Raw genomic sequence first — 116,940 nt, forward strand, 5'->3', positions numbered from 1 at the left:
AAACATTTGCAAATATATCTTTAAGCTCATTTTAAAATACAGGCCTTGATCAGATGCCTCACTGTGTCTGAGAGTGGGAACCCAGATAGCATGCAAGTTTTCCCACTCCCTCCCATGTTTCAAAAGGAAATGGAAAGGCACCTATTTTGGTAATCTGCACACCTATTTAAAAACACAGTGCTGGCAAATTGCTCTCTCTTACTTCAGTGAGGCTTCGGTAGAGAAGGCAAATGGAGAAACATGGGTCAGGATAATGCATCCGTATGAACTGATACCTAACTGTATACAAGCTACAGCAATGGCCTTTTGGAATCTTTCTTCCCTGCCTGCCCACCAATGTTCATGGCGATTTCTTGCTAGCATATCCAAATGGCATGCTTTTATAGGCAGGAACAGATTTGAGGGAACAATTGTGGTGCAGTGAAGTACATAATAGGCATTGTAAACCATTCTCTCTCATTCCCCCGCCCACCTCCTACTGCCTAATTATGTGTATTTCTTGGAGTGGCGCTAGCAAGCTTGGATGAATTAGAAGGACCAAACACACACACACACACACACACACACACACACACACACACACACACACCTTTTTAGGGAAATGCCTTTGTGATTTCCACTGCAGGGCAGGAAGCAAAAAGAAAAGATCATTCAAGTTTTGCAGCAAGAAAAGCCAATGTGGTGGACTCCAGATTTTGTTAGACCAAGACTCTCTGTCCTTGGAGATTTTTAAGCAGAGATTTGGATGGCCATCTGTCATGGATGCTTTAGCTGAGATTCTTGCATTGCAGGGGGTTGGACTAGATGTCCCTTGGGGTCCCTTCCAACTCTAAGATTCTATGATTCTGTGACTCCTATCAGCTTTGCTTACCCTAGCCAATGTCAGGGATGATGGAAATTGTAGCTCTGTGGGTTAAACCACAGAGCCTAGGGCTTGCCGATCAGAAGGTCGGCGGTTCGAATCCCCGTGACGGGGTGAGCTCCCGTTGCTTGGTCCCTGCTCCTGCCAACCTAGCAGTTCGAAAGCACGTCAAAGTGCAAGTAGATAAATAGGTACCGCTCCGGCGGGAAGGTAAACGGCATTTCCGTGCGCTGCTCTGGTTTGCCAAAAGCGGCTTAGTCATGCTGGCCACATGACCTGGAAGCTGCACGCCGGCTCCCTCAGCCAATAAAGCAAGATGAGCACCGCAACCCCAGAGTCATCCGTGACTGGACCTAATGGCCCTTTATCTTTACCTTAATGCCTGATGAGCACCGTGTTGACTGTCCCTCTTTTACAGAAGACAGAGTCATAAACCATGGCAAAAATAGGCAAGTCTGGGATGGTACAAAGCACTGTGAGCTTGTACACTTTTCTTTTTCATGGTTATCAAAGGAGAGGTGTTGGGGGGGGGGCTTTTAATCTCCCAAACCAGCACTAGAACTCAGCTCTGTTTGGGGCCCTCGCTAGCTAATCTGGATGTTAACATAACTCATTATTTCTAGTGTCGTGATATTTAACAGATTAATCAATTGGACTTTTTTTTTAAGTTACTTTAAAAAGTACACCTAAAGAAATCAGACAGATTTTTATTTAAAAAATTGTTCCCTCTATTTCTAAAGTTCAGATGTGAGTGTCATTACATATTTAGCCATGGTATCAGCATGCTCTGAAAAACCCTGAGGGTTGCAGAAATATAGCCAATCAAATAAAATAACAAGAAAACAAATCCGAAAGGGTGTTGGGAAGTTGAGGGGCAACTCGGCTTGCTTGGAAGGGTCTGTGTTCGGGTTAAGACAGATAAAGTGGGACACCTCCAGCTTTCTGAACAGCCTCTTTCCCCTACTCTAACGTTGCTCCCGATTTCGTTGTACAAAGATATTAAAAGCTCATTTCACAATGAAAACAGCAGAATACAGTGTCCCAGCCTTATATGCTAGCTTTCTGCCTGCAGGGCTATCGCGGAGAAGAGAGCAAGGAGTTGTTGTTTGCTACTCCGGAAAGGAAGACTAGGTCTAACAGTCTTAAGTTATAGAAGGGTAAATTTCAGAAACGTAGCAATATAAATAATTGGGACAATGAAATTAACTAAGTAGAGGGATGTCAGATTCTCCCTTGCTGGAGGCCTCCTCCCTCCTCATCCTCTTTCCTCAAGTCTCTTCCAGCACCAGCATGGGCAAGAGCATGGGTAGGCAAACTAAGGCCCGGGGGCCGGATCCGGCCCAATCGCCTTCTCATTCTGGCCCTCTGGGTTATTTGTGGAGCCTGCCTGGTGTTTTTACATAAGTAGAATGTGTGCTTTTATTTAAAATGCATCTCTGGGTTATTTATGGGGCACAGGAATTTGTTCACCCCCCCAAAAAAAATATAGTCTGGCCCCCTACAAGGTCTGAGGGATAGTGGACTGGCCCCCTGCTGAAAAAGTTTGCTGACCCATGGGCAAGAGGCTGGTGTTGTGGTTCAAGCTGCCCATGAGAACTGACCATCTATCCCTGGCCCCTCTTCCGTCAGCTTGAGTTGAGGGGAAGGGTGGGACCAGGATGGTGAGGGAGGCGGGAAGCCAAATGCAAGGAACGCCCCCTCCACAAAGTGGGAGAGGATTTGGTGTCATGAGAGTGCGTGTGCCCCCCCCAATCCCCACCCTGTCCCGTATTTTGCCCAACCAAAGGTGACAACCCTATTTTCCTATCAGTGCAAGAGGCTCAAATCCACTGTAGGGCTTTATGTATAGGGAGTGCTTTTAGATTTGTGAGATTGTGGGACTCTCGTGCCTACAACCTGAAGTTGTACAGTCTAGGAACAATTTACCACCTCTGCACAGGGGGGTGGGGAGGGAGAGAACAAGGTGATTAAACTTTTACCATCTCCCACCTACAGCCTAGAAATTGATAGGGAGCTATTAAGGGACTACCTAAAATCACAGAGGAAATCAGCAGTCTAGGCTCCAGGCTTTTAACACAGTTTGAAGATCCATAAGAGTCCAAGCAAAGTCTCTCTCTCTCTCTCTCTCACTCTCTCTCTCTCTCTCACACACACACACACACACAAAACTTACTTTGTTCAGATGGCTGGCTGCAATGTATCTCTCCCCCCCTCCAGCTGACATCTGTACAAATCTTTCTGATTTTGGTGCTGGCGGCCTTGTAATTACTCTCATCAAAAGATGTTTACTTCTGTCTGCCTCGTTTATGTAATGAGAAGAAATAAAAACTGTCATTTTTAAAAGCCTCTTTGAAATGCACACAAGAATTGGAAGTGTGTGTGCGCGCGAACAAATGTACAGAGAAACAAAGCAAAAACAGTTTACAAAAAGGCATTTTACAGCTCTGTGGAAGCACAAAATTTGGGTGGGATGCAGAGTTCGGCATCAGCTTTCAGTGTATTAAGTGCGAAAAAGGGTTTTGAAAGGGGGGGGTGAAACCTGAAGTAAAATATCAGAAGCTGGAGAATTTAACAGGCACAAAGAAAAACTTGCACAAATGTTCTTTTTTTGGGGGAGGGGGTATTTTACTGCCCTAAACCAAAATCTGATTTAAAGTGAAACCTCCCCAAACAAATCCATGCATGTGATGTCTTTTAAGTCTGCCTTCTCATATCAGGGTTTTTTTTGGGGGGGGAGGGAGAATGTGTGACACCCCCTTCTAAAAACATTTTCATTTGACTGGAACAAAAAATAATCACCCCCAAATGGCAAAAATCAAGAGATTTCTCTTCTGATATTTTAAGTCCAGAGCTCTTATTCATTTTTAGAAAGAAAACTCTATTCAGGTCCTTCCATCTGCTTCCCTAGACAAGCTTCAGCTGGGATTTTTTTGTTTGTTTGTTTGTTTACCTTAAGATGCTACCTGGTTGGGACAAAAAAACAACCTAAAATGGAAGAACCAATAAATTTATTGGGATAGTGGGTGTCCTGGGTGCTTTTTGTTTGTAGGAAGAAAGCTGTAAACAGTAGCTGGCTGAAACTGGGGTACATTGTGCAGTTGATGATGCTCTAGAATAGATGGACTATGCCTGGGGGTCAGCAACGTAAGGCCCATGGGCCACAAGCGGCCCCCGGGGTCGTTTGACCAGCCCACGAGCCACCCCTGAACCAAGCTGAATGCTTTGCGAGTCCCAGCACACTGCACTAAACCAGTGCAGCGCCGGGACTCGCTTCCGCAGCGCCAGAAATCAAGTCTGCGCATGTGCAGATGCCGGAAATCGCACCTGCACAGACACAGACACCAGAAATTGTGCATGCGCAATCTGGCCCACAGAGGGATCTCCGCTGGAGTGAACCAGCCCAGACGAGGTAAACCTTGCCGACCCCTAGACAATGCTATCAGTTTAAAAGGTAAAGGTAAATGGACCCCTGACCATTAGGTCCAGTCGTGACCGACTCTTGGGTTGTGGCATTCATCTCGCTTTATTGGCCGAGGGAGCCGGCGTACAGCTTCTGGGGCATGTGGCCAGCATGACTAAGCTGCTTCTGGAGAACCAGAGCAGCACACGGAAACGCCGATTACCTTCCCGCCGGAGCGGTACCTATTTATCTACTTGCACTTTGACGTGCTTTTGAACTGCTAGGTTGGCAGGAGCAGGGACCGAGCGATGGGAGCTCACCCCATTGCAGGGATTCGAACCGCCGTCCTTCTGATTGGCAAGTCCTAGGCTCTGTGGTTTAACCCACAGCACCACCCGCGTCTACTTCTGTGTAAATTGTGCTATGAAAAGTTCACTTGCAATAGGATTTTGTCCAAGATGGTTTATGAATATTTCCATTGTGCTGGAGACAAGCATTATTTGGTGCCTATAACTCTTTGTCCATTCCTCATGTTCAGCAGGAGCTAAATTATGCAGTAGGCATGAATTAGTATAATTTATACTGCTTGCACAATGCAGCCTTGAGTTAGTTAGCCTGATAGTTTTCACACACAAACCAACTTGTTGAAGTGCAGAGGAGGACCTTAACCTTTCCATAGAATTGTAGAGTTGGAAGGGACCCTAAGGATCATCTAGTCCAACCCCCTGCAATGCAGGAATCTTTCACCCAACCTGGGGCTTGAACCCACGACTCTGAGATTATGAGTCTCATGCTCAACCAGCTGAGCTATTCAGCTGTTCTTGAAAACTGGAGCATTTTCATGTGCAGCATACAATTTAGGATTACTGCAATTTTATTTAGATAGTGGCATCAGTGTGCTTAGCACTTTTCAAAGTGTTAACGGAAAAATCCAAGGGCTCCCTTGGACAAAAACAAAGACACCAACCAGGATAACTTGGAGCAAAACAGCAGCCTGTAGGCTTGACCTTTACTGATCTGTTGCAACAGGGTGCTCCCCTCACCCGCAGGAGAGAGGAGGGACCCAGAAAAATGGTGTGCAAGGCCTTATAAAGACTTTTGAAATTGCCACCCTGTAGATCAAGACCACCCCCAGAAACATCATACACACATCACAGAAGGGGTGTAACCTAAGACCACCCCTCAGATACATCATACCTACATCACAAAAACGGTGGTCTAAACAGAAATTTGAATGTTGTTTTTCTCCTGTCCTTGTTTATCTCCTGTCTGGCAGGTCACTTGATTGGATTGCCTGGGGAGCCTGGCCAATCTTTTGTAATGATAAATACTTAGTTCCTGGGCCAGGTCACAGGCTCACACCCTATTCAAACACAGACAGGATTTGTGAAGGAAAAGACAATGGGGAGGCTTTTCCACTTTGACCTTGCAGAGAAAACATTTGCTCAGTTTAGGAATCAAAATGGCTTCAGGTCGGTCTTCCTGTGCTGATCTATGTACGTGCAGTTATGAACATTACCATATATCTAAGACCTCAAAATTCCTATCACAAAAGTACAAGAGCACAGGTCCCTGCCCAGAGGAGCCTCCAATCTAAAATTTGGCACAGGGGGGACAAGAGATGAAGGGGCAAACAGGGAAAGAATGTGCAGCTGTTTGGGCTGCATGTGCTTCATTTGAGTTATAGGCAGGGATGAATGAATCTGACAGCTCTGGTTCTCCCAGTTTCTCATTTTCCCAAACTTAAATTAAGTTGTTCACAATTCTGAAGCACTGTGCAATTAATAATAATAATAAATCCTCATGAAAATTCATCAACTTTTTTAGTGCTAATTACTCATAATGCAAAGACATTTTTGTATGCGTGTAGTTTTGACAAATAGACAACGCTTTTGGCAAGCAAAATATATGCTAGTGAAAGGAAAGATACTGCCCATCTTTCTTAGCACTGACCCGAGAAACACCCTCGGAATTATCTGATAGCCATCCCAACAGCTGACAGAAATGTAGATTTGCACCCTGCTCCAGGGAGACCTGCTTAACTTCCTTGTTGATATTTGCTTAAAACATTGATGGGGTGGTGGAGAGGAGAAATACTTTATACTGAATAAACTGCAGGCATCTGGAAACAAACAAACTAGCAAAAAAAGAGAGAAACCATTGGAGAGGTTTTAGGAGTGTTTTATATATCCGAAAGCATGGCTGATGATTTGCAGCTGTAAAAATCCCAGCTGCTTGGGGCTGGAGGGGAGGAGAGCTAAACAGAAGCTCTTGGGCTGGAAGAGAGGGAGACAGACTGTTTATTGCTTTGTTTTAATGATGCAGTACAAGAGGCCAACGACAAAGCCAGGCCCCATTAGGTACAGGTCAGGAGTAGGACCAGGAACAGACGTGGTATTTCACAGGTCTCCAAAAAGGGACTCTCTGGGGATTTCAAGATCATTTGGAAATGGAAGAGGTGAGAAACTTCAAAACTGGCCTTGTGCCCATTTGCTAGCTTATTTTAACACTTGATTTCTCCATGGCCCAGAAATGCTACAATGGTAATTGTGTAGTAGTTCAGGTGTGGGGGCAGTGGGTGTAGGGATGTGTATAGATGCTGGGAGAGGATATATTAGATATTACCCTTCCTTCCCCACGTTTGTAAGTTCAGCAGAGTGCAGCTCTGCTTAAAAAGGCAAGCTAGTTTTAGCCTTTTAGTGTAAGTAATCCAAAGCATTAAGGCAGAGTGGCTTCTCCTGGCATTTCCCCCCCTTTCCTCCACTCAGTCTTGTAAAAGGTAAAAATAACATTTACTCACTCAGAATACTTGTTGAAAAGTAACAGACGCAGCAACTTTGTTCAGGCAGGCTTAAAACGGCAATCCAGTTACAAAGGCATACTCAAGTCTGGCTTAAAACGTAGCCGCAGTTTGGAGCTCAGACATGCAGGTGTTCTCACATTGCTGGAATGAGGTCAAATGCCAAAGAGGAAGTGCTCAGCCAGGTTTTGAGATTATATGTCTGGATACAGGACACAGTGGGAATGGCTCTCAAGAGTTCTCTCAAGCAAATTTAACAAGAAAACTCTTTGAGCTTCAGCTCCTATCATGTGCTTATCTAGCAAACATGCATTGTTGGTTTGACTGCATTTAAAATATCTCACAGTGGGTGGGTCAAAGGCCCATTACTATTTCTGCAGCAGGGTCCTTGTCTCCAGTATCTTAAGAGCTGCCCAGTCAGCACAAAAGAGAAGCTTTTGAGCCACTGGGAAGTCTTCTCACCTTTTGTGTGGATTGGAGCCAGTCAGAGTGAAAGGAAGTTAGTCAGCCACTGAGGATTGGCACTTAGGATCACTCTGCTGAAAGCGTACAAAAAGAACACTGAGATGGAGTTGTACTGTGTGCTCCAGAACCAAGCATTTAGGAACACTGAAAACACAAGGACCTTCAGTTTCAAGAGAATGGTGTGCAAGTTTTGTTATGTACCATGGAACTTCACGGACAGCACAACCGTGCTGTTGGAGGTTGCCGGTTCCAGAGCAAAAATGGGTCTGGACCAGTGAGTCTGAAGGACCAGAGAAGCTTGCCAACAGGAAAACGCTTGGTAGGTCCACCACCCTCAGGAGTTTGGGGCGGTGGTGATCCAGGAGACTGCATTCCCTGTGGCAGTTCCTGCGATGTGGAATTCCCTTTTCACAGGTGTGCCTGACACCTTGATTATATCGGATCGTCTCCTGGTCCTACTCAAAATAGGCCCACTGAAATCAGGCACGCCTAATCTAGGTCCACCAGTTTCAACGGCTCAACTTTGAGCAGATGTTAGATACAACCCATACTTTTCATTGTATTCTGAAGACGCACCTCTGTACCCTGGCCATCTGTAATGGAAACACACGGAGCAATGGATCCAAACTACAAGAAAGAAGATTCCACCTAAACATTAGGAAGAACTTCCTGACAGTAAGAGCTGTTCGACAGTGGAATTTGCTGCCAAGGAGTGTGGTGGAGTCTCCTTCTTTGGAGGTCTTTAAGCAGAGGCTTGACAACCATATGTCAGGAGTGCTCTGATGGTGTTTCCTGCTTGGCAGGGGGTTGGACTCGATGGCCCTTGTGGTCTTTTCCAACTCTATGATTCTATGATTCTATGTTTTCAAGATCTACCATATCCCTGAAAAGGCAATTTGTTTACACTGCTTCTAATATTGAATTTTAAGTCTCTGTAAATCACCCTGGGACCTTACGGTGAAGGGCAGGGTAAGAAACCAAATAAATTAATAATAACTGAGTAACTCAATAAGGATTTACCAGTCTCCTCTGTTTTCCATCCACTGCTGAAGCCTCAAGTCTGCCAACATAAAAATGAAGAGTTGTGGATGCCTCCCCTCCCTCTATTCTTTATTCATTTGGACAGTTTGTATAACTATTTATTAGCATTTTAAAAATTTAGGACACTCAAAGCTGGATCTGTTTCTTCAATGAGGCATCCACTTACCTAAACAAATAAACAAATAACTGAAAAATGAAAACGCAATAAAAAGAGAAAAGAAAAGAAAAATCAACTCAGAGCAGCTTGCTCTATCCCCTATCAAGCACCAGCCTGCATTTACTGCTGAGTAACTATCATTAATATTTAAGGAAAGTCATTTGTCATTCTGGGAAACTGCAGACAGGCCCTCAACATTTTAAAAAATGCTGTCAATTTCTTTATAAAGTTGGAAGCACGTGGTTTCACCGGCAGCAAGACTGGCCCAGAAAACTCACTAGCCGCCATGAATGACAGCTATCTTGAAATTATCTGCTTCTAAGGCAATGTAACAAGTTACTGGACCTTCCCAGTGTCCCCTTATACTAAGGACAAAATCCAATAAAGCAATTCATTTTTCAGAACCTCAAGCATGAGAAGATACAGATATCTGTATCCTGCATAACACAAAATAATGCTGGGAACATGGGAAAACAGAGAAATATAGCTCCTCACCTGTGCTCTTTAACTGCATTGCAAATTACCAGTTTTGAAACTGATATAGCTGGGTCGGAGAATGTTACAAAGAATAGCTTTTGCTTAGCTTTGAGAATACAAGTTGCCCTTTAAAAGGTACTGAGCATAAACTGTTTAGAATCCCAAGTATTATTCCAGCTGTCCAAATGCAATTTTCCCCTGCGGGTCTCACTTCTCAGTTCACTGCCTTTTGAGTCTGTCATCTTTCACTTCTTCTATCTCCCAGCTTTACCCATCCAGCTTCCTAACACGTGCATGATTTTCAGAACCAAGCTATCTTCCCCATTCCCTCCTACCCCTCTGCTCTTTAGTCCTTGTCCAAACTTCTCAAGTGTTTGCTTCTTCTTATGGAAGCTGCACCACCCAAAGTGTATCTGCAGTGCACAGACTCTTCGCTAGCCAATGCCCCATGGTCTGAGCACCAGCCAAGTTGAGTCTTAATGGAGAAAAAATACAAATCTATTTGGAGTATTCGACACTAGATAATCCATGGACTCCCCACCACATGTCCTCTTTCCTGAGCATCCAGGGAGGGGCTCTGAATGAAGGGCCATAGGAAGCAAGGTCACCCTGTGACAAGATAACCTCCAAATTAATGAGTTAAGCTTTTCTTCAAAGCAATCCTGTCTTAGTTTAGGAAGCTCGGTTTCAGGAAGACCCAGATGGCAGCATCTGCATCAGTTTATCTTAAGTAAAATGTCATTACAAGTGTGTAGTCAGGAGAAAAATGCAGTGCACAATTTCCTAAGACAACAGAATCCAGAAAAACGCATCGCTAGAAAAGCATAACTGAGCTCCAATTAGCAATTACAATGCAAGTAAATAGCAGAGTTTTGTATGGATGTTGTGTGGCGGCTGGGAAATGCAGGAAGGTTTCAATTCCTTCAACAGTCCCAGAGATTTGGGTGTAGAGGCAAGCAATCCACAAAACAGAAATATATAAATCCATTTTGGAGTGAAGAGGATAAACTGGGCACAAGAACTTTAAACTACCCTTTGTCAGGGGGGACAGGCACAATGCCTGGCACAGATGCTGGCCATGAAACATGTGGCACTTTATTCAGTCAGATTTGAACACAAGTCATGGAAGGGGAAGATGGGGAAAAAACAATTAAATATGCAGCAATAGCCAGAAGTGAAAATTTCAGAGCCAATAAAGACCCTATCCAGCTTTCTCCTCTGACATTTCAACTAGGGTCTTCATGCTCCTTTCTCAAAGCAAGAGATAATTGTTATTATTTTTCTGTGACTGTTTACTACTACTACTACTACTACTACTACTACTACTACTATTAGCAGTAGCAGTAGTAAACTATGTTTTTAATGTTGCACACTGCACCGGGATCTTTAGAAAAAGGATGATATATAAACTGAACAAATTTTAGAGTTCACTTATACAGTTCAGCATGAACAGTTTTGTGCTGATACTCTCCTAGTTCGAAGGATTACACTGAATCTCATGGAACTGGCAGAAGAGCACTCTGTTTGCAGGGGGGGGGAGTGTTCTGTGCCTGAGAAGCAAAAGACAAGTCAGAAATGTTGCATTCTTTTGTGACTGTTGCGTGCTCTCTATAAGCTGAGAATAGATCTGATAGCCTCAGATGTCAGAAAGGGAGGTTCTTTATCATGGAATTGCCAAATCAGTGCAGACAGACAGGATCACTGGTCCACCAGGCTATTAGTCTACTCCAGGAGTGTGAACTTGAATCTGCTGGATTCAACAAAATACCATAGTCAAATGTTTGGGTTCCTTTAAGCTTATTTACTGGCATTTGAATGCTTTAATTTTCTATTTCCCAGATTCCAAAAAAACAAACAAACCCAACAAAACCTCTTTTTTAAAATGAGCAATATTTTGTTCCAGAAACATACCACCTTATCAGCTAATTAATAAGAGCTATTTTACAAACATACAATACATCTGGATAATTAGAACAATAAATTCTTTTTTTCTTAAACATTCAAACATGATCAGTTAAAAATACAAGGTATTAAGAGGATTTCTTTTTTTCTTTTTTTTGCATTTTGCTTTTCAAATTCCAGATTGTTCCTGTGTTCCTTAAAAGTAAAACCGGTTTAAAGGAGTATATGATTGTATAGTGAACAAATAAAATACATTTTTAGTAGGAAGGAAGTTTCAAAACAACTCTTTTTTTGTTTTTTTAATTCTTAGAGAGCAGTGTAGTGTTCTGGCTGCAGTATCCCTTTTGGAGACCATTGGCTTATCAGCTGGCATCTGGGGACGGAGGGAGGAGGAGGACTGAAGGATCTCTTTGAAATGGGGACAGCAAGGGGTCAAATCCATCCATCAGATGCAAGATACACCAATATTCCAGATGAGAACAACACAAGGAGCAAACACCAACAACTTCCTCTACCTCAAAAGGAGCTTTCTATCAAGTTGGAACATTTATGCTTAGACAACCATGGAAGAGTCCAAGAAGCCAGGGCCACAGCTGTTCTTAAGCTTTGGTTGTCAAGAATCAAGGGTCCCTATTCCCCAGGAATTACCTCCGCCCACTCCCACTCCAGGAATTGGTCACACAAGTACTGTATGCCCGATGTCCGCAAGTGCCACCTAGCAACCCCATTCCTTGCATGTTTAAATGGTAGGTTAACAGCAGGTGGCAGCGTCAAACCAGGCGACTGGGCCCAGGACCGCTGTGCTAAAAACTCTGCACAGAAGACTCAGTACTGTTTCCTCCTCCCTTACTACAGCGTTTACACAGTGAGGTTTGATCTACACACCAAGCAGAATGAGGGGAGGATGAGGAAGCAGAGCCCTGGGATGTGAGTAGCCCTCCTGCTCCTTCCCAGGATTATTTATCTATCCCACCGCTCACAAATCTTTCTCAACTCTGGCAGAAAGTGTTTAAAAAAATGAGTATGTGATATATCTTCTTGCTGAAGTCCAAGGCAAGAATACCATCTTGCTTGTCACAATGAGCGAAAAGACACAGTTTCAGTTTATATCTTTACAAATTATTAACTGCAAATTATTAAAAGCCAAATTATTAACGGCACTGTAATCAGAGTGGGTAAGAGCAGTAGACTCGTAATCTGGAGAACCAGGTTCATGTCTCCGCTCCTCCACATGCAGCTGCTGGGTGACCTTGGGGATAGTCACACTTCTTTGAAGTCTCTCAGCCCTGCTCACCTCACAGAGTGTTTGTTGTGGGGGAGGAAGGGAAAGGAGAATGTTAGCCGCTTTGAGACTCCTTTGGGTAGTGATAAAGCAGGATATCAAATCCAAACTCTTCTTCTTCATCATCATCATCATCATCATCATCTGTATTGCTGAAGACAAGGTGCCAAACTGGACTGGGGACCATATTTTACAATATTCCACCCACCTACAGTGCAAAGGAAGAATGGTCTGCAAGTTTTAAAAAATAAACTCAACAAGGTACAGGCATAGGTAGTGCCTCGGAGAAAACATTAAAAATATCAGCACACGGGGGTGGGGGAGAGAAACTGTCTACCAGGCCCTCAGATGTGGCAGTTAAGAGTTGATTTATCACAAGAATTGGAGTTAATGTTACTAAAAGCAGATAAAAGCAAAAGCACTGCAAACAGAGACGACTGCTTTGGCCCTTCTGTTTTTACTGGAAAATTTGAGTGCTATATAAAGAAATCCCAACTTTCATCTAAAGCTTTGCGCTGCTTGTGCTCTCAGACAGCCCAGAAGGAAGAAAATAAACCCAAAGAAACAAACAAACAGTCCAGTCTACCACTCTTGGCATTCTACCAACTCATTCTGCTTCATGTGTAGACCAGGTCCAAATGATGCAAAAGCAGGCTGTGCAGGAAGTTGACATCTGGATCGAGGCCTTTGCCTTTTGAATCCCCCACCCCCTGCAATAATCTTCTTCTATAAATCCAGGTTAAACACAAAAAAGTACAGTGGAGCCAACATAATGTTATCTTGTCCATGAAATATTCCATTACTTCTTTTTTCAGCCTGTGGTTTTGTTTTGTTTTTCATTTTGCAAGGGAGGAGGAAAGGAGAGAGAAAAGGCTGCTCCATACTACTGTCCAGTCTAAAGAAGGGAATGTACACAGCCAAACATGAAGGACAGGAAAGGATTCTTTGGTTGGAATTTTTCATGGCTATTCTAGTATATTTAAAAAAAGGGGGGGGACCACACACACCCAAAACCAATGGGAATCCCCGCAAAGTGCATTTTAGTGTTGACCCTCTTCACAAAAATGGATCTGTGCCTGGGGTCTGTTGTACAGTAGACACGCTAGGGAGTTAAGACATCCCCAGTGATTTTAGGATACTGTGTTGGGAGCAATGGACAATCCCCATTTCTCACCACCTTCTCTTTCTTATAAGCTGAATAATGCCCTTAACAGGAGATTGCATAACATGGCATAAGAACAAGCCTGAAAAACACACAAAACCAAACACCACCAAAAGGACAGGAGCACAGTACTGTTTCACTTCCCAGGGTGGGGGGAATGAGATGGTCACATCCTCTAAGGATGGCTAAAAACTCTTCAGGCTTTGCCACAAAACCTGCATTCGCCTTGCATGCCCTCCTTTCTCAGGTTGATCCTCAGGAGATTTTGGCAACCTGACCCAGAGGCATATTGTAAAGATGCTGAAGCAATATCTTGCCAGACACCTCTGCAGGTCAAATCTATAGTGGAAGTGCTACAGCAGACAATGATCTTGGGACTCCTGCCACAGAATGCAGCGAAGAGACCGGCAACAACAATCTGCAGTGGAAATCTGAACTCTCCACTGCTCAAAAGCTACTCATGCTAGGGCGAGGTCCATGTTGTGAGCGTGATTTCTTGATCGTCCTAGACATGGGCTGTGGAAAGGGAATGTAAAAGTGTTGCTAGCATGATGTTACATAGCTAAGAGGTATAAAAGAGGGGCTATTTAAAATCTGAAAAGGTCCATGTTTATCTTCCATACTCAGGCACACCTAGTTTTCCTAATGCCAAGAGGTGGCAAAATAGAAGTTTTACATGGAAAACAACGTGAAATTATAGAATCAAGCAGTTATGAAATGGGAACAAGCAGATCCACGAGGCACTCAGAACGGCACTGATAAAAGGAAGCTCGTGCAGATATGGAAGGAGACCCTTTGGTTTTGGGGCACTTTCTGCCACTGAAGAGGGATGGCAATCCGTACAACTTGCTTCTGGAAAATCTTATCTCCCCATCTTGACAGACATCAGTTCATGGTTTCAAAATGTTGGCAGTTGGAGGGAAGGGGAGGTTTTTAAAATTTGTCCTTGTACAGCCTGCCCATTTTTAGTACTACTATTCCTCCTGCTAAGGGAAGAAGAGGTTTGTGTTTCGCATGACTGGGAAACAACAAGGGTTTTGATTCTCTGCCATTATAGCTACAGGGAAAATGTGTCTCTGTGTTAATGGAGCAGGCAGTATGACCTTCACGCTGGAAGGAGGGGGAGAAAACAAAAGAAAAAAGATTCTCCACACTTCGCAGCACATTCAACATGAGGAACACAAGTTACGGGGATTTCTAGAGTTCGGCACATTTAGATCTGAGTTGTCCAAAAAAAAAAAAAAAAAAGGCCAGGATTTGGGAACCTGGTGCAGGGGAAAAACAAAAACAAAGACCAGCCACTTGCAATGAAAGGAGGAAGCTGCATCCTGAACGGTCTGTCTCATGGAGGTAGCACCCAGCCTTGTACCACTTCCGGTAACCAGTCTAGAATGTCCAGTGTTTTTACGTATGTGCTGTGAGCCTTCAATTTCCATTCTTAGACAGGGTTCAGTTTCAAAACACAAGGATGTCAGAATTCCTATTAGGAAAAATACTGCAGAGCTGCTCCCATGGAGGCTTCTGAGCTAACCAGTGTGATTTCAGAGCACTTTGGCACAAACAGTGCAAAAAACAAAACAAAACCCCACCACCCCAAACCAATCCCATTCTCCCTGCACATGCAATGGCCAACAAAGCACACCTCTGGGTGTCGAACATACCTGGGATTTTACTCAGAAGTACCTGTGGCTAACTCCAGTGGTAGAAGATGCTCAAACCAGGAGTGACTTAGCAGGCACATTCTTTGCCCCACCTCACTGCTTTCAGAGGGAATTCAAAGCCAAGGTAAAAATCCCAAGCCTTTCATCTCCTTGTCAAAGCACCACGTGCCATTGCAAGGAGAGCCCAAAGGCTGCCAACCTTTCCAAGTGCCTGGTTGTGTACAGCATGGCATACCGTCACTGCACAGGGGGCAGGGGACCATTGCAGGCGAAGCTCTTTTGAGCAGTGGACTGGTTGCTGGCAGAATCCAATCCAGTGAAAAGTCAAGACACGCTCTCACACACAAGCAGCCCTGAATGTGGGTCCAGGAGCATAGGGATGTTGGGGCCTAATAAAATACAAATTAAAGTGTGCTTTCAGTACATGGAATGAAGTCAAATAAATACATTGATTTTTTTTTGTATATGTCTAAATACATTTTTATATATCCTACACCCAAAGCTTTATACATTTGGTTTCTTCTTTTTGTTCCTCTCTTTCCTCTTGTTTGGAATCAAAAAGAATTACTGGTAGCAAAGGAGGAGAAAAAAAATCACCACCTCTCCCTGACAAGCTAGTGCAGAGGCCTAAAAGGAAACCATCCTCCACCCCAACCCCCCCCCCCCCAGTTCCCACTCTGCTGCACTTGGATGGTCCACGGAAAGAGCCCTCATGCTGCAAGAGTCCAGGCAGAAGCCGACAGGTGCCAATGCGAGGCTGATGCTTCCATCCAACCTCCGAGAAGCTTGACTAACTTTTATCTAAAGAGAAAGAAAGAAAGAAAGAAGTAAGTAGAACACAGTATTATAAAGTAGCAGCCGAGAACTATGGATCTTATGCACAGGTGTTTCTATCGCAGGTGCACAATCCCTGCTCTGGTGCTTTACGGAGATGCATCTCTGCACTAAACAGTTATATGTGAGCCAAAGACAAAACACAAACAATTATTTCCATTTGTCTGCTCCCTGAGGCTGCAAAAAGAACATGAGGTGTTGAGATGGAAGATACATCCACTGTATTAACTAACGCTAATAGAGGAGAGGGGTAAAAGTGCCTATAGAATTGTACGCTTCTTAAGAGATCTCATATCTACAAATAGGAGGCTACAAAAATGTCATAAGAATGAACATATTACACTGGGTGGGGCAGGTCAGCTTGTAAATTACGACCATTGGAACATGGAAAAATAACTCTGAAATAAGCTATCAGCAGATCTTCTGTTGGGCCCTTAGAACTATCACATTATTAGTGGACTGAGTGCTGAGCAGCAAACCATACAATTCACTAAGAGAAAGGTGCACAATGTCAGCAAACCCAGGTATTGAATTAGAATGTTTTATAGCCAGCAACTTTTCCTGAAAATTCATGAGCTGCAGTGAAAGCTCCAAAAACTTTTGCAAGAAAAAATAACAGCTGTTTCCCCTTGTATTTCTGTTTAGAAGGTGCCCAGGGAATGGGGAAGGCATACCTGAGTGCTCATCTGTGGGGGCTGTTCCAGCCAGCCTTTGTTGAAGAAGAGTAGCATAGTTCTCCTCCACTTCCTGGAAGATACAACCCAACACACATTTGATCTGTGGCTCACTTGCAGACAGGCAATCAGATCAGACTCACTGAAACGGTGTCTGCCCAAGTTCTGAAACAGATTCAGTCCTCCATCACTGAGAACTCCAGTGATGAGAGAACCTCTCCTATTCTTTCAAGCTATTACTTGTTTTCTCTCCAGATATGGAAAAGGTCTTGCAGGTTTGGCAGCAGCTGAAAACAGCAGCCCATCAAGGACAGAAGGGCAATGCCTCAGAAGCGAGCAATGCCATTTTTACACCACAGGAACACCACTCATCCCAATTTAGCATCTCTTTGGCATTGGCCTGTCTGCCTTCTGTCTATCTTCCTGAAGCAACTCTCACACAATCATTACTGTGCTAGCAAAACTCTGCACTTTCTAGCATCTTGAAGGTGAAAAGTCACTGAGCACATTTCCCAGATGCAGAAGAGACACAGGAAGACTCTCAAGTCAAATCCCATGTTGCATTTTCACATGTCCACCTCACGCTCCATGAAAATTCCTGTCTTATTCAGAAGGACCACATTCCTAGTAATCTGTGAGCAGAGTATCTCAGAGCCACGGTGCAAAGCTGACAAGGAAGGAAGTCTGACTTATAAATACATGTGTATATCCTATGCCTATGCCCATGGCATCACTCACAGGAGCAATCATGTGTCTGGAAAAATGAAACATATTAATTGCTCCAACTTATCGATCTGTGGTGCAGCAGGAAGCAAAGCCTAAGTCTGATGAAGCAAAGGCTGAATTCCCTCATCACTGGACTCTATCTTGCAATGTTTTGTCTTTATTCAGGTTGGTGCCAGGATAAAAAACAGATTGTAGAGAATAAGCCCTTAAACCCTTATTTTATTTATTTCATAATATGTGCACACCGCTTGATTATTTTAAAAAATTAACGCGATTTACAAAGAAAAATTTGCTTCATATTGGACTTGCACATGATGCACAATACTCTTTGGTTTCTTGGGACTGTTAAAAAGTTGCAAGAGCCATCCAGTTGGTTGTAAGGAACTGGCCTGCCTCTGACAGCATTGCCCTAGTCTTGGTTCGGTCATGTAACAACCAGCCCTTCTTCCCAAGGTGCTGCATTGTCTTCACATCTTTTCCCCTACTTTGATTCCTGTACTTTCATTTCACTGTGGCCAAATCCCTAGCTTGCTAACTTTAGATCTAAAGTGTCCCTGTCTCTCTTTGAGCCTCTAAGATACAGAGAAGTTCTCACCTGAAACTGTGGCTTTTGACACACTCGTTTCAGTAAATGGAAACTGATCTTAGCCTCTAGATTTTCTGCTCCACCCCCCGCCTCCTTGCTGCCTGAGCTTTTGAATGATACCTAACAATACTGGATCCTAAAATCACTCCTTCCCTTCATTCACATTCCCCACATGAAGCCTTCTCTTTCTCCAGGATTACCTTAAGGTTTTCATTTCTTTCCCTTTGAAAAACTCAACTGAACTGAACTCTCCTGGTCGTGGAACTTTGGGTACAAAACTCACCACCAATCTCAATTTGAAAAGCTACAGTGAAAATCAGTGAAGAAAATAAAACACATACAAATCCTCAGCGTGCCTTGTTCTCCAGGAAGCGTTTTTGTTCCCAATTCCCCACGTTCTACGCATGTTTTTAGAAAAAAGAAATGCAGCCAAATTTACACAAGAACACACTGTACCTTTAAGTGTTCAAGGTTGGCTTCTATCTTCTGGATGTAATGCATTATCAGGGCACAAGACTCCACAGAGAAGGGAGGCCTTAGTACACCTGAGCAGGATTCCTTAGCAGCTTCCCAGTGGGAGGCCATTAATTCCTCTGCAAATGCCAAGCTTCCTCCGTCTGTCCGGGTGTCTTGCAGAGATGGTGGTGGTTGGTGGGCAGAGTCCATTGTGCTGTTGCCTGCAGTGCACTGTAGAACCAGCGAAGTTACCTCCTCATCTGTGGAGCTCTCCTGTACTGTGCCATATCCATCAAGGATCAAATAATTTCCTGTGAAGACAACATCTTAACACTAACGCTTCCAGATAAAGAGCAGCTCATCTAAGATGGCAGCAACAATACTGTATGTGCCTGCCCCTAACACCTGTGCATGCCATGCAAGTATGAAATTGGTGTAACCTTAGCAAAAAATGTCAAGATGCATTCAGTACATGACTGGACTCAAACCTCTCTGGAGGTTCTTCTCCCTAATCTCAGGTGCATTGGGTTAAACTGTGGTGAAACAGGAATTCATGGTAAGAAAGCTACCCCATCTCTCCTGTGGCTCCTGACACGAGCCTGGATTTGGGAATATGAACCCTCTGCAGAATTCTTCTGCCAAAGTCAGTATTTGCAGCCAAGAACACATCATTTTAAGTTTTGTGAAGGTAGGTAGAGGTGCTCACACACTTGCCACCTTACAAATTTCTTCCATTCCTTGAATGGTTGATGATGTGGGCCCCCTGCCACCCCTCCAAAAAAGAACTGATGTACTGGGAGGTATCTTCCCACAGGGTTTTTAGGTTAAGGTTATGTGCATTCTCACAACCAGTGAGATACAGTGGATGCAAACATCTTCCTTCACAATGATATGTGCCATCAGAACTGACGTTTTAAGAGCTCTGCCCAAATTATAGCAATATTTCATTTCAGCCTTACACATCTGTGGGATTTACTCACCTGAGATCCGCAACTGCACCTCTTCTTCCTCCTTCCTTTCCGCCACTTCACCCTCTGATTGGTTCTCATCGCTGTGGGCTTCACGAGCATCAAAAAAGTGCTCTCCACCATCCTCAGAACCTATCACTTCAGGCTCAGTGGTTGGGGTATCTGGGTTTGTGCTCAAGGGGTCCATTAACTGACTGCTGTTTGACACAGTGTCCCCTGGTTGCATGAATTCACTTGAAGTCCGATGACTGCAACAAGGTCCAAAATTATTTGTTCCCATGCCAGAGGGTGTCCTACTGGCCCCGGAAAGGGATGTCTTGTCATTGTCCGAGTACTGTAGTCCTCTCTGGACACAACTCTCCACTTGGGTCCTCTGACAAATTGTCCTATGCCTGGCAATACGCTGCCAGCCTTCGGAAGACTCCTTCTCAGACATGCCCAGCTGCTCCATTAGCAATTTCTTCAATAAGCCCACTGAAAGGGAACATAAAATCATCACAGATCTTGCAGGTCATCTCCTGCGACTGAAATTAACCTGTGCACATAAATGATATGTTAAAGACTGGTGCTCTTGAGAAGGCACGAACTCAGCAGCCAGCTCCTTTTCTCTTTTTAGAGAAGGTGAAAGATATAAGACATGTCAGGAGACAATAATCTAAAGACTGGCATGTTATCTGAATGCAGCCATGTGCCTCTCTATGTCAAGGAGATAAAGAATTACACAACTTTTAGAAGAGATCTGAAGGCAGCCCAGTATCAGGTTTTTAACACTTGATGTTTCTATTATGTTTTTAGACATGCTGTAAGACAAACTGTATTTAATAATATAATATAATATATAATATTTGTTATTATATTATATTATATTATATTATACCACCAATTCACCAACCTAATGATGGTACCAAAGAACCATTTCATTTTAAAAGGTATTTTACCAAAACACACAACCAGCCAGCACCTACCGTATTTTTCGCTCTATAACACGCACCTGACCATAACACGCACATCGTTTTTAGAGGAGGAAAACAAGGGAAAAAACATTCTGAATGAAACAGTGGATGTATCATTTTTGTGCTTCATGCTGTGGCCACAGACATGTGATCTGATGGTGAATTTGGGGTGACCCAATGCAAAAATCCTGAGAATTCCTGTGGATCCATGCTTTGTAACCACGTTTTTGCACCATTGCAGCCCCAGGCAACAGTGGGTGCGTGATTTTTTTGGTGCAGGCTGTAGCCATGGACATGCTATGTGATTTGATGGTGAATTTGGGGTGACCCAATGCAAAAATCCTGAGAATTCCTGTGGATCCATGCTTTGTAACCACGTTTTTGCACCATTGCAGCCCCAGGCAACAGTGGGTGCGTGATTTTTCTGGTGCAGGCTGTAGCCATGGACATGCTATGTGATCTGATGGTGAATTTGGGGTGACCGAATGCAAAGATCCTGAGGATCCCTGTGGATCCATGCTTTGTAACCACATTTTTGCACCATTGCAGCCCCAGGCAACAGTGGGTGCGTGATTTTTTTGGTGCAGGCTGTAGCCATGGACATGCTATGTGATCTGATGGTGAATTTGGGGTGACCCAATGCAAAGATCCTGAGGATCCATGTGGATCTATGCTTTGTAACCACATTTTAAATGGGGAGCGAAGGAAAAACAAAGAAGGGACATGAGGTGGTGTGCAGAGAAGCAGCTGGCTAAGAATGCAGGAGAGGGATTTAACGGGAGGGAGAAAAGAAAGGCAAACGTTTCCCCCCACCCCAGCCATTTCTCTCTCTCTCTCTCTCTCTCTCTCTCTCTCTCTCTCTCTCTCTCTCCCTCCCTCCCTCCCACCCTCTCTCTCTCTCCCTCTCCCCCAGCAGCACCGGAGCACAGAGAGGAAATAGAAGGAACACAGTCTGCTTTCCTATCTGCTTGCCTGGAGGGGAGGGGCTTTCCCTGCTCTTTGTTCCGTTTCAGCAAACACAGCAAGGAAACAGAGGAGGGTGGGCAGTAAGACCCTGAGGCAGAATGCAGGAAAGCAGTCAGATTTCCCTTCTCCGTGAAGCGCGATTTGATTTTTGCCTGATTTTTCGGCTCCAGGGACCACACATTCGCTCAATAACACGCACAGACATTTCCCCTTCCTTTTTAGGAGAAAAAATCTGCGTGTTATAGAGGGAAAAATACGGTAGCTCTTTTCTGTCATATTTGGCTCTCTCTCTCTCTCTCTTCCAAAAAGGGTAGGTGATCCTCATTTAGCTCAAGAGGCAATGGACAGCAGTTGAGTACCATCAAATCCACTATTCACTTACTCGTGGGCCCCACACATCCTCAGCTACTTACAATTTCTTAGTGCATCCAATGCCCATCGCTCTTCCGAACTTTGGAACAAGTGCTCTGGACTTGTGTGGCTGTAGTGCTCAGATGACTCTTTGATCAGCAACTCTGCTGCTGGTTTTTCTCCAAACTGCCTGTCTGCCTCCAGGAGCTCCTCCTCTTCCAGCTTCTCAGACATTGCTGCTGAAGGAGACTGAACCTTCGCCATCAGAGGAGACTCCAGTCCCATATCTTTATCTAACAAACAAACCACCAAAATCAATGCAAACTCAAAACTGCTTAAAATACATTATTTAAATTTCTATCTCTCTTAGCCTATAGCTTTAGGAAGGCTATAACAAAATACAAACATTGCTATTAAACATGCTAAATGCATGCATGCTTCTAGTCCTGGAGATGGGGACAGAAGACAGTAAAGTATAAATAGATACAGTACATTGGGCTATTAAGAGACACAAACCTGGAAGGAATAAATGGACCATGGCTCAAAAGTGACTTTTGTGCCATGTGCACATCTAACACTTGACACACAATTCACAATAAAGAAAACCTTGGATTTGCCACAAACCATTAAAGGTATAAAGGTAACTCACGTCACAGCGGTGGGACCCAGTACCAAGCATGTAACTTTTACCTGGACTCTGCATGCTGCTATCAGGAGTAGCTTGTTCTTCCTTTAATTTCTGCTGATCTTCCTCCTCATGATCTTCCCTGCAAACCAAAGAGAGAAAACAAATCAACCACATAAAAAGTGGTATCACCATCCACAACTTCTTTTTTTCTTTCTTTCTTCTAGAGCCTGTCCGGTTATAATGTATGGAGTTTGAAAAGCAATACTAAAACCAGAGTGTGTGTGCCTGTGTGTATGTACACAAGCAAACACGCAACTTACTCGCATGGCCCAGACGGCGGAAATGGAATTACGCTTCTACCTCGTCCAACTTTCACTGTTCCTGCCATCCGTGCTATGAGGTCCTGCCACCTGTAGATAAGTAAAAAAAGAACTAGTGTAAAACATGATGCCCAAGACAAAGAAGTGTGCCGAGTTTTAGCAAAACTGCTAACTGATTCTTCCTGCAGTTCTTCCTCACATCTTTCTAATACACAGGGGCAAGAGGTTTCAGTGCTGCTCTCAACTCTTTCAACCTATCATTTCAGTTTGCCCCCGTCGGCTTAAATTTACCTTTGCCAGTTCCTTGCATACATTTCTTTCCTTCTCTTAGGGTTGCTGTGTGAGCAGAAGCAATAAATGACTGTTCAGTATGGAGAGAGGGAAAAACAGCTTAAAAACAAGAAGCATTGTCTCTGCAATGGCCAAGTAGCTAAGATTGCACAGGGTCTCCATCACAATCATACAAACCCACGAAAGGAAATTCTTTATTGCTGGAGCACATGCTGCTTTGCTGTACATGTACTCAGTCGTCAAAAAGAAAAAAGTGGCTACTGGATGAGGGCTGAAGGGACCCAGAGCAGAGAGGGAAGCTGATATGAGAAATCCCAGCAGTAGAGCACTGAAAAGGGGGAAATTGGTGACAAAGCACAGCATGTAGCTATTCTGGTTTTCCTAAATGTTTCAGGTACGTGCAATGACAAAAAATGCATAAAAACTAACTGATCCTGCCACACGTATCAGTGGACACCCAGAAACCAAACACCAAAGCCCTAAGAAATGTACAAATGCAGCAATGGGAGAAAGAGAAAGAAAGAAAGAAAGAAAGAAAGAAAGAAAGAAAGAAAGGAAGGAAGGAAGGAAGGAAGGAAGGAAGGAAGGAAGGAAGGAAGGAAGGAAAGAAAGAAGTTAAGAGAAGTCAAGGAAAGGCAACCCCTGGCAAAGGAGAAATAAGTTGTTCTGTCTCACCTTCAGCATCCCATTTACATTTTTTTTAAAAAAAATAATCTGCTAAGAAACTAACAACCACTGCTTCCATGCTGGCTAAAGAAAAGCTCCACAATGTGCAGTCTGCTTGGAAAATGCAAACTACTTCCAGCAATGTAACATTTTACTGAGAAAAACTAGTCAGATTATTTGGCAACTGATGAATAAAGAGTTTATGCTGAACACCAGAAAACAGTGCAACCTATTAAATATGCAGAGAATCACTGCAGAAACTATCCCCAAACATACACCTCTAACTCCTGCACTTAGAACTTAATAGCCCATTTGAGATTCCAAGTAGGTGAACAAAAACACACAGACAAAACTTGTCAGGCTGCTGAGATCTTTAGGTACACAGAAGAAGTCATTTTAATTGCACATTGCCTGTAGGAAAGACAGACTTGCAGATTTCTCTTTCTGCAGCAAACTTTTCAAATTTATAATTAATGCTCCTCACGCCTTTTCAGAACATTTGCAGTGTGCACAGGAAAATGCTGCAGAAGATGCCTTTTAAACTCTAAATCCTCTGTTACAGTCACCAAATATGTCTAGTGTGCAAGAGCGACCGCTAAATATACCATTCAGGATTAACTGTTGAGTGGGAAGAAACATTATCAATTAGGGAAAGAAATTCAAGGCACATCCCAAGACACGCAACACAAAAGGCCCATTTGGGCCTCTTGCATGAATAATTTTAATCTCTGGCATAACCTGTATGACCTCTATCAGGAGAGATGGGGGAGTGCAACCCTGCTGGTCTCCTTGGCAGCTCGACAGTTTTTGACGCCACTGCTCATTGTATTTGTCTGGAATGACTCAGGGAGGCAGGAGTTGGAGGTACTTAATTATAGTGGTTCTACCACTCCTTCATGCAGGGTCACTGAGAGAAAGTGGTACTAGGAGATTGTTGCTTGGCTTCATGGCTTTTGGGCTATGGGAATCCACATGGGTCCATTCTGTGTCCTATGCTATTTAGCATCTATATGAAACCACTGAAAGTTGTCATCTGGGAATTTGGAGCACAATGCGATTGGTATGCAGATGACACACAGCTCTATCTCTCCATCTCATCTGAATCAGGAAAGGCTGTGCAGGTGTTGGACCAAGGTCTGAAGGTAGTGAATGGCTGGATGGAAGCTTATAAACTGAGGCTGAATTCTGGTAAGATGGATGTGATGTGGGTGGGTGGTTCCTGTGCCCGGGAATTAGGTGTACAACCTGTCCTGAGAGAAGAAGCACTCCCCCTGAAGGAAGAGCTTCATAGCCTGGCAGTAGCCCTGGATTCCAACTTGTCATTTGTCACTCAAAGTGCCTTCTGTAGCTAGGAAAGCTTAGACGTATTTGCCAGCTGCAGCTTTCCCTAGATCTGGATAACTTGCCCTCCGTTGTCCATTCTCTGGTGCCTTCCCACTTGGACTACAGTAAACAGTTGTGTGTGGGGCTGCCCTTGAAGACAATCTAATGGGAGCAGCAAGTTTAGAATGCAGCTACTAGGCTGGAAAGTGGGTAGCCTGATGGATGATGTGTCACCAGTTCTGAAAGTACTGCACTGGCTGCAAGTGAATTACTGGGCCAAATTCAATATGTTATTCCTAGCATATAAATCCCTAAATGGCTGGGGACCAAAGTACCAATGTTAGAAACTGAGATATGAAAGCTAGGAGCTAAATGGCACCTTAAACTTAGATTATGGCCACTGCAACAGAGTGTCTAGGAACACTTTTTTATAACAAGAATAGAAAGCTGAAAATGAATGAGCTGCTGCTAAAATCTTATGTTCATTTTTCACATGGTCAGTCCTCATCTGAAGACTGCAAAATAAATAAATAAATAAAGCCATACTTCTCCTGCCCGCCCCCCTAATATTCTTATGATGGTCCCTTCTCCAGTCTTCAGAGAGTGGCTGGAAGTTGGGAGACTGAAAAAGGTCCTCCTTTTCTTCCAGCAGTGGCAGTTTTAACTTGAAATCTTAGGTGCAGTACTGCACCCAGAGCACAGAAACTACTCACATTAATGAAATTCCCTGTTGCAAAACGTGCCTAGAACAATGGGAGTTTTGAACACTGCAAAATACCTAAAATATTGGGGAAAGTACTAACCATCATCTTGGACCAAATGATCAGCATGCAAGGCTTTGTTGGTGGGTTACTCAGTTGGCAGTGACCCTTGAGAGGAACTTTTTAGCAGCAGTTCCCCACTTGTAGAATGCCCTCCCTAGTGAGATGTGTCTGTTCCCTTCATTACTGACTTTCAGGAGAAAATTTAAAATATTCCTCTTTGCCCAAACATTTGGCAGCTGAAACACACTGTCCTTGGCACCCATGAGATCACTGGTTAAGAATGTTTTTACAAATGTTTTTAAATTGTGTTTAGTAGTAGGGTTTTTTGTAATGTTTTGCCATTGCTGCTTCTGCTGCCCTGGGCTTGCCCGGGAGGAAGGGCAAGATAAAAATCAAAGAAATAATAATAAAACAAGTAACATGGGAAAGAAAATTCTGAAAGCAAAGCTGTGGCCTGTTGACATAACTGTTCTGCAATGTTAGTTCCCCCTCCACCTTTGGGATTTGCTTCAAAGGTGTTAATTAGTGGCTGAAAGAGCAGTCCTCTGTGAAAACAGGATTTGAGTCAGGAGAAAGGAGCCTTGTAAATAACAGCCGAGCTATCATCTCTCATGCTACATAGAGGTGAGTTCAGAGACAGAAAGTATGAGAAAGTATTCAATTAGAGAAGCTGGCAGCAACCTCCCACTCACCCACCCCAACCACATTATAGGCTGCATTGTATGGTACTGTTAGGCGGATGGAACATAATTGACATAGCATTCAGCACATGGTGGTGATTTCAGCTACTTAAATTTGCTTCAGGAAATATATTTGATAATAACAGAGTGAGGCTTTTTAAATGCATATAAATATGATCTTGTAAAATTGTACTGTAATATAATGGATTCTTCTGAGAAGATTACAGTAAAATAAGGAGAGAGTATATAATTCAATGAAAGCAAACAACGACCAGGGAATTACCAAAGACGAGGAGCAAAATTTATGAGATGCCCTCAATTTCCCCATGTCTTAAGATAGTATGTATGTGTGTATTTAAATCAGTATGGCATAGTCACTTCTGGAATCCCTGACCTTCTAAACAAACTCTTAATTAAAACATCATGCAGAAAGAGGAAATGACAATTTTCTGCTATACAAGACTTGAGGACTATTAAAACAAACAGCAAGAGGTTTGGATCACTGCCAACTCCCTGAAGCTGACAAATTTTTAAAAGTCTCCCTTCTCTTTCTTAGCTGTAGCAGTTTTAAAGAAAAGGTGGGGACATGCCAAGACTTCAAAATTTCTATAAGCAGCCTAGACCACTTTTGCCCAGAAAAAAGCTGTTCCTTTTAACCTTGCATAATTTACTGCAGGGCACAAAATGCAGCAGAAACAGCAAATTGGGCAGTTTCATCAAGACTTCTAGCTTGAAGATTGTACCCTGCACCCTGCTTTTGAGTCAATTGAGACAGAAGTCCTAGAAGACCACAAAGCAAGAAGATGACATTTATACTAGCTCATTTATATTAGGAAAAAAGAAACAGGTTGTCCAACATTATATCTCACTGAAAGCAAGCATCATATCTCTCTATTTGAATCATTACTAAATGTAACCAGATACAAGGTATTCAACCATCTAAGTTTGGAGGTGTTGCTGACTTAAGCTTACAACCAAGGCCAGCTCTACAGATGAGTAAGCTATGTAGGCTCCAATGCTGTAGACCAGTTGAATCCCTCTAAGTATATGCCCCATTCTTCCTAGCTGGAGAGGAGTTTAGAGCATTAACTCAGAGGCTGTAAAGAGGGGGGAATCAGGAATTCTAAAAACAACTATACTACTTTGAGTGGGAAGCTGCTTCATAGATCTGGAACACAAGAATTATCTCCCTCCTTAGAAAATGATAAGCACACTGCATTGGCGATGACTGCCAAGCTCACTTACACAGTCTTTTCAGAAACCGTCTGTGCCACCAATTCATATATCTGGGCTCCATTCTCTGACATGGAGATGACAAAGAAGGCTTTGTTATCTGGGGGAAAATACAGAACAAGTTAAATCTGATGGCATCTTGTCTTGTTTTGTTTTACCTAGAAATCAGGAGGCATGTACTGTAGCTAGGGCTGGGGAGAACTCACACAAAGAACTGTATGGGGAAATGTGTGTGCGTCCTATGGGGCGAATGCAGGCTTTCGCTGAAGCCTGGAGAGCGAGAGGCGTCGGTGCGCACCAACCCCTCTCGCTCTTCAGGCTTCAGGAAGCTATCCACAAGCCTTGCGCGCCGGGTGGGAGGTCCCGCCGGGCTCGCAAGGCTTGTGGGCGGGAGCCTGCAGCCCGAAGCACAGGGCGCGCTGTGGAGCACGCCCCGTGCTTCGGGCAGATGTCCGCAAGCCTTGTGCGCCCAAGGCTTGGAGCGGCAGCCTGCAGCCCAAAGCACGGGGCGCGCTGTGGAGCACGCCCTGTGCTTTGGGCAGATGTCCGCAAGCCTTGCGCGCCCTGCGGGAGGTCCCGCCGGGCACGCAAGGCTTGCGGGCGGCAGCCTGTTCGGGCGGCAGCCAGCACCGCAGCTGGTGGGGGGGAAATATATTTTTTTTTAATTTCCCCCCAAAACAACTAGGTGCGTCCTATGGGCCAGTGCACCTTATAGGATGAAAAATACGGTATTACTGGAGTGTCTGCTCTGTTGAAATCTGCAGGGTGGTTATACACTGAGTGCACACTGGTGTTTAATCCAGCTATGTTATTTCCAACAAAAACAATAAGACCATAGTGTTGTCTGGCCATACTGTCCAAAACAATACATTTGAACAGAGACTTTTCCTCCTGGTATGAACAAAGCAGACACACTCTAAACCAACTGATGAACAATAATAAGCACATATAAGTTGTAGTCATGCGCCCTAAATTAATGCAATTAACAAGCAAATCTAGGACCCAGGGGTGTCAAATTTCTAGAAAGTATGGTAAACTGGACAGAAAGTTGGGCTTGCACCTGGAAGAATGAGCTTCAAGTCTGATATTTACCATGGATTCATTATGTGGCCTTGGAAAATAATAAACAGGGAATACCAGTGACCTACTCACATCATTACTGTGAGGACAGAAAACTAAAGGTATGCCTTGGGAAGTAAATGTCGGCGCTACCTAAATGATACAACACAGTAGATGTAGCTAACAGCAAAGCTGTTCCAAGCTTAGGCAGGCATACTTCGGCAAAGTTTCAAAAGCAGAATGAGATAACATTAGGCTCATCCCAACAGACACAATCTTGCTTCAAGGCACTGATTGTGGGGAACATGGAGAGGGGGGAAACGTTCTCATACAATTTCCCTGCGCCGTTCAGGCTTGATCCAGTTACAAGGATGCATAAGCAGACTGTAATCAGATCTGCAGCTCTAGTTCAGTGTAGACTCATTTTTTCCACCTGAGCAATGGCTCTGTTAGACAAAACTATCTTCCTGAAACCATCTTTCTTCTGCCACCACCTGGCCCTCGGAGCTGCACTAACCTGTGGCCACCTGGCGAACCAGCACCGTATTCAGTTTGATGACAGGGCTGAATATATGCTTGCACTCTGCAGCAGAAGCCAGGATCTTGCTGTGACATCTCAGCACCAGTCTATCATCTTGCTTCTGTAAAAGCACCAGAATATCCTCCAACAGCAGCGTGTAGAGATCTGCAGTGGGTTATAAGGGCAGTCAGGAATGGGTTACTGATCACTCTCTGTGGCACATAGATGGCAAACTCACGCAAAGACAATAATCAGCAGTGTGCTCTCTCAGCAAGGCATGCAAATAATTCACCTTGGAACTACAGAGGGGATTGAATCATCTTGCATATCACTGCTGTGTCCTTGCATAATCTTAATGATCCTCCAACCCATTCCAAAATGCCCAGAAATAGCTTAATCAGCTTCAAGAAACCTACATACATTATTGTTAGTAGCTAACTTGTGCAGGTGCACCTCCTAATTTCCCCCTTCTACTTAAAAATCTCACAAAAAGCCTGTCAACATGATATACATGATTACCAATTGTCTTGTCCCGATTCACCTTCCACGTCAGAGGCCCTTCATGGATCATCTTCTTCTTGGTTAAATCCAAATTCTGTCAACATAATACAGAGCAAAAAAGCACCATTCACAGGAGGTTCACCAATACTGACTGGAGGACTCCATAGTGGAAATCTTTCAGACTATGACAGTTGAACATTAATAGTGTGAAAACGAAAAGCAGTACCTAATTAAAAGGCTGGAGGGGCCAATTTCAGCTTAAGTATAGCCCCAAGCAACTCAAAACCCGGGGCACCTCAAAGACTATTCAGATAAATTGTAACAAGAGCCTTCATGAGCTAGAGTTCACTTTGCCAGATGCAGGACTTCTTGAATATTTTGATATCAGATAGTTAACATTTAGAATTCCTATGCCTACCTATCAAATTCTAGTATAACTACTGGAGTGGAAAGGTTTCCTTAGTCTGTACAAAGGCTCCATTCACCAAAAATGAGAAACCATGACTTTCAGTTACAGAAGCAGTTGCAACCACTGGGCTTCCACATTTCCTCCTTCCACTACATTACATGAAGGGAGCTTTTGCTTCTAGCTTATGGAAAACCATAATTTGTTCTTTTGGCCACATGCAGCAAACTATGGTTTGTCATAAACTAGAAGTATTGTATAAGTTTCTAATCTTCTCCCTTTATGCCCAAAGAGGGGAGAGGGTAGGACATGAACCCAAGGCTCTGCTCTAGTCATTTCCATAACAAACAAAGGATAGTCAGTAGAACCATCTATTTCGGGGCCCTATCATCTTTCCTCATATCACAAATCTGCAAATTAAACTGCTGATTCACCAAACTTCCATAGCCCACCTTTGGTCCTATGAATATGACAGACTATAAATCAAAAGCATGAAAATGAACCAACAGGGGTTACAAATATATGGGTACTTGCAAGGTCATGTAAGTTCTCAATGCCTGTCACGCACCTGAAAGTTTCCAATACTGAGACGTTATGCATGTAAAATAGAATTTTTATGAGCCCTTCCTTTCTGACCTTTCAAGCACTGCCATCACAAACTTAACATTTCATGATCACCTTGAATTCTTTATATCACAGTTTACAGTTTGTAGTACTTTTCTGGTAGAATTTTAAACTTTGTGGTATTACAAAGCTACTGAATGATAGACTCTGAATTTCATGACATGCATGAACCTTAGTAATTCTGAGATTCTTAGAAATGCACAATTAAAGAAACATATTCCAGGAGAGTACTTCTAGGAATTTTTATAACATGCCTGCACATGTATATCCCATAGTGCAAGTCAGCTGACTGGCTTAAAAGTTATTTAATTCATTAAAGTGTTTTTATGGGTTAGAAAAAGGCACTTGATCAGATGAAACTTCATGCCTTTATTTTTGTCAATACAATGCATAGCAAAACCTAACAGATCTCTGTGTTTTAACTGGTGGGCCTTGTAGCATTGACAATATTAAATCAATAAATCAGGTAATAAATATCAAAAACCAACTATTGTCAGCTAACACGAAAACTCTATGCTCATTTGGAAAGAAAGGTGGGTTAGAAATTTAATAATAAATAAATAACATAATGAAATAAAATATGGAAGTCTAATAGAGCTTACAAAATGAGGAGCAGCAAGAAGCTGAAAGTCTAAAGACTTTAAAGGAGAAAAACAATAGTAAGTAGTAACTCCAGGGAATATGCAGCTTCATGCAAGGTGCGAGCACCACCACCAGTACATTCCATAGGTTACAAATATTCTATGTGGTGACACTGGAGGTGGAGCTGGTGGCAAAAGGATCTAAGAATATATTAAAAGCTGATGGAACTGACAGGGCTCGTCTCACAATGTTTCCACTCACCCTGAATTCATCCAGCATAGGGCCCTCCAACTGCTTCAAGTAGGACAAATCAAGACGGCGCTGGTAGTCTTCCAAATGCTATACATGAAAGAGAAAATTAAGCCAATTACATTGGCGTGACTAAATGGCTGCATCCAGGCAACAGCACTTGATCTCAATTTGGGATCCCTTTAGGAAGACAGTTGCACATGTTATCTCCATCCTCTTGCTATGGATGTTACACACCATGGCAGCACCTCTCACTCTTATCTTCTCCAGACCCAGACCCATGGACCTCCTCCTTCCTCTCACCTGCTTATTTTCTGCTTCTTTGACAGCTTGGTTCACATAATTGAGGATCTGCCGACAGTGATCTGCTGCTTTCTTCACTTTCTCTTTCTCCCCAGGTTGTTCTAGAAATGAAACAGTGATCAAGACAGTTGTCTCCAGAGAATAGCCCACAAGCGTACTTGTAGAAGTTGTCACATTCTACTTGACTCAATTAGCAATACAAAAAAGAGAGCATTATGCCGAGTGTGTATATAATATTCTCTGATTACTATGCCTCCTTCTCATGTTACAACTTAAAAGATCTAGAAGTGTGACAAAAAGTCACTGCTGTGTTTCCTAACATATCATTAGCACACGTCATGTACATTGTTGGCGTCAAATGAGAGCTGTATACTGTATAGCTCACTCTCAAGAATCTCAACCCTGCTATTAGGACAAGCTGTGAACAACACACATCATCTGTTGTTGGCATGAGAAAAGGAGTGCGTCTCTGGGGGTGAAGTCAAATGTTAAGTTCTGAAGCCTCTCTCATGAATGAGTATAGCTGCAAGGTAGCAGAGGTTTAGGATCAATTTTCCTTTTCCTAAGATGGGCTACCTTTACAGGTTGATGAGCCCCCATAAAAGTATTACATAGTATTACACAGATGCACTTTTAACCAAAATTTAGCAAGGTTCTGTTGCATGCATGCTACAGCAATTAAGAATATAGAAAGGCAGCAACAGCAATGACAAAACAAAGCACTCAGAGTTCTTCCATCCAGAGTAAACTCAAGGGGATGCTTTACAATTATTTCAGCAGAATTTAATAATTTTTGCATTACATTTTTGTTGACCAAGGGAAAGTAGTTTACCTCACCAATTCAGAGAAAGACATTTGGCACTTGAAAGAGGAAACGTGGCAATACGTTAGGGGCAGGGACTGACGGTACTGAATAGAGTGAGTCATGGATGTCAGATTCCTTTTGAAACCCAAATTGTTCTTTTGCAACTGCTGAAGTCCCAACCACTCACTAATTGAAAGAGCTATATGGTACCTGTGTACTTTGCAATGTTATCCAGCAGAAGGGGATATTTGGTCAGCCTCTGCATCTCAGTGGGAATTATATCTTTCAGCTGCAGTCGGCGACAGAGTGGATTGCTCTCAGCATCCTAAATTTAAACAGCATAATAACAGCATTTGTCATTTTTATTAAGCCCATAATTACCTGAATGTGTACTGTCTATTCATCATATAAATGTCTTGCTGGCTCACATTTTTGGCAATTAAATACAAGTCAAGGAACGCTAAGATTTATCAGACAGACAACACAGCCCTGTTGTACTGGGCAATTATATAGAGGAAAGGCTCATCACAAAAACTGGCGGTGGCGTCCTTCCCTCATTACTTCATATGGACCTGATATCATCAGCAATCAATCTCAGTCACCTACTTAAAGAGGAGCCGTCCTAGTCTTTAGTGCCATGGAGAAAATGCACTACACATTTTTCAGAATTCCCACTGCTTCCAAATTGCCAGACATTCCAACCAATGTGAAAAGGCTTTTCCTCAGTAATGGATGGCATAAACCCCACCACATCTCCCCTCATTGCTCAACAAGGAGTGCTGCGCTTACTCTAGTTTAAGATAACTAACATTTCACACTTCTAAGAGCTTCTTGTGAAGTCCTACTTTGGGAACTGAGAACTTAAGTGCCTGCAGACTAGATGTGTTGGACAGTCTTCAAGTCCATCTAAAGGGGTCCTGCCATCTCATGCACTTGACGTGGAGCAGTGCAAGCTGGGTAATAATAATTTATTATTTATACCCCGCCCATCTGGCTGGGTCCCCCCAGCCACTCTGGGCGGCTTCCAACAAAACACTAAAATACAATAACCTATTAAACATTTAAAGCTTCCCTAAACACATCCTCTGACTTGCTGAGCTCACCAAAGGAATGTCTTGGATATCTTCTAGTTCACTGTACTATATAGACCAACTCCCATTTGGTCTGAAATCAGAGATTGACATATTCCGCACAGCATTTAGGATTAAGATTCTTCTACCAAAGATGGTAGTAAAAAAACAACAACAATCCACATTGGTTTTTCCTAATCTACAATGTGTACCGGTCCTCTAGCAGGTATAAGCTAGATTTATACCAATCAAAATTACCTGAACAAAAGTCTGGAAGCGAGAGTCCTTTTTCTGCCGTGACTTGATCACCTCCAGAGCAAAGGGCTGGTTGCTACAGAAAGTGCCAGTGGCTTGTTTCATTTTCTCCTCCCCTGCTCCACTGAACTGAGACAAGAAACCAAGGGAACCAAATGTAGCAAAGCACAAAGCAAGAAAGGTCATATAATGACACAAAGACAAGCATGCCCTGTTATTCTGTTAACAAAGGAGATGTTGTCAAAAATGTATCCAAAATACGGCTGAGTAGTACAGTGGTACCTCGGGTTAAGTACTTAATTCGTTCCGGAGGTCCGTTCTTAACCTGAAACTGTTCTTAACCTGAAGCACCACTTTAGCTAATGGGGCCTCCTGCTGCCGCCACACCGCTGGAGCATGATTTCTGTTCTCATCCTGAAGCAAAGTTCTTAACCCGAGGTACTATTTCTGGGTTAGCGGAGTCTGTAACCTGAAGCGTCTGTAACCTGAAGTGTATGTAACCTGAGGCACCACTGTACCTCAGAAGAACAGCCTCCTATAGCCCCTATTCCCAGTTCTCACCATTGGTCCATCTTTTCAAATAAAAAATTGGAAGAAGGAATTCACGTTATGGTTTAAGTTTTGGATTCCTGTGAAGAATGGCCCATGTAAAACTTAATAAATGGTGAGATAGAAAGTAAATGAATGCCAAGTAGATATGGGTGCTACTTATTTTTGGGTGGTATCATGGTGGGGTTAGGGTAACTATAGCTTGCCGAATGCCATTACTAGTACATGCCTACCTAGGATTTCTATGATAAAAGTCTTGTCTCAGGAATGTAGTCTGACAATAGTTTTAATAAGCCATATAAGATCTTGATTCTTCTTGGAATAAAAGGGGGGTTAATCCGCAAAACTGATGAAGGAATTTATAACTTGAACATTTCTACAGTGGTTCATTTCCAATATCACATCGAAGTTTTATGCTATCTGAACTTCACAGACAACTTTTAGAGAGATAAACAAGTCCTCCCCTGTTTTGTAGGTCACCTTTAAGCTAAATGACTCATTCATTTATTGTTAATTGAATAAAAGAAGTGCTCAGATAGATGGATACACTGTAAGAGAAATGAAACACGTACACCATACTGAACTCCCTTCATCTTGCACAACTCTTGACTCCCCCAGATCAATGCTATTCTTTCAGAAATGAAGAATTCCTGATAATGGGTTCTCAGACTAGACAAATTGCCAATGTTGACCTGTGGCTCTATTTGCTACTTCAATCTTTGGTTTCTCAAAACATTTCAGTTTTCAGAAGGAAAGGGGGCGGGAAGCAAACAGAATTCAGTTTACCCAAGTTAACAAGTCCTCTCCAATTTGATCAATAACTGACGTTTCGTTCCTTTTCCTCACTGCTTTCATCTGCTCATTCAAGCCAGCTAAATAACCAAGAAAAAGAAGAAAGAGGAAATTACCAACCAATTTCAAACCATTCATGCAATTGCTCCAATCCAATGACGCCTGATGTGCTTGAGAGCAATAAAGATCTTCCATGTTTAGGCAAACATTGGCCAATCAGTTCAGAGTTAAGCCTCACTGTGCTGCCCCTTCCATGTGAGGTGAGTCAAAAGTCCTTGCTTGTGTCAGAAAGCCAAATGCACACCAGAAACTTATGGAGCTTCGTAACAAGAAAGAAAGGCTTCAGATATTATAGAAAATTGGAAACCCAAGAACAGTATTTTGTAAATATTGCATATCCAATTACTCTTCTGTAAGGTCTCCCTGTTGGGTAAGTTGCACACAGTCGTCTGTTACCTCAGGGTTGCTCTTACTTCAACACAGCCACATTAGTAGCCTGTGCATATTGCCACTACTGTTTTAAAGCAGGGTTGAAAGCAGTTAGATGCCCTCACTCACCATGGAGCTGGAGGATATCTTCCACATTTGAAAATATTTTCCGCAAGTCAGAGTGAGGCAAGATCCCTTCACGGGACACACGCTGATAGAAGACCTGATCAAGAACCTTCAGTGTTCTGACATGAGCACGCTCAGTGTAAAATAACTCTAGAAATAAAGAGACAAGAGAGGTGAAATGGCCTTTGCATGGAAAAACCAAAAAGGATGTGAAGAAATTAAACAGCTTAAAATCTGGAGCTGGAGAATCAGATTTAGACCATTTCGGGAAACAGATCATCTTGCATAGTCAGCAGCTTAAATCTATGGGGAAACTCTGCTTGTTTTTGAGGGCTCCCAAGAGGTAAAACCGAATATGCAAAAAATAAGATGTGTTAATGATTGCATTTGGTCCCAAGTAGTGTATTAGCTCCTTCTGGACAAAAAGACTATAGATTTGCATGCACTCAGATTAAGAAACATTCCAGAAAGCTCTGGATTGATGCTCAGATCATGCCTTTCAAAAATATTAGACTGCCTTTTGTAGAAGTCTGAAAAGTCTTCAGGCTGCCCTTTGAGCTGTCCCACCACCTTTCAATCTATCTCGGCTAGATCCTGACCTTAGAAGCTGAACCAGGATAGCCTCCACCCGTCCTTCAACATCTGTGTACCTGGATTTCTAAAGCTGAAGTTTGTGAAAAAGATCAATTCCTACTCAGAGCAATCTGATGAAGACAGAGGTGGTACTGGCATGTGGAGGGTTGGACAATCTAAAGTAAATCTGAGCAATGCAAAATAAAAACTTACCATTAATCACTTCCTGCCGTTTAATCTCAGAGGGTTTCAAGCCAAGCAGCACCTCACGGCTCACAAGCTGCTGCCAGTTGGGTGGGTCTGTCTCCATGTCAAAATCAAAGAGCTCATCTTCACTCTGATTATCCACAGCACCCACACTGTCCATCCTGTGAGAAGGGAAGTTCCAGTGAAATATTTTAATTTTAGAAACTGACTTTGTGGGATGGGAAGAATAAGAAATGTAAGCTAATAATAAAACACCCCAGAGACTTGATCAAAAAGCCTGCCTTGTGGTTAGAGAAATGGAATGTGTAGACGCCCTCTGCAGATAAAAGCTGTAGCCAGAAACTAAGTGATTTAACTAAAGTAACATTGTAGATCAATGCAAAGGGGTGGAAATCTCTCCTGAAAACATTCCGGCACTGCATTAAAATCTGCAAGTTCAAGCTGCATTTTTTATTGACACCTTATCCTTATACCAAGCAGTCCTGCATTGTGCCTAGGTATCCAAACAGAACTTTATATTAATTTATTTGAATCTGAAAAAAAATAATAATAAATATATAAAATAAAATAAAATTATATCCCACCCATCTGGCTGGGTTTCCCCAGCCACTCTGGGCAGCTCCCAAAAGAATATTAAAAACACCTCTAAACACCTGAAGCCCTCCCTAACCTGAAGGCAGCACAAGCAGATATTTATTCTAGCGAACTCTGCCCAATTCAGGTGTCACTGACAAAATCTGCTTTCACATTTGTACTCACTTGCGGAAAGATTTTGGTGTTCCTGATTCTGCTAACCTAGAAGGGAAATAATTATTTATCAAACACTGATTGATGGAGCAAGGCAGCCAGTCACAAATCTTATAGCATGGTCTAAAACAAAAGTTCTAGGTTGTGCATAAAGGTTCCATACCATCTAGGAGTGTGTTATGCTACATGTAGAGTGAGATAACAGGTTAGAAATTTAGAACACCATTGCCTTTCTAGGTTTCTACATAGATTGGTGCCCCATTTTCCTCTCACCCACACCCAGAATAAAGGCTGGGCAATGATGACTTATCCTCAAAGCTAAGACTTGCCTGTCAAACTCTCCTTCCTCTTCCTGCAAATGGTCAAGTGGTGGAGACGGGAAATCAAAGACGGTATTAGGTGTACGAGGCGTACCATCCAGAGAGTCACTAGACGATGGAGTTTCTCCAACTTGCTTCGACCCTAAAAAAATCAAATAAGGGTTTTCTCTCTCAAACTTTGATCAATCACATCCATTTCAAAAATTACTTCGTGTCTCCACCTCATTTCTCTGCACCGCCATCACCAAGCAAGAAGTAACTGAGTCTTCAGCAGTTAGGGACCTACAGCAACCCCAAAAGGACTGCAGCCTACATGTTGGTGAAATTCTGGTGGCAGTTTAACATTCGTTTTCTTGAATCTGGGAGGAGAGCATAAAGCACATAGTTTTTAATTTTATTTTCTTTTCACCTGTTTCACTGTCCTTGCTCCCTTCCTGGGAAAGAAAAGTTCCAGCAGCTTGTGGAGACATGAGGTTAGCAGGTGGGTAGGCTGCATCTGTGCCATCGCTGGACCCACTCTGGCGCATCTTGACTGAGTCTTGTGGCTCTGGACTGACGGAGGAAGGTGTGGATAAGTGCTTTGGATGGCGCTGCTTTTGCATTTCCATGGCTCTGCCTACTGGATAGACAAGAGGCAATCAGCTGCAGAGAGATTGTGTTTTCACTCGAATAATCCACCCCACACTAGCAATGCTCAGCTTTGGAAAAATCCAGTCAGGATGCTAGAAAAATAATATATTTCTTCATCTTACATACTTGCATAGCTGTCATGGCGGCTTGGCCTCCTTGGGGGTCCCAGAATATTGGGGAAGACTCTCCTCTTCTTTTCATCTCCTTCCTTCTCTTTCTTTATACTCTGCTGTTGTTGAAAGGAAGTCAAAGAGAGCATTCATTGAGGCAGCCTTCCCACATGAACCCAGTTAAAAAGAAATTTTCATTAGATGTTCTGAACCATGGGCACAGGTGAATTGTCATGCAACATCCTTGTTAGTTCAGAATTATTTTCCACTGTGCAACTGATTTCCAGTGAGGCAAAATGCCTTTGCAGGCTAAAGAGGATTTCTGTGTTCTCAATTAGATCCTATATTGCCAATCAAGCGCAAGTAGCTTCTAATGAAGTATGCTCTAGGAGATAGCGGAAGTATTTAGTAACAGTTAAGACCAAGGTTCTATTTAGGTCAACTACTGTTTTTCATTAGTCTGTCTGCCCGCCAAACTTAGTTGGATAGAAATTCTAACCAAAGATGTGCCACTATTACCTTTATTTTTGGCAGGAACCCAATCCGTCGCTTCTGATCTAGCCCCCGGGGCTCTTTGACTCTCACACCAAGATGTTTCATGTAGGTGAGAACCACATATTGTATGCTTGAACTGTAGGTAAGGTCAAACAGAAATATAAAATATATTTAAGCCACATAAAAAGTAGTATCAGGTTGCTAGAATTAAGCAATGGGGAAATGAGAAAGTAGCAAATTGTTTTCTCTTTACTTAACGACTTGCCTGGCATTGGAGAATCAGTTTGTACTGCTTCTGCACAACACATTGATACCCTTATTAATGGCCAGCATATCTATTCTGCTTGTAAAGAAATAACAAGCCTGATGACTACTACCGTATTGCCCCAAATATAAGCCACACTTTTTTTCCAATTTAAGGCCCTGAAAAGTTAAGGTGTGGCTTATATTCGTGACTTTTTACCATATGCTGCTGAAAGCTGCTTGGCGGTGGGGGTGGAGGGAGCAGCACGCCTGCCTCCCAGCAGGTTGGTGGCGAGTGCTCCCTAACTACTTGGCGGTTGAAGAAGAAGAAGAAGAAGAAGAAGAAGAAGAAGAAGAAGAAGAGGAGGAGGAGGAGGAGGAGGAGTAGTAGTAGTAGTAGTAGTAGTAGTAGTAGTTTGGATTTGATATCCCGCCTTTCACTCACTTTAAGGAGTCTCAAAGCGGCTAACATTCTCCTTTCCCTTCCTCCCCCACAACAAACACTCTGTGAGGTGAGTGGGGCTGAGAGACTTCAAAGAAGTGTGACTAGCCCAAGGTCACCCAGCAGCTGCATGTGGAGGAGCAGAGACGCGAACCCAGTTCCCCAGATTATGAGACTACCGCTCTTAACCACTACACCACACTGGTTGAGGGGAGTGTCGTGCCCACCTCCCAGCTGGTTGGCGGTGGGGGGGGGGGGGAAAGCATGCACAGGCCAACCAGCTAGGCAGCGTGCACACCACCAAATAGCTGGGAGACGGGCACACTGCTCTCCCCCATCGCCAAGCACCATGGGAGTGTGCGCACCGCCAACCAGCTAGGAGGCAGGCACACCGTTCCACCCACACACACTGCCAAGCAGCTAGGGAGTGCATGCAGCCTCCCAGTTGGTTGGCGGTGCACACGCTCCCTAGCTGGTTGGCCTGTGCATGCTCCCCCCCACCGCCAAGCAGCTAGGGAGTGCGTGCACCGCCAACCAGCTGAGAGGCAGGCACCCAGCTCTTCAAGCTGGTGCCAGCTTGAGGAGCGGGGCGCCAAGTGTCAGCACCGGCTTGGTGGCCGCACCCACAAATAAGCCTTGACTTTTAAGGGTTCAGTTCATATGCAGGTGTGGATTATATTCGGGCCAATACAGAATTAAAAGCTGGAAATTTAAAGAACACGGGAAGCTGCCATACACTGAGTAAGACCATTGGTCCAGCTAAATCAGTATTGCCCACACTGACTGGCGGCAACTCACTGGAGTTGCAGAGAGAGGACATTCCAAGCCCTACATGAAAATGCCGGGAACTGAACCTAGGACCTTTTGCATGCAAAGCATGTACTCTACTGCTGAGCTATGGAGAAGTTTGAATAATCATGTAGAAAGTGAACTAGAAGTTATTGAAAGCAAAATATACCTGATTTGCAAATTTACTGAATGCTGCCAGAAAGTAAAAAGAAACAAAGTGGTGGGGAGCTTTTCACGCTACAGAAAGATAGGAGTCATAGCACTTACAGTACTGAGTTTACTGTGTACTGCTTAGAACTTAGAAGTTAAATATGCCCACACAGCCAGCAGAGGGCTCTCTCCACCTGGTCACAACACAGACAACACTGAGCAGGATTGGGACAAAGGCACTACTAAAAACAACAGCTACGAAACTATTTGCTTACCTCTTCTCTTCTTCGATGGGTTGAGACGTCATCCTGCAAAGGAAAGTGGCAGAAGAAGCCAATTAGCAGTTGCATCATCATCCTGTTCTCTTTAATTCTGCCTGACAAATTCTGAATTACCTATCAGACCAAACTTTTACAGAATGGAATTCTTTTTGAGGTTCTGTGGGTCCTTTGAAAAATTGAGTCCTGGTTAGGACTAGATATGAGCCTTATTACAACAAAATGCAGCTGTGACAGACATCATCATCAAATTCCCTTTTCTGCTTATGGGAGCCAGAGATACCACATCCAACACACACACACTTACAGCACTTCTTCAATTTTGGTAATGATCTGCTCTGCACATGCTCTCTCCTTCTCCAGTGTGCTCCGGTCACGAAAACGTTCTGCATCCAGCTTGGCTAGCTCTCCTTCTGCCATGGTCAGCCCCATGCTGCGTTTCTGTCTGAATACAAAGGGGAACAGCAGCCTGAATGAAATTACTGGGAAGCAGAACTGAAGAAATGTACACCCATCACTCAGGGCAGCTAACATGTGCCCTCGGGGCATCGTAGCCAGTCATGCCACTATCAAGCTTATACCCTTGAGCAATCTGCTTCCAACAGACTGTACTTCACACTGCAGAAGGTGAAGCTAACAAGTACTTCAAAGTTGTAAGCTTGCAGTGCAGCAACCTTAACATGAAGCACTGATTTTTACACACAGTGACCAGCAAGTACTGGTGTAAACAATCTATGCTGAGAACAGGAACTGCTGGGTCACTGTGAAGTCAGTTGCTATGCCTGTGCCAGCCAGTTGGCTTCCCTGTCAGGCATGCACAGAATATTAATACCAGGCTAGAAGACCTGCTCATGAAACAGCAACAATAACTGCCTATCTTTCTTTAATGTCACAGAAATGAGTTTCTTGGACTCTGGAAGTTTCCCACACGGAGAATTTATCTCGACAAAAAGAAGTTCTGAATTTTGAAGAGGACTATTTTTTAAATAATAATAATAATTTTACAGTGATCCATTTCACTGAAAAGCAGAGATTTTCTCTTCCCAGGAAGGACTGACTCTATGGAGGTCAGCTGCTTGGCAGGGCAGCTGAGAAGAGCTAAACAGGAAAGGCTGAGGCCGCAACCCTTCCTACTGCTACTTCTGCTGCTGTGAAAGGGCAGAAGCCAAACCCTCTCCAAAAGGCTTCAATGCTTTGGCCTATGCTCTAGTCATCCCATACTGGGACCATGCCAGAAGGTCAGAAAGAAGATGCAAAATTACTCTTTGAAGCCAGCAGATAGCCACACAGAATCAATATATACCTAAAATCTTCAAGGTGCCTCTGGACTTCAGGAAAAACTTTATCTTGCATAGTTTGAATATAGTGGCGGTGCAATTCTTCAGGAATCAAGTCTAGCCTTCTCTTTTCTGCAGGTAAAAGGAAGAAATGTCAATCTGTTTCACTCAGAATGAAAGACTTCTCTGTGATTTTTTTTTTCTTGGGTTCTGCCCCATGGATTATCTTCCTGCCCAGTTACCAAAGGATTTAGCAGCCCACAGCAGGTCTGCATTACATAAACACCAATGCAATTTCTTTCTGTCTCCCAAATTCAGCTCTGTGATATCACAGGGAGTCTTGTGAGGACACAAAACCCCTTCAGTATAGGTGCTTATCAGAAAGCATTCTCAATACAAGATTTAAAATAATCTTACCTAGATCTGCAGAAATTTCTTCTGGGACTGGGACTTTCAGATTCTGCAACAATAAAAAGGTACAAGTAAAATCAATCAATCAGTCTAGGCACCTTCACATCCTCAGAGATGTCCTCCGACTGCACATCATCTCAGGGTGTGATTTAGATTTAGATTTAGATTTAGATTTAGATTTAGATTTAGATAAATTTATTGTCATTGTCCGTATATACACAGTATACACAACAACGAAAATCAAACAACCCCCCAAAGACCGGGTTCACATACACATTTACACGTATCTCCAACACTCTCATCCTATTCAGACATAATCTATAAAACATAACATAATCCAGAATATAACATAACCTATTTAAAGGCATAACATAACCTAAAACCTATCTCATTCCTTCCTACTCCCTGCTTGCTATTTCTTGCAACTGGCCCTGAGATCATTATTTAGTGCAATCAGAGCTCTTGGATAGAAACTATTCAGAAGGCGTGTGGTTCGTGTTTTCATTGTCCTATATCTTCTGCCCGAAGGCAACAGTTCAAAGAAGTTGTGAGCAGGATGGGTGGGATCTCTCAGGATATTGTGTGACTTCTTCAAAGTGCGAGACGTGAAGATCTCATCCAGGGTTGGTAGTTGGAGCCCAATAACATTCTGGGCAATTTTAATTATTCTCTGTAAAGCTTTTTTATCCGTTTCGGAGCTGCTCCCATACCACGATAATACACTATAGGTTAAGACACTCTCGATGGTACTGTGATAATAGGACAGAAGTAGGTGCTGAGATAGATTCAGTCCCCTGAGCATTCTCAGGAAATACAACCTCCCCTGCACCTTCCTCACAACCATATTAATATTTGCAGTCCATGAGAGGTCCTCAGAGATATAAATGCCCAGGTATTTAAAACTACCAACTGCATGCACGCACACACGCGCACACGCGCGCACACACACACACACACACACACACAGCATGAGGCATACAACCTTTTACTGTGTTGGGTCCCTTGATCAAGACTGTTATGAACTGGTTCACGCGTCACATTAGTTTTAAATTCACATTAAACTATGGTTTAATGTGAATAAGCTGTTATTGTGATGTGCCTTCCCTTCTACTGCTGCTGGGCTGCAGACCAAACAAACCAAGGTCTGCATTTTCCAAATAAACAACAAGCCAGATTCCGACACATTTCATCTGTGGCATGGCAGCTGCAGGAGAAGAGGGGGAGCACCGTGGAAACTTGTTTACAGTAAACCATAGTGTGTTTTAAACTTTGGTTTAATGTGAAATGTAAGCTGAGCAAAGATCCACATCTAAAAATTAATTAGTTGGTCTAAGAACTACATCTAAAAATTAATCTGCCTTGGAAATGTAAGGGACTCTGCCTATTCTGCCTCAATGTGAACATTTGGTTACAGAGCAATTATGATGATTTAAAGTTAAAACTTGCTCCCTGAGACCATCAAATCAAAGATCAGTAAAGCAAAATTAGTTGCAATTAGTAATACATATAGGAAGAATGGTATGCATGCTTTGGAACTTACTGCAGCTCGATCCAAGAAGAACTGGTTAAACTCACTAAAGACACGCCGAGTCTCTTTGGAGTTTGTTTGTTTGTACAGGTCCGCAAAAAGATAGCAAAGCTATGAGGAAAGAAAAGGATTTTTTAAAAGGATAGTCTAAAGGAGTTACAATTTCCTTCGAGAAACACAAGACTAACAGCAGCAGCCGAGTTGCTTTGAGCATTAACTTCATTTCTGAACTAAATTTAAAATCTGAAAATAAATAAGGGTTTTTCTTCCTGAACCCAGAAGGCTATAACTGCATGGAAATAGGTTAAATAGAAATTCAAAATCCATTAGATTCACAACATGAAACAACATCTAGAATGGCATCTTACCAATGAAGCAGGGTCAAACTGGGACACGACATGATGCAGGAAGACAGACAGGTGAGCAGGGCGAGATTTCAACAGCTCTATATTCTGGAAACAGCTGCACTGCCCATTGATCTGTACATACAGATGAGACAATATCAGAACCAGCATCTCCAAGATATCTGCCTCCTCCCTCCCTCATTTTGTTGATTCAGAAAAACTTGGCATAAGCTTGCTTCCTTTTCCTTCCACACCACCCTGCATTTTAACACAGTTTCTAAACACACATATTTAATCTCCTTATAAATCTCCAGTCAGTCAAAATACTTTGGAAGAGATGTGCTTATTTATTTATTTTAATGTAAATGCTAATTTTCATTCATATGATTACAAATATTAATGTGGTTCACATTATACATAAAACAGTTGAAATCAATAAATATCAACAGTGGAAACATCCAAATATATAATTTCAGGAACTAAAGCAGCCAGGACAAAAAAAAAGGGGGGGGGGATATCCTCCTCCATCTAAGGCACTCTCCAACAGGGCAAAGGATTATTTTGCTTTACTGCCAGTTTCATTCTAAAGGTGTAGACCATTATAACTGGTAGGTTCTGCAAAGCAATTATTACATTTTTATTATTATTATTATCAAGGTCCTGATGACCGGGAAAATCAAAAGCCACTATCCTACAGAAGGGAAGCAGGGTTAGAAATGACGACCCCAAGTCCCACCCCTCTTCTGTACCAGGACTAGAAAATTCAGTAAAGCCACTAAGTTAAGCATATTTACAAATTAGGATAGAAAAAATGGCTCCCACCCTATATCTTTTAAAACAAAAAAATCCCAATCAATTACTGCTGGCTGAGGTCAGCCTTTCAATGAATCCTCTAACAAGTTTAATAGAATTTTCCCAAGAGGGGCTCCTACCACCACCAAAACAAAATCATGCATGAACAAACCTGTCACTTAGCCATAGGGAAGCAATCACACCACAACCAGACTTTTACAATAGCAAGAGAACTGTTAAAAATTCACCTGCTCCTGTTCACCATCAAAGTCGTCATCTTCTGCTCCTATGATTGGAGGTGCAATACGACTGGAGGGACTTCCAATACTGGATTGAGAGTCCTAGCATTGACAAAGGAAGAAACAAATAATAATCCAAGGAACTGCTCTTTTGACGAATGTGGATAAAACAAGGGCGTTCTGTTTAGTATTTTTATTCAGCCGATTAGTTTAGGATAAAAACAAGAACCGGTGATGTTTGTTTGTTATAATAACACTACTTAATTTATCCACATCATGTATGCTGCAAGGGTCTTTCTAAAATTACACCGCACTGAAATTCAGCAGTCAGAATTATGTAGCACAGTTATGGAAAATGACGTTCTGTATAATTTATCCTCAAAAAAAGGTATTTGAGCCATTACCCATATTTATACATGTAGCAAGCACTGTATATGTGGTACATGGAGAATTATAGACCATTGTAAAGAACTACAGTGGAATATACGGGAAATATGTGTGAGAGATCAAGACATCATCAGGATCCTGCTTCTGTTCCACCTGGACTGACTCCTCTCAAACTAATAGGGTATCTTACATCAACTGCCCAACAGATCAGAACAGAACATGCTAATTCTTGCTTCAGCAGAGCTGGTTGTTTGCAGGATTTGTTTTCATTTTAAGTGAGCTGTTCTTGATGCAATGATATGCCTTACATCCTTGCCCAATCACAAAAGTCTTTGGAGAAGTCACTGTTAGTGGCCTATGACTTCAATGCATGGTGCTACCAGCCAACATCTATCTACCAGCTCAGTAACTCCATCCTGGCTCAGATCAGATCCCCTCACTGCTGAACTTCTGGTGTTTGATGAAGAACTTTTGTTATTGTTTATTGCTTAGATACTATGTTGTTAAGCACAATATAAATGGTTGCGATATAAATGAATGAATGAGTAGTATGTTTATAAAATGTTGTCAACCACTTTGCGGATTGCAGTAAAAAAAAGTGGGGTATAAACATAGAGGGAAAGCACAAATTATCTTCCTTAATGGCAAGGCAGAACTAACCCAAGCACTGCTAGAGTTTGCCCCTCAAGTTCAAGGGCACTCAAAGAAAAGGACAAAACACTTCAAACCCACATGCTGCAATCCTTGCTCATTAAGTTATATAATCCTTCTAACTAAGTACACAGAAGACATCCACATGGGCCCATAGCTGCTGTTCAATGCACAAACCAATAGCTGAGTCAGACCATTAATCTATCTAACCCAGCACTATCAATGAACTGGCAGCTGCTCTCATGAGGAAGCCGTGCTTTCTCATATCCTTTTAACTGAAAATGCTGAGGACTGAACCTAGGAATGTCTGCCTGTGCTCTGGCACAGACCTATTAGCCCCTCCCTTCAGGCTTGCATTGAGTGGCAATTCTCAATTGATTACAACAAGGGAGTTGCTCTGATAAATACAAAATCCTGGCTGGCACATTAGGAAGCATTCAACAAAAGACAATAAAATAAATGAATGAAATCTCTTGTTTCTTAACACAAATTTCTCAACAGCCTTGATTTCTATAAAGATGAATTTCTACAAAAAATGAATTCAAGCTTAAAGTGTCATCTGAAAAGACTGGAACCAATTCACATCTAAAGAATAAGGAAAATATAAGAATAACAGGGACTCTTGACAGTAAGGCTATACCAGAAATTGCTATCTAAATCTTCATGGATGCTGTGGTTGTTGTTGCCATTCCTCTGTCTTGAGAGGCAATGCAGTGCACCTCCAGGGGTGAAGTCAAACCGCTGCATTAGCAACACCAGAGGGATCTCCTTGGTGTCAAGCTTCAGTAGTGTGTATGGAGGTCCTCGGCTGCCCAGATGACAAGACCTCTCTCCTGTCATCACTAATGTGGTCCAAAGGAAAGCAGAGCAATACATCTGGCACCAGTCCTATTGCAGGAGCTGCCAGAAGGAGGCAACCAAGGTGCCATCCAACCAGCTTAGGGACTCTGCTCTGGATTTGTGTAGGGTTTACTCCTCAGCCTTTTCTTCTCTTGAATATATCCCGCAAGGCAGCAGAGGTTTAGGATAAGACTTTTCCTTCTCCTAGATAGGCTACTTTCCCAAGTTGATGAGCCCCACCTGCCCCTCACTTCCTTCTACAGCACATGCAAAAACCTTCTTGACTGTTGGACCCACTATTGGTCTCATCCACTCAATCCACCACTACCTGTCTTTGCATGTAACAGAAGTTCCTAACTCACTGAGAGTTTGAGACCCATCAGCTACCCTCGCCTGATTTAGCTGGCCAGTCATAGCAGTTTCCCAGGGTGTGGCCACTGTCACATGCTGACAGTTTCTAGGAGCCACTAGTGAAAGCTGAGTGCAGGGTGGGAACCAAAGGTGGACAAACAACCCCAGAAGGAGCCATACATATCCCATACTAGAGATACTACCCCTCCCCTAACACCTCATACACCCAAAATCTTTATCATACACTCACAGTATCTTGTGTCTCACTCTTCTCTGGGCTCTCGTCCAGATAGATTCGTTCCTTCAGGCCACCCCGGGGACTCTGGGAAGAACAAAGAGAGAAAGTTTTCTCAGTGCTTGCAGTATCAAAAAATGAGAACAAACAAGGAAGGACGATCCCATGACTCCTCCACTCACTTGTAAAGTATACACTAGAGCTAAAACAACATTAATGGGCACCACCAGCATCATATAGTGTATATGAGTAACCAAGTTCTAGATTCTTCTGCAATAAAGCAGAACTTGTTAACGCAGCATACAGAGGATGTTGAAGAATGGTATAGTATCCTCCCCGAGATACTGTTATCTCAAAATCATTTGGCCTTAAAATCTCATTGCGACATGAAAGAGAAACAAACTTAATTTTAGACATAGAGCCTTCATGATTTCTGGCTTGCTCCTCTTTTTAAACACTGTTTTCAAAAAAACCCAGCTTTCAATAAAACACAATCTTGCACAAGTCTACCAAGATGTAAGATCCACCTAGTTTTGCTGGATTTATTCCCAGCAAGTATAGGATTGTGGCCGAAAATGCACCTCAGTATTAAAAAGATAATCAAAGTGGCCAAATGATCCACTATTTAACTGCAATTGTTTATACAATGCTAATACTTCATCTTAACCATGAGAAGCCTACAATAAATTTTATGCAAATCTCTCTAAGAATTTTGCCTCCTTTGGAGGAAAGATATGCTGTGGTTTTGTTTTTTTTATGCCTAGGATCCCCATCCCACTTTTTATTAAATCCTCATTTTTCTCTCAAAATTATATTTACTAAAATGGTGTGCATGCACATGCACACACACTTACTTGAAAGTTTAGGTAAATAACTGTTCAACTACTTTCTTGGAGTAAGGAGAAGAGCCTCCATTTCTGGTAAATTCCAAACTGCAGTCATTTTTAAAGCTGGATTATGGGCCTAAATTGAGTCTTCATTCCTTCAACATGAAAATGCCCAGTGATACCAAAGGCTACCAAAACGTCACTTAATAGCAATCATGTTTCAAAAGTAAATGGAAAGGGAACATCAGCCTCCTTCCCAAAACAGCCGGTACAGAATTATAAACTTTAGACTCCCCCCCACCATTGCTTCCTGCTTATGAACTTTGTAGAAGTCATATAAATAGTATTTCCTATTTGTAACATGTACAACTTCTTTTAATAAAGAAAATCATAGCAGAATAATGTATGTACAGCCTAATATGAAAAGTGCATTTGTGTGTATATCAAGTATTGTTCTTTTTGTATGCATGCATAATAATTCATGAGGGACACGGGTGGCGCTGTGGGTTAAAACACAGATCCTAGGACTTGCCGATCAGAAGGTCAGCGGTTTGAATCCCCGGGACAGGGTGAGCTCCTGTTGCTCAGTCCCTGCTCCTGCCAATCTAGCAGTTCAAAAGCACGTCAAAGTGCAAGTAGATAAATAGGTACCGCTCTGGCGGGAAGGCAAATGGCGCTTCCGTGCCCTGCTCTGGTTCGCCAGAAGCGGCTTAGCCATGCTGGCCACATGACCTGGAATCTGTACGCCGGCTCCCTCGGCCAATAAAGCAAGATGAGCGCCACAACCCCAGAGTCAGTCACAACTGGACCTAATGGTCAGGGGTCCCTTTACCTTTACCTATAATAATACATTTACAAAAATAATTTTAAAACCTCTGCATGTGTTAAAGTCTGGTGTATGTACTTTGATTGCTGCCTCAGAGACAATCCTCTACATTTACAGTATGGAGATCTTGAGGGAATAGCTCATTCAAAATGGGTTGCTGTGTGCCTTCACAGCATGCAGCAATCAATCGTAATAAGTGTATTTTGCTTGGCAGTGGGGTGTCAGGGAAAAAATCACTCTGTTCTGCTCAGGTGAGGAAAAAAATGAAAGAGAGGTGTGGTGGTAAGAGACCACCCACTGAAATTCCACAAACATGGCAAGCAATCCACTGCCCCCCGCAATGAACTAATGAACTTCCACAGCAGCAATGACTGCAGATGATTAGGGCTATTTTTGCTTATCAGATTCTCTGCAGAAAAAGGAAATCTGGATTGAAGCTTAAAGGGGGTTGTACTGTGATGATGGCATTGTAAGAATGCTGGGGGTGGGCCTGGGTGTACAAACAGCAGCAACTCCACAAAAAACTCCTGTCTGAAAGCATTCCAAGTATACAGCTTCAAAGTACTTGCTTCTGCCAGGTTAGGAATCTAGGGTTCACATCTGTGTGGCACCATTTATAAACATATGCCAGTAATTAAAACTATCAAGTTTACAATAGTGTCACAGATTTTTAAAAGTCACTATTTAAAAAATTAGGTGATGGAGGGGAGGGGAGTGAGGTGACGTAAGACAGTCACTACCCAAAAGAGAAAATATCATTTAGTTCTCTTGCTTTAAACCTGGAGATATATTAACCTAGGCTAGTATGCAACTGTTTAGGTTGCCCTGAGCCCTACCCAAATATTTCAATTCACAAAAAAACAGTTGGAAAGGGACTAAGATGTCTGTGGTAGGAATCAAGCTCCTGCCCCTTCCCTTTAATGGCAAATTGCCCCTAAATTTTGAGTCATTCTAACCACAAAATGGCTTCTAACATGTTCTGAAAGGTACTGTTATTCCCCTTGGTTCTCTAGGAGAGGCCAGCACTGCTGTTCTCTGCACAGCAACTGGGTGCGTGCCAGGAAACCCCGGGCTTGAAAAATATGGCACTCCTTCTTCAGGCTGCCAATGAAGACTCACACAGCAGGCTTCCACACAACATTGGATTCTGTCCTCACACCTTTCTTTCTAAGTATGCAGACTAACAGCTTAAGCATCTGAAAGGTAGGAGAGGCAACAGGAAGAATACAGAAGCAGGAATTATTTGTGGGATCAAAACTGGGCTTGAAAAGGTGGGTTCAAATTCCTGCTAGGCCAGGAGGCTCACAGGGTCATCTTGGTCAAGTCACTCACTCAGTCAAACCCACCTCATAAGACTTTTTTTGCACATAAAGCCACCTGGCACTCTTTGGAGGAAGGCAGGAGAAAAAGGATAGAAACAGCAATTTTTAAGGGGGATGTCAAGTGACATGGACACTAAAACTATCACAACTCTTTCAAACTGGGTCTCACTTGCTTCTATCAGAAGAGGATTGGTTGCCTTCCAAATACAAGATACTGGCCATGACAAACCTCACTAATCAAGTCACATGTTGCTTCAAGCAAAGTGCTCACCTCAGCTGTGTCACTATTTAACTGGGAGCCATCACCAAAACTGCAGTCTCCTTTGTTCAGCCCATCCCCACTCTCAGTCTCTACCTCGCTGATCTGCAATGACTCTGCCACAGACTTGGAAGATAAAACTCCATCCTGTAAATAGACAGACAGGGGTAAGAAACACCAAGCACCCTATATAGTGATGTTTTAACAAAAATTTTAAAAGAGTGAGCTATATCAGAAGAGGGACATGTAAAATTTTGCAGGTCCCTGATGAGAACTATGTAAAACAAATCTTGGCCTCTAATTTAAGGGATCCCCAAAACTTTACAAAACGGCCAGGCATCTGCATACAGCTATATTTAACCCTACTAAACCATTTGAACAAGGTATGCGTGTAATTACTCATAAAAAGGCTTTAAATCCTCTGTATAATGATCTCCTCATCAATCATCAGTTTCTATGAGCTCAATCAGAAATGAGACCAAGCTTTAACTTGTGTGTACTTTAATTTACTGCACTCAGAGAACACTGCAAGCTTGTGCAAACCGGCACAGACAGAGCTGGGAACAGTTTCCTCCTCCCACACAACATTCCCTTCTAGGATAGTCTGATCAAGACTGCAAGCATTCCCATTACCTGAATAGAGCCTGTTGCCTTGGACAACTGTTCCTGCAGCTGAGGGATGTGCTTCTTCGCTTCCTGGATCTCCTTGAGCAGTTTTGGAGTGGGAGTGCGGCCGTAATCTTCTTGCAAGGACTAAAACAATTTAAAGATTTGGAGAATCATTCCATCATTATGATCCCCTGGTTTTATTTACAGGCCAAGTTTCAAATACTAATTAAGCCACGTTTTCAGCAACCCACCTTATTCTTGTGACTGTAATTTGTTTTACACTGTTTTTTTAATATTGAATGTTAAATTGTAAGAAATAAAAATAAATAAATACTATTCCTACTAATGAAGTCAGTTCAGTGAGAGAATGTCGGAGACAAAAAGGGCTGAAGGTCACTGGGAGGCCACAGACAAGGACTCCTCAGCCTTGTAAAGATAAATTAGTTTGAATTGGTGAAGTGCTCTGTAGTCTACAAAAATGTGCCAGATATAAAATTACTAAAAATTGTATATATACACACACATAGTTCTGCAATTACACTGAAGACTAAAAACAACTCTATACAGGTTTCTATAGCCATTTGTCCCCTTTCCCTCCATATTAGCAACCAATGATTCAAGTTAATGCAATGGCTGGGATAAGGAGGCAATGTGCCTCCCAAATCTGAAAATTAACTCGAAACATTGCCTAAGAATAGTAAACTGCACTAATATTCATTTCCAGAGGTTCTATGACTTTTTGTTTCTCTAAGGCAGGTGTTGGCAAGGTTTACCTCACCTGGGCCGGTTCACTCCAGTGGCGATCCCTCCGTGAGCCGGATCGTGTGCGCGCATGCCCCCGCAATTTCGGGCCTCTGTGTTGACGTGATTTCCGGCACCACGGTAGCGAGTACCCATGCCGTGCTGTGCCGGTTTAGCACAGCGCGCGGGGACTCGCCAAGCAGGCAGCTCGGTTTGGGGGCAGCTCATGGGCCCGTTAAACGACCCCCCCCCCCGCTTGTGGCCCATGGACCTTAGGTTGCTGACCCCTGCTCTAAGGCAACATGAAGATGCCTGCCTGAGAAACATTCAATGCAGACTTAATCTTAGAGCTTTCTAGTATACAGTCATTCATGCATTGTGCTTGGGATTCAGGTGTTAAACCAGGTTAAATCGCCAATTTAGGAAGCAGCATTCTTTTTCTCTCCAAAAGATTTCTCTTTGGTACCTGTAGCCTCTCCTGCTCCTTCTGAAGCATCTTCCTCAAAATCTCCACCTTCTGGCTATGAACAATATTATTTTCCTCCTGATAAGAAGAGAAGGCAAAACATAATTACAAGGCAAGTTCAACTGTTCTCAAATAGATCTTCTACAAAGTATTCTAAATTGCTCACAGTATGTTAAAACACATTATAAGTTATCCATACTTATTTTTGTATTTAAGACAACACAATCACTGGGCTAATTTTATTTCTTAGCAGGGACATGTTTGTTGCATTTTCATTATCATGTGATCCTCTCTCCTTGCCTTCAGCAGAGAATCAAATTTATGGATGACAGATGGGCTGGATAAAATACTATTTCAAGCAGCAGCATAACAGATCAACAGCAGTGCCACCCACTGCTATCCCAATTCTGCCTCTTTCTCATGCCTCCATATAAATACAACAATTTGAGTTCTGTGGCAATATGGCTAGGCAGAGAAATATATATTGTAGCAGACTAATCAGATGTATCACAGGACTTAAGACTTTATTACCATTAGAGTGGTTGGGGCAGGACAAAGGACATTTTCATACCACATAGTGTAACCCACTTCTCCCCAAACCTGCTAGATCTTACCCCCATCAACACCGGGCTGGTAATTCTCTCTGTGTTTCCAGATGTTCCAGGTGAGTGTGGAGATGTCATGATGGGAGACATATGTCCAAATGCTACTGGATCCATCTCAGAATCAGCCAGTGGAATCTGGGGCGACCCAGGTGGGCGCCCTTGCACAGTGAGTGCTACATAGGAGCCCGCTGCAGAGAAAGGACAAAATCCCATTTATTTTTGGTCTTGTGACCGGAGAGGAAAAAGTCTATCCATTCAGAAAACCAACTTCTCACGCTAAGATACCTGCCAAGGCTACTAACTGAGAGAACACATGCAAGCAAGCAAAACCCACTTTAGCCATTAAGTATCAACCCAGGATTCCTAAAGTGTGATGCTTGTCAGGGTATTGTGTACATTAGAAAAGGTGCAACAGAGGAAGCAGATTCCTTCTGTTTACTCAAGCAACCACCACATGTATACTTATGGCACTGGAGCACCACACAATGTGTGCAGTACCACAGGAGCAGAGGAAGCACAGAGTTGTCCTGGGCCAAATAATCCCTGATTAAAGAAGTTGGTCATATGATCATTCCACCTGCTTCAGCTATAGTGCAGAGAATCAAGACAACTAAGCATGACAAGCACAGGTTTAATATCAACTGAATAATGTTGACAAGATGAAGAATTAAATGTGAAGGACTGTCAGATAAGCAACTTTTTCCCTAGCTTTTAACATAACAAGCAGCGGAAGTCACCTGCTAGTCAAATAGGTTTAACTGTCTCATAGACTGTGAGAGTTTTTAAAAAATATTTTTTATTATATATTAAAAATTTTATACCGCCCTATACCCGCAGGTCTCAAGGTTCATACCCACAGGTTCATAGCTTTCCAAATTATGCCAGATTCCATTTAATACTATGATCCTGAAATGCACCCCAATGCCTTCATACAGTAATAGAGCAGTATCATGGCTAGAATCCCATTACAAACTGTCCCCTGGCTCAACTCGGACAATTCAACCTCCATGATTCAGCCCAGGGAGAACAATAGCAGTTTGTCCTTAGTTTACTCACACTTTATCAGCTTCACCACCTCCAAATGGTTTGAGTGAGTTACCAGAGTCCCATTCACCTAGGAAGAGGTAATAGCTGTGTGAATTTGTGTTTTCAATTGTACATGACACAGGTCTTCCATGCTACAAAGCTAAACAGATTTTACTTCCTTCATGCCTTTTAACAGGAACTATGCTCCAACAGCATGATAGACAAGAATGCCCTGAAATATCGAACTAAAACAGTAGAAGATTTTCATCACAGGCATCAGACATACAATTTAACAACAGATAAAACCTTTGGAGTCATACTCTTAGATTGTTTTAGAGCCAAATATTCACTTAGCCAGTGTGGTGTAGTGGTTAAGAGCGGTAGACTCATAATCTGGGGAACTGGGTTCGCGTCTCCGCTCCTCCACATGCAGCTGCTGGGTGACCTTGGGCTAGTTACACTTCTTTGAAGTCTCTCAGCCCCACTCACCTCACAGAGTGTTTGTTGTGGGGGAGGAAGGGAAAGGAGATTGCTGGCCGCTTTGAGACTCCTTTGGGTAGTGATAAAGCGGGATATCAAATCCAAATCCAAACTTGCTTGTGATTTTGATGGAGGACTGTATGAGAAACTGAAGTGAATTCTGGCTCTGCCCTCCTCTACACACACATACAAACACCAACTCTATGCTTAAAGACCTTTTTGTAGACATGAAATTGAAGCCTTGTGCAATGTACATCAGCTTATAAAGCAAGGTTATGAAACTAGAGTGCTGTACAAAAAAAAAGCATCTGGCAAAAAAATACCTCTTGCTCATTGCCAATTCTAAATATAGAAAAACACACAGTGTCTCAAATGTTCCTGGGAGGTAGATTTTGGCAAAACACTGTGATGACGACCACGGAAGCATTCTTGTCACTCTCCAGCAGCAATTTACTCTTCTAATGACACTAAATGTTCTCACCTTAATAATTCGGTCACCAGTTTGAACCCCAGCCCGCATGGCTGCTCCATCTAAAAGGAAAAATCAGCCATTTAGAACTCAACACATTTTTGTTCCCAGTGTTCTTCTACTTTAGTGTCCAAGCCAAATACACCTTTCCCTTTCTGTAAAGACTATGTATGCCAGTGGTGTCGAAACTTTTTTCAAAGAGGGCCAGATTTGATGAAGTGAAGGGCCATGAGGGCCAACCAAAGTTGTTGAGCTTTTTTAAGGATTGGAGTTGTTGAGCTTCTTTTATGATTGGAGTTGTTGAGGTTTTTTTAGGATTTTACCCCAGGAAATAAACTGCCGCAGGGGCTGGATTTAAACAACTGGAGGGCTGGATTAGGCCCCCAAAATGGACTTTGGACATGCCTGATGTATGCTGTTCCAATGGCACATGTTGTCCCCTACTGCAGACCATGCCAGACCACCACCAGCATGAGCCACAAAACCTGCTTTGCTGGATTTCATAAGGAGGAAAAGGACAGTCCACTTGTCTACCTCCCTCCCTCCCTGCTTCTGTTTTGGGCCAAAATATACAATGTGGGAGGTTACCATGCAGCTGCATCCAAGTCTTTATTCTGCCTTACAGAAGGAAGACCTTTGCAACCTACCATTCCAAGAGCCCATATATTCTAGGAAACTGATGTGATTGGTTGCAAGTAGAGCCATAACTAATTAATTTCCTTCATAGCAAAGACAATGAAGCACTTCTTTCAATTCAGTCTCTAGAGTTGCACTAGTCTCCCATTATGCAATAAAGCAAGGCTTTATCCTCATGTAGGCCTCTATCGACTACAGACTAACTACTGGACTGTATTTTTGTCTCTAGCATACTTATGATCACTTCATAAGAGATTTATATACTTGGCAGAATACCCAAATACAAATTCTATGTACTGAATGTCAAATGTGGAACATCCTCTTTTTCTATGCTTGTCCTTTTAAAATATATATATATATATATACAGGATTCACAATCGAAATACACAGAATGCTATTTTCTACATGGGTATTGTTCCTCAAACACAAAAATTCATATGAAAACTTAGTGCCCTTTTGCATGTTACAATTTTAGTGGATACGCAATACAATATTTGACCTATTTGCACATCTGTAATGTGAAACAAAACAATCATGTTCATTTTACCTGTACACTACAAAAATAAACTGCTAATAACAAGGGTCAATGGAAGCTCTCTTTGCCATGTTTCTGAATGCATTGTAATGTGAAACATGCATATTCATGTTTCACACTACAAGGTAAAAGCCAGGCATAGGCAAACTCCGGCCCTCCAGATGTTTGAGACTACAATTCCCATCATCCCTAGCTAACAGGACCAGTGGTCAGGGATGATGGGAATTGTAGTCCCAGACATCTGGAGGGCCGGAGTTTGCCTATGCCTGGTACAAGCAGACACACATGTATTCACTACAACTGTAATACATGGAATTGCCCTGAATAAGCATCATCACCTTCTTTGACGGACTGCACAAAGACAGGATTGTCTCCACTGACGGTCAACCCAAATCCATTTTCATCCCGCTGGATAATAACACAACGCTGGACAAGACCTGCATAAGAAAAAAATGAAAGAGAAACAATATAGGCATCAAGCCAGAACCTCGTTTTGGTAAGCGATAATTGCAACCTACAGAATGTGTGCAAAAGGGAAGCTGCAGGGTGGACATGGAAGGAGGAAAAAAAACAACAATGGGAGAGCAGGTCATAAGCAAGGTAATTACTACAGCAGGTTGGCCATGCTTACAACATTGATTGCATGACACAGAGGTATAGTAAAGAAAGGTAAAGTACACTGGCACATCAGCCACATCTTCAACTAACAATAACCTTTAGAGAACAGGGCTAATAATAATAATAATAATAATAAATTTTATTTATATCCCGCCCTCCCCAGCCGAAGCCGGGCTCAGGGCGGCTAACAACAATCAAATAATCAAACAATCAAATAATCCAACATTCTAAAAATATTTCATTATAAAAAATAATTAAAATCAAGTTGATGGCAACCATTAAGCAAAATTCTGTGCAGGTTGCCAGAGGAGGGAGTCAGGCTGCGCCCTGACCAAAGGCCTGGTGGAACAACTCTGTCTTGCAGGCCCTGCGGAAAGATGTCAGGTCCCGCAGGGCCCTAGTCTCTTGTGACAGAGCGTTCCACCAGATTGGAGCCGCAGCCGAGAAGGCCCTGGCTCTAGTTGAGGCCAGCCTAACCTCTCTGAGGCCTGGGACCTTCAGGATGTTTTTATTTGCAGACCGTAGGTTTCTCTGTGGGGCATACCAGGAGAGGCAGTCCCGTAGGTACGAGGGTCCTAGGCCGTATAGGGCTTTAAAGGTTAAAACCAGCACCTTAAACCTGATCCTGTACTCCACCGGGAGCCAGTGCAGCTGGTATAGTACCGGATGAATGTGGTCTCGCAGCGAAGACCCCATAAGGAGTCTCGCTGCGACATTCTGCACCCGCTGGAGTTTCTGGGTCAGTCTCAAGGGCAGCCCCACGTAGAGCGAGTTACAATAATCCAGTCTGGAGGTGACCGTCGCATGGATCACAGTGGCTAGGTCAGGGCGAGAGAGATAAGGGGCCAACTGCTTAGCTTGGCGGAGATGAAAAAATGCCGCCATTGTTATAGCTGTAATCTGCGCCTCCATAGAGAGGGAGGTATCGAAGATTACACCCAAACTCTTAACAGACGGTGCTGGCACTAATTGCACCCCCGCAAGAGATGGGAGTTGCCCCCTCAATCCCATATCGTCCCGTCCCAGCCAGAGGACCTCTGTCTTCGAAGGATTTAACTTCAACCGGCTCCCACGTAACCATCCAGCCACAGCTTCCAGACATCTGGTCAGTGTGTCTGGGGCCGAGTCAGGATGGCCATCCATCAACAGATAGAGTTGGGTGTCATCGGCATACTGATGGCAACCCAGCCCAAAACTCCGAACAAGCTGGGTGAGGGGGCGCATAAAGATGTTAAAAAGCATTGGGGAGAGAATCGCACCCTGAGGCACTCCACACACCAAGGAGTGGCGCGATGACAATTCCCCCCCCCCAAGCGCCACCCTCTGTCCCCGACCAGAGAGAAACGAGCGCAGCCATTGGAGGACTGTGCCCTGGATCCCCACGTCGGCAAGGCGATGGTCTAGGAGTTCGTGATCGACCATGTCGAAGGCTGCTGACAGGTCTAGAAGAATCAGCAGCCCCGACCCGCCTCGATCCAGCTGCCTGCGGAGATCATCTGTTAGGGCGACCAGAGCCGTCTCGGTCCCATGACCAGCGCGGAAGCCGGACTGGAATGGATCGAGAGCCGATGTTTCATCCAGAAACCTACCAAGCTGTTCAGCAACCGCTCTCTCAATCACCTTACCCAGGAATGGAAGATTTGAAACCGGGTGATAATTGGATAGATCTAAGGGATCTAATGATGTTTTCTTTAAGAGCGGACGCACCACTGCCTCCTTCAGTTCCCCTGGGAATATCCCGGTGCCAAGGGACAAATTGATGATATCCCCCAGGGGGGCCCGCACCTCGTCTGGACACGCTCTAATCAGCCATGATGGGCACGGGTCAAGAGGACAGGTGGTGGGCTTTCCAGCTTGGAGGAGTCTGCCCACATCAGCTGGAGATATCCGGTCAAAGTGGTCCAATACTGGACCCGAGGACAGTCGAGGGGCCTCCAGTTCATTTATTGTATCCAAATTGGCAGGAAGGTCATGGCGGAGCAACAGGACCTTCTCCACAAAGAAGCTCGCAAATGACTCACAGCTATGTGTCAGATTGTTATTTAAATTTGGCTGTCCTTCAAGGGACGTTAAAGACCTAATTATACTAAATAATTGCGCCGGGCGAGAGCTAGCGGATGCAATGGAGGCCGAGAAGTAAGACTTCTTAGCGGCCTTCACTGCCATCTCATAGGTTTTCATAAAAACCCTATAAGATGTTCTTGAGGCTCCGTCACGGGCACCCCGCCATACTCGCTCTAGCCGTCTGAGATCCCGCTTCATTTTCCGAAGCTCCTCGGTAAACCAGGGAGCCCAGTTTCTGCAGGGTCGCAGAGGGCGCTTAGGTGTGATCTCATCGATGGCTGCCAGGAGCTGGGTATTCCAGCCCTTAACAAGCTCAGTCAATGAGTCGCCAGGGGGAGCAAGGTCCCACAAGGCTTGACGGAATCTATCAGGGTCCATCAGCCTCTGCGGGCAAGCCCAAATCGGCTCGCCATCTAAGCAGGGTGGGGGTGGAAAGTCAATCCTGGCTTTCAGAGCGTAGTGATCAGACCATGGCACCTTCATCAAAGGAGACATGATCACATCTATACCGGCGCCAAAGATCAAATCCAGCGTGTGGCCTGCTTGATGTGTGGGGCCTGAAACAAACTGGGAGAGCCCTAGTGTCGCCATGGAAGACACCAGGTCCAGAGCCTGTGAGGAGCAGCATGGATGTTGAAGTCCCCCAATACCAATAGGTTAGGGAACTCCAAGGCCCAGCCAGCCACCGCCTCCAGCAGGCCTGCCAGGGTGGCTGCTGGTGCGCTAGGTGGCCAGTACACCAGCCAGACAGCCAAGCTCACCTCAGAACCCCACACTAGGCCAACACATTCAATGCCGGGGATCAATGGCGATGGTAGAGCCCTGAAAGAACAATCTTCCCGGATTAATAATGCCACCCCTCCCCCCCAGCCCACAGTCCGTGACTGGTGGAGGACGGAGAAACCCGGGGGCGCCATCTCTCGTAAGGTAACAGTTTCCCCTTCGCGCACCCAGGTCTCCGTCACACAAGCCAGAGCGACCCCCTGCGAGGTAAAGAAATCTCGCAGGGTGGCGGTTTTGTTGCCTATAGACCTGGCATTGCACAACACCAATGAAGGAGGTGAGTAATCCTTGCTCACCCTACCCTCGTCCCTCGGGATGGGGCGCAGATTGGAAGGGGTACGAGCATATCTGTATCTCGATCCCCTTCGCCTATAACATCTGCCCCCACCGCCACACCTCCCTCGCCCCTCCACGGTAGCAATCCCAAGCCTCATACTTGCCTCCATTCACAAAACAGAAAAACAAAACAACCAAAAACAATTATACCCAAACAAAACCAATCCCCACCCCACTCAATATCCAACCCCAAACCAAAACAAAACGGAACAAAACAAAACAAAAATACATAGATAAAAACCACCATTCACGGTGGTACAACAGAGTAAACAGTAAAAACACCTTTAAAACACCTTAAAATATATAATACTTAATGATTCTTTTTATGAAAATAAATAAATTTTACTTTTCATTTTACAACAACCACAAAACATAAATTTGAATTATTCCACATCATAATTTGACTCCCCTCCCCTCTTTCTGCAGTTTCTTACATTTATACTGTTTTTTTCCTGCATTTCCAAGTTAACAGGCTACTTAACGACTCTGCACACTTGTTCTCTTTCCAATGTTTTCTATATAGCACCTACAGTTGCCATAAAAACTGCTTCCCTTGCTAAAGCTGTGCACAGGCTCACCATCCTCAGGTTTGTACATTTCAAGGAGAGCATCCCAATATCAGGGAAATGGCCACCAAAAAGCTACCAAATTTGATACACAGTGGGAATGGTAGTCCAAAACATATGGAGGGTACGACTCTCAACAACCTTGACCGTTGGCCATGCTGGTTTAGGCTGATGGGATCTGCAATTTCACAACATCTGGAGAAAAGCAGAATGGATAACCCCACTCCAGATATTCAGATGGGCTGAACAAACCACACACTAAAAGCGTACCTTTTTTAAACACAAATAGCCTGGTAAAGTATTAAAAGCTATAATGTAAAATTAACCTTTTAAATAAAGCCACAGAACTCACTGACTTGCCTATCTGTAATTAGTCTCCATTTCTAGGCTGATTGCAGAGGGTGGGGAGAGGTTCCCCTCTTCTCTAGCCAATAGGAAACACAGGCTACTGGCCTCAAAGCAAACCAGTTTTAAAAACCGCCTTCTGCCCAACAGTTTGACAAACGAAGGCCAGAATGAATGTCTGTCAAGTGGTGGCACTGAATATAGTATTTTATTTCACAATTCACCTGATCTCCATAGGTGACTAGCAATTCCATGCAAGTAAATGAATGGGCTAGCAACACATTCTCTAGGCACACAGATTTTTATCTTTCTGGTTATACATCTGAAGTTCAGTATAAAACTTTAATCATACTGGATGCAATCCAGATTTATCAGAATCAGCTGAGAGTTTGCCATTGCTTTCCAATCAAAAGTAGATTGCACAAGCAAGTAGCAAGCAACATTAAAGCTTTGTCTTGTAGAAAATCCTTTATTCATCTTCCCAACTTCTCTTAAATATTGTTTTTACAACCTGCAGTTTCAAAAATGTATATGAGATATTTATGAGGATAGATGAATAAAAGAGTAAGCTAAGATATGCAGGAAATGGTGAAAATAAATGGAAAGAACCACAAAAAGAGGGGGAAGGGAGTCAAAGTTTGAAATGTTGGAATGTTTGTTGAATAATTGTAATGTATATAAATGAAAATGATAAATATTTTTTTTAAGTACTGTTTTTACAGATTGCTTTTTCCTTGGATATTTGTTGCTTGTCTTTTAAATGCTGCAGTACATGTAGGAAGCAGCTGTATAACCAAGTCAGGCCATTAGTCCAGCTATTTCCTTGCAGCAGGGGTTGGGGGAATGAAAATCCTGAGGTAAAATTCTGTTTCAGGTAATTGGCCAACTGGCTTGACATAAGAATCATGTAACAATAAATCAAAATTCAAGCGTTCAGTAAAAGAATACCAGCATTTCTATCAGTACAACGAGCTATTTGGACAATGACACATGGGATAGGTGAGAAGAAGTAAAACCAAAACCATAGCCCTGTATAGAAGCAACAACTCAACAGTATTACAGCACTCTGAACTAATTATTTCAGTAGAAATATGTCAAGCATTCTGAGCTTATTATTACAGTAGCAATAGCTCACACACTACTTGTAGAACTCAATCAATTCCATTTTTCCAGTGCTCAACTTATTTATTTATTTATACATACATACATACATACATACATACATACATACATACAATAGGTATAGGACTTGCTTCAAACATCTATTAAGCTATTGTCATTATTCTATGAAGCAAGCAGTATAGGGACCTCACTGTACAGGTTAGCGAAGTGGCATCCATGAGGTTTGGTCCCATTTTGATAATGCAAAAAAAGCCTCCCACAAAAATTTTGAGGATTATAAAAAAAAAGGTTCAAACTTATGCACTGTTTTACCTAGGAGGCAATTGCCTGGAGGCATGCTGATGTGGCTTGAGTTATGGTCCAACCACACTGCCAAGGTAATATATGAAGCTTCCCAGGGCAGAACTGGAAGAGAGGTGGTATCCTGCATTTGTGGCACAAGACACCACTTTCTTCTCCTCATCTCCAATTCTTTAATATGATTAAGTATCTCTAAGTCTCATTTCAAAATACAATGCCAAAGGGAAGGAAAGAGCAGGATTTACAGGACATGCCACTTCATTCAAAAATTGCATGAAAGATTTTTGGTTTTTACTTTCCTAGTAAAACTCTTCCCAATTACAAGTCTTAACATTCCATTGCAGAGGTCAGACAGATCCATACCCTGTGCGCATTCACTTAAACTTCTCTTCCAATGATGACACAGTAATTTTTTTAAAAAACAACATAGTGCTCCTTTACTTAAGGTATCTGGTACAAAATTCACCTATTCTGCCACTCCATCCCCCACTTTAGCCACAGCTACCATCAGTTCGTGGGCCTTGAGCAGTCAGCCCTGCTGTTATTATGCTCAAGTTATTGTTATGGATGTAACACAGCTGGCAGCATCCATGATCATTTTTGCTCCTTGTTCTTGCTACAACTGCAAGGACGTAGAAGGCGTAAAATGAGGGAAAGGAGCAGTACAATATATATAGACTCCTTTAGCATCCATTTAGGCCACAGAAAAAATTGGCATTATAAAATATAGACATGTAAGCTCCCCATCCCCCCAAAAAATATAGAAAAAGATTTTAGGACTAAGAATCTCAGATTTAGTTTTATGTAACACAAATGTTTTGCAAAAATTCATAAAGTTGAATAAAGAAAATTGTTGAGGGGAGGGTCAACAAAGTCTAATTGAGTCATCCTCAACCCCCAAATTATCTGCCATGAACATGAGGTGGCTAAGCTTTCCTGGAACAAAAACGACAATTTATGCAAAGAACCTGATATCAATACTCATGCCTTGAACCTCTTAAATGTCTGAAATTACAGGTATTGAGAAACAGCCCACAGCAATAGTCACCACAACACAGAGGTTCAATGTGAAGGTACCAAACTCTGCTATGGAGCTATTTCTCCAAAACAGGGGGGGGGGGGGGAATGTTTAGTCTTTATCAGCTGAATATATGAGAAACTGGTGATACTTAAAAAGTAGAATGCAAAACACATCTTGTATTATCCAGGAGTTTAAAACCACAGTCCTTGTTTATGTTTTATGTTACATCTCAATTCATACACAATCAAGTATTGTGAACTTATCTCTCATTCAAAACAGGCATCTCAACAGCTCTCACCTTAAAGGGGTAACTGCAACACCTCTAATCAATTTTACCTGTTCAAGACATTTCCACAGTAATATCGAAAGACAAGCAAAAGAGGCTGCAGTCATATAAAGCATAGCATTCTCCACTTGCAGGCTCTTAAATAGCTTGACCCCATCCAAAACAAATATTGCAAACTTTTCCACACAAATTACACCACCAGTAGGAAGAGGGGGGAGGGGAGGAAGAGAGCCAGCACATGAAAAAAAAGGAAAGGAATGGGAACCACACAGATAAATCCTAACCAAAGACAGAGTTTCTGCAGGAAGTATGAGAGGAAGCAGAAAGGCTTGGGTTAGGAAATCATGTTTCACTACACATTCATGAAAAGCCAAGGCACACAGTAAAGGCAGGGGAAACAAAATTTAAGATGGATCCCAAAAGGCACACAACACATTTCCTGTAATCAAGACAGATTAATTGGTTACTTCACAGAAAAACTGATGGCAGTGGAAAGTTTCCACTACTGAAGTTTTGAATGATACTTAGACCAATATTCAATACAACTAGCACTGGGATTTCTTCTGACCGCTAAGGTAGCAATATTGTTATTCCTCCTTTTTGTACATAGCAGAAGGATATGCAAATAGCTGCAGGGGAGTACATCAATATAGTCAGCTCTTCTACAGTACTTCAAAGAGAAGTACAAGCTATTTGTTAGGGCCATGTTGGATAAGGCCAACGCAAATTGCAGTCCAAATCTCTGGAGGGCACCAGGTTGGCCAAGGTTGCTTTAGAGCAGTAGTTTCCAAATGGGGGTCTGTGAACCCAGGGGGTCTGCACAATCTACCCAAGGGGTCTGTGGCATCATTCACATAACAAAAACTACCATAGAGACATCAGAATTTTCAATAGTAGGGGGTCCTTGGTTTGGATTTTGAAAAACAGGGGGTCCACAGTACATAGCAAACTGGGAACCACTGCTTTAGAGGGTTCAGCAGCTACCACTATGGCTGCTACTTAAACTCGTTTTTAAGGAACCACACAAGAATGAATTAGCTGTGGAGAGTTTGCATATGCATTGTTTGGAACGAATAGCAAAAACCATGCCTCACTGTCCATTCCATCCCACAGAGCAGTTCAGCATAGCAAAACTGATGAGGAGGATTCTGCAGCAGGGAACAATTAGTTCAGCAAACCAGTACATAAATCGTAACAAGATTGGACCCTTTAATTTGTTATTTTTCTAGAGAAAGCATGGGATTTCTTCCAAAGTGCATTAAAGCTAGAAACTGAAACAACTTATCTAGAAAGAAATGGTTTTGAAAAGAATTCAAGTGCTAAAAAAACAGCAACAGTGACAGAGAGTAACAAGTGATTATACAGAGTTCAAGTTGAGATCATTATAAGAAGGTTTTGTGCCAACATACATGTAAGGAGGTGGTGGAATCTAGGCAAGGAAAGCGGTAGGAACACTGATATTAAAGAATCTTAACAGTTTTGGATTTACCCATTTTTAAAAGGTCTGATCTTTCACAAGACAAGCAGCAGAACAGAAATTAAGGGGTAGAAATTATATCTGATGTGGAGCATGCCTATTATAAGGTTAACTGAAGTTTTAATATTTTCAGTTACAAAACTACCCATGCTGTTCTAATGGTTCTATGCAATTAGCTGCCAATCTTAGGTATGGTAAGGATATCCATTTCTCTAAGGAAAACTCAGCAAGAGATGCCCAAACAGTTGAAAAGTGAAATGACTGTAATTTCCTTCAAACAAAATGCAAATACATCCATATCAGTACCATAGCCTGTATGGTCTGTAACTCAACCTATTCACAAACCTTTAAGCTGCTATTAGGTAAAGGTAAAGGGACCCCTGACAGTTAAGTCCTGTCACGAATGACTTTGGGGTTGCAGTGCTCATCTCGCTTTACAGGCCGAGGGAGCCAGTGTTTTTCCGCTCCGCAGACAGTTTTTCCGGGTCATGTGGCCAGCATGACTAAGCCGCTTCTGGTGCAACGGAACACCAACACCAGAGCAGCGCACAGAGATGCAGTTTACCTTCCCGCTGGAGCGGTACCTATTAATCTACTTGCACTTTTTGGGGTGCTTTCAAACTGCTAGGTTGGCAGGAGCTGGGGCCGAGCAACAGGAGCTCACCCCGTTGCAGGGATTCAAACCATCGACCTTTCGATCGGCAAGCCCAAGCCTCAGTGGTTTAGACCACAGCGCCACCCGCGTCCCTAAGCTGCTATTAGCTGACACTGATTCCTAAATATTCCAACCCCTAAAAAGGATTCCTATTAGGAAATGGAAGACAAAATAAAAAGACATCTGGCTTTTACTACGCGAGTTAGTGTCCATCTGCCAAAAGCTTGCACACAGCAGCCACATTAAAAAGCTCAGTCCTTTTCCCTGCTGCAGAATAAGCCATGCATAGCAGGTAAAGGGCAGAGGCCTTGGGCACACAGAACAACAGCACAGAGCACACTGAACAAAGGCACAAGGCTGCAGTGGCTGCTTCAGCTTACCATACGTCTCGGATCTACTCTCCTCCGAGCTACACTTTGTCTTCCTGGAGGAGCTATCTGCACGAAAGCAGGAGAAAAAGATATAGGAAATATGGAGACCAACATGAAAAAAAAATTCATAAAAGTCAGAATGATTTGTATAATTGGGTTAATGCATGCAAAACACAAACAAGATATGAGCAACACAGAGGTGATAACATTTTGAAATCAGAATGTGAATACCAGAGGTTTGAACAATACAGGTAACATCACACTGTAAGGTTCTTGTAAGGAAGAAAATGTTAACACAATCCAGCTCTCTCTTTTCTATATCAACTACTGAATTGTATTTAATATGATCAACATCCAGGCCCTACTCTATAAAAACACCATATAATAAACGGGCTGCTCCCACCACTCTGGGGAATGAAATCAAGTTTTGAATCTGTCTGTGAAATATTTTTGTTCCAGCCCTGCTACCCAAGTTCCCTATTTAAGCTAGAATCACATAATGTTTCATGGCAGTCGGAACAGATCATCACTACAACTTAGGATACAAAGGTGAAAGAATCCTGAACACCTACGATCAGAATGTTGTGGATGCAAATTTACATGTTATACTTTCACAAAAAATAACTGGTACCAGCCCTCACTCTTAGAAATGGGATGAGCTTGTAACATAAAAATGGGCAGTACATCCTTCCTGTGACAAATAAGTAGTTTTAAGCAGGGCAAATGAAGTAATGGATAGATATTTCTGTTTTCACTCACCCTCGTAAACAAACAGTGAAATAGGTTATAACTGTTTCAATTTTACAAAAGGGGAAATAAGTTATTATATAAATAAATAAATAAATAAATAAATATATAATGATTATATTTACAATTATAGCAACCCAGCATAGACCACAGCTTAACTAGACAATGAATCCTGCTCTCCAAAATTCAAGCCCAACATGCTTGAACCCAGCCAGCATGAAGATGTAGTATAAATACCTGATTGACCTATCTTTGCATATCACATTCTGCAACCTTCAGAGTCACCTCTTACCTGCTGCATGATTTGGGGAAATAACAGGCTAAACAGTATGGTGCACAGACAAGAAGCAACACAACACATGGGGCCAAGAGGCTCACCCGCAAGCCAGTCATACAGTTAGGAGCACACAGCAGTCACTGGGTTAGTAGGTTGGGGTGGGTGGAACCTCCACATGCAGACTAATTTCCAAGACAGCAATAGACTCTGAATGCAACATAGATGGTCTACAAGTATAGCGAAAAAGAAAGAAAGTGAATAGCCATGTCCAGTTAAAGGTTTATAAAAATACAAAATGAGAAAGTACAACTTCACTCAGGAGACTGAAAAGAAGTTCTTCAGGTCACAAAGCCATGTGATGTTTAAAATTCGCTCCACAGACAAAGAATAGCCTTAAGTGTAACCAATAATTTATCTAGACCAGTAATGTGCTACAGTCAGTTTTAGATTATTAAAAAATAGCTATAAAACCTACCAAAGGGAGGTCCCCAAATACTGGTGGTTTAATAATGTCCTAAAAATAGGTGAAGTGGGGAAAGAGATGCAAAGTTGTGCAGGATTTTGTACAACAAAACCCTCAGTAATACCCATTTTGGCGATGACTGCTAGTCATATGGTCTGCTCCTTTGCATTGCAGAAATATGCACGCAGATCAGCATAATCCCCATGCAGCTTGCAGTTGTGCCAAATCAGCAAGACTGGCACCTGTATAGTTACGGGCTGCAGCTGCTTTAAATAATTGTTTCCTAAAGCCTAAGGGATAAATGACATAGGATGTGCAACTGGATCTTCTAGTGTTTCCAAAACGCAACCACAATTTTGAGTACAGAAGGAGTGCTGGAGGAGACCACTGGTCCAATTAAAAAAATGCGGCCACAGAAGACTGATTCAAAAACAGAAATGTTTGGAGATCCAACACATAGTTCAAATAGCTTGGTTCCAAGGTTTCAAAACACCTCTTCCACCAGAATATGTGTGCTCCACCAATAGCCCTTTCTCTCCAAATAGGCTTAAAATAAAAGAAATCAAATCAAACAGAACAGGTAACAACAGAAGTCCATCATATTTGCTTTGGCCAAAGATTCTGCCACCCACCACTCACCCCACCTATCACTACTGGAGTCATTAAGATCACAACAGTTAATAACATTGGGGAATTCAACTTGTGAAAAGGGGATATCAAAAATTACGCAATCACTGTGAAAAAGAAAGGCAGCAATAGCTTCTTAATGTTACACTATGGAAAAAGTTAGGTCACTTTTTCACTCTAAAAGCTCTTTGTTGTGAAGCAATGAGTTGTGTGGGAGGCTATTAGGAATCTACCTGTAGGGTCGAAGTCCTGGGCACTGACGCAGCGTTCAACCTTCTGCTTCTTGTCTGCTGGAGACTCTCTGCTCAGAATGCTGCCATGTCTGAAGCAAAACAAAAAGAAGCAAAGATGGAAGATCAACCAAGACAATAGATACTATAAAATCATAAACACCAAAAGACCCTGCAGAATTTAAGAAATCTGTACAGCTCCTCACATGTATCTAGTAAAGGAGTAAAATTTTGCTGCTACTTCTATTCTGCTGTCTAAATCTGCAGAGAATATCATTTTAAAAAATTAAAGGTTTTATATAAAGCTGAGCTGAAGCTATCCTAACTTTGCAGGGCTGTGAAGTTGCAATACCCAACTGAGGGTATGAAGTTGACCATTTACCTTCAAGTTTGTCTTCTGTAAATGGTCACAGCTATGGTAATCTCAGCCATTTTGTTCTACAGCACCTGAAGACAGGGAAGACGTGCCTAATTCCTGCCTTCCAGTGTAAGAAGTTACAGGAGACACAAACCTGAAGATAAACTGGGGCGGGGTGGTGGAGGGTGTCAATTTTGTGCCGAAGTTTTCTGCATGGAAAAACTCTGATTGATTCCTAGCCCTACACTAACAAGTGCTGGGCTTTCCACATTATTTTTACAACCAACTCTCCATTTATGCTGGGGGTACGTTCCGTGCTTCCACACAGATCGGTGAAATGTGCATAAATGGGGAACACCCTGGAGAATCCTAGTAGCTTGTGAGGAGACCCCCCCCCCGAGCCCAAAGAGGATGTCCTCTTTGGGCTCCAGGGAAGGTCTCCTGGCAAGCTGGAGGGGCAGTGGGGATCTGTTGAGGCTATTCAACATTTCCACCTAACAGCTCAACAAAGCGCTGCTGCCCCTCCAGCTCATGCAGAGACACACACCCCTGCACAAACCAGAGGGGCAGCAGGGCTTTCTCAGCTAATGTGCAGGGAAACAGTAGTGTCCACTGCGCTACCCCACATATCAGCTGTTACGTGGGAAGGCTTAGCAACCTCAATAAATCCCTGCTGTGCTTCCAGCTCACAAGGAGACCAAACAGAACATCCTCTTCAGGTTCTGGTGAGGGTCTTCTTGCAAGTCACTAGGACTCTCTAGGATGCTCCCCATTTCCAGGTCCCCAACATCATGTGTGTGCACAGTCACGTGCAAGTAGATTGCACAAAAATGGGGAGTTGCCTGTATGTAGGGAGGCAATGTGTGCCTAAGAAAAGCCAACTTCATGCAGTTGCAGATCCATCTCGGATAGGTAAATAACCCTTGGAACTCTTAAGCACACACAAGCACCGAGCTGGATCCAAGAGCTCACTTGTCTGCGCAAGTATGGTAGTCTGCCAATATTATCTTGATTATGAAGAGAATATTGTAGGTAGTATGTAAGTAGTCAAATTCTCAAACACTCACCTTGTAGGTTTTTTGAGGGGAAACCTGAAATATAAAAAATAAAATAAAAATTAGCGTAGAATAGTTAGACATTTAAGAATCACACGAGTAAGAATTCTAGCATAGCTCTATCATTCCTTTGTTGCTTCTCTCCACACACAAACCTCAAAGTAACCTCACAGAGCTTGGCGTAATTACTTTTAGCAACTACATATTTTGACTACTACTATTAAAAACACCAGTTAGAAAGGTGTGTAAGTACTTGTTGCACACCAAGTAAATCTGTAGGGCAACTCACTTCATTCTATATACATCTACCTTCATAAAGGTGGCTCAAGCTATACAACATTACTGCACAGCGAAGCAGCTGTTTTAAACCGTTGACATTTCTCTATAATATCCCCACCCCCATGCTGCAGCAAAGCATCTGCCGTTAACCAGGGCAGATTTGTTCAGAAGCCTGAGGACGTAAACACTCCAAAATGCAGTTCTGGGAGAATAAACTCCAAGCTTATCTCCCATAGCCTCAGTCTTTCTTACATGAGAATGCCAGTCACCAAACAATGTTGCATATGTCAAGGGGAGAACTGTTCCAAAGGGATTCTGTGATAGATTCCCGGAAGCTCCTGGGCTGCAGGCCAGCCTTCCCAGTCTCTCGTAGAGAAATGGAAGAAAGAAGGGATATGGAGGCAGGGCAGCCAGCAAGTCATGATCACAGGGAAACCTCACACAATCCTTCACATATCCGGCTCATTCACTGAAAAGTAGAATCTAATAATGTCTCATTTATTCCTTCCAGTATAAAATTCTTTTATTTAGTGCTCACTTAATGAAAATAGTCAAGCTAGACTCTGACCACCTTCCTTAAAAAGGATAATTCAGTAATCTCTGAGATATTCCACAAAGCATAGAACAACACATTTTAAACCAAACATGATTTTAATATGTCCATTAAACAAAATAGAAAGATTTAGTTATGCAAAGAGTTTCTTCTTCTCAGTCCACTTATATAACATTCACAGCACATGCAAGTCTGCTGAAGACAATCATTTTTACTAATATATCAACCCCATATGGATGATTCAGGCAGAACTGTGTATAGTACTGGTGCAAACTACAGCGATGAGATTCAATTTAGGTTTGAGTTTTTCTAGATTTACATTCACATCCAGTGATTACACCTCTGCTGTTTCTCCAGATACTACATATAAAGTCAGTTTCATACTTCTTGCTCTCACTAAAGCATTGCTTTGGGTTTAGGTGAGAGAAACACAATTCTTAAAGAACTACAGTTCCAATGATGACAACAGGATTTGTATGACACAGACTGGAGAAAACCTGTCAGCCTAGGACAGAGCTTTCCAAATTATGTCGCGACACATTAGTGTGTCGGCTGCAGTGTGTAGGTGTGTCAAGTGAACGCTCCCTGCTCTCCTCCTGGGGCTGGAAATGGGTTAGTTCAACCTCTAGTTTACTAGTAAAACTGATTTAATGTGTCACAAAACGATGCATGTTAAAAAATTGTGTCACCAACATGAAAAGTTTGAAAAGCTTTGGCCTAGGAGAATGACCAGTTGATATACACTGCCAGAGTTGCTCCCAAATTTCATGTACATAAACCAACAAAAACATTTTTAGTAGAAGAATAGGACAGCAGACACAGCCAAAAAGTGACTCATGAGAAAATGATGCACGGTATTATTTGCTTTAGATTTCTGGCTGTTCTACAAACACTTCTAGTCTCCACCTTCAATGCAATAACATTAAAGCTTCATGATTTAAGGAACTCAGAAGTTGAGGCAAGTTATAACATCCAATTTCAGATTTCACAGTGTTATCAAATTCAGTAGTAGGCATGTCTAAATATAAATACAGTAAATGTGTTAAGAATTTTTTTTAATGTACTATTCATTTTTAATTTAAATACCAAGAGACATGTGGCCAATGTGACTTAGTTTTTAAAATAAACAACTAGATACTATGGCAACAGGCAGACAACCAACCAGTTCATAATATTTTTTCCAACTATATGCTACAGTGAAAATTTCTGCACAGGAGAGCTTGGCTAGTCACCATGCTCTGGTAAACTCCAGGTTGAACTGTTGTAATATGCAGTACAGTGGTACCTCGGGTTACATACGCTTCAGGTTACAGACTCCGCTAACCCAGAAATAGTACCTCGGGTTAAGAACTTTGCCTCAGGATGAGAACAGAAATCGTGCTACAGCGGCATGGCAGCAGAAGGAGGCCCCATTAGCTAAAGTGGTCTTCAGGTTAAGAACAGTTTCAGGTTAAGAACGGACCTCCGGAATGAATTAACTACTTAACCCAAGGTACCACTGTACATGGGGTTGCCCATGGAAACAATCCAGAAAATGCAAGGATGCTAATATGTGGCAGCTAGGATCATGATAGTGACAGCAGGTCAAACACACATAAACCACATTTTACAGCAGCTCTGTTGGTTGCCAATTGTGTTCTGGGTCCCATTCAAGGTGCTTACACTTGCATAAATCCCTTAAAAGCCTGGGCCCAAATATCTAACCATATAACCTGCCTGTGCCTTTGGATCTGCAGAAGAGATTGACCTAGTAGTACCTGCACAGTACAAAGTACATAGTACAGGCCCCTAGAAAAAGACATTTTTTGTGGTGGTTCCACATCTGTGCAACTTCCTCCCCACTGAGATGTACCCAGCCTCTTCATTATATATATTTTTCAGAAAACAGGTTAATAAAAATTGCTTTTTGCAGGCTTTCGGAGGAGAGGTGTTGTGTAAAGATTTGATAGCTGATCTCACACAGTTGGGATTCATACGGAAGTGAAAAATAATTTAATGCTGCCTTTTCTTAATGTGCCTTAGAGTTATGAAATTGTTTTCATTGTATTTTAATTTGTTGATCCAACTTCCCTGTGGGCTTATTGGCGAAATGCAATATCTAAGATTGATAGAGAAAGTTAAGAGTAGCCATTGTTTTAATAATATATATAATAATAATATTTTTTTATTTATACCCCGCCCTCCCCAGCCAAGGCCGGGCTCAGAGCGGCTTACAAACAATAATAAAAACAAGATGAATGATTACAACTTAAAAACAAAAATAAAAAGCAACATTAAAATAATGGAACATTAAAATATTAAAATGTAGCCTCATCGCAAGAGGAGAAGGAAAAGAAAAAAGAAAGAGAGGGAGGGAGGGAATCAAATTGGCTCCAAGCCAAAGGCCAGGCGGAACAACTCTGTCTTACAGGCCCTGCGGAAAGAAATCAGATCCTGCAGGGCCCTGGTCTCATGAGGCAGAGCGTTCCACCAGGCCGGAGCCAGAGTTGAAAAGGCCCTGGCTCTGGTTGAAGCCAATCTAACTTCCTTAGGGCCTGGGACCACAAGGGTGTTGTTATTTATGGACCTTGAGGCTCTCCGTGGGGCATACCAGGAGAGGCGGTCCCGTAGGTACAAGGGTCCTAGGCCGTGAAGGGCTTTAAAGATCAAAAGCAGCACCTTAAATCTGACCCTGTACTCCACCGGGAGCCAGTGCAGCTTGAAAAGCACTGGGTGAATATGCTCCCATGGCAGAGACCCCGTGAGGAGCCTCGCTGCAGCATTCTGTACCCGCTGGAGTTTCTGGGACAGCTTCAAGGGCAGCCCCGCGTAGAGCGAATTACAGTAGTCAAGCCTGGAGATGACCGCCGCATGGATCACTGTGGCCAGGTCGGGGCGGGAAAGGTAAGGGACCAACTGCTTGATGCGGCGAAGGTGGAAAAATGTCGCCTTGGCTGTTGCTGTAACTTGCGCCTCCATGGAAAGGGAGGCGTCAAGGATTACACCCAAACTCTTAACGGAAGGCAATGGCACTAATTGGGCCCCCGAAGAGAAGGGAGTTGGTCCCTCATCCCCATGCCATCCCGACCTAGCCATAGGACTTCTGTCTTCGAAGGATTTAGTTTCAATCGGCTCCCACGAAACCATCCAGCCACAGCTTCCAAGCATCTGGTCAGTGTGTTCGGGGCCGAGTCGGTGTGGCCATCCATCAGCAGATAGAGCTGAGTGTCATCAGCATATTGGTGACAGCCCAGCCCAAAGCTCCGGATAATCTGGGCAATGGGGCGCATAAAGATGTTAAAAAGCATCGGGGAGAGAATTGTGCCCTGCGGCACTCCACACACCAAGGAGTGGCGCGACGACATTTCCCTCCCTAGTGCCACCCTCTGTCCCCGACCAGAGATAAAAGAGCACAACCAGTTACGGGCTATGCCCTGTATCCCCACGTCTGCGAGGCGGTGGTCCAGAAGATCATGATCGACCATGTCAAAGGCTGCTGACAAATCTAAAAGGATCAGCAGTCCTGACCCGCCTCGATCCAGTTGTCTATGGAGATCATCTGTTAGGGCAACCAGAGCCGTCTCCGTCCCAAAACCAGGACGGAAACCGGACTGAAATGGATCTAATGCCGATGTTTCCTCCAGAAACCTACCAAGCTGTTCAGCAACTGCTCTCTCAATTACCTTACCCAGGTATGGAAGATTTGAAACTGGGCGGTAATTGGATAGGTCTAAGGGATCTGATGAAGTTTTCTTTAAGAGTGGACACACCACTGCTTCCTTCAGTTCCCCTGGGAATGTCCCCGTGTCAAGGGACAAATTGATAATTTCAACCAGGGGGGTCCGCGCAACATCTGGACACTCCCTAATCAGCCAAGACGGGCACGGATCAAGGAGGCAGGTGGTGGGCCTACCAACTTGGAGGAATCTATCCACATCAGTAGGGAGTATCCGATCGAAATGGTCCAACACTGGACCTGAAGTCAGTCGAGGGGCCTCCAGTTCAGTCACTGCATCTAAATTGGCAGGGAGGTCATGGCAGAGCAACAGGACTTTCTCCGCAAAAAAGCTCGCGAATGCCTCACAGCTGTGGGTCGAATTTGTGCTTAAATTTGGTTGTCCTCCTAAGGACGTTATTGACCTAATTATTCTAAAAAGTTGTGCCGGGCGAGAGCTAGTGGATGCAATGGAATCTGCAAAGTAAGATTTCTTAGCAGCTTTCATAGCCATCTCATAGGCTTTCATAAGCGTCCTATAAGATGTTCTTGAGGCTCCGTCACAAGTCCATCGCCATACTCGCTCTAGCCGTCTGAGATCCCGTTTCATTTTCCGGAGCTCCTCAGTAAACCAAGGTGCCCGGTTTCGACGGGGTCGCAGAGGGCGCTTAGGCGCGATCTCATCAATGGCTGCCAAGAGCCAGTTATTCCAGTCCTCAACAAGGTCATCTAATGAGTCGCCAGGAGGAGCAGGGTTCCGCAAGGCTTGTCGGAATCTATCAGGATCCATCAGTTTTCGCGGACGAGCCCAAATAGGTTCGCCATCCGAGCCGGGGAGGAGCGGGAAGTCAATCTTGGCTTTCAGAGCGTAGTGATCAGACCATGGCACTTCCACAGCGGGGAGCATCTATGCCAGCGCCAAAGATCAGATCCAGCGTGTGGCCTGCTTGATGAGTGGGGCCCAAAACAAACTGGTAGAGCCCTAGTGTTGCCATGGAAGTCACTAGGTCCAGAGCCTGTGAGGAGGGAGCGGCATTGGCATGGCCGTTGAAGTCTCCCAAAACCAGTAGGTTTGGGAACTCCAAGGCCCAGCCCGCCACCACCTAGAGCAGGTCTGACAGGGTGGCTGCAGGTGTGCTGGGTGGTCGGTACACCAGCCAGACAGCCAAGCTCTCCTTGGTGCCCCACACGAGACCAACACATTCAATGCCGGAGATCGCCGGTGATGCCAGAGCTCTGAAAGAGTAATCCTCCCGGGACTTCCGGGTTGGTGCCACTGTTTAATGGCGGATTCCCTCCGAGCTCCGGAGGGAATCGGCTCCGTAGTGTCTGGGTCTGGCCGCTGCGGCGAAGCGGGGACCCTTAAAATCACAGGCGCGGATGCCTGTGAACACAGAGACTCGGCGGGCACCATTTGCGCCCCCCCAATCCGCGACGGAGCCTTTTTAAAGGCTTCGGAACGGAGGCAGGGTAAGGCGTGGTGCTGAGAGTACTCCCTCGTCTACGGAGTGAAGCCGCAAGCCATTGACAGAGAGCGCCAACTTCTTCTAAGAGTGATTGGATCCTAAAACATCAACCCGTGAGTAATACGGAGATTGGAACTTTAAAAAATTTCTTATCTTGGATTTGGAACGAGCGGGAAGGGGCTAAAAAGGAAGTCCACCCCCCCCTCTTTGTAAACAACTTAAAGCAAAGGACTGGGCAGCTAAGGTCAAGAGAATCTGTTTCTTGCTTTTTTTAACAAAAGATCCTGACCTCACGGTTTGGACATTATAAGAAGATATTCTGGAGGATAAAAAGAATTTTGGGAGCTGAAACTACACCCCCCCCTAGACCCGGGAACGTCCGAAGAGAAAGCCTGTTGCATGGAAGATTTTGACAGCTGTCAAGTGAGCTGCTAGTCAGCTAGTTGTCAGCTGGAAAAAGAGAACATTGTTTCTGCTGTTTTTGCTGGTTTATTCGGGATAACTTGTTGAAAATAAGGTTGATACAAAATAACTGGACTTTTGGTTTTTGAGCTGAAAGGAAGATCAAGGAATTAAATCCCCCTAGAGGGGTAACAAGGATACTACATTACAAAAATGGCTGGAGTGTCTAAATTCCAAGCAGAATTGGACAGAGCACTGGTTCTCTTGGGAAACTTACAAGATGAGTACGATGCTTTGTCTACAGAGGTATCGTTATTACACTGGACAGTAAACAACAGCTTGGAGTCTGATAAGGATTTGAAACAGGAAGCCTATTCAACTGAACAAATAAATGAAACCGAAAGCGTAGACACGATGGAGCAATATGTTCTTTTTGAAGAAAATGAAGGAGGAGATGGAGGTTTGCAGGAGTCAAAGGAGAGCTACAATATGAGGCCTGACATGATGATAAAAAAGGACAATAAAAACTGGATGCGGAAAGCCTGGTTTGATTGGGAATTTGGAAAATGGAGAGATCCTCTTTTGAGGAGATCTGAAGACCTGAGGATTATAAATTTGTTGAAGGTGGAAGCTGGAGCTGTGGGGACATTTGGATTTGAAAGAAATTTGAAACAAGAGTTGGAATACCCCATAGGCTTTGCTTTTGCTTTTAAGTATGGAGGACTGGCTAGAAGCAACACCGATTCTGTTGGGCCGGAGCCCCTCCGAGACCTGGGGCTTAACATCAAGGCCTATCAAAGAGACCGGCAGAAAGGAACTGAGAGAGACATAAGGGCCTCGGACCTGAGATCTCCAGGCTAAATAAATAATATAAAGACTGATGGATATTGGTTGGGGACTGGAACCGGGAGAAGGGTGGGTGGAGGTTGGGAATCCAAAGGGTACATAAGGATAATTTGCATTGCTTTGTTTGTTTTATATTTTGTTAGTGGTAAGGAAATTGGGTAAACCGTGGAAGGGAAATTTTGGTCGACCTTAGGAAAAAGGTTTAAGAATAAATTAATGAGGTATAAGTATTGATGTGTAATTTTAATAAGGTGAAATTGGTTTTTTTTTTTTTTAAATTAAGTGAAAATAAGGCTGTTAAAAATAAATGGAGGAAATGGAAAAAAGAAGTAAGGTAAAATAACAGTATGTTAGAATAAATGTTTAAGTTAAGGTGAAGAAATAAGTTAAGGACTTGCTGAATTGACAATTTAAATTGGAATACAAGAAGGGGAGGTGTGAGGAGGTCTGAGAAACAAGGTTGAGGAAAATAAGTATCAGAAACTGTATGTGTTTTTTCTATTTTTTTGTTTAGTTTCGAATATGCTTTTTTGTGTTGTTTTTATTTTGTTTATTTTTTTGTTTTTGTTTGTTGTGTGTTTTTTGAAAATACCAATAAATATTTAATAAAAAAAAAAAAAAGAAAGAGCAATCCTCCCGGAATAACAACGCTACTCCTCCCCCCCCCGACCCACAGTCCGCGATTGATGGAGGACAGAGAAACCTGGGGGTGTTATCTCATGTAGGGAGACTACTTCGCCTTCCCGTACCCAGGTCTCCGTCACGCAAGCCAGGTCAATCCCCTGCGAGACAAAAAAGTCACGCATGGTGGCGGTTTTGTTGCCTATGGACCTGGCATTGCACAGCACCAATGACGGAGGTGTGTAATCCTTGCTCTCCCTACCCTCATCCCTTGGGATGGGGCGTAGATTGGAAGGGATTCGAGGATCACTGCATCTCGAAACCCTTCGCCGATAGAGATATCTAGCCCCACCGCCATTCCTCCCTAGCCCTTCAATTGTGGAAATCCCAGATCCCATACTAGCCTCCCCAATAGATGGGTAACATCCCCTCAATAAATCCTTGGGCCAGGACTCCTGGGTCAAAATGGTATGGGAAAGAGGTGGAGGTCTGATAGGGTAAGTATCCCTAGAAGATAAAACCAACCAACCGCACCCCAAGCGGGGGGGACAGTCCCATGGTGTTTCATTAACTGTCAATCCCCCTCTCCCTCCTGGGTTAATTGGAGGAGAGTTGGTTCTATCTGTGGCTGTGGAAGTATTAATGAGGTATGTGTTATAAAATGTGGATCACTGGCCAACAAAGAGCCAGATTCCAATTCGAAAGATCTGTCCATCCTGTCTCGCCAGGAGTACAGTAGAGAAGGCTGATCATTCTGATAAGTTTTTGGAACATTAGGCAAAGGTCCAGATGTAGATTTGGTGCTGGATATCTCCAGATTGTCAGCAGCATAGAATTCTTTAGGTGTTGTTGCCATAGAAATGTCGGAGGCGCCAAATTCCTCATCTAATTTGGTGTCGTTTTAAGAGGGTGCTGTGCCCACTAAATCTAAGTATGGGCTTTAAGCTTGATTGGGAAATCAATGCATCAGGCTACTGTTTCTGCCCTATATGTGCATCCCATGAGGAGACTGTGCCACTTCAGGAAAAACTAAAAGCCAGAGCCACCATGGTGCAACCCTGGATGCTGTGTTCAAAGTCTGCTTCTCACATTCCCACCCAATTCCTCTGCAACCCACTCAAACACTTAAGAGATTCCAAAGCTTCTCAGCAGCCTCAAACAGCAAGGTGCATTTTTATTTACATATATTGCCAGCAACAAAGTACAGTGCTGCTCTTGTTCCAAGCCAGGCTTCAAGCATATAGATTAATATCTGTCTCAGCAAGAGGGTTAGAGAAAGGCTGAAGATAGAGGGGGTGGAAGTGTAAAAGTCTTGCTACTTAAGTTTCAGCCACAGTCCAGCCATTCAGACCCTGCTCAAGCAAGTTCCTCAGCACTGTTCCATGACACAAGTCCTCTGATTTTTTCCAATAGCTGATGTCAGGGCTTTTCACAGAGAAAGAGCTGCATTTACAGAGCCAGCAAGGAAGGAGGGCTTCCCCAGCTACTCTCAATGTGGTCATTGTGCTGCTCTGTAGCTGAAGCCAGAGAAGAGCCTTGCAGATTGGTTTTAGCTGCTGCAGAAAGTATGCCTGTTTAGAAAGAAGGGCGTTTTACAATCAAACATTTCCAGCCCTGAATACTGTACTTCCCACGGGGCAGTTCATTCTACATCTAAGACTATAAGTGTTTTAGGCCCACTGAACCTGTGGAACAACAACTAGTTTACATTTGGCAAGGTACTCACAAGACAGTATTGTTATGTGCCGTGACACCAAATTTTCCCATCTCAAAGGTTTCTAAAGACCATATTTTCACTGCACAGAAATACAGCCATCGTCTGACACTACCAATGGGAATTAAAATGAATGAAGTCATCCCTTAATGTAAGCATATTGGGAGAAGTTTGGAATCAGGATACTCCAAACCTGGTATAAATTCCACCCTACACAACTCATCATGTATTTTCCACACTTACACAAAGCATTTGGTTTTGAGGTTTAAGTAGCAACTTTTTCCATATATATGCTCAGCGGTCCTAGTGGAGTGCATTGATGCCACATCCTGCGCAACTTTGGGATCTAGCATAGTGATGATTCCAACAGGCATGTTGGGAAAAGCTACCAGATCTCCAAAATGGGGGGGGGGGGGAATCTAAGGAGAAAGTGAAATCATTCTTCCCCAGTAACTTACACAACATAAGTGCCTAAACAGGAATGCTAGTTAGTAAACTAGAATGTTTCCACATCTTAGATTTCATGGACTGCCCATAACATAGCAGTTTTATTAAGATCTCATAAATCTGAGCATTCTGGTATTCTTCTCACCAGACAGAACCTATACATTAGTGAGATTCCAAACTATGCTTCCCTAGAAATCATCTGGCCGTTGTCCCAAAATACCTGTGAGCCAAAGGGTATATATATGTTGCTTGATGCTTAGCAGTGAGGTAATATTAATCTATTTCTGTATTTTAACTGCTGTATGTTTTAAAGTATGGTTGTGAATTTTTTTTTAGTTTCTTGTTTTATCTTTTTGTAAACCGCTTTGAGAATTTTTACAATCAAGTGATATATACATCTTATGAAATAAATAATTAAAATTATAAGTTATGCAAGTTCTTTTCTTCTACCTGGAAAATGTATGTATTTTTAGGTAAAGAAATTCTGTCTAGTCTATTATTTAGCTGCATCATCAAAAGTGACAATTTAAGGGGAAGTTGAATCCCATTTGATTAAAATGTTGCTTTGGCTACCCCAAACAATAACTTTTTTTTAAAAAAAAGATAGCCTTGCAAACTGCCTGGGAAGTAAGTTGTATATAAATGGATTTATCCTGTTCTCCTCTCAGTTTACTGTTATATTTTATCACATATATTGAATTGGCTATTGTGTACGCAAATAATATTTAAAAGGAAGATTTTTTTTATAGAGAATAGATGAGGCACACCAGTTTCAAAAATAAAAGCAGAACGATACTGCAAGATATTTAATAGAAGTACAGTATGAACAGGAACACTATTCTACATTTGCATATTATCTAGGAACATGCAAAACATCAAATCTCAGTGTTGTCTACACTAAGCGGCAATGGCTATTCAGATTTTCAGTCAAGAGTCGCACCCACTCCTACCTCAAGATGCCAAGGACTGAACTGCATGGAAAACATGTGCCCTACCACTAAGTTTCAACCCTTCTCCATCTGTCCTGGATCATCTTCACAAAACTTGCCCATTTAAAGAAGAGACTGAGACTGAGAGACAGAGAGATCACTAGGGTTAGACGAAAGACATGCAAATACTGTAATCCAAAACCTTCCCTTCCATATATTTCTGCTGAACCGTTGCTGACAAAACCAGCTCTGAAAACTAAAATGTCCAATTCTATTCAGCACAAAGAGTTGTCAATTCTCACTAAGTTCAGAGAAAGGTGAAAGCTCACAATGCCTTGTCTAGTCAAGCACATCCCTTTTTACACAGCTGTGCCCTAGAACAGGAGTAACAAGAACACTGCCTCCTATGAAAAAATACTGCTTCCTTTGAAGCAGTTTCCCCTCAAGGAAATGGTTTCACAAAATCCTCCGCCCATCACATCTAATCTAACATCCATGCATTAATAGGCATGATGGATACCATAACACTCTCCGTGCTGCCAGAAACCCACACAGCCGCTTCACCACACATGGCGTATTGCTGATAATACAACCGAATCTCCAGAATGCTTTCTGTTTGTTATTCAGCAATGTTCTGCAGAAAACAAACTACCAATTTAACTCCCTCATCCTATTTTTTAAAAAAGCAATAGTAATTCAGCACAGAGATCCTGTCAGCAGTTGTGCTTTTGAGTGTCTTATGACAAAGATCTATTGGTCTGCTTTAGAACCATATGTCAAATTTATTAAATGAACCATATAAAAATTAAGGGAAAATAAATACAGCTCCTTAGCATTTACGCCTATCAATTTACATCCCTTGGTTAAAAAGCAGTCTTTTTTCTTTTTTCTGGTAAGAATATGAATGAGATATGCTATATTCAGGACTACTACAGAGATAAGAGATTATCTAGCATACACCTAACAGTAACTACTAAATGAATATGAAACAGATTAACCTACAGGTAAATCACAAAAGCGGGTCGAGTGGTTCCAGCAAAGTAGCATAAGGATTCGGCTGAGGATTCTGCATAGCGGAGACAGTGTTGCTGTCTGCCTCTTCTGTGTGAGACATTTTTCCTGGCTGTCAAACCTTTGTTCTCAAACCGAGGCTGAGCTCAGATTTTTTGAAATATGCTTTTTTAAAAGTAGGAGCTAGACCACAAAACACAACACAGTTGTGTACAACATTCTCTTGTCTGTTAAAACATTGTTTTCCATAAAGAAGAATGTTTCACCTTTTATTATTCTGCACCAAGAAAAGCTGCTTTCTATCCCTCTTCCCACATCACACATCAGAACAAGGAAACAAAGACTTACAGAGATTACCTGGATTGAAAGGGACCAGAGAAATTAGCCAGCAATACTATTTCTGATGAAGGTCAAATTGCTTAAGAAACCCAGCCACCCCATCTGATTTTGGTGGCTCCTTAAAAATGCTCATCTGATATTCTTGAAAATGGATTTGGTCAGTCCACTTGGGATAGGCAAAAAGAGGTGGAGTTTCTTCATACCTCCCTCCTAGCTATTATCTCAGTGAAGACTGGTAATGGAGAGGAAGAAAACAGCATCTACGTACATCTTCGGGAAAGGACTTCAGCCAGTAGGAGGGAGGACAGCTTAGGTCTGAGTATTTAGCTATCTTAGAGACCAAAAATATATATATATTTAAAAATATAATTACAATAGCAGTGTGAGGGGAGTAAAAAAATCACTGATACTACAGCCACAAATTGTGTCATAGTTCTTTTTTGTGGTGTTCATATCTCACTATATAGGTTTATTCTAATCTCTTCATAGAATAAATTGTATCTATATATTACAATTTAATATCTAACTGCCATCATTTCTTTAGGTCTGCCAGCAAATTACTTTGCTTCCCAATGTAAACATAAGAACACACAGGCTGTCCTGTGCAAAGTCAGATCACTGGTTCATCTAGCTCAGGGATAGTCAACCTTTTTATACCTACCGCCCACTAATGCATGTTTCTTGATGGTAAAATTTCCTTACTGCCCACCAGTGCTTGATGTAAGGAGGATTCAGCTTGTGCCATAGAACCCCCTACCGCCCACCTAGAATCCTGAAAAGCCCACTAGTGGGCGGTAGCGACCAGGTTGACAACCCCTGATCTAGCTCGTACTTCCTACCTACACTAACTGGCAGTGGCTCTCCACATTTACAGACAGAGCATTTTCATCCGTAGCTGGATATGCTGGGGATTGAATTTGAGATCTTATGTATACAGCAGCTGTTGTGCTACTGAGCTATGCCCTTGCTCAAAAAAGGGTGCATGTAGTTAAAAATGATGCCTGGTGAGCTTGTAACTGTGTAGGAGTAAGAACGGCAACTAGAAGACAAAGCCAAGTACTAGAGATCCCCCACCCAAGGCAATCTTGACTCTCACTGCTTTAAGCAGAGAAGTGCACCTTGGAGGAATGAGGGGCAAGGGAGAAAAAATGCCTTGAATCCACACCCTCGGTACCAAGAAGTTGCACCTTCCCCCAAAACCCCTAAATGTGCAGATTTTCCACCAATCAAGGGGTTTATTCTGTTTGCAAGACCACCTCTGGTCCACTCTTTTTAGGACTCCCCTACGTAACTATACCAATAAATCTCCTAGCTTGCCTACCAGTCCAGCTCACTGTCCAATCCCTGCCCTTTACTGCCTGGTCAATTTTGGCCACACTTCCAATTCTACTTTGTGTTCAACTAGATGGTTTTACTGGTTCTAAATCCTGTCTTTCTTTGGCACTTCTCTCTCATATAGACATGTTGGCAACTTTTATGTGGTGCGCTAGTCCAGAACACTTCTGTATGCAGAATTCATTTGCTCATTAGAGTTCTAATCCTGCAAGGACTTCCAGAAGTTTACACCTGGCAACTATAAAAATAGCACCAACATTCAGGAATCCTATCCCTTCCTCCCACAAGGGAGAATGGAGGTCAGCAGGTCAGTGCAGAGAGCAGTCAGCTCACTGCTCTTCCGGAGACATAACCAATTCAGCCCAGGGGAAGGAGGGCAAGGATGGAAGGGCTGTTTTCTTTTTCTGCCCCAATAAACATAATTAGGATTGTGAGCAGTGCTGGCGGGAGAGAAATTTCTTCACGCTACACTGTCTGTTTGTGTTTGATTAATGTAAATCTTCCCAAGGCACTAACCATGCCTCAGGCAACATGATGGCTGAAGCTCTGTTAACAAGCATCCATGCAGCTAAATACAACAGATAGAAAACACAAAGGTGGTAGTAGTAGGGGGGAATCCTCAAGAATTTCCCCTAAAATAATCTACTGTCTGTGATATCACTTCATTCTCACATTACCAGGGTTGGAAACCAGAGAACTGCGTGGAATAACAAGTCTGAAAAGGAAGCTGTAGCATTTCTTTACATTTTTCCTGTAGCTTACAAGACAGGCATCACATCATCTGCAGTCTGGATCAATATAAGATTTAAAAAAACAAAACAACTGTTGTGATGAAATACAGCAAAGTCATTGATTTCCACATTACAGACAACGGATGAGTCCCAACCAAGATAAAAGACTGAAGCGTTTAGCAAAAATTCCTCAAAAAAAAACAAAAAAACACTCACATGCAAAATTAGAAACATTTACTATGCTACATAGGAGTTTGATGCAGACTCCTAGGATTTGGTGAAAAAAGTAGGTGCTAAGCCAAAGAGTCCAAATTTTGTCCAGTTACCATGGTGCCAGGACCTGACACTGCCCAGACCCCAAGGAAATTTTTTTATGAGATTGTCTTGAGACCTCATAGAGAACCACAGTGCAACTGAGAACCCAGAGGAACCTGAAGTCAGAAGACAGCCTGAAGCTCCCCCACTTCATTGGTGGCCCTATGCCCCCACTACACCAATAGAAACATCAGAAGCCCTGCCTTGATCCCTGATTCTCCCCTTTTGCCCCACGAGTGGACCTCGTGGGCTGTCCAGAGTCACCATACAAGTGACCATTTGGCTGCTCAAACGCTCTGTCACCAGGGCCAGGAAAAACAGTTTACTTCAGAGGGGAGAGAAGAACCAGCCTCAAACACCAAGCAGACGACCAGGAAGAGGAGAGGCTAACAGTCTTAATATGTCTCTGTCTCCTCTGGACCCTTACTGGATTAAAAGCTCTATACCGGGCTGCTTAAATGTCCAGCTCACTTGCTCAGCTACTGCTCCAACACTGCCCTGGATACACTGAAAATGCAGACATCTCTCTGTATAACCAATATGACTTTTTTATATAGTGCTGGAAATCTGATCTAGGAAACTTGGGTTTAAATGACAGTTCAGTTGTAAGCCAGATGCCCCGGGCCACAGCCTCTCTCACTAAGCCTCTATCAGGCTGCCTTTGAGGACTTCATTAAGTGGTATCCTCAGCACACGGCTGACAGGAGGTTGAAACTTCCTCATTCCTAGAACTTTCAACTGTCCATACTTCATGCATATTCCCATATATGACACAGATACTGTGATGAGGAACAAAAAATTAAACCAATTCTGTTCCTCATTCTTTTAACTCTCATGTACTGAGTAACTAGATCGCTCCAGTTCCCTTAGCTGTAAACAGGTATAATGTTACTTACTTTTGTTCAATCTGAGGATTAAATGGAACTCTTGCCAGTATTAGTGTGTCTTGATTTTTGGTGATGTAAAAAAATCCATATTTATTATGTATTAAGATAAATGATATCTTGCCTTAATAATGTCCAAGGTAGCTAACATCCTCAAAAATGCACCACCAAGCAACTAAAACAGTTTAAAGCCAGAGAAAGAGGCAGTATGGCAAGTAATTAAAACATCAAAGTCAGCATTAAAGGACAAATCAAATAAAAAGCCCACCTAGACACTCATATATCATCAAGCTCTCTGTTAAACCATTGGTATTAACTGATTTGTTGTTGTTGGGTTTTTTTACAATTATTGTTATTTTAGGTTAATGTTCCAATTATCATGATTTGTTCAAGGTTATAATGCAGAAAGGTGTAAAGCAAGCGGTGCTTTAAAAAATATCCTTCAGCAAAGTGAAAAGCCCTCAAAACACCACTCCCATTTACTGACTGAACCATCAAATCATCATTAGCTGGGAATAAACAATCCCAGTGACAAGTTATTTTAAAAGATTTTACAGATTCATTACTGCAGTTTCAGATCCTATGAAATGCTGACCCTACTATATCTGCTATCAACATATATCAGAAGGGCTGTAATTCAGTGGTACAGTGCATGTGTTGCATTCACAGGGCCCTATGCTCAATCCCTGGCACCTCCATACATTATGAATAATAAATACTTATGAGCATGCATAATAGCCGCAGTGACTAAAAACCGAACAAACAGAAAAAACTGCATGAATGAATACAGCCATTTCACCAAGGGTGGGGTGGGGGGTACATGAAGGTTGCAACAGCTCTGCAAGGCATTGTGAGAATGTGATTTTCAGCACAAGTAAAATAACAAAGACATTTACCACACTGTAAGGAGAAACACTGCAGATATATGATCATTCAAAAAAAAATTTGTTAACAGAGTTAAGAGAGAGGAAAGGTAGGCCTATTAAGAGGAAAATACTGACAGGGAAAACATACATGACAAAGATAGCATTTGTTTTGTTTTTTATGATACTTTACTCTGACGGAAAAGGCTGTATTTTATTTGGTATACATTTGCAATTTAGCAAGTTAAAAACAGATTACATATGGATTGTCAGATCAAAAGAAGTGTGTAAGTGGCTTAAATTCTTTAAATGCCTCTTCTTTCATGCAGCGTAAGTTGCCTTAAAATAAGACTGCTTTCCTGGAATATTTATTCAGCAAATATTTATATATCACCAACATTAAGAAATAATTATCATGGCAAACAGGATAAAATAAACAATAAAATTACATTTATAAAACTACTACAAAATACATAACTAATCAGTAAAGGTAAAGGTAAAGGGACCCCTGACCATTTGGTCCAGCCGCAGATGACTCTGGGGTTGCGGCGCTCATCTCACTTTATTGGCCAAGGGAGCCGGCATGACTAAGCCGCTTCTGGCGAACCAGAGCAGCGCACAGAAATGCCATTTACCTTTCCGCCGGAGCAGTACCTATTTATCTACTTGCACTTTTATGTGCTTTCGAACTGCTAGATTGGCAGGAGCAGGGACCAAGGAACGGGAGCTCACCCCGTCACAAGGATTCAAACCGCCGACCTTCTGATTGGCAAGCCCTAGGCTCTGTGGTTTAACCTACAGTGCCACCCGTGTCCCTGATCAGTAGATCAGGTTAAAACATAACTGAATCATGCCCTCAGGGTAAGCAAGGGTGAAAAGATTAGTTCTACACAGGTATTTAAGTGCTATACTGTAGGTGTCTGTCTGACAAACACTGAATTGGGAATGCATTCCAAAGAAAAGGTTCCACTATACTAAAAGCACTGGTCTTAGGGGACATAAGTTAAATCAACTTCTCATCTTGGGAAATATCATTAAAAATCAGACTTATACCTTGCTTATCTTTCTGCTATTTCTTTTTTTAAAAAATATTTATTAAAATTTTTCCACCTTAATAAAAAAATCAAAAAACAAAAAACAAAAAAAATTAAAAACACATAAAGTTTACAATCCGTATTTTCAATAACATATTTCCCTGACTTCCCCACACTTCCCCTTCTTATATTCCAATTCAAATTGTTAGTTCATCAAGTTCTTATCCCCAATTTTTAACCTTTTTATATTTAATTCATTTTAGAAAAACCAATTTTAACTTATAAACATCAATATTTGTACATCAGTGCTCATTCTTAATACCTTTTTCTAAAGTCAACCCAAATTCCCTTCCACGAATTCCCCAATTTTCATACTAATAACAAAACAAAATAAAAAACAGATTATAATTGTACACCCTTTGGATTCCCAAACCCCACCACCCCCTATCTTTCTGCTATTTCTAAGGTCTTTTCATTTTCAATTTGGCCTTTGCTTTTCTTCACACCCTGTTTGCTAATAAAGGAACTCCTTCCTGTTTTAGATTACTAGAGGCATGATCCCGTGCAAGAACAAACCAAGCAAATTGGAGCTTCTTGAAAAAAACAACACAAGAAGCTCTCCTGCTGCTCAGAACAAGATATGGTAAATATTTACGCAGAATTCACAGACCTTTACCCCAAATAAGGAGCCAGGCATGGGAAATGAGCAGCTTCCCAGAGCTCTACACAGCGGATATGGAGGAGTCCCCGAGGAACGGAAGCTTTATCACCAATGGAAGACGAAGTGCAGTGACTACAGTCCTGGGTCATACTAAAAAGTCTCTGGTTTCCCTTCTGCAAAGATTTGTATCAGTTCAACAGTATGCACAGCCACAGATTGTCAAGTCACAGATTGTCAAGCACAGCCACAGATTGTCAAGCGGTCTTGGATAAGTTCAGCCTCTCAACACATCAGACCAAGACAATATGTCAGCAGTAACACTTGAATAAAAGTTTAAGAATAAGAGTCTAAACATCAGCAATCAGTCCAACAGACTGAGGTGGAAAGGGCTAGCAAGAAGGGAAAAGATATAGATGTTCATATCAGCCACTTACTGCATCTAAAGAGTAGAGGCAAGAAGGCCGTCTGTGTGTGTGTGTTGGGGGTGTGTGTGTTGGGGGGGGGTCCTCTGCCTCTCAATTTTCTCCAGTTTTTTAAAAGAAAATTGGAGGAGGGGAGAATCTGCAAAACTCACAAGAGAACTGCTACTACATCAGTCTAGATTGCTAAACTAGAAGCTCTCACATTTCATTTGAGAAGAGTAATTTCAAATGTTGTAGAATGCAGAGCATCTTAAGATATATTTTGGCCAAGCAATGGCAAGGTATTTTATACAACACAGCCTCCAACTTCTCTTGCTTCTCACTAGCCTCAGATTCCTCCATCTTCTGCATTAAAAAAAAGAAGCATCAGTCACAGAATAAATGAACATGTGAAAAAGTTGAACAGTTTCTTTTAATTCCTGCAAGCTTTCAAAACCCATAATGCTCAATGTAAAAAAAGTTCAGAATTTGAATCTATGGGTCTTTTGACATTGATGAGAGCAATAAACATGAATCACCTTAGTATTCATGTTTGGAGCGGATTATTTAGAACTGGGGTAGCCAACTGGATGGCTACCAAATATTTTGGACTATAATTTCCATCAACCCAAGCCAGTAGAGTTGTAGTCCAAAAAATCTGGAAGGTACAACGTAAGCTACCCCGATTTAGAACAATTCCAAACTTCCTTCTGGTTGTGTCTGGTAATGAAATGAATGTGACCCTGCTGAACACCATCAAGAGATGCTTGGGAAATCAATACCATTGACCATAGTATCTTCCTGAATCAGCAGGTTAGAACGGGGCTGAGAAGCATGGTGTTACAGTTGTTTCAGTCCTTCATGTCAAGTTGTTTCCACACAATGCCACAAGGCCAAATTATCAAACAGGCTGCTAAGGCCCTGGCTTAGAGCCTTTGATTTTCATATTAAAATCTACTAATTTTACAATTAAAACACCAGTTGTGCTGGAAGAAGCCAGTGTTCAAATTTTTTTCTATTATTATATACACGATGTATATGCTTCAATTAGTAAAAGTGAGGAAAAGTTTATTAAGCGGCCCACTTAGACTCTCAGCAATTTTCAAGTTTCAATATTGAACTAAGTGATATTAATCCAGTCTAGACTGTTGCACATTATAAAACCATGCTGTGCTTGCTACTTGAAGCATTCTAACATTCACTTCAAGTTATCATACAGTGCTATGGTTTTCTTTTTCATTTATTAAACCACCTGAGAATGTACACATCATATGTTGTTCATGATCTCTGTATAGTATTAATAGAGAGAAACTGTAGATATAAGAAAGAAAGAAAAAAGGCAGCAACTCGAATAACGTGATGAATCTTAGAGGCAACTCCAGTACAGGCTTTTTGTGAGTACCACTTAAAAAAAACAAAAAAAAGAGCTAACTATTAAGGCAACAACAAAAGAGCTAACTATTAAGGCAACAACAAAAGATCAAGTTGCTAGATGATTATAATGGCAGGAATTAAATCATCTATTGCACCTACCTAGATCAAGGTAAAGTACTTATTCATTCAGTACTTACCAATAGTTCTGGAACAATTGGCAGGGGATATCTGCACTGGCAAAAAAACATTTTAGAAGTCCCACAGGCAATCCCATGCTATCTTCAGCACCAGCCCAGAACACTGCAGGTCACTACTATATGGACTAACATACCTAAATCTATTTGAAATCTATACATCTGGGTACTTATAAGTCTAGAACTGCACACACCCAATATCAGAAAGCAATAGGATGGATACAGAATAAAAAACAACAGTACCTATTTTCATTCTCCCAGCCTCTGAAAACACAGAGATCCATTGCCTAAAACAGCTTCAGATGCTCAAATCTCAATGTTGGAGACCAATGAGCAAATTTAAGCCCAGAAAATGTATGAGGCTCACAACAGACCTTCTGATTCCCACTCGTCACACATTAATCCTTTGTCACTGATAAAGCTATTGACTTTTTTCCACACTGATAATTTCACTCCCTTCCCCTCCAAGCCAATAAATGATCAATAGTCTTTTTTTCCAGGCCTTCTGGTGTCACTTCCCAAATTTATGTTTAACAGTAACATGCACTGCTACTCAAAACAATGCTTTGAAAAAGGGGGGGGGGAGTTTGAACAATCATTGTGGTTAACTTTTTGTCATTACTCCATTTTTTCTTTTAAATATGTTTTCACAGAGACTCTTGAATTTAGTCTGATTGCTTACCTAATAATGGAACCAAGAACCTGCATAGTCCAGAGGATAAACAATGAGAATTCAGCAATTCTCTGCCACTGAACTCTGATCGGCTGGTTATAATTTAAAAATTAATTCTTGGAATTCCTTTGATGTGAAGCGCTGAAAAGTGTTAACTACACACCGTAGATCACCATGTGAACATTCACCTTACTAAATGAGGCCATGTGTAGAAAAATTGCAAAACTTTTTTTTAAGCCACCATGTTGATCTTCAAATCAGCAACCAGTTTATGAATCTGTGAATGTTTCCCCTCTCCTGGAAATTTCTAAAACAGATTACACTGTTGCCGTCAAAGATGGGCTGTGCATCTGCACTACCCTACTTCACATTGTGCATAACACTTACTCAATTAAAACAACAACCTCTAAGCAGTTTACAGAAAGGAAAATCGGAAATATTCTTTAAAATTCTATCTATGAACTATTCTAGTCCTTCTCTAGTCCAGACTAGAGGCCCTCCCACCCCTTTAAAAAAAAAGGCATCTGGCAACAGTAGCAAGGACAAAAAGCTGTGAAAATAGGGAGAATCAATCCCTGTGCCCTCGTACCCTTTCTAGTGCAGCTGGAACCCAACAGGAAGACAGGTCCTGGCACCCACTGCCAGGCACCGACATTGGTAATATGGTGTCCTGTGCTAGGCCAACATTTGCTCCCCACCCCCAGCCAACACACCCCCTTCCCAAAGCTGGCTAAGCAAGGCACCAGGCTTTGGGAAGGAGGCATGAGGCTCTGACAGGGTCCTAGAGCCCTCCCATCTCCTTCCAAAAGCTGGGCAAGTGCTAACTAAGCTTTACGAAGGAGTAAGGAAGATTCTAGGACCTTGCAGAGTCCTCACATCTCCTTCCCAAAGCCCAGCACTTACTAGACTTTGGGAAGGAGGCAGGAAGGTACTCTCTCAGCTCGGCACCCTGTGCAGGGGAACCAGTCGCACTGCCCTAAATCCACCTCTGCAATAGGTTTTGCATGGTCCACCAGGGTTTGCCTTCCTCCACTTACTGGAGAGGAAGAAAGAAAGAAAGAAAGAAAGAAAGAAAGAAAGAAAGAAAGAAAGAAAGAAAAGGGAGGAAGAGAAAAAGAACACATCTCCCTCTTCTTATTTTTCCCATAGTTGAAGCTCTCCTCCACAGGGTAACTCTTCCATAAAGAAAACGGAGTGAAACTCGCTTGGCTTAGTTTCCAAGTCACTCCCATGTGAGCCTGGGGAGAAAAGTCATGCATTTCTACCAGTAACCAAATCAGCCTGACATACTGCTGATTTAGACCAAAGAGTACCTGAATAAATAGTCATTTACACAGTCGTCTCCTCACTATCCCAATGTCTGCAGTGTTCTCATCTTGAACATGTACTGATTAATTATTAATTTCCACTTTCCTATAACGTACCTGTATGTATGTTATAAATATATGAATATACTGATCTACAGGAGAGGGTGGACAAGACCACCTAAGAACCTGCTCTAGCAGGACTATCTCTCTGGGCCTTCCAACCACCACTTGTCCTGTGTAAGGATTCTCATTACTTTATACAGGGCTGTTAATACTGTTTATTGTGTTTTCTAAAAGTGTTATTTGAGGTTACCATTTCAGCGACCTTGGAAGGATTTTCATCTTGAGAAACAGGAGACATATATATCTATATATAGATATAACTGTTTTTAAAAAAATACCCAGTATTAATGGGGAAAATCCAAAGCATTTTTTAATTGTGAGTGCAATCCACACTATTAATCTTAAATGAACTGTCACCAAAATCCACACCAGTAAGTATTCAGAACCAGTTAATTCAGATCTGGAGAAATATTTTGTAGGTAAGATCTGTTCAGCACAGATTTGAATTTTTAAACAATTTTAATAAAAATACCAAACATTAAATTATTTCAAAAGGAGAGAAGAATGATTATTACCAATGCGTCAATTTAGTTCAACATAAATAATTGTTCACATACTGATGAAACCTTTTCTTCACCCATGAGATGGTAACCAAGGGGTCTTTTGGTCTATTATGCTTTTTGCACACAATCAATGTTTGGCAAAGAAAAAATGTAAGGAGACTACTAATGCAACACAATTCTCTTCAAAAGACCAAGTCAGTGCAACATCCCTGGGAGAGCTCAACAAGACAAAGAAACTGTACATTACCATTATCTCCACCTTTCCCTACCAATCTGCTTAACAGTTACAACAATACCACCACCAACCCAATGTGCACTCAGGCACACACAATCCAGTATATGGATTGATACAGACATACAACCAACTCTGGGAAATTCCAGCTGTCAATGGTATTACTATACACAGATTCTGTCGCTATGCATCTCCCAGCAAAATGAAAATGACTAACTATTGGTCCCATTAGTGGCCTTTACAACAAATTGGGAGCAGACTTCTACCTAGGAAAATCCCTGAAAAGAACAGTCCTGCTTTGATGACAAACACCAGAAGCCCAGTCATCTCTGTGGTCATTTTACCTCACTAACAGCTAGCTTTGCTGTTTTTCTTGCTTGCTTATTTCTGATTAATCTAATCCAAGTGGTGATTTAAATAAGAAATCTACCTCGTTCAGTAATGGAATTCAGAATAAATCCTCAATACTAAGATGAAGCAAGAAGGGTTTCTACAAAAGCTGCCTGCTCTACACTACCAGGACAAGCAGGCAAAAGGCATGTTTTTACATTGATGTAAGCTTCTACGAACTTCCAGTACAATTCACTCAGCAGCTGGCCTGGAGACTAAGCACTGTTTCAGTATCTCAGGAAACACAGTGCAGATCAGAAGGAACCATTTCCCTGCAATGCAAACAAATGATAGGGAGAGGGAAGATTTTAGAAGTATGTCTCAGTCATCCTGATGTTCTTGTCAAAGGAGTAAATAAACAAAGAACTTCCAGCAGCTATGGAACAATTGATGTAAAAAATGGGATTCTTGTCAACTGGCTGCATTCCAGAATACAGCAGAGAACATCAAACTGCTCATGACTCACAGCAACTTGTTGTTAGTTTTCATCCTCAAAGCTTAATTATCTACTATTTTATTAGTGAATAAGGAACACTTCTAGAAGGGACATTTTCACATCATATCTATTTCTGCACCTCTGTCCAACACCTACCCACTAAGCACAACCGCTAAAGGATGTCAGCCTGCAGAAAGGCCAAACAGCTCCAAAAAGCTTTCCACACTCAATGGCAGAGCTGAGTCACCACAGCTGGAAGCTCCTCTATATTTTGCCAGCTTCCTATCCCCAAAAGTTGAGATATTATTTTCTGATTTTCCCAAAAAGCACATAGAATTTCAGGGGATGTGAAAGACCATACAGTGAAATCATCAAGTAGGTATGTTTCCTTATTAACCGATAACCCTCAAGTATGAGAGAAAGGAAAATACTTAGAACTTATTATCTACAGCTAAAACTTGGGAAATATTTTTCTTGATGGTTTCAGCAGGCTACTCAGTGTCACAAAGAGTATGGGCCACCTAATAAAAACAAATTTAAAATGGGCTAATAACTTTTGTGAACTTATTTTCAAAGCCAGGCGAAAACTGTTATTACTCCTCTACTGCACAAGATTTTCTGAGAGTTCCATGGGAATAAGATCTTGCTACAAGTACAGTGGTACCTCAGGTTACAGGTTACAGACTCCGCTAACCCAGAAATAGTACCTCGGGTTAAGAACTTTGCTTCAGGATGAGAACAGAAATCGTGCTCCGGTGGCGCGGCGGCAGCGGGAGGCCCCATTAGCTAAAGTGGTGCTTCAGGTTAAGAACAGTTTCATGTTAAGAACAGACCTCCGGAACAAATTAAGTTCTTATCCCGATGTACCACTATAAAATGCTTGTTATCCCCAACAATAAAAGCAGGGAATGGAGTGCAGGAGAGTAACTTGCAAGGGATATGGTAGCCCCTGAAACAGGTAAACCAGGACAAAATTTTCTTATGGCAAATAAGGCTTACACCACGTAGGGGTGAGGGAGGGGACAGCTCTTATGTTGTTGTTTAGTCATTTAGTCGTGTCCGACTCTTCGTGACCCCATGGACTAGAGCACGCCAGGCACTCCTGTCTTCCACGGCCTCCTGCAGTTTGGTCAGGCTCATGTTTGTAGCTTCAAGAACAGCTCTTATAATATGTTCCTAAAAATCAGTGTTCACACTAGAGCATTGGCTTCCACACTAAAGTAATTTTATGTGTATACAGAGGCATTTTTACCTCCATGTTATATTGTAAAGATGTAAAGGTTGCAATCTCAATATTTTGTTAACTTACCCTTTGCTGCTGTTACAACAAGGCAACAATAAAACATTTTCCTTTTATGTCAGAGCCCTACACAACTTTCTGTATCTCATCCAAGCACTCTCATGTCTACTCAGGACTGTGACATTTAATTGCAGAGTGTATGACTTCAGCAACAAATTCAGCTTCACTGACAAAACTCTGGATACTTTAATGCCTCAATTCTACATGGACTGAAAAATATTCTCAAGTCTATAAAAGCCACCCTGGGGTAATGGTTACTCAACCAGCCAATAGAAACAGAAATAAAACATGTGGTACAAAATGCGATAAGATCATTACCCACAAGAGCCACTTCCGCTTTTGAAACCACAAAAAACCACAGCAGAAGGCAAACCACAGCTTTTTTTTCCCCAGAAGCTTACAGTGGGTCCCCAGTTTGAAATGTGCAGCTATCTGTGATAAGATCCAAGGAGATTCCTTTGTCCTCTATCCCAGAATTCATGCTTATTTCCAGGAAGTAGGCAGATCAATTCCCTTTACACTTCACTTTATGGATCTATTATTGTTCATTTTATGCGACAAATCAAATTGACTCAAAATGTTATATAGCACTTTCCAATATGAAGATAACTCCATCTCTCTTTCACCCACTGTCCTGTGATACAAACTTGAGGTTTCCTATTCTGTTCCTATTCAGCTGTTCTGTAGTGATCAATGACATCACCCAGACAGAAAAGCCATAAAAATTCTGCAGCTGAAGCCATTCTGCAGGTATAGGAAAGTATACAAATTTAATCAATAATAATAATAATCCTTATTTCTGACTATTTACAAGTTCTGTAGCCTTCTTTATCTTATTCATCACTTCTTGTATGCAGTTGGATTGTTAATGGCTAATATCACCCTTTCTGGTAGCATCAGTATCCTACCTTTCAAAAACAGAGCATAAATGAGTTGGTAAATATCTAAACAGCAGCAAATAAATACTTGGAATAAGCTTATGATACCCATCCTCAGTCTTCCTCTCCCTCTCATATACAAAGAGTCTTGAATAGGATAAAATGTGCATAATAGCTATAATAAATGGAGTGGCAATTTATAGAATCAGTAGCATCAAGTGGTAAAGTACCACTTCAGTTGCAGTGGGAGTGCTTGTATATTGTATACTCATGTACAGAAAATGAGTATGTACCAGTGAAAAAGATATTCCGAAACTTTCTCTCCGGCATTATTTTTCTACATGCAGGGAGCATAAATTGGTCCCTAGCACCACAACCAGAGTATAAAGAAATCTGTATGCTCCCAAGACCTACTGCTTGTTTTAATTTTGACAGCCAAACATGAATGAGTTTGCAATCCTGCAATTTCTTTCAATTTTTATATATAGTCTCTCCAAACTTGTATCCCCCCCTCCTTTGCCTGCATCTGGTGCCAAAAATCAAATGACCCTTCTTCATGCCTCCAGATTCCAATAACACTTCCTCCAGGCACCTTCGAATACTGGCTCATTCGAAATTCCACAAAAAACATGCCTAAACTGCTCACAGATTACCATCAGCTTTAATTTTTCAACATTGGAAGCTATCCAAACACTATGCCATGTGACATGATAAACCAAGACTATGAATAGAGAGGGTCTGAGATCAGTTTCCTACACAAACAGGAACTATTTGGCCAGACCAGGACACATCACTACAATAAAAACTGCTTGAATAAGTCAAATTTATTTGCATCCCACATTTAGTTCAGGAGTGCAACAAACTGTTCCAAGTGTGCTGCCCTTGTAAAGCCACACCTCATTCATGTGAGCACAGGCAGAAAGATAGGCAGTTCTCCCTTTGGCAGTTTATGCATGCCATTTCTTTATCCACACTGAGAGGCCCATCTGGTTAATTCACACCTTGCACTTCATGCTACATCCCCCAATGAGATCATTAACAGAGAAGCCATAATTTCACTGAGCTGTTTAAACAAGTTTAGAAGCTTAAAGTGCATCTCCCGAGTCAGTAAGTATATCCTGTTGCAATCCTAAAGAGGACAATGTGTTTCTAACAGAGACAGCAATACTTTGGCCATCAGTAGCTGAAGGGCACCTGACAAACATGATGATGATTTACGCAAATTAAATACACAGAAACAAGGTATGAACTTGAATGAACTGCACAGATTGGGAATTTGAAATGTTTACACAACTATTCCATCCATTGGGAAGCATTTCTATGCTTATTTACTGCTTTGAGTTAATTGTAGAAGTTCTTGTTGCTCTACAGAACACAAAGCTACAGATTGGGGGAGTGGAAAGTCCAATCAAGCATTGGGACAGGAAATATGCAAGTGTCTGCCAAGAAATGGTAGCTGCTTACCTTTCTAATTTCTAAACATATGCAATACATGTTTCTGCTGGCCAGAAATCAGGATTGTAAAGTGGCCCATTTTTTCTCCAGAACCTCTGAGATCAGGTAGGCTACAAATTAATTAAAACACACACACATCTCTAGAACTGAGTTCACTAACAATATATAAATGAAGTGTCTCTGAAAATGGCACCAGTAAAGGGTAGATGCATGTGGCTCAAGAGTTAAAATGTTTTGGAACAAATTTCATTTATTTACATGGTGCCAGAAACTTACTAGATGTTCCCTAAGGAAGCAAAATAAAATAAGCATGTCTTAAGATCAGACACACTTCCATTTCCCATCTTCATTTGTTATACCTTTGGATTCATAACATACACTAAGGAAATGCTGAATTTTAAACAGGGTGCCGTCATATAAATTTCATTTCTTCTTTTATAACATTAAGCAATATCTTAAAGGTTTTGTTGTGGGGCTTTGTTTTTAACTTTGGATCTCCACCTTACTTAACCAGAGCTCATTATTCCAAAAGAAGTGACAAATGCGTAATTGCTTGTCTGTTTACACACACACAATTCCTCATAAAGCAAGAGGGAATGTTTCCTTTGTGTGGTGCCCTGCAGATGCTGTAGATTCCAACTTCCATCAGTCTTAGTCTATGTCTATACAGTTAATGGCCAAGAATAATGGAAGCTGGAGTCCACAATACTGTATCTGGAAGGCACCAACTGGCTGCCCCAGTGCACTGCTTTAAAGGTTAAAACCAGCACCTTGGTTGCATTAGAAAATGGTAACCCATTGAGTTCTTCTAGTACAGTGGTACCTTGGGTTACATATGCTTCAGGTTGTACAGTTAAAATATGGCGCATATGCTGAAAAAGCATCAATACTTTTTAGTGCAGCATTCACATTCACCCATGCAGTACCAGCTATACGTTTTGATTATACAAAAAGTGTGTCTCACAGTTTAAACAAAGGAATCACCACTGCCCATCTAGTTGGTTTCAACATCAGAACCACAGCAAATTTTGACAATCAAAATATAGAAAGGAATTGAAGTCTGACTAAGTTTGACTGTCTATGCAAGGTTGTTAGTTGGTGTATAAATCAATATGAATCAATAGTCACACTTGAGAGAATCCTGCATGGAACACCACAGGCTTTAACTGAATTCTGATGAAATGAAGCAGCTCTCACATACAAGAAATGGTAAAAATATTTGTCCCTCCAGTGTATTGGACGTCATTGTGAAGTTCTCATTTATCCCCATTCTGACTGTTATCCAATTTGAAATATAAGGTACTCCTAATTGGCTTCTTTCAGACTTTGGCAGGATTTAAATATGATGTACTGGATGGAATGAAAATAACTTGGTATCCATTACCGCCTTGAACCTTTCAGCATTACTAATTTATGTCATAGTAAGTTCAGTGAAACCAAAGGATTACATGCATTTGGCCAGCAGTATCCCGCCTCCACCCAAGCAATTACCTTGGCACCCACAGCTTTCTTCAAAACCAGAAAAGCAAGCTCCAATTTTTGCTAGAGATAGAATAAAAGCCTGAAGAAACTGTCTAGTTCTAACCAACAACAATGATCAAAATTTCCAACTTGAAGGGGGGAAATAATAACTAAAGGAAAGCTCAGACTAAGTATATGGTCATACCAGCTAGTGTAGTTTGTATCATTTGTATCATTTCATGGGTGGAACAACTGGTTGCTTCACTTCCAGCTTCCGCTGAGGGAAAGGGAGTATCTCATTAATGAAATACTCACATTCTGTACTGTTTGACACAAATGTTGGAACAGAACTGGCCAGACCCTCTATCTGGGAAGTGTGAGAGGTTGCCTCTTGAAATGTCAGTATTTAGACCCCTTTCTGACAATGGATCAAAATCCCAGCTTGCCGTTTGACACAGTGGGCTATGGTGCTTAAAAAAGCAGCATAAGAATGTTCTAGGTGGGAGGACAAAAAGGCATAGCTTGTCTCTTCTCAGAGAAAATCAGTGCCACTAACAGTCTGAATTATCACTGCACACTGAAACAGAATATCTTTCTTTATATTCTGATGTATACACCATCATTTAATGTGTTTCTAGATAACCTGGGAATAGGTACTTTACAGTGATAGGCAACACAAGTTAAAAAAAAAGAAAGATAACCTGATGACTGGAAATGTTTGGCTAAAAAGACTGCTACAAATATAGTTTAAATGTCTGAGCACTACAAATTAGCAAAATGAGAAGTATGCACAACTTTTATATACCTACAACTTTTCAGTTAAGCAACTGCAACAAAGGATAAGAATTTCATAGAAAATGGTTGTGCTTAGCAGAACAATTCTTATTTTCCACCCATTTAGATGTCACTATTATTATGCAGGCATACGCTGAAATACGAGGCAAATTAGAAAGAGTCAATTTTAGCATCTAGTGATGAAGGAAAACAACAATTAAGAAATCTTGTTTAAGTAATTGTGTAAATTCTCCACAAACACTTATTTCACTCACGGTAGCAGGGATTTTAGATGCTATTATAAGAATTCACTTTAACAAAAACATGCTGGAAGAAAAGATATCAATTGCTAAACATGGGACACACTACCTCTAAGGACACACAAAAAATGCACACAATGTGTGAAGCAATGACTGGCAATGCTATATGAAAATTGTTGTTGTTTAGTCATTTAGTCGTGTCCGACTCTTCGTGACCCCATGGACCAGAGCACGCCAGGCACTCCTGTCTTCCACTGCCTCCCGCAGCTTGGTCAAACTTATGTTCGTAGCTTCAAACATTATTTATTATTTATGAAAATAAATGCAGTTAATTAGACTGACAAAAAAGGGAAGCAGGCACATCCAGACGTTTCTATGTTGCTGCAACACAATGCATTCGAGTCATCATGATCATCTTAAACGTTTTCAAATTGCTCAGCAATGAAGGAAAAACACACTTTATCCCAATCAGCCATGTATCGCCTGCCACAAATGGCAAAACATAGGATGTTCAAAGCCAACGCTTGCCCGCTTTCAGACAGCAGAGACCAAAAATATTGTTTTCTATCTTTGTTATGTAACTGCAAAGACAATGGCCATGAAAATCTGTATGTTGACTGTTAACTCAGTGGAAACCAAGAATGGCGCCAGAAGTCATGAATACTTCACATTTATTTGGTATGACTTTAAAAAAAAAGGTGAAAAAATTAAAAAGGAGCAAGTTTTGTGCATGAGTAAGAAAAGATTACAGTGATATTCACTGAGGGTAATAGGTGTGCTGATTTCACACTCTTGAGGAACAGGATAAACAAAATTTGTTAAATACAATGAAAGATTTAAACTACAGAATAGTCTTCTGTAACATTTAAAGAGATAAGGAGAGATGTTAAGCTCCCTTTAAAGAAACATACTACAAAGATGAACAAAACAGAGGAATAATATAGTTCAGTATATGGACGGAAGATGAACAAAACAGAGGAATAATATAGTTCAGTATATGGACGGAAGATACATTGTGATAAAAAATAATTACTAAGCTCTAAGCAGATACAGTATTTGAAAACTGAAAATGTGAAGCGGTCAGTTCCAAAACACATTCTAAACAGTTCAACCCCTACCCCCAAGTTTCTTTACTATATATAAAATAAAAGGGCAAAGAGAACAGGTTTGCCATGAGTCTCCCTACTGTTTGGTGGAGATAGATATATATAGAGATATAGATACACACACATATTTTTCAAACTCTGCCATATACTGCAGTTTTAAGAAGGCCCTTGAGGCAGCTAAATTATATAAATATTAACACAAAGATTTAACAACAATAATTCAGTTAATCAAAACAGAACCTGTAAAGGTATATTTTTTAAAAAGAGCCATAAAGCTATATATTAAAAAAACAACCTGTGGGTAGTTTAATTTCCAACTTGACTAAATTGCATTGGTTTCACCTTCCAATATATTGCTGAAATAAAAATGTCTTGCTCTTAACTACTTTCCAGAAGATAATGACAAAACTAGTCCTAGAGCCAGAATTCTGAAAAGTGTTACTTCAATGAAAGTCCTGATTACCCGACTTCACATACACACACCAAAAAAAACTGACCTAAGCAAAGTCTCTTTGGATGATCTTAGCATATAGGAAGCATGATCATTATAAGGCAAAAATCACCACCATAAATGAGATTAACTAGAAAAGCTGCAAGTAGAAGAATGGGCAGGTTCAGTTCTGGACACAAGAGCATCAACACTGGTAATCAGATCTGAAGCCAATAGGAAATAAAAGTTACTGTTGACATACAGATCTAGACCTTGATCTGCAACCTGTCCTGCAAGCATAACATCTGCTTTTTAAAAAAGCAGAGAGAAAAGCTATATCCTGCTTAATCCAACACAGACTGAAGAAATTAGCACTATGTAAGAAATAAATTTCAAAGAGAATGAGTCCTCCTAGTTCAGGCCAAAAGTCCATCTATTCCAGGATCCTTTTTCCACAGTGGCCAACCAGGTTCTTATAGGAGGTCCATAAGCAAGACATGGGGCAATTAGCCCTTTCTCGCCAGTTCATCTCTAGAACTTCAAGAGTAATTGGTAAAAAATCAGCCTATGAGTGAAGACTAATGTCCATGACAAACCAAGGCCAGGTTGGATACATTGCAAGTAAACAACATTGCGAAGCACTATGCTTGAAGCTAACTTTAAGGAATAACAGAACTGTTCATTTCTTTTTCTTAAATAATAACAAAAAAGCTGGGGGGAGAGAATCATTTATCTGTCTCCTACCAAAATAAAGCATAGCACAGTCCCCAAGTCATTATTTATCTGGTGTTTTCTGAGCAGAGGAAACTACTGAGCAGACATATATTCATGCAGCATCATGTTCAGAGTCAAAGCTTAGGAAAGTGAATGTGGGAACGTGAAAACAATTACCTTATCACCATTAGAAAAGAAGTTGCTCAAGAACAGAGGTCAAGCAGGGTGGCATAAAAAGTCCAAGATTCCTGTCATACAGCACACCTAGGCTGAAGACAGAAAGCTAGCTTTCACCACCTTTAGCAAGTAGTTGCTAATACTGTTAAGTTGAATGTGTACATTAAAAAGGAATATAAAAAGACAATGTGTCAATTTTTATAATGGTTATTTTAATACAGTAGTACCTCGGGTTAAGTACTTAATTCATTCTGGAGGTCTGTTCTTAAGCTGAAACTGTTCTTAACCTGAAGCACCACTTTAGCTAATGGGCCTCCCACTGCCGCCGCAGCGCAATTTCTGTTCTTATCCTGAAGCGAAGTTCTTAACCCAAGGTACTATTTCTGGGTTAGCGGAGTCTGTAACCTGAAGCGTATGTAACCTGAAGCGTATGTAACCCAAGGTACCACTGTACAATGATAAAAAGAATACCTTGTTTCAGCAACCAACCATCTCCACTAAAACTGCTCACCTGCAGCCTATTTTTCTGCTATTCAGATCAGTTACTAGCTGACTAAAACCTGTTTGATAACATGAAATAAATGAATGGCCTAACAGAACCTCCAGTAAGCTACCGAAACAAAACACTTACATTTATTTTTTTAAGCTCGAAAAAGATTTGTAGGAAGATAATTAGAGCTTGAAGCACATGCTCTGTACAAGAAAATCCAAAGCATTCTTCCCATTTTTCTGGAAGAATGATTCAAACAAGAAAATGCATTCAAAATCCAATTATGCATTTAAACTTGAGTCTGCTGCTGCTTTTAAAGAAAAGGTTCAGCATTTTAGAAGCATAAATAAGCAGCATGTTTAGCAGTTCTGTAGCCAGCTCTGGAACCCAGAAAATTGTCTGAGATAATCAACAGAGCTGGATTATGTGCCTGTTGACTCCATGACTCATCTACAAAATAAACTCTTCAGGACTGCTGCAGCAGTCACAAGGCCAAACATTTGGACCAAACTTCACTTCTTGTAATGCCTATGTTATTGGGTGATGAAGTACAAACTAACACTATTCCTATCCAGAGGAGTAACAGATACTTGCCAAAGAAAAAGCAGCTGTCAAGTTCATTCTCCGCATCCTTTTCTTTATGATTATGCATCCAAACTCCAAAATACGAAGGGATGGCTGTTTCCAAGGTTTTGTTTTTTAATTTAGTACTTAATGAGGAGGAAGCAGACTTTAATAATAAAAGCACAATATGAAACCTCTTATCTAAACTCAACATATTGCATGTCCCAGATAACCAGGACTTCCCTCCAGATGAAGAGGGCATATCCTAGGTTCCAGAACTGTCAGTATCATTAAGTACCAATTGCTGGGAGGAAATGGGGTGGGGTTGCAGTTTAATAGGATGCAAAGAGAAGCGAGGGAAAGTAACATGAGTCAGAGGGGAAGGAGGAGAGGAAGAGGGGAGAGCACAGGCTTCCATGTGCCAACTACAGCAGATCTACTGTAAAGACAGACACTTCAGCATCCCATTTTGAAGAACAAAATGTAAGTCCAAACACAATACAATTCTCCAAATAAATACCGTGGGTGCCAGGAACTATGAGACTGAAGAATGCCACCGTGCGAACTGGGAAATAGGTTAGGTTATTACGTAGTGTGTTCCAGCTCCACTCAGAACGACCTGCCCACTAAACATCTGCACCCCGAAGATGAATCAATCTTCTATACAACCCCTTCACTGAAGTTAGGAAATACTTTCAAGAAGTAACCCTATTACGACAGTATACCAGAACGCACATCTGGACCAAGTGACTAGCAGCCTTGAAAACCCTATTATCTGAATCAATTTAGAACCTAACCCAGATGATTTGATCATCATCAGATCAAAGCTGGGCTTGCCAACTCAAAAAGTAAATTCCAACCTCATTTACTCAAGGCTGTCAACCTTTGCACCTTTCCCACTGTTGCAATATTAAAACTTAAAATCCGTCCAAACTCCAAGCAGTCAATGCAGAAGGTGCACAGAAACACTATTCATACTGACCTGTCCGTGATTGCAGACTGTGTGCCACTCATTGGAGCCCTTGGCAAGGAGACGACTTTTTAGCCAATCTGCATTGTACTAGTTATAATTTAAGTACATTACTGTCAATTTCCCATATACACATCAGCTTTGCTCCAGAGAAGTACTAGTGAAGTCAGTTAAAAACAACAGCAATGCAGTTCTTCACGATTGCCCAAAAGATCCATATCAGAGTACGCTCAGGAAAAGCCACAAAGCACCTTTTCTGCCCCAAATCCTCCAAGTAGTATGGGAGAAGGCCTTCAAAGTCATGATTCAATCCTCTGAAAATCCTGCCGTTGCCTCAAGATGGTAACTGTCAGACACAGACACATCTGCTTCAAGTTATTCCCAAGCCTCGTGTCCAGGCATCACAGTTCCAGAACTCTTCTCAAGTCATTAGGCCACAGCAAACAAACGAAGTCAAATAGCGTAGCAATCCCTGTCCAAAGAAAGGGGTGAGGGAACCTTCTGGGGAAGCAACTAGCCTCCTCCAACCCTTACTACCCCATGGGAGGGCAGGAACACCTCATCTAATACACTTTGGGGTCAATTCCCCACTGCTGAAAGTTGCTTCTCTGGGCTCCACCACTTTCTAAACTGAAGAACCCTTTGATGACCTTCTATGGGACTGTGTGGGGTGGCACTTCTCTCCTGCACTTGATTTTCTTTCTGCTTTCCTGTGGGGGGTGAGGAAACCCCTTTTGCAGCACTAGCCCTTATGGCCCTGCTGACCTTTCTCTGCAGGACTGTCAAGAAAAGCTGGTAGGAGTGTCCCACTTTTGAGCTGTTTCCACCAAGGAGGGGTGGGGGGATGTTAGGAAGACAGGAAACCCCTTAGCCCTTCTATGGAGAACTGGGCAGAACCTCCTCTTTCTCCCTTTTTCCCCGTGGGTAAAGAGAAACTCTGCCTTTTAGGAAGGCAAAAAAACAACAGCAGAGTAAACCAGCCCCCCTCCTCTAAGAAGGGGTGGGGAAATGAGATCTACACGCACCCCAGCCCCAAATTAGGCTCTGGGGCTGATTAAAGGGAGAGAGAAAATTAGTCTTGCATGAACTGAGGTCGCACCTCGGAGCTTCCCCTCAGGGAAGGGTTCATAATATTCCCTACTTTGGTGGGGGTTGGGAGTATGAAAACACACAAGAGCCAGGCCGGGGGGTGGGGGGGTCCTCTCTCGACGCGCCCCCCGCCCTTTTCCTCTATCTCCGCCTCTCTCTCTCTTCTTCTTCTAGGCCCCTAAGAGCATCATCTTCTTCCTGACAGGACTAAGTTCGTCGATGGGTCCGGGGTGGGGTGGGGAGGTCGGACGCCCCGAAGTCGTCGTAGCAGCAGTTGCGGCGGCCGCGGGGTGGGGGGTGTGAGGAGAGATGAGACGACTTCTTTTCGCCCCTCCGCGTCGAACCGGCTTGACTCCGGTTCGAGTCCGGTTTGGGGGCCCGCTTGGCCGCCGAGGCTTCGCCGGTGGGGGCAACCCACCCGAGCCTCTCCCGTCGACGACTGGGACGAGGAGTGGAAGAAGAAGATTAAAACAACAGCGAAGGCAGCTGCCGTTCCCGGAGAGGCTCCTTCCCGCCGCCGAGTCCGGAATGTGAGGGGGAGAAAGCGGAGCGGGAGGGGAAGAAATGTGGGCTCCTTTCCACAGGCCGCGTCTCCTCCTCCTCCTCTCACCGCCGCCGTCTGAGGGCCCGACTCGGCTTCGCCGCTCCCGCCGGCGCTCGCTCGCTCGGGGTAGATTCTCCTCAGGCCGACGTTCCCCGCCGGCTTCGCTGGGGCAGGCCCAGGTTCGACTCCACTCGGCTCCGTTCGGCCTCTTCCGGCGGTTCCGGGACTATTTTGTTCCCCCTCCTCTCCCCCCCCTCCCCTCGCCACTTCTTTAATGCATTCTTCCCTCCACCAACACACACACAGCGCTTCACTTCAGGGAGCCGCCTCGCTCTTCGTCTCCTCCTCCTCCTTCTCCCGGCGCTCCATTACTCGAATCCTTCCGCCGGGACGCGTCACACGTCGTTTTGGAATCTCCGTCGTCGCGGCTCTTCGGCCGAACACAGCGCGCCGCCTCCGCAGTCCGTGGCGGGAGGGTGGGGGTGAGGGAGGAGTGAGAGAGAAGGAAAGGAGTCCGTTCGAGGCCACACCTAGCAGGTCTTCCTTTGGCCCTTCCGCTGCCGTCGCTCACGTTCCTCTTGTCACGAGAAGGCGACTTATTCGGGCAGAGCAGCAGCAATATGTATCCATTTGAAGCACATGACTTTCCCCCCAAGGAATCCCGAGAACCATAGTTACCCTTCTCAGAGCCCTAACAAAACTGCAATTCCCAGGATTCGTAGGGAGAAGCCATGTGCTTTAAATATGTAGTTGAAGATGCTTGAAATGGGTGGTGCGAACTGTTCAAAACGCAGTCTTGCGTCCCAGGAGACCCTTCACTCCCAAGTTCTTTTGTTTTGCCTGATGCTAAGTTTGGACGTTTGGGTGCTGTTCTGTCACCCCTTGACATCCAATGAAGCTGCATATTGGAAGATTGAGGGCAGACAAAGTACAGTGGTACCTCGGGTTAAGAACTTAATTCGTTCTGGAGATCCATTCTTAACCTGAAACTGTTCTTAAGCCGAGGTACCACTGTAGCTAATGGGGCCTCCCGCTGTGCCGCCGCCACACGATTTCTGTTCTCATCCTGAAGTAAAGTTCTTAACCCGAGGTACTATTTCTGGGTTAGCGGAGTCCGTAACCTGAAGCGTATGTAACATGAGGTACCACTGTACTTCTTCGCACAGTGCATGGTTAAACTATGGAATTCACTCCCACAGGAGACATTGATGGCCGCCAGCTTGGATGGCTTTCAGACAGGACTTATTCTCCAGGCATTTCCCTGTCAGTGGCTACTATCTGCCATGACTGGAGACAATAATACTTCTGAATAGCAGTTGCTGGAAACCACAGGAGGGGAGAGGGCTCTTGCACTCCAGTCCTGCTTGCCACTGGGAGAACAGGATGCTGAATTAGGTGGGCTTTGGGGCACCTTTGAAGCACATCTGAAGGACATTATTTCCCTCAAAGAATTCTGAGCACTGTAGTTTGCTTCTGGCAGAATTAGAATTCCCAGCAACTCTTAACAAACTACAGTGCCCAGAATTCTTTGAGCAGGGTGGGAAATAATGTCTTTCAGATGTGCTTCAAAGCTATAGTGTGTACACAGCCTTATTACAGTTTTCCTTACCATAATTTTAAATGTATAGTGTGCACACAGCCTTATGGCTTTTATTACCATGACTTTAGTGGTTATAGTGTGTACGCAGCCTTATGGGTTTGCTTACCATAACTTGCTTAGGAGTAAGCCCCACTGAACTCTAGAGTAGCACTGTGCTGTTACGTGCATTAAAATGTTGTTGCATGCATGCCAACCTCCAAGCGGCAGGGGACTGCATGGGCTGCAGTGCTTATTTCCCTTGGAATGAAGACCAGTGGAGACTGTGATGTCTTTAAGAGATTTGGTTTTATTACACATGTATACAACTTGACAGTGTTAGAAACTGATATATAAAAGCTATTTGCCATATGGCCTCTTCATCTAGGTTACAGGTGCACTAACAGAATGTTTAGGCACCTTCCCCCCCCCCCCTTTTACAAGGTTACAAAGCTGAAGATGAATTGTGTATATTCTCAGCTCCAGTTAAAATCTGACTCGTGCCATAGCATGGCAGCAAAAATAATGATGATGATGCTGTGCACCTGCTAGCCAGATGGTGGAGATGTCAGGCGCCATCCTGGTGCCTGGGCATCTTCACTTGGTCGCACGTGGCCAATAAAAGGTAAAGGGACCCCTGACCATTAGGTCCAGTCGTGGACGACTCTGGGATTGCGGTGCTCATCTCGCTTTACTGGCTGAGGGAGCCAGCATACAGCTTCCGGGTCATGTGGCCAGCATGACTAAGCCGCTTCTGGCAAACCAGAGCAGCGCACGGAAACGCCGTTTACCTTCCTGCCGGAGTGGTACCTATTTACTTGCACTTTGACGTGCTTTCGAACTGCTAGGTTGGCAGGAGCAGGGACCGAACAACGGGTCCTCACCCCGTCGCGGGGATTCGAACCGCCAACCTTCTGATCGGCAAGTCCTAGGCTCTGTGGTTTAACCCACAGTGCCACCCGTGTCACGTGGCCAATAGCCAGGTGCAAAATGTGCCTGGCACCTGGCTAATTTCGAACAGATAGAGGGGTTCGCAACACTAACACCCCAACAGATATTTCTTCCCCATTAGGTTTCCAGAGAAGCTCCAAGCTCATAGCCTTGGATCCAGGACAGAGCAAGGCAAGCTTCTGTGTCTCCAGCTTCCAGCACCAGCCCAAACTTAGTCACTGAAAACTAACTCTCCTGGCCTATTGTAGTCCCATTTTTGTGCGGAGCTCAGTTTGCTACCGCCGACCCCCCAAGTGTCCCTATTTTCCAGAGACCACCCCAAATTTATAGAAGTCGTCCCAGTTTCTGATTTGATCCTAGAATGTTCCTTTTCTAGGGACATTCCTTAGGATCATTCCTTTTCCTTAAGATGTCCCTATTTTCATAAGAGAACGGTAGGAGGGTATGGAGTTATCCAACCCCTGAGCCATCTGAAAGCAGCCCTGTATAGAGAAGTTTTAAAAATGTTTTATAATGTTTATATATGTTGGAAACCACCCAGAGTGGCTGGGACAACCCAGTCAGATGGGCAGGGTACAAATAGTAAAATTGTTAATTATTATTATTATGGAATTGGACGTCCCTATTTTCATCAGAGAAATGTTGGCGGGTATGCTACGATGAAAAAAATATATTCCTGGGCTAAGCACAGTGCTCAGGGTTATCCTAAAGCCAGTTCATAGAATCAGCTATACAGCTGCAAATAAAACTTTTAAGTGTGTTGTAAAGTGCATGATACAAATGTGACACTAGATGGCAATGGTGAGCTATGGCAAATCCAATGTATTTTTCAAAACATATTTTTCACAAAGTTTTTTATATGTGTCTAGATTCTGCCATGGAGTCATGGAACTGTAGAGTTGGAAAGGACTGTGGGGATCATCTAGTCCAACTCCCTGCAGTGCCGGAATCTTTCACCCACGACTCTGAGATTAAGAGCCTCATACTCTACCAACTCAACTAGCCCCATTAATATTAAGTGCATGTTGTCCATTTCCCACCCTGCTAAGCTGCTTGTGGCACCCTTGATTCCAGCAGGTAGCCATTTTTGCCATTCAGGTCACAGTCACACCATTGCACTATGGTTTGCAAAGCACCACGACACCATTTTCAACAGTCCTGGCTTCCTCCAAAGAATTCTGGGAGCTGTAGTTTGTTAAGAGTGCTGAGAGTAGTTAGGAGACCCTTATTCCCCTTACAGAACTACAATTCCCAGAATTCCCTGGGAAGAGAGCTTGATTGTTAAACCACTCTGGGAGGGCAACAGGGGGTCTCTTAGCAACTCTCAGCACCCTCAACAAATGGCAGTTCCCAGAATCCTTTGAGGGAAGCCATAACTATTGAAAGCAGTACGATACTGCTTTGAATGTATGGTGTGAATGTGGCCTCAAATCTTGCAGAAACCTGCCTGCTACCTGTGCAGGAGTGGGCAGTCTTCAGGTTTGTGGGATCTATACTAGTTATTTTGCATTTATCATTGGTATCATAGTATACAAGTGTCCCTATTTTCTGGTACCCAGCTTTGTTCAATCTCTGTCCCCATGTTGCCCCGGTTTTTGCTGTATTAAAATGCTGTTAAGGTAAGTTGCTCAAGTTTTCCTTCACCAGGGTTCAGCCCTGTGTACTGTTTCATTTCGCTCACAGTTAATTCTCTGAGTTGGGTGCAGATTCAGTGGCAGATTAACACACAAACAAAGTAGGCTACAGCTTAGGGCCTCTGATTATGAAGTGTTTCTAAATACTAAACAAAAAAACCACTTAATTTTGCGTTTTACATAATAAAGGAAACAGGGAAAACAGACTCTAAAACAGACATTATTGTTTGATGTGATAAAAAGATACTGGACAATTATTTGTCATACTGTCAGTGCCGGATTTACATATAAGCTAAACAAGCTATAGCTTAGGGCCCCACTCTCTTGGGGGCCCCCCAAAAAAATTAAAGAAAAAAAACCTGAATGTACATTTCCAAACTATAAGATAAAAAACAAATAAAATAAAGAAATACATACAGCATCAGTGGCAAATGGCTTTACACCTATTAGGTCCATAAATAACCATATAGCATATATTCAACACAAAAAACAGTGGCAATTTGTTGTTGACAAAGGACAGCTGGAAATATAAAGGGCCCCATTACCTTCAGTAGCTTAGGGCCTCATCAAACCTAAATCCGGCCCTGCATACTGTGTTTATAGACTTTCCCCTCCCCATAATGCTGTGGAGCTTCTTAAACCTGACAGGCTGTGTACACACTATACCTGAAAAGCACATTCCAAGCCCATTCTTTCCCCCAAAGAATTCAAACAGTGACAGTTCCCAACAACCTTTAACCAACAACAGTGCCCAGAGTTCTTTGAGAAAAAGATTGTACCTTGAATATGCTCCAAAGGTATAGTGTGAACGCTGTCATGGTTTAGGGCCTCAGCATGTCTTAATCCGACCCTGTGCAGATACTCTAGTGCACATGATGCATTCCTTGGAGGTTGGGTCTGCTGCCCCTGCGGATCCTGCCACCTGAGGCAGTCGCCTCACCTTGCCTCATGTGTGTGCCAGCCCTGAAGTACAGTCCTCCAGCTCACCCAACAGAGGAAATGTTAATGATTCAAGTAGGAAATCCTGATAGGCAGAGAGGTCTGAAAGTCACCCTTTTAAAAAAATCAATGATGTTGCTATGCCTGGGCTGGTGTACCAGATGGTAGCCCAGGTGAATGATCTGGGCAAGTGGCCATCTTTGATCATTGCTTTGGCTCATCTGCCTTTGTTCCCTTGGAGTTAAACGGTGGAAGCCATAACTGCAAAGCTTAAGATAAAATTAGAAAGAAAGAAATCCTGTTTAATAGTGCACACAGCATGCAGTTTTGCATACTGAACCGCCAGGAAGCATAAAAATAGAGTTTTGCAGAACGGTTGGGTGCAATTTGCCCACCTCAGAAGAAAACCAGAAGTGACTGGGTGCATTCTACAACATGTTGCCATCTACTGGAAGATCTTAGTACTGCAAATTTCCATTATCGCTATTTGCATAGCAGATGAGAAACGGAGGCCAGTCCTCTTTAAGAAACCCTGTTTGCTTCTACTTTGAATAGCACAGACTGTAGAACAAGAGTGAGAAGCTTCAGGCCCAAGGGCAAATGCTGCGCTTGGGGCCTGTGTATCTGACCCTCAGCACTCTTCCCAACCCCCTTCCCAGGCCTTCCCAGCTTTCCCCAGGGAGGTTCGTCTGGTGCCTTCATTATACACCATGGGTAGGCAAACTAAGGTCCAGGGCCAGATCCAGCCCAATTGCCTTCTAAATCCAGCCTGTGGATGGTCTAGGAATCAGCATGCTTTTACATGAGTAGAATGTGTCCTTTCATTTAAAATGCATCTCTGGGTTATTTGTGGGGCATAGGAATTTGTTCATTTCCCCCCCAAAATAGCCTGGCCCCCCACAAGGTCTGAGGGACAGTAGACTGGCCCCCTGCTGAAAAAGTTTACTGACCCCTGTTATACACCTTTAGGTGCCAGGCAAAAACATCCCTCTTTAAGCAGGCCTTTGGTTGATTTGATTGACATCCTATGCCCTTTTAAAATGTGTTGGTGGAGGGAGGTTATTGGGTTGGAGATATATCCCCAAATCTGGGAGAATTTGGTTAATTCAGCTATTAACCAAATGAAAAACAACAAAGCCAGCAGACCTGATGGGATGCCTGCCAAAGTCTTCAAAGTGGGTGGAATTGAACTTGCACAACAATTTCATAAGCTCATCGAAAATCTGGGGGAGAGAGGAGATCCCAGCAGAATTTAGGGATGCCAAAATTATCAATCTTTTTTTAAAAAAAGGTGATAGAATGGACTGCAGAAAATACCAAGGCATCTCTTTATTAGCTGCTGCCTGCAAAATTCTTGCAAGGATCTTAGCAAATGGTCTCCTAACTATATCTGAGGCTACCCTTCCTGAATCCCAAAATGGTTTTTGATCATCTAGGGGGACAGTGGACATGCTTTCACTGCTCAACAGCTTCAAGAAAAATGTAGAGAGCAAAACCAATCTCTGTATAAAGCGTTTATCGACCTGACTAAGGCCTTCAACACTGTAAATCATAATGCTCTGTGGACTGTCCTTCTGAAAATCAGCTGCCTAGATAAATTTGTGAACATCCTTCGGCTCCTCCATGATAATATGACAGCAACAATCACAGATAACAATGGCTCTCAAAGTGAACCAATCACAGTGCGAACAGGCATTAAACAAGGTTGTGTTATTGCCCCAACTCTATTTATTATTTTCTTTGCCATGATCCTACATATTGTTGAAGGGAAACTCCCCACCAGGGTAGAAATCATATATTGAACAGATGGAAAGCTCTTTAACTTGAGTAGGCTGAAAGCAAAGAATAAGGTTACCATAACTTCCATCACAGAGCTTCAGTATGCTGATGACAACGTAGTGTGCACACACTCAGAGGATGACCTCCAAACCATCCTAAATATCTTCACAGAAGCCTACAGAAAGCTTGGCCTATCGCTCAACATCCAAAAAACAAAGTGCTGCACCAACAAGCACAAAACAACCCCTCTGCAGTGCCACAAATCCAACTCAATGATGTAGTGTTAGAAAGTGTCAATCACTTCTCCTACCTGGGCAGTTACCTTTCCACAAGAGCCAACACTGATGCTGAAATCCAGCATTGCTTGAGCTTGGCAAGTGCAGTTTCTCCTGATTGAAGTGCAGAGTGTTTGAGAACCGGGACATTTGCAGGAAAACCAACATGCTTGTTTACAAAGCTATTGTACTACCAACCTTACTGTATGCTTGTGAAACATGGACCACTTATAAACATCATCTCCAACTGCTCTAAAGATTCCAACAATTGTTTCTCTGGGGGAAAAATTACATATCACTTGGGAAGACTGGTGAACTAATGCTAGTGTACTGGAAGAAGCAAAGATCATGAGTGTCGAAGTAATGATTCTTCAACATCAGCATTGTTGGACCGGTCATATTGTTGGGTGCCTGATTATTGCCTTCCAAAGCAACTACTCTATTCCAAACTTTGAAATGGAAAGCATAATGCTGGTGGTCAACAAAAGAAGCTTAACAACTCTCTCAAGGCATTTTTTTTAAAAAGTGTAGTATAAACACAAACAATTGGGAAACACTGGCCTGCAAGTGCTCCAACTGGAGAACAGCCTTTACCAAAGGTGTTGTGGACTTTGAAGACACTCAAACTCAGGACGAAAGGGAGAAATAAGCTAAGAGGAAGGCACATTTGGCAAACCCTCACCATGCTCAACTTCCACCTGGAAACCTATGTCCCCACTGTGGAAGGATGTGTGGATCCACAGCCACTGTGTTCATGGAAGACAATCCTCCTTAGCTACAAGTGATCACCAAAAAAATAAGAAGAATTGGGTTGTTGTTTTTATTTTGATTATGTACTTTGTGCTTTTATTTTCTGCCCTGAGACCTGCAGGTAGAGGGCGGTATATAAATTCAATAAATAGAATTAAAATAAAATAGATAAATCCTTGTGCCCCTCAAAAACCTCTGCACAGCAGTATAATATAGCCTACGTGCTCTTCAAAGATAAGGATCACAAGCATTGCTCTACCCCATTTTAGGGCTGCCATACGTCCAGATTTCCCTGGACATGTCCTGTAAACGGGCAACATAATGACTAATGACGTCTGGGTGGATTTTCGCAAAATCAGCAAAATGTCCAGGGAAAACCCAGGCGTATGGCAAAGGAGGTATTTAAAAATAAATAAATAAATGAAAAATAAAAAAAAACCCTAACTTTTTTTGGGGGGGGGATATGGCAATCCTACCCACTTTTGCATCTGGTTCCACCCACCACTGACATGTGCTCCCCCAAAAGTTTCCCACTCCTGCAACTGGGTCACAAGGGTGATTATTACCAAGATCACAGCAGGTGTGGAGTGGAAAATCCACCCCCAATTTCGTTCCCTGCTGCGGTTGGAGGAAAATCTCTCCTCCAGGTGTGCTGTTTGCATTGGGAGGAAATCCCCCATTGCTGCCTTGTAAAGACAGATAGATAGATGAGCAAACCAATAAATTATATTATTATGGTTATCTGGATTGTTATGTACTGAGTTGAATAGGATCCAAAATGCAGCAGTCTGATTGGTCCTAGAACAATAGGATTCAGAATGCAGCAGTGTGATTGGTCCTAGAACAACAGGATTCAGAATGCAGCAGTCTGATTGGTCCTAGAACAATAGGATTCAGAATGCAGCAGTCTGGTTGGTCCACAGGAGCCACCCAATCCATCTGCAGGTGGAAGTGAATCCGCAACCTGATTGGCCTACAGGAGAATCCCGGAATTAGCCAATCACGTGGGGCCCATTGTGTAAATAATGTATATGAAGCAGACATTCTGGGGGAACTTCCATTCCTCTTCAACACTATGAGCTGAATAAAGAGCATGAAATCCACTCTCGACTCCGAGTATATGTCATGGATAGAGGGCAGTGAATCAACGGGAGATGCATTTTAAAATGAAAGAGTGTGGCAAAACAATCAACTCTTGGAAGCAGTTTGGACTTTAGTAGTTTCAGACACAAAGACAGTGCATGATTGGGGGTGTGGGTGTGGTGGAACTAATCCTTGTATGCTTAACAAAATTGGGAGGGGGGAGGGGGACTCAATTTACTGACATAGGAGAGAAGAATAGCTGAACTACCATGCAGTATTCAACACACACAGCCTGATAAATGGATTGGAACCTACTTAGGATGAAAGGAATTCAGAAGTTCTTTTTATTGAGTTTTTCAGCATCTCTCTGAATCTAGCACCTCCAGGGAAAAGCATCTTGATTGGCTGAAGCAGGAACTGTTTGGGAAGGGAGGTTTGTCCATTTATTTCGGTTTGCCAGAAAATCCATTGGCAGCCTCCCTTTTTTCATTCTGTAATGCAGGAAATCTATCTTGGTTAAGCAATGGCTGCCAAAAATGGAGTTCTCCTTAATTCACAGCACTAGGCTGAGCTGGCAACCTACATAACGTATAAACACACAGAGGCTCTCCTAGCCTTCCACCCAAATTTTCCAAACTGCTGTGATACCATGGAATATTCACAAATATTCCAAATGCTGAGGAAAGTAGACCTTGGAGTCACCCACTGGGCAGTAGAATCTGTACAGACAAAAGAGGTACTTCTTCTTGTTTCACATAATTAACCAGTGGAACTCTATTATTATTAATAGATCCATGGATCTCAAAGCAGTTCACAACATCGCAATATCAGGTACAGTGGTACCTCAGGTTAAGTACTTAATTCGTTCCAGAGGTCCGTACTTAACCTGAAACTGTTCTTAACCTGAAGCACCACTGTAGCTAATGGGGCCTCCATCTGCTGCCGCGCGGCCGGAGCCCGATTTCTATTCTCATCCTGAAGCAAAGTTCTTAACCTGAAGCACTATTTCTGGGTTAGCAGAGTCTGTAACTTGAAGCGTATGTAACTTGAAGCAAATGTAACCTGAGGTACCACTGTAATGGCATCAAGCTTAAGAGTGCAAAATCTTGCCAGTTCCTCCCCACCTCCCAAAACAAGGGAAGACCCACAAGCCAAATTATTCCTGGACCCATCAATTTTTAGATTCTGGAATTAATGGTGCATTGGGCTGCCTCCTCCTTTAGATAGTAATGTGCACAACTTTGCTTTAAAATGTGGCAAGCAATCCTTGGTGCATTTGGGGTCCACCCTGCTAATTCTGCTGAGTGGGTCCCTGGACATTTGCCCCAAAGTCCTACCCGGATGGCACCATGGGTCCCCACAAATGATCATTATCCAGCAGATTAATTCCAATGAGCAGTCTCTCCCAATCTCTTACACACAGAGATACACACACAGAGAGAGACAAAACATCCATTTCAGTCTGGGCAGAAAGATCAAAGTGGCACGGTTTAAAGAAATGAAAAACGTCTGCTGAAAACTGTTTTGGCGTTTGAAGGAGGAGCT

The 116,940-nt window shown here is 42.6% G+C and overlaps 1 protein-coding gene across 7 annotated transcripts; it reads right to left on the reverse strand.

Moving 5' to 3' along the window:
• Window positions 1-10,982: 10,982 nt before the first annotated feature.
• On the reverse strand, window positions 10,983-106,877 carry ARHGEF12 (Rho guanine nucleotide exchange factor 12). 7 transcript variants are annotated; one of them, XM_083588305.1, is made up of 42 exons: window positions 104,788-106,866; window positions 70,452-70,475; window positions 69,030-69,118; window positions 67,808-67,933; window positions 66,692-66,748; window positions 57,077-57,175; window positions 55,580-55,629; window positions 54,649-54,706; window positions 53,602-53,780; window positions 52,988-53,065; window positions 51,805-51,924; window positions 51,184-51,318; window positions 47,953-48,024; window positions 45,483-45,575; window positions 44,467-44,577; window positions 44,111-44,209; window positions 42,577-42,619; window positions 42,186-42,291; window positions 41,190-41,327; window positions 40,880-40,912; window positions 39,005-39,116; window positions 38,502-38,604; window positions 38,155-38,364; window positions 37,755-37,887; window positions 37,438-37,473; window positions 36,685-36,839; window positions 35,902-36,048; window positions 35,338-35,423; window positions 34,006-34,131; window positions 32,888-33,002; window positions 31,873-31,973; window positions 31,582-31,659; window positions 29,727-29,802; window positions 29,205-29,372; window positions 27,641-27,728; window positions 22,672-22,761; window positions 22,414-22,490; window positions 21,786-22,016; window positions 19,466-19,927; window positions 18,486-18,796; window positions 16,718-16,790; window positions 10,983-16,010 (listed from the first exon to the last, which is right to left on the reverse strand). In XM_083588305.1, the coding sequence occupies exons 7-42, from the start codon at window positions 55,616-55,618 to the stop codon at window positions 16,000-16,002; spliced, it is 4,293 nt and encodes a 1,430-aa protein (XP_083444431.1). In that variant the 5' UTR covers window positions 55,619-55,629; window positions 57,077-57,175; window positions 66,692-66,748; window positions 67,808-67,933; window positions 69,030-69,118; window positions 70,452-70,475; window positions 104,788-106,866; the 3' UTR covers window positions 10,983-15,999. The 7 variants fall into 7 exon arrangements, with proteins under 7 accessions (XP_083444431.1, XP_083444426.1, XP_083444425.1 ...); XM_083588300.1 differs by lacking the exon at window positions 67,808-67,933 and having other exon boundaries at window positions 38,155-38,361; window positions 104,788-106,877; XM_083588299.1 differs by lacking the exon at window positions 67,808-67,933 and having other exon boundaries at window positions 104,788-106,873.
• Window positions 106,878-116,940: the final 10,063 nt, after the last annotated feature.

This window comes from Podarcis filfolensis, assembly GCF_964270895.1.
Source record: "Podarcis filfolensis genome assembly, chromosome: 15".
Taxonomy (NCBI): Eukaryota; Metazoa; Chordata; class Lepidosauria; order Squamata; family Lacertidae; genus Podarcis; species Podarcis filfolensis.

Coding starts and splice junctions, on each gene's coding strand:
- ARHGEF12 (XM_083588299.1), bottom strand. CDS start 104,819: ATGAGTGGCACACAGTCTGCAATCACGGACAG. Junction 37,888..38,154: donor GAGCAAGGACAGTGAAACAG/GTGAAAAGAAAA, acceptor TGATTTTTTTAG/GGTCGAAGCAAGTTGGAGAA. Junction 31,660..31,872: donor AAGAAGCAGAAAATAAGCAG/GTGAGAGGAAGG, acceptor TTTCATGTATAG/CATTTGGAAGACTACCAGCG.